The sequence below is a fragment of the Acomys russatus genome, chromosome 1 (genome assembly GCF_903995435.1).
Source record: "Acomys russatus chromosome 1, mAcoRus1.1, whole genome shotgun sequence".
Lineage (NCBI taxonomy): Eukaryota > Metazoa > Chordata > Mammalia > Rodentia > Muridae > Acomys > Acomys russatus.
Genome location: NC_067137.1, coordinates 90,072,001 through 90,213,889, shown reverse-complemented (window position 1 = coordinate 90,213,889; position 141,889 = coordinate 90,072,001). Strand labels below are relative to the sequence as shown.

The 141,889-nt window shown below is 49.4% G+C and overlaps 1 protein-coding gene across 3 annotated transcripts; it reads left to right on the top strand.

Annotated features, from left to right (window-relative positions):
- The first annotated feature begins 42,450 nt into the window (after positions 1-42,450).
- Positions 42,451-140,299, top strand: Actn1 (actinin alpha 1). 3 transcript variants are annotated; one of them, XM_051148329.1, is made up of 22 exons: positions 42,451-43,159; positions 96,665-96,779; positions 101,620-101,739; positions 108,116-108,202; positions 110,416-110,503; positions 110,906-110,984; positions 113,419-113,500; positions 114,639-114,724; positions 122,132-122,224; positions 123,490-123,720; positions 126,073-126,220; positions 129,012-129,162; positions 130,223-130,331; positions 130,736-130,876; positions 132,135-132,317; positions 133,004-133,138; positions 134,159-134,338; positions 136,128-136,274; positions 137,280-137,360; positions 137,790-137,855; positions 139,005-139,163; positions 140,129-140,299. In XM_051148329.1, exons 1-22 carry the CDS (start codon positions 43,055-43,057, stop codon positions 140,285-140,287), a joined length of 2,745 nt encoding a protein of 914 aa, XP_051004286.1. In that variant the 5' UTR covers positions 42,451-43,054; the 3' UTR covers positions 140,288-140,299. The 3 variants fall into 3 exon arrangements, with proteins under 3 accessions (XP_051004286.1, XP_051004296.1, XP_051004291.1); XM_051148339.1 differs by lacking the exon at positions 137,280-137,360 and having other exon boundaries at positions 42,452-43,159; XM_051148334.1 differs by lacking the exon at positions 137,790-137,855 and having other exon boundaries at positions 42,454-43,159.
- The last annotated feature ends 1,590 nt before the right edge of the window (positions 140,300-141,889 follow it).

Here is a 141,889-nt window from a genome sequence, read left to right as displayed (position 1 = left end):
TAGCTGCTGACCAAACAAAGGGAAGCCTGCCAATATTCAAATAATTACAGTGGTGGTGCATGCCTTTAATCCCAGCACTGGGAGGTGGGGATGGGGATGAGGTGGAGAGGGAAACGGGTGGGGAGGGGGTTGAGGGGGGGGGTGCGGGTGCGGCAGAGGCAGGCAGATCGCTGTGAGTTTGAAGCCAGCCTGGTCTACAAAGCGAGTCCAGGACAGCCAAGGCTACAAAGAGAAACCTTGTCTCAAAAACAAAACAAAACAAAACAAAACAAAAAACCAAACCAAACAAGCAATTAAGGTGATGCATTCTAGCTCCCTGTCAGCCTGGTCCCTCCCTCCTTCATCATGCTCTGGTTTAAGTGTCCAGCATCAAAGTAGTGACTGAAGACAGGTGAGTGAGAAAACCCGGCTCTCTGTGGAGCTCCTGGCCTATCTTTCTGGGAGACACCATCTAGGAATCTAGGCAATCTAGCCTGCATCCTAGGCTGCCATCTCGGTCCATGTTGGCTCATGTTCTCGGGAAACTGGATTCCATTTGATGGGTTCCCTTCCTTGTTAATAAAAGAATTCTGGAAGCAGACTTGGAAGGAAGCTTGAAGGCAATTTTGTAAGAGTTCAAGAGAGAAAAACAACAGAGTAGACAGACCGTGAGTCCTGGCAGCTGCTGGGAGGAGGGGGTGGGAAGGAGAGAAGGTCAGACCTTCCAAGTTACAGTTCAAGAAAGCTGGCATGTTCAGTAATGGAGGTCTGCAAGCAGGTATAGAATCAGGGAAGAGGGTGTCTTCAGAGAAATAGAAAGTCCCAAAGTCTATCAGCAGAAGTGTCCAAAAACATAGATAAAAAGAAGGGGGGGGGATGCTGGCAAGATGCAACAGTGGAGAAAACACTTGTTGTACAAGTTTGATGCCTTGAAACTCAGGAAAGGTGAAAGGAGAGAACCGATTCCACAAAGCTGCTCTCTTATCTCCATATCGCACCATGGTGCTTGAGCTTCTCTCTCTCTCTCTCTCTCTCTCTCTCTCTCTCTCTCTCTCTCTCTCTCTCTCTCTCTCTCCCCCTCCCTCCCTCTCTCACACACAAACACAAACACATCTCTCCCTCTCCCTCTCACACACAAACACAAACACATCTCTCCCTCTCTCACACACACACAAACACACTAACATTTTTTTCCCCAAAGATTTATTTATTTATTATGTGTACAATGTTCTGCCTGCATGTAGGCCTGTACACCAGAAGAGGGCACCAGATCTCATTATAGATGATAGGGAGCTACCATGTGGTTTCTGGGAATTAAACTCAGGACCTTTGGAAGAGCAGACGGTGCTCTTAACCTCTGAGTCATCTCTCCAACCTCACACTAAGAATTGAAAGATAAACCAAAAAGGTTCCACTTTAAAAAGGAGGAGAAGGAGTTGGGTGTGGTGGCGCATGCCTTTAATCCCAACACTTGGGAGGCAGAGGCAGGAGGATCACTGTGAGTTCGAGGCCAGCCTGGTCTACGTAGTAAGTCCAGGACAGCCAAGACTACACAGAGAAAGCCTGTCCTGAAACACCAATAAATAAATAAATAAAAAATTAAAAAAAAATTTTTAAAGGAGGAGAAGAAGGAAAGTATACTTTTTGCATTATAACTCATAAAGTGGCTAGGCTTGGTACTGTACAGTAGACACCCCCTAAGCAGCTGTGTGGGGGCAGGGCTCCTGGGAGGTGTGAATACATTAGCCCCTTACAGGGATAATTATTCCTCCCATCTCCTTAGCAGATGTCAGGTGAATCAGCTTTCACAACGTTAGATTAACTCCCTCTGTAAGTGTATACCCACGCTGCTGTGGAAGTCACACAGGATAACTTTGCTTCAGGGAACAGAACTCAGGTTGCTAGTGTCTTTACCCAGCTAGATGGGTTTGCCAGTCTTACCACTTGGATTAAGTCTTAAGAGGGAGACAATAGTGCACAGTGTTTTCATCTTTGGGATAAATCAGAATGTCTCTACCCAGGGCCACTCTTCTGATCAGGGAAACAGGAGATGGGGTCCAAAGCTGACCATAAGGGATGGGTTTCCTCAACAGCCTCCTGCTGACGCCTACCTACCTAACCCCTGGAGAGCAGAACAGACTTCCACACTCACAGGAAGCTCCACCTTAGCCCTGAGTGGATCCCAACTTTACTAAGCTAATTAAAAGAATCAAGTCATAGTGAAAAGGAAAAAAAAAAATAGAGATTTTGTTTTCAATGTGGCCACACTGGAAAAAGAACAATAAGAAAGCCGGGCGTGGAGGCACACGCCATTAATCCCAGTACTCGGAGGCAGAGGTAGGTGGATCGCTGTGAGTTCGAGGCCAGCCTGGTCAACATAGTGAGACCAGGACAGAGAGACCCTGTCTTGAAAAACAAAAACCAAGAAAGAAAGAAAAAGTGACTAGAAATATGCTCCTGAGAGAATTTGATCTTGGGGTCTTTTGTTTGAATGGTTTGATAACCAAGGTCAGGGACACAAGGCAGCTGGGTACAGAAGGAAGCAAAGGAAACTCTCTCCTCCATAAGGGACAGGCCTGAGCCCTCCATTTATTGTAGTAACTTTTTACACCCAAGCACTGGACAATGAGGTAGCTTTGTTTCTTCCTCTTCTTCTGCAGAGTTGATTGGCAGTTGTAGGTTTTTATTTTTGTTTGTTTGTTTGCGACAGGTTCTCACTATGTCACCCTGGCTGGCCTAGAACTCACTATGTAGACCAGGCTGGCTTTGAGCTCACAGAGATCTGCCTGCCTCTGCCTACAGAGGAATTAAAGACTGGCACTACCACGTCTAGCACGGTTGACATTTTTTTCTAGTTTTATTTCTCTGCCTGGAATTTATTTTATTTTATTGTTTTAAGATTTCAAACTCTATTCAGGGAGAGCAGTTCCTGTCCTAGTTGGAAGAGAACATTCTCAGTGTCACACAAAAAAACACGGAAACAGAGCAAACAAGTCACCTGGCAAGGCAAGTTCTTTTTGCCAAAAGGGTGTGCGGTGACTTAAGCAGGGTGAGCAAGCACGCTGAGGGGACCATTCACTTAGCTTTAATTCAAACCTGGGAGTGATTGTGTCTCATTCCATTGGCGGGAACTTGACCTTATGACACGACACAATTGACTGATTCATAATCTGTGCAAGGGAGTCAAGTCTCTGGGATGTGCAGGTGTTAAGCAAACAGACACATACACAAGAGCTTCAGATGTGGCTAACTTTGATAGAAAACAAAACAAAACACAAAACAGCTGGCACTGCTTCTTTCAAAGGGCTGAGGTCTTTTATTTAGACCAAGCCCCACAAGCCCAGGCTCAGCTTGTCTTCTGCCTACTTTGGAGCCCTTCCATTATCTTGGGAAGCTGGCAGGGGTGCGTTCCTTGTTTGTTTGAGTTCAGCTATGTGTCTTCAGGTATTTTCTGTAACCTTTCTGTATCATAGAAAGAGAGAGTTGTATGGAATGGAAATTTCCAACTACCCAGATAAGACCAACCACTCCTCTAGATGGTCAATGAGGCCATCTCTCATAAGGGCACAAGTCCCCAGGGGGCCCACCAATATCACAGGTTAAGTGTGGACAGTCTTCTAACAGGCATCTGTGTTAGATTAGCATGGATATAGCAGAAGAAATTACCTTCGTGTATGTCAGCCTAGAATAGCCAAGGAAAGGAGGAGAGGAAAGGATTCCATGGTCTCGGTGCATGGAAGAAAACAGTTTGAGGGGTGCCCACCTTCTGAAAGGGATTAACATGGAGGGGAGCTCGATAAACGTGTGTGTGGTGTGGTGTGGTGTGTGTGTGTGTGTGTGTGTGTGTGTGTGTGTGTGTAGCCCTGGGCATTAAACTTAGGACCTTGTGCATACTAGGTGAACACTGTATCTCTGAGCCACGTCTGCTGACTTTGGTTTCTCTGAGACAGCCTTGCTATGTAGTCCCATTGGCCTGGAGCTCACTATCTAGTCCCAGGTTTCCTCAAAACGTGCAACTGTGCTGGCATTACAGACATGTACCAACATATCAATAGGTATGTGTGTTTGCACATGCATGTGTGCGCACTTGCATGGAAGCCAGATGTTAACACTAAGTGACTTCTTCCATTGTTCTCCACCATATCTTTTTGGTTTTTTGAGACAGGGTTTCTCTGTGTAGCTTTGGCTGTCTTGGACTCATTTTGTAGACCAGGCTGGCCTCGAACTCACAGCAATCCGCCTGCCTCTGCCTCCCAAGTGCTGGGATTAAAGACATGCACCACCACCGGCCAGCTCCATCTTATTTTTTTGAGACATGGCCTTTCACTTAATTTGGTCCCTGGCCAGCAAGCTCCAGGGACCCTCCTGTCTCTGCCTCCCCCATATTGGGATTACAGGAGTATGTCACCATGTTTATTTTGAGTGCATAGGATCCAGACTCAGGTCGTTATATTTATGTAGCAAATGCTTTACCAACTGAGTTATTGACTCAGCCCCTCAATAAAACTGTTTGTTTCTGTTTTTTCAAGACAGGGACTCTCTATGCGGCCCTGCCTATCATGGAACTCAGTCTCTATGGAGACCAGGCTGGGCTTGAACTCAGAGATCCTTGTGCCTCTGCCCCCCAAGTGCTAGGATTAAAGTCATGCTGCTCCATGACCATTTTAAATGAAGGCCCCTGCCTGGAGGCATCAGTACCTAATGTTGAGGGCTGTTGAGAGACTTCAGTAATAGATTATGTAACATCTTAGCATATGATGGGATTTCAGAAAAGATAAATATTGTATTATATACTTGTCTATGAAGGCAAAAACCTGTGTAAATTGCTTCCCTTGATTAAGCTCATGCCTGCGCCGTGGACAGCAGTCCTGGCCTAGGATGAAGGCAAGTAGAGGGTAGGATTTCCTGCTGCTTCTCAAGAGTATAGACCAGCCTTTCTGACCAGAATGGCCCCATTATCTGAGTTTTTCACCTGAACTCCTGCCTGAGGATAAATTGGCTAACAGTGGTTGGAGTCTGGGCTGGGCATCTCCAGGCTCTTGACCTCCTAGCCAAAGAATTGAACATAAGGGTTCTCGAAGATCTGCAAAAGATGCAAGCTAATTTTACTCAAAACAAAGCGATAGTGCAGCTGAGACAGGTGGATCGCTGTGAGTTCGAGGCCAACCTGGTCTACAGAGTGAGTCCACGACAGCCAAGGCTACACAGAGAAACCCTGTCTGAAAACAAACAAACAAAAAGGCTGCGCTGTCAAGACTAACAGCAGGCCACATGAGTGGTAGTACTCAGGGTCCCTGGCTACAGTCTGGGGCGTCTAAGGGCAGGAGGGGCTGGTTTTGAAGGTTTGTAGTTTGGGTGGCTCCCTATTTTGATTGACAGATTAGATTATATAATCATTTCTCTACTGCAAGTGTTCCTTCCCCATAATGCATCTGCTTTTAATTATGCACACTGAAGTTATACATAGGCGTTAAGACAGTAACCAAGGGGTTCTCCCTAAAAGGTTACTAGAGGATGCAGCTTTGTCTTCTGCGCATGTACCCAAAAGTAGTTCAGGCGGGCTTGGCCTTTCTGTTCTCCAGACCTGGATACGTGGGGAGTGCATTTGTTATCAGGGCCAGGGAGAGGCATGCTGATGTTCAGAGGTGGGAAGCCAATGTATCCCAGTGCAGCTGGGAGTCTGAGTTAGCTCTGAGGGTTTCCGGTGTGCTATTTGGAGAGGGGTACACGTGCGTAGTATGTGCAGGGGATGGAAGAAGGCCACCAAATGCATAATTACAAGAGTGGGGAATGTGTATAGACGACGCCAACTGGCGTTCCAGGGTACTAAGCTATCTCCTGTGCTTGCCTACCTTGTCACCACCACTTACTAATTGGTCCTGTCCTGTATGGGGTCCCCAATGATTGTATTACTACTGGGCTCTCCCTCTAGTTTCCCCTTGGTTCCATGGTCCTTGCAATCTCTGTCAAATGAATCCAAACAAGACACACAGAGCGTGCTGTAGAAGACAGGTGGGGTTTATTACAAAATGACAAACCTGCTTAAAGGCAATAAAGGACGGTGGCCAACGTGCCCATTGCAGAGGAAAACACTCTTGAGGCCTGACCTACTTTTTTTGTGGACTTAATATGGTTTCTTCAAGTTTCTGGGATGGTTTCCTGAGGCATGTTTCCTGTCCAGGTGATTGATAGGTTCATTTGAATTGACCTTTTTTTTTTCAGTACTGAGGATTGAGCCTAAGACACACACACACACACACACACACACACACACACACACACACACACACACGCGCGCGCGCGCGCGCGCGCCCCAAATACATGCTAGAGAAATGCTCTACAACTGACCTAAAGTCCCAGCCAGCCCCTGTTTGGGCTGACTCTTTCCAGAGGCACAATGGCATGTCTCTGCTGTTTTCCACAACGCTTTCTGCTATACAGTCACCATCTAGTCAAAAGCACAACTCATAAGCTACGTGTGGTGGTGCATGCCCTTAGTCTCAGCACTGGGAGGCTAAAAGAGGCAGATTCCTGAGTTCAAGGCCAACCTGGCCTACAGAGGAAGTTCCAGGACCGCCAGAGAAACCCTGTTTCAAAGAAACCAAAACCAACTCACCAAACAACCCCCCAAAGCACTAAGAATAAACACTCCATCCTTCTGACCAGAGTCCTGCTATTCCAGTGTCTGATTAGGAGGGAGAGGTCCGGCCTCAGTGACCTTCAAGCATGCTAGCAAGTCTAAGGATCCCGTCCAGGGGACCCTCGTGCTGCTCAAATCCTTTCTCTGGAAATCACGTACTTGAGAGAGTCATGGGGAAGAATGTGTGTTTAACAAGTAATAATTGATTTATGTCTGCATTTTAATTAATTGAAAGGATTCAGCTGCCAGAGGCTCCAATCAGCATGGGGTAAGATAATTTTAGCCCAAAGCAAGGAAACAAAACATTAACACCAGGCTGGGAGGCTTAAGATTCTTTAGCAGGGACATGGTGGTGCATGCCTTTAATCCTAGCACTCAGAAGTAGAGGCAGGTGGATCTCTGAGAGTTCCAGGACAGCCTGGTCTACAAAGAAGAAAGTTCCAGGACAGCCAGGCTGTTAAACAGAGAAACCCTGTCTAAAACAAACAAACAAACAAACAACAAAATAAAAAACCAAAGAACAAAAACAAAAAGAAAAGAAAGCAAGCCCTGCCCTGAAGAATCTTCCAGCATCAGCAGTGCCACCAAATGGAACCCAAGGATAGCCCTAAAGTGAGATCTGAGATGGTTCCCAGGGGCAGGCCTGTGAACATTACAATCCTAGGAAACTAGCTGTGTGTGTGTGTGTGTGTGTGTGTGCGCGCGCGCGCGCGCGTGCGCATTCATGTCTGTGTGTGTACAAGTCTGTATATGCATATTTTTGTGTGTGTATGTACACATGTGCATGTGTGTGTATACAGACTTGTGTGCGTGTGTGTCTGTTGCTATAACAACTTAGTTGGTTGTTGGAAAGAGGTCCCATCAGCAAGGGACTTTTAGCTATGTGTTATAATAATTATATATAATGAATGTCTGTTATATGTCAGACACCATATTTAACTAAAACCTGTTCTTCAAAACCTGTTAATAGGTGTCATCTCCCATTTCACAAATGAGGAACCGGAGTCTTAAACATTCTCTAGATTAAGTTGCCAGTAGGTCAAAGGCCAAAGTCCTCTAACTCCCAAGGTCAGCCAATCTCCAGTTAACAAAAGGCCTTCTCTCCTGTGTGTGAGTCAGTCGTTTGGAAGCCTGCTTCCAACTCTGCTCTCTGGAATCTTCTGGGAACTTTGAAGAACACCCAGGCCTGGCTCCTGCTCCCAGGGATCTTAATTTAGGGGTATGGGGATCTCTAAAACTCCCAGGGTGCTTTTAACATGCAACCAAGACTGAACACCACTGGCTTAGTGGGGGCCATCCCTAGAGGCCGCCGAGTTCATCTGTCGTTCACTTGGTCTGATGGTCCCTTAGATAAGCCTGGGGATGCCCAGAGTGGCAGCTTTAGTCTGGGAGATCCAGATCCCGGTCTGCCGCAGAGTCAAACCAGAGAACAGGCAACAGAAAGCCAACAATGGTGGTAGTGGTCAGAACAGTAACTTGAAAACTCACAGGATGCGCTGCGCCGGGTTCTCGGTGGTTTGGTGTGTCGCTCCTCACAGGTGCAACAGAGACTCTACATTCGTAGAGAAAGACCATGCGGGGGCTACTCAGTGAGGCTCAGCGACCCGTGCTCAGGAGCTCTAGCTTTTCTATTATCCCAGGCCATCCCCAACTTTGTAGTCCTTGGACCATCTCAGGACTTCCCCTCCACTCACAGGCCCAGCTGAGTGCCTCTCTTCCCTTGAGAAGGTGGGTAGCCATGGTGGGTAGGTGGGTGGGTGTGGTCTTGTTCAACCCCATACACTGGATCTGATGTGATCTCTGTGGGGCAATCAGGCCGGAGCAGGTGGAATGACACATTGCTGGGGGTGACCCTCCCTCAACCCTCTTGGTCAGCAGACTCCCAAATCCCACAGTGCTCAAGAGGCAAGTGTAGAGCTGGATGCTGGAGCCTGCTTCTGCACCCGGCTATACTTAGAGAGATGCTTGGTTCAAGTTAGACACACCTGTCTTCATGGTCAACCATCTCATATTTGTGGACCTCACTTTCTCACCTGTGACACCCCAACTTGCAGGACTGCTAGCTAGGAAGACTGGACTAGTCCGGACACAGCCTGGGCTGGAGTTTTCCTGGCACAGAGTGGACACCCGGCGCCGCAGACATCCCCTTATCCTTCATCCCGGCGCCTGGGCTGGCTGTGAAGTAATTCCCAGCACTGGCTTCCATGGGGGTGGAAACTCTGAGACAGTAGTGTCTCTTTGTATTTCCTCAGCAACCAGCAGCACGCTGGAGCCGTAGGCCAGACCCAACTGTTCTTAGTTGGCAGCTTGCAGGAATGACTCACCCCTCCCCAGAAGATGCCCGATCGATCTAGCAACCCTCATGTTGATACTTGATGGGTTCTCAACCAGAACCTCGCAGCAGAGTTGGGGAGAGGATGGGGAACAGAAGAAGGCTTTAGAGGTCTCCGTCCCTGTCACCAGCAAACCTTACTGTCATTATTTAAAATATAGACTCCAGGTACAGGACACAGGCAGACACATGGGTCTCTGCAGATGGGCACTAGGATTTACCCCTTGACCCACTTCCCTGGAGACTGTCTTCTTTATTCTGCTTCTCCAGTAAGCTTCAGGAATCTCTACTGATAAGAATTCAGTGTGAGGGGGCTGGTGAGATGGCTCAGAGGTTAAGAGCCCTGGCTGTTCTTCCAAAGGTCCTGAGTTCAATTCCCAGCAACCAGATGGTGGCTCACAGCCATCTATAATGAGGTCTTGTGCTCTCTTCTGGCATGCAGGCAGAATACTGTATAAATAATAAATAAATAAATCTTAAAAAAATAATAATTCGCTAGGCATGGTGGCGCATGCCTTTAATCCCAGCACTCAGGAGGCAGAGGCAGGTGGATCACTGTGAGTTTGAGGCCAGCCTGGTCTACAAAGTGAGTCCAGGACAGCCAAAGCTACACAGAGAAACCCTGTCTCAAAAAACCGCAAAATAATAATAATAATTTTATAATAATAATAATAATGATAATAATATTATTATTATCATTATTATTATTATTATTATTATTATTATTATTCAGTGTGAGGTATAAATGGGCTCAGCTGACTGACAGCCTTCAGTGGGTGGATGAGAGCACGTGCCTGGTCCTCCCCAGAAGAAGGAGGGGACTTGCTGGGGAGGGGGCACTCTGAAGGGGTGGGGACCGATGTCCTAAGAGGCTTTCTGGAGAGCACAGCTGCCTGTGCATTCCTTAGGGCAAGCTCCTTGGGTAGGTGTTCAGGGGCTGGCTAGAGAGTAAGGTGGCACCCATTTATTCCCACTGTCCCCTGTCTGGTAATCTGCTCCTCTTAGAGCTGCTGAGCCTCTTGGGTGGATGTGGCAGTCTGTTGAGGCTACCATAACAAAATGTCACAGGCTAGGGCCTTAACACAGAAGTTCATTTCTCATAATTTGAAGGCTGAAAGTCTAAGACCAAGATGGCCACCTTTTAGTCTAAAGTTTGTTCACCTCAGACAGCTGCCTCTGGCTGTGCAATCCGGAGAAGAGGAAAAAGAAGGAGGAGGGAGGGAGCACACACCTGCTCTCCCATTGTCTTCCTTGAATCTATCGAACAAGGGGCCAACCCTTAAAACCTCATTTAGGAAGACTGGCACTCGGTGAGCAGAGCAGCCCCAAGCTGTATAAACTGAGAACTGGAGGTCAGGGCAGTCTCAAGGTCAAGGTCAGGAGAGAACGGAATGCTGGGGACCCACCAGGAGCTGCAAGTTAGATGAAGGATTATGCTGGGGGGGCGGAATGGACCAGAGGAAGTGAGTAAAATTGACTAGCTGGCAGATGTGCAGGAGGAAGAGAGGCTAGTGGGGTACATTCTGGCAGAGCTTCTGAGCTGCAGGGGACTGGGGGGTGTTGTGCTGTCAGGCACAGGTGGAGACAGGACAGGAGGAAGTGAGGCTGGCTGAAGCAGGTGCAGGGATGCCTGCCTCTGCCCAAGTTTCTCAATGGCCTGAAGTGCCATCAGCACCGCTTTTCTTTCCTTCTTTTCTTCTTCCTTCCTCCCTTCTCTTCTTTCTTTCTTTCTTTCTTTCTTTCTTTCTTTCTTTCTTTCTTTCTTTCTTTCTTAACACTTAACTAAGCTGAGCATAGTGGCACATACCTTTAATCCCAGCACAGAGGTACAGTAGGTGGATCTCTGTGAGTTTCAGGCTATCCTGGTCTATGTAAGAGTTCTGGGATAGCCAGAGCTACATCATAAGACCCTGTCTCAAAACAATAGCCAAGCCAGATGTGGCGGCACACCAGCCCTCAAGAGGCAGAGACAGGTGAATGTCTGTGAGTTTGAGGCCAGCCTGGCTATACAGAGAAATCCTGTCTCGAAAACCAAACCAAACCACCACCACCACCAACAACAACAACAAAAAACAAACAAATAAAAGTAACAGTCAAAACAACCACTTAACTAGTTATAGTGTATACACATACACACAGAGGTAGGGGGAATATAGGACAATTTGAAGAGCCAGTTCTCTCCTACCTGGGTCCTGGGGGTGGAACTCTGGTCTCCAGTGTTTGCAGCAAGCACCTTTATCTGCTGAGCCATCTTACCAGCCCCACTGTTTTGTTTTTGTTTTGTTTTGTTTTGTTTTATCATTTGTGACAGTATCTGACTCTGTAACTCAAGTTTGCAGGTCACTATGTAGACCAGGCTGACCTTGAGTTCGAGGCAATCTCCCTGCCTGTGTCTCCTCAGAAACGTCTTTAGGTTTGCTTGTTTTGAGACAGGGTCACACTTATCCCAGATGGTCTCAAATTCCTCAGGTACCAGAGGGTGAACTTAAACTCCTGTTCTTCCTGCCTCTGAGTGCTGGGATTACAGGAGTGTGCCACCAAACCCAGTCAAACTAGCACTGTTTTTAGAAGCTGGGTTTTCAGGATAATGGGAAATAGAAATGAAAGAAAAAGGGTGCTATCTAAAGAGCTCATTCTTGACAGACAGCTAAATGCGAAGCTGAGGTGAAGGCCACAGGAAGGCTGGGAGAAAAAGAAGCCATGCTGGCTGGGTTTGTTTGTTTGTTTGTTTGTTGTTTTTGAGAGAGAGTTGGAGCCTTTCTTGGATCTTGAGCAGCTTAACTTGGGGAACTAGGGTGCCAGACTTATGTTCCAAAGCCACCTGACCCAGTGCCTTCAGAGTTCAGTGTCTCACCATCAAGGATAATGAGGAAAGGCCAGCATAGACTTATTAAGGAGAGGGAAGGAAAACTCTTGAGAGTGGGAGGTGCTCCAAGAGAGGAGGACCCTGCTGCCCTCCCTGCCCAGTGGCCATCCATGGATCTTATGGCGGGAACTGAAGTCTGAGGTGATCTTCATTGGAACTGTTTTGTTTTATTTACTTATTTTATTTTTATTTATTTGTTTGTGTGTGTGTGTGTGTGTGTGTGTGTGTGTGTGTGTGTGTGTGTGTGTGTGTGTAGGGGGATCTGAGTACATCTTGGATGAAGCTATTAAGAAGCCTACAGGCAGCTGGGTGTGGTGATGTACTCCTTTAATCCCAGCACTTGGGAGGCAGAGGCAGGCAGATCACTGTGAGTTCGAGGCCAGCCTGGTCTACAAAGCTACTCCAGGACAGCCAAGGCTAACACAGAGAGATCCTGTCTCGAAAAACAAACAAACAAACAAGAAGAAGAAGAAGAAGAAGAAGAAGAAGAAGAAGAAGAAGAAGAAGAAGAAGATGACTACAGACTTCCTGCATGCTCCCTCGGCCCACCCGCTGAAGTGGTGGGCCTCAGTAACTTCAGTAACTGTGCATTACCGTCTCAGGCAGAGTAGTGGCCCCGAGTACTGTACGGCTACCTCATGACCCACCCTAAGCCGCAGCCTGATTGCCTAAGGGGAGCTAATTGCTATCTGCTATTGCTCCCGCTGGAGGCCCAAGGTGAGCCATGCTCCTAGGACTTCACTAAGCTCACCGGATGCACCAGCTGCTGAGCCCACTGGCTGGTGACACACAGAGTGCCTGAGGGAACCCCGGCAGGGATCAGCCCTTCCTACTTTCTCAGAGTACCAGGAGGACTCGGCCTCCTCCATCCATGTGGGACAGAAAGAGGTGGCCCCACTTCAGCCCGAGTGGCAGGGGTCCTTGGAGGGGTCTCTGTGACCACCATGCCTAGCAGAGGAACAATCAGTCCAAGGAAGGCCAGAAGATAGCTTGGTTCAACAGGACTTAGTAGCTGGTATTGGGTCAAACTTCCAGAGTCTGACCCTGAGTGGTTTATTTTCGGCCTATTTAAGCACAGCACAATTCAATCCTGTGTGCACAATAAAGCTCAAGACGTGGGATACATCGAAACTCTTTGTGAAGTCCGTATATCTTCTTTCATAAAGTTGGGGTTTCTAGACTGACTCCATGCAATGCTTTTCATAATGATAGGGTCTAGGAGAGGATCCAGGGTGGCCTCAGCCACACAAATGGGGCAGAGGCCACCAGGCTATTAATCACTCCTCCTAGCCTTCTGGGCAGAAAACAGGTTGTACGTCTCTCCCTTTGAAGAGACAGTCCTGTGTGGTTAACACTCCTGGCTTCTGCGGTGCTTATCTGTGAGCACAAGAACCGCCATGCCTCCCACAGCCCCTGGACTGGCAGTATTGACTTGCTAGCCTCTCAGCCCTGCTTTGTACCTACAGAGTCAGGTGTGGAAGCTTCACAAAATGCACGGGTGGCCTGTGTGCACATGAGAGTGTGAGTGTGCCAGCTAGACCCCTGGCGATCAGCTGATGCATCTTTGGGAACACCTGCAGAGCTTTCAAAAGCCCAGTAGTAGCTAGGCATAGCGTCTCATGCCTTTATTCCCAGCATGCTCTGCATTGGAGGCCAGCGTGAGTTCCAGGCCAGTGTGGGTTTCAGGATGAGACCTTGTCTCAACAAAAACCAAAACAAACAACGACTACAACAGGCCAGGCGCAGTATGACACCTGTAATCCTAGCACTTGGGAGGATCATTACAAGTTCAAGTGCAGCTTGGTCTACGTAGCAAGCTCCAGGCTAGCATGGAATTCTATGTGCCTGAGACCTTGTCTTAAGTCCCCCTCTGCCCCCCCAAAGGGACAACACTGATGCACGGATGCCTTGGTATCCCTCGTGTTTTATATATCCCGCTTTACTAGGCTGTGTTGGGGCTCGTGTAACAGGGGGCTCTGTGTACTTACCTAACCACTAACTTTGGGGGCCCCTGACATTTAGTAGTTGGATTCTAATGCATCTCCAAGCTTATTTAGTCACCTTAACACAGGAAAAGAGACCTACCATTATAATTTTTTAAAAAATCATGAGCCAGGCATGGTGGCATGCGCCTTTAATCCCAGCACTTGGTAGGCAGAGGCAGGTGGATCATTGTGAGTTTGAGGCCAGCCTGGTCTACAAAGCAAGTCTAGGGCAGCCAACGCTACACAGAAAAAAACCTGTCTTGAAAAACAAAAACAAAACAAAACAAACAAAAAATCCTTATATTTATTGCTTTGTGGTTACTGGCAGTCATAGCTTTTGGAATCAAGCGATCACATGATGAGAGCCAAAGGTTAGGAAGAAGGCACAGGTCAAAGGTGATGAGAGATGGCTAGCTTGTGACTTCTCTTCCTTCACCAAGAAGGAAAATACTCTTAGAATTCCTTCAGCAGAAGTCTCAAGTCTCGTGATTCTCACTGAGCAAGTACAGGCCACCCTAAGGTGCACGAGAGCCTAAAGAAATGAATTTTGACTTTTCTAGTTTTTGTAGTAAGAAAACCAAAGACAGAGAAGAAGGCTAGAAGAGTCCATTGAGCAGCTAGTCATCAGAATGGCAGGCCATGCATGTGGAAGAGAATACATTGGGTTATTAAGTAATTAGCTAATTAATTACTTAACTGAGAAAAAAACAATATTGGGGGGTTTTATTGACTGATTTGATCAACTAGTTGTCAGGATTTCCTTCACATTCAGAAAACACCTTTGGAAGCAGGCAGATCTCTGTGAGTTCGAGGCCAGCCTGGTCTACAAAGTGAGTCCAGGACAGCCAGAGCTGTTACACAGGGAAACCCTGTCTCGAGAAAAAAAATTTTTTTTTTTTTTTGGTTTTTTGAGACATGGTTTCTCTGTGTAGCCTTGGCTGTCCTAGACTAACTTTGTAGACCAGGCTAGCCTTGAACCTACATTAATCTGCCTGCCTCTGCCTCCCGAGTGCTGGGATTAAAGGTGTGTGCCACCACGCCCAGTGAGAAATAAAAATAAAAAAAAAGAAAAGAAAGGAAAAGAAAAGAAAAGCAAGCAAACAAAGAAATAAAATTTAAAAAGCACTGCCCCAAATAGCTGCCTAGAAACCTCTTAATATAAAAATATTACTTTTGGGAATTTGTCACTGGGTTATAAACATGTACAAATTCCAGATATTGTCACTGCCAAGCTGCTCATAAAAATTGGGAACAGTCAAAAAGAAAATTGGAGCTGGGTGGTGGTGGTGCATACCTTTGATCCCAGCACTCAGGGAGGCAGAGGCCAGTGCATCTCTGTGAGTTCAAGGCCAGCCTGGTCTACAGAGTGAGTTCCAGGATAGCCAAGGCTAACACAGAGAAACCCTGTCTCAGAAAAAAAGGAAGGAAGAAAGAAAGAAAAAGAAAATTGGTTACAAATGTCTAATGACCAGAGATTAGTCAGATGATATAGCCAACATATATTGGAATACTGTGCAGCCATAAGAATCACAGTGTGTAATGGCACGAGAAGTAAGAAAAGCAGGGCACAAGGCCCTGCAGGCACAATCACATCTTCATTGTTTAAAGTACATTTATGCCCAAAACAAAAGCACTAGAATGAGGAGACGGGGTCACACTCAGGGCCTCACGTGTACTTAGCAGGCATTCTGCCATGTCCCGTCACCTTCAGCAGTTTTTCTCTTGGGTTGCCTATGGTAACATGTTTGATTTTATTATAGGGAGAAGACGGAAAGTCGCTAGAGGGGGACCCAGGTTCCCCTTCTCACACCTGCTCCTCGTCCACTCCCATGCCCCACCCCAGGCCACACAGGAAGGCTTTCTCCTCTCTGGGTGTGCACAGAGGCTTCTGTGGACCCAGCGGGCCCCGCCAAGTTCATGTTTCAATGGAAACTCTTACTGTTTCCATTGTCTGGCCTGAGAGTCTTCTAATGATTGCACTTAATTATGTGTGTGGCTTAGGTGTTATTTGGACAGAGCCTCTGCCCTGGCCAGGCTCTCTTCACCTTTGCTTTGTGCTAGAAGCCAACACAGAAAGGTTTAGAGGAAGGGCAGAGGGTGGCCTAAAGTCTGCATCTGAGTGCCAGCTACTCTGCCAGAAAAAGCTGACCATGAAACAGGCCAATGAGAAATGTGCTTGCTGCTACAGCTGCCTGGGATCTGCTTTTTAGTTTTAGACAAGTCTTAACTTTGTAGCCCAGGCTAGCCTGGAACTCTCTTGGCCCCTTGAGAACTAGTATTACAGGCAATGTGACTATGTGCCAGGCCCGAGCAAAGCTGGCAGCAAAGCCTCTCCCTCTCCCTCTCTCTCTCCCTCTCCCTTCCTCCCTCCTTCCCTCCCTCCCTCCCTCCTTCTCTCTCCCTCTCTCTCATGCTTGTTCTGTTTTTTTCAAGATGGAGCTTTTCTTTGTAGCCTTGGAACTCACTCTGTAGACCAGGCTGGCCTCAAACTCAGAGACCTGCCTGCCTCTGCCTCCCGAGTGCTGGGATTAAAGGTGTGTGCCACCACTGCCTAAGGCAAAGGCTCTGTTTCCAGGGACTTAAGGTGGGGTGCCAATGGGGACAGACACCTGAGGGAGTCAGTAGTTAGACAAAGCAGTGCCAGAGGGGAACAGGTGTGAGGAAAAACTAACGATGGCTAAAATGAGATGTTGTGATAAAGGGCCACACAGCTAGACTAGGGTCCAGGGGTGGACACTCGAAGGCAGTGATAGAGGAACCAAGCAAGACCTGACTGAACAGCTGTTGGGGCTCACATGTGGCTTGAGTTCTCCCAGGGGGCCCAGTTATCTTGGTCCCCAGGGTTGGGAGGTAGGGGTTCATCTGAGAGGTGGAGCCTTTTGAGAGGTCCCTGAGTCACTGAGGATAGTCGGTCACTTTCCTAAAACCTTTCGGTTGTTCTCTGGAGAAGATGGCTATAAGAGAAGCAAGCCTGGCCCCTCACACTTTCTCTGTGTCCTGGTGCCAGATGTGACCACTTGGCACACATATGCTCTGCCGTAAGGGGATGTCATAGGCTGACCTCACTAATGGGGTCACTGTTGCTGACCTTTGACCCTCCAGATTCTGAGCTAAGTAAACCTCTTTTCTACACAAGTAGCCTGCCTCAGGTGCTTTATTATAGCGTTGTAAGATTGACGTAATGTCCATCATGACCATTTGGGACAATATGGTTCCAGATGAGAAACAGCTGCAGCAAGACTTGTGTAGGGATGAATTTGCCATTTTTAGGAAAAGCAGACAGACTGGAAGACACAAACCTCAGAAAGCTGAGGCAAGAGGATCATCACTGGTTCAAGGCTAACCTGGCCCACATAGTGAGTTTTCCCTGTTAGCCCGGGCTACAGAATAGGATCACGTTTTAAATTTGTAAAAAGCATAAAATTCTCAGAGTGAACTTAAAACATTATATATAAAAATGAGGTCCTAGGTTCAATTCTCAGCACTGTATTAAAAAGAGGAAAGGAGAGATGTGGGGGAACAGGAAGTTTCCTGGCCAGCCAGTCTAGCTTACTTGGCAAGCTCCAGGCCAGTGAGACACCATAAACAAAAATTAAGACAAAAGCCAGGCAGCGATGGCACACGCCTTTAATTCCAGCATTTGGGAAGTGGACAAAGTCAGATCTCTATGAATTCGAGGCCAGCCTGGCCTACAGAGCAAGTTCCAGGACAGCCATGGCCACACAGAGAAACCCTGTCTCAAAAAACTAAAAATAAATAAATAAATATTTAAACAACAACAAAAAAGGGTGACAGCACATGAAGAATGACTTCTAATGTTCACTGGCCTTCACAAGCATGCCCATCCACACACAGGCACCCATACACATGTGCACTCACACATACACTGACCCAAACACAAACCAACACACAGAACATGCATGCATGCACACACATCTGTTCACATGCTTTCACAGTCACACTTAAAAAAAAAAAAAAAAAAGCCAGCATTTCCCACAGAGCTCTGCATCCTCCGTCTCCAGCCCTGGGCAAAGCCCTGGGGAAAGCAGAGCTCAAGGGCAGCCTTATCAGACCTAAGACTTTCCTCAACTGGCCAGCTGCAGAGTTCTACAGAAGGCTTCTGGCAGGACATCATCACAAAGATACAGCCACGGGCCATGCGTTCACAATACAGCCATGGGCCATGCGTTCACACGTATGGGGACTGCAGCTGGCCTTAGTGAGTGCGGATCAGAGTATAACAGCCAGAGGTAGACCATGAGGTCGCTGCAGATTCTAGACAGGCCAGTGCCAGCTTGACTGTCCCACTACCTGTCACCAGAATGTTCTCTGCTCTCCTGTTTTAGTGGCAGATAGAACTGGCATCAGGGAAATCTAAGTCTTGCCACAAGCTGTGTGATTGGCCCATTTTCCTATGCTGCTATATCCCAAGGTTGGTTCTGAGCTGACCATAGACACAGGCCACAGGCTAGAGGCTCCCTTATATTTGTTGTTACCATTTGACCAGCCACAAAAGAGGCATGGGAAGCCAGGTAGACAGGATGAAGGCGTGATACTGGGATGTGTCTGTTTTGTTGGTTTGTTTAGTTTTTGGTTTTTTGAGACAGGGTTTCTCTGTGTAGCCTTGGTTGGTCTGGACTCATTTTGTAGACCAGGCTGGCCTCAAACTTACAGCGATTTGCCTGCCTCTGCCTCCCAAGCACTGGGATTAAAGGCATGAGCCACCACCGCCCGGCTTGGGTTTTTTGTTTGTTTGTTTGTTTGTTTGTTTGTTTTGTTTTTTGAGACAGGGTTTCTCTGTGTAGCCTTGGTTGGTCTGGACTCATTTTGTAGACCAGGCTGGCCTTGAACTCACAGAGATCCGCCTGCCTCTGATTCCCGAGTGCTGAGATTACAGGCATGCACCACCACGCCACACCCAGCGGGATGTGTCTATTTTTATAAAATGTATGAATTCATGTACACAAGGAGCCACAAATATCAGGACTTCACCACATGCTCTCATTTTTGTAACTTTTTTTTTTTTTTTAAGATACAGTCTCCAGTAGCCCAGGCTGGTCTTAAACTTTTATGTAGCTGAGAATGACACTTTGAATTCCTGACTTCAAATCAGGTCTCAGATGCTGAGATTTGATGTATGCACCGCTACACCCCATTTCCTGTAGCATTTTTCCTTCTCCAGGTCAACCATGTGTTTGCCCTGTGTTAGCTAAGTCCCTTTAGCCTCTGCAGGCTTCAGTCATGTTTGTCACACAAAAAGAAGTATCTAGCCATCAAACAGCAAGGAAGATCTAGCCACCTTCTCTTATCCCCCAGCAAAAAACGGTTCAAGAGCCTCAGCAGTGAACGAGAAGCAGAGCGCAAATCTACGATGGGAGAACTGGAAAGGGGTACCCGTCTAGAATCTTCACACCCAGAGGCTCATTCTTTCCCTACTGACCTGCTTTCTGTTCTCCAGATTCCATTCCAATCCTTCCGGAGCTGAGGCTGTACGGTGCGGCACTTTATTGTTTGATGTGCAGTGATGGTGACCCTGCTCTTCGGTCCCTCCGGAAGCACGTGTGTTGAGGGCATGGGGCCTTGTTGGCTGGGTGTTAGGTGTTAGTGAGCAGGTTAAGGAGACCGTGGGGAGAGGTGTGAGATCTCCAGATTCCAAAGTGGCAGGGAGTCGGGTGTGCTGGCAAGAGTGCCAAGACAAGTCTTTTGAAGAACTGGGACCTAGGCTGGGGACCTCAGGTACCAGCATCAATGGGACGGGTCTTGTCACCTTCCTGGCTTTCACATTGTTGAGCATATTTCTAACATGGAGTCATGAATGATAGCCACACACGCGTGTGCAAATGGGCACGTATATGGGCTATGCATACATAGGATGCATACATACACAAGGTGTGCGCGGGTGACATTTGCCCACTGAGGCTGAGGGGAAGGGAGTCCCTCTAACTGGCACAGGACACAGCCTGCATGTATACCTGCCCACTAGAAGAGGACACCAGATCTCATTATAGATGGTTGTAAGCCACCATGTGATTGCTGGGAATTGAACTCAGGACCTTTGGAAGAGCAGCCAGTGCTCCCAACCTCTGAGCCATCTCTCCAGCCCAAAACAGCAACTCTTAGACAACCTTTGGTGAAATGGATTGTGCCTGTTTATTAGCAAAGCAACTTAGGTCAGTTTATTCTGTGGTGAGCAAGTACTACATGAACCCTGGGGAGTGGGAGGGGCTTGGGGTGAATGCATTTCATTGGCTATGGCTGGGATGCTGGTGATGCTCTATTTGCATCCAGGTGCCAGCTGCATGGCTATCTGTGAGAGTCGGGGGTCGCCAGCCTACATGTGCCAGGAGGACACAGGGCATGCATGTGCCAAGGCAAGGGAGGGAGTGGCTTTTACTCCTGCCAATCTCAAGCTTGAGACTTCTGGGGTTTGAACACGCTCTATCTTGTCAGTTCTGGTATGGTGTGGTGGCACACGCCTTTAATCCCTGCACTTGGGAGGCAGAGGCAGGCAGATCTCTGTGAGTTCAAGGCCAGGCTGGTCTACCAAGGCAAGGCTGCAGAGAGAAACCCTCAAACAAAAACAAAAAACGAGAGAGAGAGAGAGAGAGAGAGAGAGAGAGGTCATGCTCTAAGCTCAGTGAGGAATCTTATTCTTTCCTTCCCATAGGCCTCTGCGACATAGCAGCAGGTCAATAGTTTCTCACCAAAGCAGACACACAATCCCTATTATGCACAAGGCAGGGATTAGAGTTCTGTCTTTCCACACTTATAAAGTCTAGGGCCGTAATTTGGGGTTGTTGAGAGACACACTCTGATAGCCACTGACGTTTACTTTCCATTGGTAACAAGCTGTGGCAGCTCCACCTTCCCCACCTGCCCCTCCCCCCTCCTCAGCTGGCCAGCTGGGGACTGGAGTATGAGAGCCTTCCCACCTCATTCCTCCTGATCTGGCCACTTAGTGCCAAGAGTGCAAAAGAAACATTTGGGAGTGTCAGCATTCAGGGCTCTGGTGTCTCACCTAGCCCCTGCCTGGACAACAGTAAAAAATAAAACAAAATAAAACTGAGTGTGAGGGTCTTTGTTTGTGTTTTGATAGTAAAGACGGCAGTGCTGGGAGAAAACCAGGACTGTGGATCCTCAGTGGGGAAAGAGAAAAAAGAGAAGGGGATTAGGCAAGAAAAGGGGAGAAGGAAAAGAAGGGAGGGGGGAAGGAGGGAGGGAGGGAGGGAGGCAGGGAGGGAGAGAAGAAAACAAACCAGCCTACATACAGAAGAACACCTTTCCCTGGTTCCCAGTGGCCTGGGTTTGTCTTGAGATGAGCTTTAATTGGGTTTTCTTTTACATGTTGGTCCTGGTAGCTCACAGAGAAAAGCAACTTCTTGAAACTCCTAGGTAAAGGGAAGTGGCGAAGCGGCTTAGCCAGCTGGTATCTGACAGGAGTTGTTTGAGACCAGGGAGAGAGGCATTTCAAGACCGGGTACAATGTCAGAAACACACACACACACACACACACACACACACACACACACACACACAGAGTAGCCTGTAGGTAATTCTCAGTGCTGACACATGTGGTCTCTTCCAGAGCCAACCATGAGAGCTGTACACCTGCCCCATCAACACATACACACACAGCTGTGAAGGAGAAGAGGGCAGCGCCTGCAAAGGCCTTATCTTTGAAGACTCCGGCACTGGAGTTCACATTCAAAGTGTAGCCCACTGTGGCTCTGCAGGGGTTTGGTCCTGACCTGCAACAGTTGCTACTGGACAGGAAAGGAGCTATATCAGACAGTTCCAGAAAACCAGTTCCACTGCACAATTCCTTCTCGTGAGAAACAGATGGCTCCTTGCTCTGAGATGACCAACATGTCCAGAAACCCATCTCTGTCCCTCCTTTGCTCCAAAACAAACACTTTCTTGGCTTCTGTTTTATGCCCAGCTGAACTCTGTGGGAGGGAAACTCCTAGAACCAAGCACCTGGTTGGGAGCTGATGTCAGCAAGCCTCTGGGCAGGCCGTGGCTGCAGCTGGGGGCTGCTTTTGTAATGACATCTGAGGATCCAAATAAGAGTGTGCAATTGAGATGTAATATGAATAAATTAATAAACTATATTTTTAAAGAGTGTGCAGTACCGATGCAGCCTGTGGGTTGACTTCAAGGGGCACACCAACATTTACAGCGTAGGTGGCAGAGACCAGGGTCTGTGCTCAGAGCTTTGTGGATATAATCCCACAAGACCCTCATAACAACCAAGGAAACAGAGGGCTGGAGAATCATAACTTGTCTTAGTTAGGGTTTCTGTTGCTGCTATGAAAGGCCATGACCAAAAGGCAACTTCATAGAGGTGACCTTCATGCATGTTGTATTAAAGTGTGTCTCTGTATATTCGATTGTTAATTGCTGGACCAGCAGGGAGCTAAATGCAAACAGATTCTGGCGTTATTGCTATTAACGAATCTCCTGCCTCAATGTTGTGAAAAAATTGTTCCTCATCATCAGTAAAGAGCCGAACCACCTATAGTGGGCAGGAGAGTTAAGGTGGGACTTGTAATTCCAGTGGGCATGGTCCCTGGTGGAGGGGGAGGGGGGGCAAGAAGGAGGAGAAAGAGGAAGGGGAGGAAGAGTTCACCATAAGGGAGTTGCTATGAGGACAAAGATGGTTCAGAGGCAGCCAGGTCGAGAGCAGAGGACAGGCAATAGGGACACGTGGCTGGGAAGTAGGCCAGGCTAGTGTAGAATAGAGGAGACTCTGCCCAGCTAGAGTAATTTAAAGCTTATTATAAATCTAACAGGCCTCTGTCTCATTATTTGGGAGCTAGAGTGGGTGTAGGAAAAAACCCTATAATTCAACACAACTTGGAAAGGGTTAATTTGGCTAATACTTGCACATTATATAGTCTATCATTGAAGGACATGGGGACCAGCACTCAAACAGGGCAGGAACCTGGAGGCTGGAATTGATGAAGAGGCCATGGAGGGGTGCTGCTTACTGGCTTGCCTCTCATGGCTTGATCAGCTTACTTGCTTATAGAACCCAGGACCACCAACCCAGGCATAGAGCCACCCACTATAGCCTGGACCCTCCCACACTGATCACTAATTGAGAAAATACCTTAGAATTTGATCTCACAGAGGCATTTCCCCAACTGAGGCTCCTTCCTCTCTGATGACTCTAGCTTGTGTAAAACCAGTGGGATGAGGAAGCCAGGAGCAAAACCCACGTGGTCTGACCGCATCCCTCCATGCAGATTGACCGACTCTTAGATCTGGGCATGACACCCACTGCGGATGCGAGGGTCTGTCGGTCATGGAGAACAAACAGGACATATAGGGCATCCATAGCCTTTCATGGTGTCACCACAGTGAGGCATGGTGATCAGGGAGGCCACGGACCTGCTGGCCAGTGGCCCTACAAGAATTCTTAGAAATGGCTTGAATTTTGGAAATAGATGAGAGTTGGAGAACCAGTTACCAAACTGCATAGGTCATCCGGCTTGGCACAATTAGGTGTGTCCTTCATAAACTTGTCCATGTCTAGTCATCTTGAGTGGTTCTCAGGCTGGTCATGAAAGCAGCAGGGGACGCTGTGTCTGGGGCGGCAAGGAATCTCTTCCCAGTCTGAACTGCAACCTGCCTCCTTGTCACTGGTTCCTATGGCTCCAGGTTGAACCCAAAGCCCTTCTGACCATTTCACTCCAGCTTAGCAAGCTCAGACCCAGGCAGACTAGAAGCAGCAAAGTAGAAAAGACACAGATGCACTGGAGCCCTGGGTTCCACCCCACACAGTCTATGTCTGCGCCACATGCTTAGACCCAGTTATGACGTTGTTCTAAAGCCAAGTGACACAGAGGTGGGAATTGCTGCATTGAGAAGAGAGGAGCAGGGTTGGGGAGATGGCTCAGTTGGTAATGTGGTTATGGTGCAAGCGTGAGGAGCTGAGTTCGATTCCCAAGAACCCATGCTAAAAAACAAAAGGGTGGGAGGTAAGACAGGAGGATTCCTGGGCATTGCTGGCCAGCCAATCTAGACGAATCAGTGAGTCCTGGGCCAGTGAGACTGGTAAGGGGAACAGACCCTTCACATGCTAGGCAAATGCTACACTACTGAGCGGCACTCCCAGCCCCTGATACGATTCTGATTCCTCATCTAATTTATTCTAAAATGAGAGAGAGAGAGAGAGAGAGAGAGAGAGAGAGAGAACAGAGAGACAGGGTGTATGAGAGTTTATTTTGGCCTCTCAGCAGTTTCCCGAGTGCAGTAGTTACATAGACCCTCTCTGGTCCTGGCTGTGCCCTCAGGCCTTTGGATTAGTGGTCACTCCCTTTCCTTTTCCCTCCATGGCTGCCTCTTCAGCTCAAGGATGTTTTCTCTCTTTTACAGAGCAGGCGGGAGTTTCAGGTCTACCGCAGCCCCCACTGGCATTTACCCATCCAGTCCATGTGCAGTTTACCCCACACTCAGTCCATAGGATCACATCTGGTTTACGCTTAAAGTAACCTTGGGTCCTGGTTAATTTTACCTATTTGCTGGACGGGGCGATAGCAGTAGCCAGCAATTTGTTCAAACACTACCCTTGCTTGTCAGTGAGGGCATTTTATTGGACTAGAGTCACATTGGAATTGTTAGAGGGAGTAAGACAGCTGGCACTCCTCATGGTGAGCATACCTTGTCTAGTTTGCTGAAGGCTGGGACAGAGCAGAAAGGGTCACTCTTCTGTGGTAGAGGGAGTCCTCCTGACCTCCCTCCGCCTTTACACCAGCTTCTTGGCTTTCCTGGGTCTCAGGTCTGCAAGTTTTTGGTCTAGGACCGCACCGTTGGCTCTTCTGGGTCTCAGCTTGCTACATTGGGACTTGCCTACCCTGCCCTCCACCAGCATGGCCTGAGCTTTCTCACTGACGCCCGCCCCCCTTCCTTCCCAGGCCTGAGTGAGTCTGGGCAGGTGGACACTCCCTCTCCAGTCTCCCTCCTCAGTCAACTTAGCTTATGATAATGCTTTTTCCAGGGAACTGGGCCAACAGATGTTCACAGGTGACTAAAACAGGCACTGGCTGCGTCCCTGGTCCTGCTGCCACTTTTTCTTTCCACAGCTGAAAATATCTCAGAACCCACATCATTCCATTTTGCTGTCAATCACTTTGGCCAGAAGGCTCTGCTGTCAACTCATCTCTATCGGTCCTTTTTCATACTGCATAATCCTCATCCAAAACAAGTGAGGGATGGTGCAGTGCCTCAGGGGCGGGGCATACACTTCAGTCTGCTATGGTTCCCAGAAACTCTTTGGAGAAGGAATCTGTGCCTTAGCAGGAACTGGGTTCTGCTGGGTTATCATCTTGATTTTTACATGGAAAGAGAGGAAGAAAGGGAGAAAGAAAGAAAGCAAGCCTGAAAGAAAAGAAATGGGTAGCAGCTTTCAACAGCTAAGTCTAGATGGAATAACATTGTGCGAACAGCTTGTGTTTGCAGGTAACCTATGAATCTGGCACACTGTGTATGAGGGGACCAACAATTTCAGCATGCCACATGCCAGCTACAAAATTATACATATCCACTGGTTTCCATTCTTGGTATTTGAAAACACTTCAACACACACTGTTAGCAATGCTCTTTCTTGTTCCAAGCATAGGAAGACGTAGGGCAGTGGTGTGTGCGTGTGTGTGTGTGTGTGTGTGTGTGTGTGTGGGGTGCTACTCAAGAGCATAGCTATGGTGGGGCTAGGAGAGCCTTAGAGACCTGGACAACCACCACTTCAAGGTCTCCCCTCAAGGCAGCTCTCCAAAAGACCATAAACAAGGTCTGAAGCTGTGGAGGCCTTTCCAGAACACACAAGAGTGACGCTTGTGGGAGTGTGTCAGGTGGGCATGAGGCAATGTTCCCAGAGTCCTTGGGGCCCCTGCTTAAAGGACCATTTATCCCCAAGTTATTATCCTGCCTCGTATTTGTGTCTGCAACAACAACTGTGACAAAGGAGCCCACAAAGGCCAACCTGCGGTTCTGTTGCTTAATGGACACAGTGAAGGCTGGAGGCGGACAGGAGGCGATGAGGTTTGCCTTTGATCCAAACATGTTTCAGTTGGCTGAGGCCTGCAGGAAAGCCCAGATAGGTTAAGGCAGAGTTAATGTCTTCTGGGCCCCAGCAAGGGTGGCAGCTTAAAGTTAGCTTGAATACATGCATGCAAGGACATGCTTGAGATGCTCATTGCAATATTCTCCCCTCCCTCCCTCCCTCCCTCCCTCCCTCCCTCCCTCCCTTCTCTCTCTCCCTCCCTTCTTCCTTCTCTCTCTCCCTCTCTCCCTTTCTTCCTGACAGGTTTTCTCTATGTTGCCCATTCTGTCCTGCAACTCATATGTAGACCAGCTTGGCCTTGAACTTGCAATCCTTTTGCCTCAGACTCTTAAATGCTGGGATTACAGAGGCATGTCACCCTACCTCATTTCTACTTTTGTTGTTGTTGTTTTGGTTTGGTTTTGTTGTTGTTTTTCTTTTCTTTTTTTTTGGGGGGGGACGTTTTCGAGACAGGGTCTCCCTGTGTTAGCCTTGGCTGTCCTGGACTCACTTTGTAGACCAGGCTGGCCTCGAACTCACAGCGATCCGCCCACCTCTGCCCCCCGAGTGCTGGGATTAAAGGCGTGCGCCACCACGACCAGCTTGTTGTTGTTTTTCAATACAGGGTTTCTCTGTGTTAGCCTTGCCTGTCCTGGACTCACTTTGTAGACCAGGCTGGCCTTGAACTCACAGAAATCTGCCTACCTCTGCCTCCCAAGTGCTGGGATTAAAGGTGTGTGCCACCATGCCTGACTTTCAACATCTTTTATGAGAGGCAGGGCTCAGGGTGCTACCCCAATATGTGAGGGCCAGCCATAGGAATTGGCCCTTGGTGCCAGGCAGAGATCCTCCCTTCCAGGCCAAGCAGTGTGCCTCGTTTGGAGGGTCCAGGTTCTGACTCTTGCAAGGCTAGGGCTGTCCTTTTCCACCTGGAGTCATCTCAAATCCTGCTTTGCACTGCTTGGCCCTTAGATGTAGAAAGAACTGCCCAAGTTCACCCAGAATCTGGAGGTCTGGGCTTCCAGTTGGCGCATGTCCACTCTGCCTTGTCTACAACCTCTACACCCAGCCAGAAGCTGGCAAATGTGGCCTCCCTGTCCCCAGCTGTGAGGCATAGAAAGCCTGGCCAGCATCCTGTTCTCTTCTGCACCAGTCATGCGTTCTAGCATGTGCTTTCAGAATGCTTGCTCCATTATGTTCTGTCAGGTCCGGGGAGCAGATGTGAGGTTGAGAATTAGACTTGGGTCACAGCTTTCTGTGGCCTTGCTTCTTCTTCAGAAAATGGATATTAATCATCCTGCATCATATGATGAATGCTCAATGAAGAACTGCAGTCCAGCTGGGTGGCGGTGGCACACGCCTCTAATCCCAACACATACGGAGGCAGCAGCAGGAGGATCTCTGTGAGTTCAGGCCAGCCTGGCCTACAGAATCAGTTTTAGGTCAGCCAGGGCTGCTATACAGAGAAACCCTGCCTCAAAAAACGAAAGAGAAGTCAGATGTGGTGGCACATACCTTTAATCCCAGCACTCGGGAGAGAGAGGCAGGCAGATTGCTGTGAGCCTGGTCTACAAAGTGAGTCCCAGACAGCTGGGGGTGGGGGGGGTGGGGGGGAGCGCACAGGGGTTAAGAGCACTCGCTGCTAGGACTCTGGTTCAGTTCTTAGCACCCACATAGTGGCTCACAGCCATCCTTAACTCCACTTTCTGGGGCCTGGAACTTTATTTTCTTCTCTTAGATCTTTTTTTAACCCTCTCAGCTAGCTAGCATGTTGACTGCTCCTTAGGGCTGGGATCTCAGAGGAAGGCAGCCTCCTCATCCTTCATTCTGATTGGATGACATGATCATTCCTAAATCAATTATTATGCCTGATTGGTCAGGCCTAGAAGGGGGTGGGGTCAACCCTACCTGAAGCACAGGGACAGTGCTTTCCCCCTCAGGAATATAGGGTTGCCAGGAGCAGGAAGCGGATGCTGGGCAGCCAGACAATAGATACTTATTGTCCTTGCATTTGTACTGTGTTCTTCAGGGTGTCTCGGTGCTGTCTCCCTCAAGCCACCTGGCTTCCTGGCTCTTGTTTCTTCCTCTCATTTAGGTCTTTAATACCACCCTTCAACACTTCCCTTCCACCCTCTGTTTTAGTCTTTTTCAAAATTTTCTGCTTTGCATGTGAATGTGTCTGTGTGTGTGGTGTGAGTATGTGTGTATTAGTGTGTGGCACAGGAGGACGCTGGGTGTCCTGCTTTATTTTTCTCTGCCTTATTCCTTTAAGACAGGGTCTCTCCCTGAACCTAGAGCTAGGTCTGGCAAATAGCAAGCTCTGATGATCATCTTCCTGTGCCATTCTTTGTTGCTGGGCTTACAGGCACACACTATCGTGCCTGCTGAAAGAAAAACCTAAAGAGTTTGTACCTAGTTTTTGTTGTTTGTTTGTTTTTTGAGGCAGGATTTCTCTTGCAGTCTTGGTTGTCTTGGACTGTCTTTGTAGACCAGGCTAGCCTGGAACTCACAGAGATCTCCTGCCTCTGCCTCCCAAATGCTGGGATTAATGGTATGTGCCACCGCACCGAGCTATACCTAGTTTTATGCTTGTACACACTGAAAGAATATTTTAAAAGTTGGCTGTGGCAACTCATGCTTGTAATTCCAGCACTGAGGAAACTGAAGCAGGAGGATTGCTGTGAGTCTGAGGCTAGCCTGAGCCACAGGCATAGCGACCCCTCCTCCCCAAGACAGGGTTTCTCTGTGTAGCCCTGGGTGTCCTGGATTAGTTTTGTAGACCAGTCCGGGCTTACAGGTATGTGCCACTGTGCCAAGCTAAGTCACAGGCTTTTTATTCAGGGATTTGAACTCAAGCCCTCATGTCTGTGTAGCAATGCTTCTAGACACTGAGTCATATCTCTAATAATATTTTTATATTGATTTTTATTTTATGTGCATTGATGTTTTGCCTGCACTTTTGTCTGTATTAGGGTGTTGAAGTTACAGACAGTGGTGAGCTGCCATGTGGATGCTGGGAATTGAATCCATGTTCTCTGGAAGGACAGCCAGTGTTCTTCACTTCTGAGCCATCTCTCCAGGCCTGAGCCATCTCTCTAATCTGAACCTCACCTTTAAAAAGTAAGTGCTTTCTCTCCCTGTCCTCTCTTCTTATATATTTTTTTTTTCTTCTTCTTGAGACAAGGTCTTAATTATTTTATCAGCCTCTCCTACTGAAATGTAAGCTCCTCAGGGCAAAGACTGTTCTCCAATCTGGTCCCTGCTATATCCTTTCTACTTAGGACAGTGCCCGCCACATGGTAGGTACTCTTTAAGCAATGGCTAAATGGAGGAATGGGTGTATACACCTAGCCTATGAAATGTTGAAATGAAGCCCAGGCTCCTGCAGTTACAGCAGAGGCCCTGAAACTTAAGGATCTCTTTGGCTGGGGTGGAAAAAGGCTGTTGTTTTAAATGCTAATTGTTGAGTGTTAATGAGAAAACAGCAGAGGGGAGCTGTGTTGTTTTCTGGTGTGTTCCCACCAAGTGAAGGGTAGAAGGCACCCTGACGCAGCAATTCAAAGTGAGCAAGTGGTAGGAGGCATTCGTCATCGTCTGGCTGCCTCTAATACAGGCATCCCAAGTACTTAGAAAGCACTTGCCCCGGCTCAAGACCTGAATCACATTGAGAGCAGTAATTAAGTTTTGGCAAATAGCAGCTGTCACATTTAAATTGAAGTGGCTTGTTTGAACGTTATTGGTTTTATAGCTTCTTTTAAATAGAATCTATTTTGATTTTATTGTTAATGCTAAAGGAAAAGATTTTGTTTGTTTGTTTGTTTGTTTGTTTGAGACAGGGTTTCTCTGTGTTATCTTGGCTAGCCTGGACTCACTTTGTAGATCAGGCTTGCTTCAAACTCACAGCAATAATCCACCTGACTTTGCCTCCCAAGAGCTGGGATTAAAGGTGTGAGCCATCACATCCAACTAAGATTTTATTGTTAATGCTAAAGAGTTTGCTCCTAGTTTTATGCTTGTGCATATGGAAAGAATATTTTAAAAATTGGGTGTGGTAGCTCATGTCATAACCCCAACACTGAAGAAACTGAAACTGTGATGCTGTGAAGGTTTTTTTTTTTGTTGTTGTTGTTGTTTGGTTGGTTGGTTGGTTTGGTTTGGTTTGGTTTGGTTTTTTTGTTTTTGTTTTTTGTTGTTGTTGTTGTTGTTGTTGTTTTTGTTTTTCCAGACAGGATTTCCCTGTGTGGCCTTAGCTATCCTAGACTCACTTTGTAGACCAGGCTGGTCTCGAACTCACAGCGATCCACCTGCTACTGCCTCCCTAGGCCTAGGGTGGGTTACAGGTGTGCGCCACCACACTTGGCTGATGCTGTGAGTTTGAAGTTAGACTGAGCCACAGGCTACAGAATGAGATTTTGTTTCAAAAATAAAGGAAAGGGGCATGAATAGAGAAGGGGGAGAAAGGAAAAGGAAGGAAAGAGAAAAAGAAAAGGGAAAGAAAAAATAGAAGATGACCAGCAAAAGAGAGGAATGAGAAAAATAACAAAGACATATGTTTGACCGTGACAAAAGAAAACCCATCACTTTGTATGCTAACAAAAGTAACTAATTCAAACATTAAAACGAAAACTAATAGGTTTATGAGAATTTGTATCCTTTATAAAGAAACTTACTTACTACTGAAGTTGGTGAAACCCTTTCCAAAGAGTCCAAGAGATCACCTGGCCATTTCAGCCCCTCTCATCCCTTCTGAGTAGAGCCTGGGTTTACTCAGCTGACCCCAGGGCTCTGTTCCTGACCTTATCCTGCCTCCCACCTAGGGACAGCTGACCCTTCCTCCCAAGCTACCTCATCATCTCCAGGAAGTGACCTGGCCGGCCTCTGGGCTTGAGAACAAGCACTTCTTGCCTTGGCCTCCCCCAGCCTCAGGAATCTGCCTGTGAGCATCCAGGTTGGGGGGGGGGGGTTGTAATTACTCACCAGGAATGCCCAGCTGTGCTTTGGGTGTTTGCCTGCTGGTATTTGCTGGGAACTGGAAATATCTGGGAAGGCTCCCCAGCTTTTCTTAGTTGGCCCAGACAGGGCAGCTGTCAAGCATGGCTATCTTTGTTCACCGACTGACCTCAGAGTTGCCGCTGGAGCTAAAGATTAGCTTAAGGGTCCTTCCCTGCTTTTAGCCCAGGAAGTTGGGAGAGAGATAGAAGCCTGCTCACTAATAAGGAAAAGGGTATCAGAAACCAGAAAGCCGCTTGTTCTGTCCTGAGACCAGAAAGCTGGACACAGCGTGGGAAGCAAAGAGGCTTCCCGCCCCCTCTTCCCTGCTCCAGGCCAGTCTTTTATTAGAGATCCTGTAAGGACAGTCTGCCCACTGTCCCCCACACCCTGCAGTCTGTGGTGGGAGGGGGAGGAATGGCCCTCAGGAAACAGTCCCAGTCAAGCAGAAGATGAGGGCTGGGAGCTGCTGACTGGGCTGGCTGCTCAAGGGACACAGCCTGCTCAGTGGCTTTCCCCAAAGGCGTAGGGGGACCACATCAAAGGACTGATGTCCCAGGGCCCATCTCAGGTTTGATAGGGAAACTGAGGCAGAGTGATGGAACTTCACTAAAGCTGTTTTTCTTACAGCAAATACCTCATAGGAACACAGGAGGTGGAGAATGCGGACAAAGGGCTCAAATAAAGCAGAGAACGATGTGTCCGCTATGAGAAATGTGCCATGAGAGTTTCAGAGAACTTTAGTGCAACAATCCATTTGCTATTGGGTGTGAGGACAAAGCTAGTTTAGGCTTTTCTTTTAATCTAGAAACCCAAGAATTCATAGTGCTGTCACTTGCTTTCTGTCACTGGGACAAACACCATGATCAAAGTATAACTTTGGGGCCTGGAGAGATGGCTCAGAGGTTAAGAGCACTGACTACTTTTTCAGAGGTCCTGAGTCCAATTCCCAGCAACCACATGGTGTCTTATGACCATTTATAATGAGATCTGATGTCCTCTTCTGGTGGACAGGCACACATGCAGGCAGAACATTGTATAAATCAATCAATCATGTGTATATATATATATGTGTGTGTGTGTATATCTCTATCTATCTATCTATCTATCTATATAAAACTTTGAGAAGAAAGGGTTTAAAGGGTTTATTTCATCTGACATCTCCAGGTAACAGTTGATTACAGAAGAAAGCAGGACAGGAACCTGGAGAAAGGAACTGAAGCAGAGACCATGGGAGAGAGCTGCTCACTAGCTTTCTGTCTGTAGCTCCTGCTCAGCTAGCTTTCTTGTATGTAGCCCCCACCCCCTAGTTATGGATGGTCCTCTTACAGCAATTAGCAATCAAAAAGTTGTCCCCATGGAGATGCCCACAAACCAGGCTGATTGATGCAGTCCCCACAATTGAGACTCTTAAGATAACTCTGGGCTGTGTCAAGCTGACAGCCGAGACTAACTAGGAGACATGCGTGGAGAGCTGTTCCCGTCTCCTCGTAGCCTTCTAAGGCTTAGAGTTGAGTATCCTTTGTCCAAAGTGCTTAGGACTAGAAGTGTTTCAGATTTAAGGGTCCCTGCCCCTGATCTGGGAGTATTTGCATATACATAACATGGCATCTCAGGAATGGAGTCAAAATCTTAGTTAATTTCTCTTGCAAATATACAGACTAAAGGTAATTTTACACAATATTTTTAGTACATCTGTGTGTTGACTGCAATCTATCACGTGAGGGGAGGTGTGGAATTTCCACTTGTGGTGTTATATTGGCACTCTGAAAGTTTTGATTCAGGGAACATTTCACATCTTGAATTTCACTGGGCATGGTGATGCAAGCCTGGAATCCCAGCACATGAGGTGCATGAGAGATGGCGTAGAGGTTAAGAGCACTGGCTACTCAAGAGGACCCGGGTCTAATTTTCAGCACTCCTGTGGCAGCTCACAGCTATCTGTAAATCCAGTCCCAGGAGAGATGTGATGCCTTCTTCTGCCTTTTTGGACACCAGGCACACATGTGGTGCACCGAATAAAATACCAACACTCATGATGTAAACACACACACACACACACACACACACACACACACACACACACACACACACACAAATTTCCCCCTCCAAATTCCAGCACTTGGGAGATGAAGGCAAGAGTCATCTTTAGCTAAGTAGAGTCCAAGGCCAGCCTGGGCTGTGTGAGACCTTGTCACAAACAAACAAAGTCGGGAGTTTCAGATTAGGGTGCATACTCATTTTGTGTTCAAATGATTATTGTGCCTCTGTAAAGGGAGAGAACCCAGGATACAAAGAAGGAAATCCCAAGATTGCTGGACTCACAGTGGCTCAGGTTTCCAGTATCTTACAGATTCCACGAGTCTGTGCTTCCCTAGAGGGCTCTGCAAGGCCAACACCTCATAGCAGGGTGAGAAGAGCGAATGACACTTGCAGAGGCCTGCTGTCTACCATGCCCTGGACTGGCCCTGCTGTCTACCATGCCCTGGACTGGCGTGCTGTCTTCTTTGTGTCACTGCAAATGTCAGTCCAAGGACCACGGCTGTAGCTCAGTGGAAGAGTGCTTGCCTAAGAGGCATGAGGGTCAATGTTCGAGGACAACTTTGACTTGAGGTTGCTTTGACAAACACTGGTCCGGTTCATTTCCTCTGGGATTGTGCCTGTCTGTGACTAGCTGTTGTGTAGCTGGAGGCTATGGGAGGAAGCCCAGGCCTGGCCCAGTATTTACTTAACCATTTCTTTTTCTTTCTTTTTTCTTTTTATCCTTCTTTCTTCCTTCCTTCCTTCCTTTCTTCCTTCCTTCCTTTCTTTCTTTCTTTCTGTTTTTTGTTTGTTTGGTTGTTTTGTTTTGTTTTTGTTTTTGTTTTTTGAGACAAGGTTTCTCTATGATAGCCTTGGCTGTCCTAGACTCGCTTTGTAGACCAAGCTGGCCTTGAACTCACAGAGATCCGCCTGCCTCTGCCTCCCTAGTGCTGGCATTAAAGGCGTATGCCACCACTGCCCAGCAAAAATGTGTAGCCCTCTGCCTTCTTCAGCAAATCCTACTGGTGTGGGCCACCACAACCGGCCTTTCTTTTTGTTCTTGTTGTTGTTGCTTTTTTGTGAGACTTGTTTTTTTGTTTGTTTTTTGTTTTGCTTTGTTTTCTGTGTAGCCTTGGCTGTCCTGGACTCACTTTGTAGACCAGGCTGGCCTGGAACTCGCAGTGATCCTCCTGCCTCTGCCTCCTGGGGTGCTGGGATTAAAGGATCCAGCCATCATTTGCTCTTTCTAAGGCTCCCAGCATTCATGCCTGGCATGGAGTGGGTGTGCGCTAGGCACACCCGGAGTTCTCGGGCATCTCCAAGCCCCCTTCTTTCCCAGGGAGGTTTGTTTCTCTACCTAGAGCAAGTCTTTCTCAACAACAGGCACCTGCATCTCCTGGTGACTCACTGAAGCAGCCACCCTGGGCTGTTGACGGTGACAAAGTGGGAGGCAGAGGCACCTCTCTTTCTTGGATAGCTCCACAGGAAAGGCTGCCCTGGTAGAGAGAAGCAACCTCAGTGTTCTCTTCTTCACCACCACCTGAGCCAATTTCTTGGGAGTGAGTCCCTCCCCTCTCGTGTGTATGGTGGCAAGATCTCTTCCCTCAACCTCAGATCATCTGTTTTTGCAGCCAGAGAATCCAAAGGATGCAAAGATGCGGGCACAGCTGAGCCTCTGGGGTGGATCACTGTGTTTCCTATTTGACTCTTCCCACTTGGCTCCTCATTCACCAGCTCACCTCTCTCCATTCTCTCTGCACACACAACTGCAGGGAGTGATGGGGATTGAACCCAGGCCTCCAGACATGCTAAGCGTGCTGACACCACTGAGCTACACCTCCAGCCCAGGATTCTCTTTTGACTCTTTTGATTTGTGTCTTTTTATGCTACCCAGGGTCATCTGAAACTCAGTCTAAAGCGGTCCTCTGGTTACCATTTGCACTGGTATCTGGCAGTGGAGTTATGGGAATGTGCCACTGGGCCTAGCTAGGGATGTATTCCTCTTGAACTTTTATTCAAAATGTCAGCTGAGGCATGGAGGTACAGGACTTTAATTCTAGCACCTAGGAGGCACAGGCACATGGATCTTTGTGAATTTCAGGTCAGACTGGTCTAGAGAGTAAGTTCTATGCTGGTCAGGTTATATTGAGATTTGTTGTCTCAAAGACAAACAAATAAAAACAAACAAATGAACAAACAAACCCAAACAAACAAAAAAACCAAAAAATAAAACAATAAAAAAAATCCGTAATCCCAGCACTCAGGATGCAGAGACAGGCAGATTTCTGTGAGTTCGAGGCCAGCCTGGTCTACAAAGGATGGCTAAGGTTACAGAGAGAAACCCTTGAAACAAAACAAAACAACACAACAACTAAAACCAAGAAACAAATCCAAAACCAATTGAAATGTCATATAAAATAGATTTTATTCAGCTTCTCACTTCTACTCAAGCAAAACAAAACATCCTCCACTCAGAGCTGAAGAGTCCTCACAACCAACCATCCGCTGAACTGTCACTAGACATGGACTGTCTATTTTAAGAGAGACAGGGTCACATCTACCTAGCTGGCCTGCCCCACTCCTGTCCCTTTTGTTTTGTTGTGCGGTGCTTGTATATTTGAGACGGCACTGCTAAGTCAAGCCTTAAACTCACGATCTTCTTGTCTGTCTCCCGAGTGCTGGGATTATAGATTTGTGTCATCGCATTATGCTTCTCCTTCTCCCTCTCCCTCTCCCTCTCCCTCTCTCTCTGTGTGTGTGTGTCTCTCTCTCTCTGTTCTGTGTGTTTATAGGCCAAAAGTCCATGTGAGGTATTTTTCTCCATCACTCTGCACCCTATTTTTTGAGACAAGGTCACTTTTTGACTCTGAAGCCTGCTGATTCAGTTAGACTGGCTGGCCTGAGTACCCAACTCTGTCTTCCTAGGGATGGGAGTACAGATACATATGTGCTGCCATGCCCAGCTTTTATGTAGGCTCTGAGGCTCGAGTTCTCCTATTCACACAGCAAACACTTTATTGAAGGAAGCATCTCCTCAGCCCCATTTTCTTCACTCTTTACTTCTATCACAGTGCCAGACATAGATAAATACCTGATGAGTAGATGAATGAATAAATGAATGAATGAATGAAAGAAATTTGGGAAATCAGTAAAATCTGCATGGCAAGTACAGAATGAATCTATGGTAGCAGGAATATCTGTTATTTATTCATTCAGATCATCAATAGCACATGAAAAGACTTACCCAAAAAGAGCCCATTGCTCAACCACTATAATGACTTTTTTTTTTCTTAAATGTTACCAGGTGGTAGGAGGGTGTGGAACAACTGATTCCTCATTTCCTGCTGCTAGAGAGTAAGTTGCTAACAGCCAATTTGAAGAATTGTGTGACAATATTTACTAAAATGAAGCATATGCAAACCCAATGACCCAGCAGTTACACTTGGAGGTGTACACTCAGGAGAGATGGATGCTTATGCTCAACACACACACACACACACACACACACACACACACACACACACACACACACACACACCCCTATGACACAGGACTGGGGATATATAACTCATTTGATAGAATTTGACCTAGCATCTATAAGGCATGGTAAAAAGAAGTTCAGGGTCATCCTCAGCTACATAGGAAATTAGAGACCAGCCTGGGGTATCTGAGACAATGCCTCAAAACAAGACAATACAGCTAAGCAGGGCATGGTGGTGCATGCCTTTAATGTTGGCTTTTGGAGACAGAAGCAGGCTGATCCTTTGAGTTCAAGGCCAGCCTCTTCTACATATTGAGTGTCAGTCCATTCAGGGCTAAATAGTGAGACACTGTGTCAAAAAGCAAAAACAAAAACAAAAACCAAAGACACAGAAAAACTCTGTCTCAAAAAACAAAACAAACAAACAAAAAGGTAAGAATGGCCTGGGGGTGGGGGGCTGGAGAGCTGGCTCAGAGGTTAAGAGTACCGTCTGCTCTTCCAGAGGTCCTGAGTTCAATTCCCCGAACCACATGGTGGCTCACAACCATCTATAATGTGATCTAATGCCCTCTTCGGTCCTGAAGGTAGAGAACTGTGTATGTATTAATGAATAAATCTTTTTTAAAAAGAATGGCCTGGGAATCAACCAGCCTAGGTCCTGACAATGCTTTGTATCGTCATTTGCTGACAGGGGTGTAGATGCATGGGTCAGTACTCTTGATTAGAGTAGTCTGTAATGAGTTATGCTCTGATTTAAAAGGTGGATGTTACAAACATCCAAATGCCTTAACATCTGTTTAAAAAAAAAAAAAGCAACAATTTTAGTAACTATGTTCCCTCTATGGAAAGTAGCTTCAGCTGGGCGTGGTACCACAGGCCTTTAATCCCACTCCGGAGGCAAAGGCAGGTGGATCGCTATGAGTTAGAGGCCAGTCTGGTCTTCAAAGGAAGTCTAGGACAGCCAAGGCTACACAGAGAAACCGTGTCTTAAAAAACAAACAGACAACAACAACAACAACAAAAAAAAAAAAAAAAAAAAAAAAAAAAAAAAAGAAAGAAAGAAAGAAAGAAAGAAAAAGAAAAAAAAAAAAAGGTGGCTTTATTCATCAACCCTGGCCAGCAGTTTCGGCTTCCATGCACTTCCTTGTCCACTCCTGCAGTGATGGTCATCTTCATCCAGTACTACTTACTTCTTCTCTCAGATCATTTGGGTCTTTCTTCTTAGCAACAACCCATTCTTTTTTTAAAAAATATTTTATTTATTTATATTATGTATATGAGTGTTCTATCTGCATGTACACCTGCATGTCAGAAGAGGCCGTTAGAGGGTATAGATGGTTGTGAGCCACCATGTGGTTGCTGGGAATTGAACTCAGGACCTCTGGAAGAGCAGACAGTGCTCTTAACCACTGAGCCATCTCTCCAATCTCAACAAGCTGTTCTCAAACTGGTGCCCTTGAACTGACATGGTCTGTCCCAAGAACTTCCTGTCTCCCCTCAATCTCGCTCCCTTTATGTTTTCAACCCGCCCCTCCAAATCGGATCCAATTTTCAGTCTATAAGTAACTGAAGTTTCTGTTCTGAAGAAAGCTTCCTTCGGGTTCAGCCCCCCTCTATTGCCACCATTACCTTCCTTCTGTGTGCACACTTAGTGACTTTTCTTGTTTTGGTTTTTCAAGGCAGGGTTTCTCTGTGTAGCCCTGGCTATCCTGGTAGACCAGGCTGGCCTCGAACTCAGAGATCTGCCTGCCTCTGCCTCCCACTTACTGGCTTTTAAAACTCACAGGGGATGAGGATTCGATCAGTCCTGATGGGACTTGATGTGCTGCGATGGATTGGGGGGGGGCGGAGATAGGGAGAAAAGAGAGGGAGGGTGGGACCGGGAGGAGAGGAGGGAGGGGGCTACGATCCTTGAAAAGTGAATAAAACAACAAACCCTCACAGCTGTGGCCACTTCACTGAAAGCCCAGACAAATGAATTTTCAGCTGTGAGGTCCAGCGACCGTTGTTTTAGGCCTTGTATACAGACTCCTCTGGTACCTTTGATGTGGCCCATTTCCCTCACCTTGAAAACCTATCACCCCTCTACTTCCATGGTATGGGAAGCTCCAAGCTCTCTCCTCATCTTTTGCTAATTCTTTTTTTCCTCTGTCTCTCCCATAAGTTATTGCTCTTTACTTTCACATCTCTATTCCTTCCTTTTCTCTCTTCCTCTCTTTTCGCCACGCTGAGGTCAAACCAGAACCTTGTGGATGCAAAGCAGGTGCTCTGGAACAGGGCCATCCCACCCTACCCCCTTCTCAGTGTTGTCAAGGCTCCACCTTTGTCCTCTTATTCCACATAGGTCGCTGATGGTCTCACAGTGTCAATGCTGACTGAGGTCAGACCATGAAGCAAACTCTCTGGACAAACAAATCTGGACTTTTGAAGGGCACTTCAATCCCGCTCTTTAACCTTCTTATCCTAGCTCACATGGTTGCACTTCCCTCATTCACCAGAGTTCCCAAACTACAAATCCTTGTTAGTTCTCAGCCTCAGCACTAGTGATATTTTGAGCCAGGAAATGCACTGTTGTGGGAGGCTGTCGTGGCTAACGGAGGAGCTGAACAGCATCTTGGATTGCTATCAACTAGGTGTTAATATTGACAATCATGTTTTTGTTTTGTTTTTTTCTTTAAGCTTTATGAGACAGGGTTTCTTTGTGTAGCCCTTGGCTGTCCTGGACTCACTCTGTAGACTATGCTGGCCTCGAACTCACAGCGATCCGCCTGCCTCTGTCTCCTGAGGGCTGGGATTAAAGGTGTGCACCACCACAGCCTGACTCCATAAGATGACTCTTTACATCGACGTATCCTCTTATAAGGACAGGGATTAAAATCTACTAGGGGAGCTGGGCCATAAAAGATTTTTTTTACTAGGGTTGAAAGTCGCTAGATTAAAGGCATGCATCTAGATATCACTGCAACTTGGACATGTTTCTACCTCTCTGGGCTTTGGCTTATTTTCAACAACAACAACAATAATTTTTTTTTTTTTTTTTTTTTGAGGCAGGGTTTCTCTGTTTTAGCTCTGGCAGTCCTGGAACTTACTCTGTAGACCAGGCTGGCCCCAAACTCAGAGATCCACCTGCCTCTGCCTCCCAAGTGCTGGTATTAAAGGTGAGTGCTACCACTGCCCAGCTTGGTTTACTTTCTGTTAGATGAAACTTAAATGTTTCAAGTAATGTTACAAGTAAACCTCATGGTCTGTTCCATAGTGTATCATGAAAACTTTGCTGCATCTTTTTATATCCAATTAAATTCCTGCACCTTCCAGTTTGTCCCCGAGGACTGCCTTTGTCTACATCTTTCCTATTACAGCCTGGTTTCTACATCAGGCCATTGGGTTTGTGTCCAGCCGATTCCCTCTGCCGTCACTTCACAGGGCACACTAGGCCTCCGTGCCAGCCCTGTTTCCACTCTCCTATTGACAGTTCCAGGTTAGCTACCTTGAGATGACGGGCATTCAGTTATAAGGCATGAGTCTCTTGCCCCAGTGTGCTAACTGCCCTGGTCATGCTGCCTGGAATAAGCCCTCACGCTCATCTGACTTTCTTTCTTTCTTTCTTTTTTTTGAGGCAGGGTTTCTCTGTCAGCCTTGGCTGTCCTGGACTCACTTTGTAGACCAGGCTGGCCTCGAACTCACAACAATCCGCCTGCCTCTGCCTCTCCAGTGCTGGGATTAAAGGTGTGCGTCACCATGCCTGGCTTCATCTGACTTTCATTGCCTATAGCTTTACTTAAGTTCTAGCTGGAGCCATCTTCCCTCCGCGGCTCAGTGCTCCTCCAGGTTCTGTGGAACCACATCAAGTCTCTCCTCCTGTTCATTCTCATCTGTGCACATCTTTGCTTCCAAGTCTGTCTCTGACGAGCTGTGTGAGGGAAAGACTGGATTTTTTGTTTTTTGTTTTTTTTTTTTTGGTTTTTTGTTTTTCGAGACAGGATTTCTTTGTGTAATTGCCCTGGCTGTCCTGGAACTCTCTTTGTAGACCACCAGCCTGGCCTTGAACTTACAGAGATCCATCTGCCTCTGCCTCCTAAGTGCTGGTATTAAAGGCGTGCAGCACCATTCCAGGCTTCTATCTTTATTATATATGTGATGCCTAGCATGTTCCCCAACACACGGAAGCTATCTGGAAAATATTTATTGAGGGAATGAACAGATACAGCGCCGTCACTGACTTCTGTTAGGCTTAGAGACATAGTTTAGAAGTGCTTATGAAATAGTTCATAAATCTACTGTCTCCTGCCCAGATACAGTTGTCTCCTCAAGGAACACTGCTGAAATGTTTCTACTGAATCACTGCGTTCTCTGCCAACCAGAGGTCCTTTTTTTCTCTCACTCTGACCATGGTGGGCTTCCAAGTACCCTAATTCAGAACTCTTCTACCAGTAAACATCGGTATCTAACTTGTTAGATTATTGTAGCCTCTGGATTAACCAGCCATCCTATGAACACAACTGGCCTCCGCTTTTACATTTCAGAATCTTGGACTGAACTAAGCACATAGTAAACGTATAGTAAGGGTGGGGGATTGCTGACCTTGTAAACGACTTTTTCCTGCCAGGATTTCCTCAACACTATCACAAGGCATTTATTTATTTATTTATTTATTTATTTATTTATTTATTTGTTATTTATAGACAGGGTTTCTCAGTGTGGCCTTGGCTGTCCTGGAACTCATTCTGTAGACAGGCTGATTTCGAACTCACAGAGATCTGCCTGCCTCTGCCTCCCAAGTGCTGGGATTAAAGGAGTCTGCCAACCCTGATTGTCCTATTTATTTATTTTTTTAATTTGGAATTTTATGCTTTCTTTCTTTTCTTTCTTTTTTTCTTTCTTTTTGACTGCATGTACGTCTGTGAGAGGGTATTAGAAACCCTGGAGCTGGAGTTACAGACAGGTTTGGGCTGCCATGTGGGTGCTGGGAATTGAACCCGGGTACCCTGGAAGAGCAGCCAATGCTCTTAGCTGCTGATCCATCTCTCCAAGCCCCCAGTCACCTGACATTTCTATCCGGGCGTGATTCAAAGTGTACAGTGGATGTATGTAAGTTACACCTCAATCTGTGCCCTTATATATATGTGAGACCTACGCATGTGCAGATTTTGGTGTCTGCACTGGCTGTGGATTCAGTCCCCGAGTATTTAGGGATGACTGTATATGTTAAACCTTACTGATGCAAGGACATATCTGCTGTCTATCTACATCAGCGTGCACAACCAACTGCATGTTTTCTTGCTACTGATTATCACACCCAAGCATCCTCAAGAGATCACCAGAAATCCCGGAGGCCTCTGCCCAGGATGCAACTTCACTGGACCAACACATTTGCACCTTTCTTCACCTAGCCCAGGGAGTACCACCAGGCACCACGCAGTTTAGTTAGTCTTGCGCCGTTTCTTCCTCCTCCAAGGACACTAAGGTCTTGTCAGGCACAAATTACATACAAAATGGGCCAGTAGAGTCCATGCCTGCGAAGTCTCTTGTCCGGCTCAGTTCCATGAAGTTTCAGTTTGTTAAGTATATGCATCTGGAAGGATTCGTGGTATAGGTAGACATTCAGGGCTCTTCCTAGTTTTCAGGAAGGTGTAGGGCAGCTGTAAAAGTGGGGAAAAAGGAAAGCGGCTTCTAGAAGGTTGATTCAGTTGTGTCAGCCCACCAGAGCAAACCTGCCAGGGAGCCTGGGAAACCGGGCAGAACAGCTGCCATCCAAAAAGCCCCCAGCGGCCCAGTGCCCTGAACCCTAGAGACGTACTGAAGGACCCTGGTGAGGCGGGAAACTTAGTGGCCTGAGAACCGTCGTAGGCTGGCCACAAACCTAGCTCCCTCAGGGCCGGGATTAGCCTGGTCCTGAGCGGCGGAGCGGGAGCGGCGGTGGAATCAGGAAATTCCTTTTTCACTGTGGGCCTTTCCCACCCCTTTCCAGGATGTCGACTTGTCCCGACACAGGTTCCCCCAGAAAGAGAAAACGAAATACGCCTCGGGTTTCCCCACGCCGGGCCGGGGTTCGTAGCTCGCAAGGGGCCGCAGGAACACCGATGCACCGGAGTTCTGGGCCTTCCCGTCGGCAGGGAATGGGGGCCAATCCTCGGCGACTCCCCGGGCTCCCGAGCACAGTGCCGGTTAGTCCCTGAGCTCTGGGAGGCGTCCCCAGGCTCCACTCCGGTTCAGCTTAAGGTGGTGTCACATGAGCTACAGGGGAGTGGGAACTCAGGGAGTGGGTGGTGGCGTGCGCGCCCGGAGGGGGCCGCCCAGTCCACCTATATGCATAGAGACCCGCCTGACGGATGCCAGGAATTCCCAATGAGAGGCGCTGGGGGGAAGTTTGGGCAACTCGGCCTGGCCAATGGAGAACCTCGGGAGGGCTCTGCCCCTTCTCCCCGCCCCCGCCCGCCTCGGCTCCCGCAGCTCGAGTGTTCGCTGAGCGCAGTGTGCGTGGAGATTAGGTCGGAGCGCTCGCCCCAGGAAGGTAGTCCGCAAGCTCCAGCCGCCGCCGTCAGCAGCAGCCTCTGAGAGCAGAGCCGCGGCGGAAGCGGGCGCAGGGGAGCGAGCCCAGCCCCGCCAGCCCAGCCCAACCCAGCCCTGCCGACTCCCTCCCCACACCGGGGCAGCAGCCGCCGTCGCCTGGAGAGAAGGTGGAGGAAGAAATCCAGCCCCTAGCACGCGCTCACCATCATGGACCATTATGATTCCCAGCAGAACAACGACTACATGCAACCCGAAGAGGACTGGGATCGGGACCTGCTGCTGGATCCGGCCTGGGAAAAGCAGCAGAGAAAGGTTAGCGGCTACCCCCACCCACCGCAGCCCCTAGCCCTGATCGGTTCCGCTCGCCGAACTCCTGGGCTCTCGGCTGAGAACCAGTTCCCCGCGCGCAGGAGCGGAGGCGGGGACGTCGTGGCCACTGCGAGGTGGGGTATTGGGTTACAGGCACCGGGCGGAAGAGGGGAGCACCCTTGCCCCAGAGCCTGCGAACTGCGAGCCGCAACGCGGGGAGGTGGCGCCGCCAGCGGTCAGGTCGCCTCGGGGCGGGTGGTCTCGGCCAACCCGCTGCTGCCGAAACCATCCCCGCGTGGGCAGGGCGCGGGGGCGGTGCTCCAGAAGCTGAGGCTGAGACTTCAGCTCCATGGCTGCTTACTCGGGATCGATTTCCCCCTTCCTTCTCTTTTTCCTGGCGCCTCCATATGGCGTGCGGTGGCAGCGCGCTTCCTGGGCCGCCGGTGGGGCTCTGTACCGTAGGGGCTAGCTGCCCAGGACTCTGTGCCCCTAGCCGGGTCAGCCGACCTTAGACGGAGCGGGTGCGGGAGGGTTTGGCGGCCGCCTCGGGATCTACCTGGAAGTGGACGTGCGGGTGTGCCGCTGGGGCCGAGAAAATCGGGGGGCTCCCCAGGGCCTTGTGAGGGCGGGGTCAGAACGGTGAACCGTTTGATTGCTTAACTCTGTAAACTGGTGGCTGCAAGCCTTGCATCTGCGTTCTGCCTGGTCGACTCTTTTCTTAGTGAAACGCGAGTTTGGGAAGCCTGGCTCTAGTTGGGCTCCCGGGCGAGGGACGGTCTCAGGAGATAATTTAGGATTGTTCTTTGAGGACCCCTGCCTACCCACGGCGCTGTATCCTAGACACCATCAGGAAGGTTCAGGATCTGCTGCCTGGGCTGGTCTGGGGACATGGCTGTGGGACCTGAGCGTAATGGCTAGTGGCAGGAAGAGGTCAGAAACCACTCTTGTTTGGGGGGCGGGGATTAACCCTGTCGCGGCTTCCTGCCTGCGCTGTGAGCCCTTTCCCTAGACGGCCACCTACCCTGACCCCCACCTCCCATTCCCGACCAGTCCTTCCCCATTTCATATCCCCTTTACCCCTGCCCCCCCGTCATGATCTGGGAAGGGGGGGGGGCAGGATGGCGCGTCCCTCTGGATAGTGCGGTTAGGGCTGGGCTTGAGGGAGAATGCTCATGTCCAAAAATGGTAACATTCATTCCCTTTTTTAAACTTAAAAGGGGGGGAGTTTAGAGCCGACTGAAGTTTTTTTTTTTTTTTTTTTTTTTTTCAACTGAAGGCATCCTGTATTAGCTCACTCAGGAATCCTAAGCTCTGAAACGATGCCCTTTTACTCACTTCATCAGACAAGCAGAGGTAATTTAAAACACACCACAATGGGCTTCCTTAAACTGGCGACCTGGGGCCCTGCCCCTGTCTCTTACAGCAACAGTGACTTAAGAGAGTCCCTGGGCTTTGAAATGACTTCTTTGTAATGTATTGGTAGCTTAAAGACACCGCCCTCTTCCTGTCAGCCCCCCTTCCCCTCCTCTGGGAGGGCTGAGGGTCTTTCCCCCTTAACTCACTGAGTTTATTTCCTGGGACTGTTGGTTGAAGAGAAGACCGAGTGAGCAATTTGGAGATTTCCAGAGAGAAAAAGGGATCTTCCTTCTTCCTTTGCTCCTTTTTCTTTAAAAAAAAAAAAAAAAAAAAAGTCTTAAAGTGACTTTAAAACTGTGCATTGATGTTTTGCCTGCATGTATGTCTACTTGAGTGTGTTAGATCCCCCGGAACTGTCATGTGGGTGCTGGGAAGTGAACCCTGGTTCTCAGAGCCATCTCTCAAGCTGTCAAAAAAAAAAAAAAGGTTCAGAATGGTACCTCTTAAGCTGGCCAGGAGAGGTGGGGTGAGAACGGTGGAAATCTTGGGACCTTCCAGGAGTCCAACTTTGTGCTGGAAGGGACAGGAGTGATACAGCTGTTGAAGAGCCAGGCTGAGTAAGAGCTGCGGGACTCCAGACGCTGAGCCTGGGTCTGTATGCTCACAAGGTATTAAAGATTGAATGGCCGAATGAACGTATTCAGTATAACTGGAGGGAAAAAATCGATAGCTTCCCAAAATACTGACCTGGTAGGAACAAACCACCTGGGGAATTCGGTCATCTCCAGACATATGTAGGCTGATGTTGGCTCGTGTGTGGTAGCATGGTACGCATTTTGCCTCCATCCCAGCAGCTCTGTGAGCTAGACACATGTGAGGACGGTAAGAGAGAAGTAGCCTGGCCTGAGGGCTGGTGTGCGGGGGACTGGAAGGCAGCTGAAGGAAGGATGGAAGGCCAAGGCTGGCATCCCAAGTTTTGGTATCAAGGAATCCACGTTAGTTAGGTTGATAGGAGGAGCCCTGTGCTTCTGACTTGGAAAAACCTAGTTCAGGGTTGTGGTCCTGGCCACTCATTCATTCTCTGTGTTGCCTTTTTGTGAGCGTCAGTTTCCTCACCTGCAGGATTTCAGCCACGCCTAGTTCTTAGCTGAATGACGGCGGGGATCTACAGAGGGGGCATTTCTTAAAGGCCTAAAACGTACCTTGTAGGTTTTGTATTCTTTGTGCCAACTGGGAATGGGCAGAGTATTCTACAGGGCCACTTCCTACAAGTGAGCAGGGCTGAAGGAGGGAGGGGGGAACTGAGGCTGTGTGCTGCCCTTGTGTGCAGCCTGCCCTGCCTTTTGCCCTGGTGCGGCATGAATGCTAGAGAGACTGTGGGCAACCCTTTTACTCCTCTCATCTTTGTGTGCGTGTAAATATGCCTGTGTGGTGGCTGGAGATTGATGTCTGGTGTCTTTCTGGGTCACTCCCCACTTTGTCTATTAAGATAGAGTCTCTCTATGTCCTGTCCTGTCCTGTCTGGCTTGGAACTTGGCAACGTAGAACAGGCTGGCCTTGAACTCGAAGAGCTACCACATGCCTCTGCTTCCATACCTGGCCAACTCCACTTTATTTGTGAAAACAGGGGTCTCACTGAACCCGGAGTTCCTGACTCAGCTAGTCAGCTGGCCAGCACACTCCAGGGATGTGCCCATCTCTCTGCCCTTGCTAGTGCTGGGCTTATAGGCATATGCCACTATACCCAACATCTTATATGGGTGCTAGAGATTGAATTTAGGTACTCAGTGCTTGTGCAGAGAGCCCCTAGGTGGCTGAACCATCTCCCCAGCCCCGAGCTCTGTCTACTTCCACAAATGCATTGTGAGTACTGACTGAGCCTGGCTGAGTTCTAGGTATTGGAAGTGGGACACAGAGTAAGAGAGCAGTTCTCTGTTTTTTCCCTTATCTGTGAACCTGATGGCTTTCTGCCCTAACCGCCACTCCCAAGCTCTTACCCGTTCCTGTGGAATGAAGTGGTAGGAACTTACTCCTTGGTGGAGGTGGATGTAGGTAGAAGCCCCAGAGGGCAGGAGGCATGACTCAAGGAGCCAACGGGGTAGGGTGGCAGTGCTTATCCCTTCTCCACAGAATGCTTCCACAGAATGCTTTGGGGCAGAGTTCTTGGGGCTGGTCCCTATACCTCCAAGGGTAAAGTGAAGCTGTGGCACAAAACCTGTGGACTACAGGAAGTGCAGCTCGGTTCGACTTCCTGACTTCCAGGCTCAGGTCTGAAGTCTTTTTTTTTCTCTTTCCCATGACACTCTTTTCTGTGCTGACAAAAGGCCTCTCGTTGGGTGTTCCCTCTCGGAGATCTTGCCACACCCTTCAGTGTATGTGCACAGGTGTCAGGCAGGCTAAAGAGAATATTGACTTAGAATCAGGTCCTGGATCTAGCCTCTCTCACTGTGACCTTGGGCCATGTCCTTTCAGTCTCAGCTTGGGCTCCATATTTGCAAAAACTATTGGATACAGGATTTTTTTTTCCTTCTTAAATTTTATGTGCATTGGTGTTTTGCCCGTATGTCTCTGTGAGGGTGTCAGATGCCCTGAACCCAGAATTCCAGACAGTTGTAAGCTGCTATGTGGGTGCTGGGAGGTGAACTGTGGACCTTTGGAAAAGTAGCCTCTCAGCCTCTGAGCCATCTCTCCAGCCCCCTAGCTGATGAGGTTTTGACTTGAGATAATAAGGCTTCTGCTGTTGAACTATATTCTCCTCTTCTCTCTGAGGTCTTGGAGGTTCTGGGTGACTGTGTATTCCCACAGGTGTCAGCCCTGGGGGCTTTTCACAGTGACACACTTAATCAATATTTATTGAGTAGCTGTTGGCAGGTGAATGGAAGTGGCTGTGGAGCAGATGCAGATCCGGATTCTGCACCGGTGCTAGGCTGGGGCTCAGGAAGGTAGGCTACCCAGCTTCATTCGCCTTGGTTTCTGGGCTGCCGGCCCATTTCTTGGGAGCTTACCTGTGATTCCCAGAGGGAGTGGACGGGCTTACCTGGGGAGGACTAAACATCCCAAAACCAGGGTGGAGCCTGGTGGGAAGTGAAACTAGGAAGAACAAAGAATTGGCTCTTGCATCCTCAGGTTTGTCATTGTCGTCTGCCCTCTTGACTGCTGTGCTGTGACAGTGTCGGTGGGGACAGGCACTGAGGTTCCCCTGTTTTTTCCTGAATTTCTGATGCCACGCGCAGCAATAGGACTAAGTGAGGACGTAGATTCTTTGTGTTCTAGATAAAGACCCAATCCTAGGCCTGCATCCTGGCTCCAGCTTCTGCAGATAAATGTGGCTCTGGGTGTGCTAGGGCGGGGTGTGTCTAAATGTTGGCTCCCTCATTGCCTAGCTGTGGTATCTTGGGTCTACACAGTGGTTTCTAGGCCAGCTTGGTTTACTTAAGGAGATCCTGTCTCAAAGCCCCCTCCCATTAAAAAAAAAAACCAAAAAACAAACAAACAAAAAACAACCCAACCAAAAACACCAACCAGAAAGAAAGTACTTAAAACTTGCGTTATTGTGTTACAGTGCAAGAAGTGACACACAAAGAGTACGCGTCCTTTAGGAGCCATTTAGTCCAGGGATTTGCCTGCCCTCCCAGCAACTCCCCCAAGCTCACTTTACCCGAGGACTTGACGGAGCTCCTTTCCCTCCCAACCCTGCTCCACATGGTTAGGCTGGGAGCTGGTGCCTCCCTGGTTCATCAATGGACAAAACCTGAAGGAGAGGTGGGGGAGAGAGAGGTTGGGCCATCAGACCACAGATGCCAGCTGGCCCCAGACCAGGCAGGTGTGAGAAGGCCTGGCTTGTGGCCCAAGGACCAGATTTTCCAAGGTGAGGGACACTAAAAGTGGGTCTGCAGGAAGAAGAAGGCTGACAGGCCTGAAGGGTCCGTGGTCAGTGTTCTCTGGAGAAGTCTCTCTTCTCTGAGGCTGGCTTCAGGAGGTGCTCCAAGACTGCTCCCACTACCCTCTCTAAAAAGGCCCAGACCTGGACACCTTGATGGCCACAGACCAAAAATTGGGCTTAAGGGCTTGTCATACGATCTATGTTACTTTCTGTGGTTCTAGACCTGGGGTGCGCGAGCCCTAGCCTGAGATAACCTTGTCCTGGATGTACTGCTGTGTGTGACCCCTGGGACCAGTTACAGGGTGTTAACTGGAAACCCTGCATGTCCTGTCTCATGGGTCATGACCACCACAGTTTAGGTGGAGAGGAGACTAGACAGACCCACCATACCACTAGGCCGTGTCAGTAACAGCTGATGGAGCGAGTGGACAACAGAGCTTGTGGCTGTGGTGCGGCTTGGGTGGAGAGGGTGTCATGTATGTTTGAGTAAAGGACTATAAAGAAAAGTTTCTTCTGGGAATCTGAGTGTCCCTCTGGCAGCTGTACTGCTGCAGGCTTCAGAAAGGCCTGAGAAGGCAGAGCGAGCCTCCTGAGAATCAGGTGCTGGGGGACCCCCTCTCATTGTTCTTCCTCACTGAGCACCCCTCTGCTTCATCCCGCCTTCACCTCCCTTCCACTTCTCTCCCCACCCCCTTTTTGGCAGGGGTGAGGTGGGGGAGCAGGGTCTCAGATAGCCCAGGCTGGCGAATTTTCTGTGTATCTGAGATTGACCTCCTGCCTCTGCGTCCTAAATGCTGGGAGTACAGACATCGATCAGCACACACTGTGGTGCCGGGGATTGAACTTAGTTTCATGCACAGTGGGCAGGCATTCTACCAACTACATACACCCCTGGACCTTCACTTTCTGAGAGTGATGGCTAAGCCAGGCTGTCCAAGCAGGCCACTGGTCAGGCTCTCAAAGCCCACACCTTTTTAGGTACAGTTGAGGTCATCCCAGCCAGTCGGTCCCAGTGATCCACAGCTTGACATGCCAGCTTTACTGGCCCTGCCTTTTCTCCTTTTGAGATGCCCAGTGGCTCCCCATCTCTACTAGAGCAATTCTGTGAGCTGGGCCCATTTACTCAGCAAGAACCCTGGCAGGGCCAGGTGCAGGGTGTATGCCTTTAATCACAGCACTTAGGAGACAGCGGCAGGTGCACCTGTCTGCCTGGTCTACGGACAGCATTCCAGGCCATCCAAGGCTACACAGTGAGACTCTGTCAAAATAATAATATATTGGCAGGTTCTACAGCTGCACATGAAGATGAAGGGACAGAGAGTTCCTCAGGCCTTCTCTCAAGGCCTTCCATTGACTGGGGCCTATTTCACAGGACTTTGGCGGGTAGGGCAGGAGCCTATGTGGAGGGCCTGTGTGCCTATGTGTCCCTGTGAGTTGGGCCCTAATGAGTGGTTCTCCTTTTCCCTGGGGGGCTGATAGCTACCAGCCTGCCAAGGCAAGAGGAGCAGAAGACAAGGCACAGGGCCGTAAGCAGGATGGAGGTCAAACTCTCCAGAAACCACTCCAGGAATGAGTTCAACGTGAGTCAGGGAGAGCAAAGGCTATATCGCTCTTGGAGAGTGGGTGGAGGGGGCTTCCAGGATAGGTGTACATAATTGGTTGAAACCAGTAACTTTAAGGATGCTTGTTTTACATTTGGCAGCACACTCCTATCATATGAAAGGGGAACACAGTGCCTAATTATTCTATAGGCACAGGGAGGGGAGAGCTAGCAGGGAGCTGTATCAAGGGCTGTATATCAAGGGTGGTTAGGGGCATCTATGTCTAAAGACACCAGATGGAGTCAGGCAGAGAGCCGGAGGCCCTGCTGGGGAGAGGGAGTCCTGCACCTAACGCGGAGCTCAGAATAGCTGTCCAGAGAGGGACGACTCCAACCTCAAACAGCAGGGCCCTTCCAACACTGATGCTATCACAGTTTCACAGGTAGAGAGATGTCTGACCTTTTCAGGACCTCAAGGTCAGGCTTTAGGATCCGCAGCTGGTGGTTCCATCCCCTGCCCCCCCCCCCCCGGTGTTTGCTTTGCTGTGCCACTTATAAAATAGTCAGTGTGCATAGGAACATTAAACAAAGATGGATGGTTACAACTACAACCCCAGGGGTGGACATGTTCTGGCATCACACAGTGGTGATGGCTGCATGGCCTTGTGAATAGATTCAGAATTATTGGATGGTGCATTGCGAAAATGGTGACACTGATGTTATGAAAGTTATGTCTCAATTTTGTAAAACCCAAGAAAAGACTAATATAAAGAGGAAGCTGACAGCTGCCTGCCATCCCACCTCCCAAATGTGAATGCTGTCACAGGGGTTCAAATGCTATCTGCCATCCTCGGCTCATCCTTGCTCTGGCACCCCCCCCCCCCCCACCTTTCCCCTTTCTCACTGTCTGCACCTGGCCTGGCATTTGGAACCCTGCGCTTGTGAAAGCTGAGAATACGTGACCCTTAAACACCAGGAGAACAAGGAGGAAAGGTGACGGTCCCTATCTTCCCAAGTCCCTGCCTTGTGTCCTGGGGGGTGTTCAGATATTAAACCCTGTTGGATTGTGGCCACTTGTTGCCTTCTGCCCTCCCCAGGGCCAGCAGGCAAGGATGGCTTTCCTCAGGGGTCCAGGGCAGGCACGGGCTGGGGAGGCAGCCGCGCCTCTCTGGGAAGTTGCCTAGCAATAATCCCGGTAGGTGACTTAGCCTACTACAGAGGTGGGAGGAGAACTGGGTATAGATGCGGAGGATGCCGTTCCCCAGGAAACTGCTTGCTTGGTCCTTGGCTACCATGGGTCTCTTGTGGAACTGTGATTGCTATCCACCGAGAGGGATCAGAGTCCTTTGCAGACTTGTGTCCCGAAAGGTTCAGGGTGGAGGAACCCTGGCACGCCAGACTGTAAGTCGACATGCTTGATTAACGGCCCCCTGTTCGCATTTCCAGCAGCAGGGGCCCGAGTTGTGGTATGGGCTTCCTAAGAGGACCTGGATTTAGGGACACAGAGTAACATTCTCTCAGGCACACAGAAAGAGCTGGACATGAAGACCCAAGTAGGTGTTCAGTTTGGTTTAAAGTCTTTCATAAGTCCAACGTACAGAGAGGGAAGTGTAAACACTGTCTACCTCCTGGGGAGGGAAGAGAAGATTCTCAAAGGTGGGCTGGTCAGGAGGGCTGTCTGTTTTGCATCACTCAACTAGCTAGTATTTATCAGCAGGGTTCTGGTTCTCCAAGTAAGTAAAAAGACCTAACAGGTCACAGTGATTGCAGGTTAAATGATTCAGATTACCTCTGTCTGCACAAGTCTTCAGGGGAGGCACATTTTTGCACAAATTGAGACAATGGGAAAGCAAGTAGCCCAGGAGCTGACCGGCTAATGAGCTGGTAATGAGCAAAGCTAGGCAGATTAACCTCAGAATTCTGATTTTGACCATAAGTACAGACCCACCCTCTGCTATGAAGGGGCTCTCCTGTTGTAACTGAGACTTGAGTCTTACCTGTGAGTGAATAATAACTCAAGATAGTGTGTAATCAAGTACTTACTTTATGATTCATGGGTTTTCACATTTATACTTCTGTATTAATCACGATGGGATTTCTTGCCATTCATGGTGATGAGCAAACCTGTGGGGACTCGTCTCCATTTCAGGGTAGAGAAAGTGAGGCTCAGAAAAATGAGGTGACTTTACCAAGGCCTTGGGGGCAACGTAAATATTCCAGGGTGGATTTTGACCAGTTTTTGGAGGGTCTTAGGCTGTCAGAGCCTGGCTGTGACATGGACACTTCTGAAATTAACTTTTCTTAGAAAGGTAGGAGGGATGCTGGTGGCCACTTTGTATACCCCCAAATGGCTTCTGGCTTGACTCCAGCTTTTAGGGAGTGGCTTTCCCTTGCTTTAGAGTTCAGCAGCCCCTCCCTGCTTCCTTGCTCTTTGTTTGTGGTCACCTGGGGGAACCAACGACAGGCTTTGCTTCAGGCAGCCCGGCCAGGTTTATGTTGATTGTAGGAGTCCATACTTTAAGCCTGGAGAGTAATGTTCAGAAAGGTGTAGGGGAAAGTTGAGGCTGTGGCTAGTTTTTTTCATGACAGGACTGGAAGTTTCTGGGCCAGGCTGAGTAGATAGCCCCTGCTGGAGGACAGTGCCATTTCTTGAGCCCCAATGCTGAATGTCATAGGCCTCGGAGGGTTCAAACCAGAGGCCCCAGCTGTCGGTTGTGGGTGGAAAGGCAGTCGCTCAGGGAGGATTCCTCTTTGGTTACCCTGCTGGTGGTTGGAGCCTGTGGAGCTGTCTGGAGTAGGGTTGCAGGCCACAGGACTGGGTTGCTAGGCCAGGACTTACAGGGCACTGCAGACTTATTTATTTTAGTTGTTTGAGACAGGTTTTTGCTCTGTAGCCCAGGCTGGCCTGGAACTCACTGTGTTGCCCACTCTGGCTGCAGACATGCAACAATTCTCTTGCCTCTGTCTCTCCTAAGTGCTAGAATTGCAGGCACATTATAGGTATGAGCCACCATTCCCAGCTTCTGAGGAAAGATATTTTAGTATAGGCCTAATCACAAGGATTAAGGGAGAGAAAGATGCTCCATAGAAATTCAGACATGAGAGCCGGGCGTTGTGGCGCATGCCTTTAATCCCAGCACTCGGGAGGCAGAGGCAGGCGAATTGCTGTGAGTTCGAGGCCAGCCTGGTCTACAAAGTGAGTCCAGGATGGCCAAGGCTACACAGAGAAACCCTGTCTTGAAAAACCAAAAAAATAAATAAATAAATAAATAAATAAATTTAGACATGGGAAGGAATCTCAGAAGAGACAGACAGACAGACATACCAGTCTGCATCTTTGGGGAACGTTACCCTCTTAAAATTTTCTATTAGAGCCGTTAGCAGAGGGAGAAAGGTAGACTGGTGCTGGATTCAATTTTCCAATCCTCTGTCAGTGAAATGCCACAGGGAAGGGACCCTGGAGGTGAGTGGCCTCCTGCAGGCAGATCTCTCGAAGTATCTTGTCTTCTCATGTGGAACAGGAGACCCCTGCCTTGTGTGTGGAGGGGCTGTAAGGATCTGGTCCTCTCTTCTCATGTCCCACAGAGAGAAAGGAGAAAGTAAAACTGTCAGTCAATCCCTCTCCATCAAATGCTAGCCCTAGGAAATAGGACCCTGCCCTGCCTTGTCCTGCAGCACAAGCCCCTCTGTGTTTCTCTGGCTGCACATAGCCCCTCTGTTGTTTTTGGCTGAGGCCTTGACTTTGGAGGAGTGGTTCCCTTCAAAACGCCGCAGACATCCTCCTGATAGTACATAACAGCACCTTCCAACCGAGTTCCCGGTATTTCCGAAGGGCCTTTCTTTCCAGGAACCCAAAGCGCTTTTCCAGACTCAGCTGTGGGAGCTGGGATGAGGAGGAGGCACATGAATGTGTTTTCCCGGAGGTGGGAACTGGGCCCAGATCCCTGTTTCCTGCCCTTCGGGTTACTAGGGACAGGCCTGGAGGTATCTCTGTTCACATGAGGCCCTGAGCTCACTCACACAACCCCCCTTTTTTTCTGGACACCCCCCTGCTGCCTTTAATTGTTTTTTGTTCTGTGGTTCTAGAAATGGAATCTAACTAGGACTTCATGCATACCAGACCAGAGTGACACCTCACTCTCCTCTTCTTAGTCTTTTAAAATTTAAGTTAAGCTGGTGAGATGGCTTAGCAACCTGAGTTGACAGCCTGAGTTTCAACGCCTGGAGCCCATATGGTGGAAGAGAAGAGCCAGTTCCTGGAAGTTGTCCTTTGACCGCCACTTATTTGCACAGGTGCATATAATAAGTTAAAGTGTAACAAAATAAAAAATTTTTAAAAAGTTAAATGACAGTAATATTATAGCCCGATTAATTAAATATCAGTGTAATATCTTATATGTGTTTCTGTGTGTATATGTCAACATATTTATTATGTATTATATAATATGTTTATTATAAATTATTATGTCTTTTTTTTTTTTTTTTTTTTTTTTTTTTTTTTTTTTGAGACAGGCTTTATCTCTGTAGCCTGACTGTCCTGGGACTCACTCTCTAGATCAGGCTGGCCTGGAACTCAGAGGCCCAGCTGCCTCTGCTTTCTGAGCACTGGGATTAAAGGAGTTTACCACCACTTCTGGCTTTATACACTTAGTTTTGAAATTAAGAGCTAGTCCTTTGGCATTTGCATCTGGGCCTATCTACTGTTGCCCTGTTGAGGCTGCTTGACCTGAGCAGTAAAGCCACTTTGGCACTCAGTGGCCTGACTGGGGAGCCTTCCCCTGGGCCTTTCGCCATCGAGCCCCTGGTTGAAAAGCAGGTCAAATTCAGGGTCTACCATACTAGGCCAGTGACTGGGACTATGAAGTAGTCCCATTGAAGCACACGAGACACCCATGGTACTGTGGGCTAGGTTGGGCACATTCTTGGTGTTTTACAGATAGGCTTTCATTTAGCTCACAGCACTTGAGGTGGGATGGCTGGCAGGAAGTAGAGGACATCTGGGGGTTCCTGAGAAGACCTGAAAGGTTCAGGTGAGCACAGCAGGTATGTCTATAGAGAACCTGCTTTTGAAGCTAGTTTGCAAAGAGCATGCTGACTTCAGAGTTCTATTTTAAGGCCCCGGCATTCTTCTCTGGAATCCCGTTGGCTTCCCTGCTGGCATGAACCTGTATCCTGAGTTTGATGATTTCGTTAGTAAGTGTATGATCGTATTAGCCCTGCCCGGGCACCTGGTGTGTATCTGTGCTCGTTTTTAAAAATGGAGATAGCAGAACTGGAGAGATGGCTCAGCCGTGTCAGAGCACTAGCTGCTCTTCCAGAGGACCTGAGTTCAATTCCCAGCATCCACATGACAACTCACAACTGTCTGTAACTCCAGTTCCAGGGGGTCCAACACCCTCACACAGACATACATGCAGGCAAAATACCAATGCACATAAAATATACATACATAACCTGGAGCTGAGTTTGTAAACCTCCCCCCACCCCCCAGGTCCACTGTATATGTCTCTATTTGCACACATCTGTGCTGTGCTGGAGCTCTGCGCCTCAGGACTGCACCCCATGTCCCGTTGAGGCCTGGAGGCTTTGCCCAGGTCTCCTTGCTCCTTGCAGGTGACAAGTAAAGCTAGAGGCCAGCTTCCTGCCTCTGTGGTGGCTTCTCTGAGGGAGGACAGAAGTCAGTCTCAACAGTGTCTTTTTTTTTTTTTTCTCGGCATGTTTTTGGGCATCTGGCTCCTGAGCCCTGTGGTTACCTCCTCCCATGTCCTGCCTGCCATCCTGGGGCTTTGAGGTCAGGGTCTTGTTCTTGTCTTCCCAAAGTAGCAGTTATATGTTTTTTTGTTTTTTGTTTGTTTGGGTTTTTTTGTTTTTTTTTTTTTCCCCCCCAAGACAGGGTTTCTCTGTGCAGCTTTGGCTGTCCTGGACTTGCTTTATAGACCAGGTGGGCCTTGAACTCACAGCGATCTGCCTGCTTCTGCCTTCTGAGTGCTGGGATTAAAGGCATGTGCCACCACGCCCTGCTAGCAGTTATATGTTTTAATTGATGTTTGTGTTTGTTTGCTTGAGGTAGGGTCTCGTGTATATCAGGTTCATTACATAGCCAAGGATGACCTTGAACTTCTGATCCTTTTTCTTCTGTCACCAAACGCCGGAGTTACAGGTGTGTTCCACCAAGCCTTGTTTTCTGCGGTGATGGGGATTGAAACCCATGTTTGTGCATGGTACCCTCCCAAGTGAGCCACATCTTTGCCACTCCCCACCACCCCCTCCCTTTTTTTTTTTTCAAGACAGGTTTTCTCTTGTAGTCCAGGCTGGCCTCGAACTCACAGAGATCCGCCTGCCTCTGCCTCCCCAGTGCTGGGATTAAAGTTGTGCGCCCCCACACCCAGCTTCCTTCTCCCCGCCCAGCTTCCCTCTCCCTGCCCTTCTTTTTGAGAAGAGTCTTACTATGTAGTGGAGCTTGGCCCTCCGGTGTCATCTTCCGGAGCTCTGGGAGTCTCGGCCTCCACCACCACGCCCCGATACTCACTGGCACTTACCAGTGCTGGGGACTGAACCGTCCCTTTTACAATCTTCTAGGCTGTACCCCTAGCTATGTTCATTACTTCTCGGTGAAGCAAATATGCAGCTGCAAACTTCTAAATGAATCCGTAGTTTATGCCTCTCCATGGCAGCTTGCAGCATTGGAAAGCTCCTTGTGCTGTGTAAGGCAGATGCTCCTGATGGGGCCTTAGGTGGGCACAAAAGCTTTAGAAGATGGCAGAGACAGGGAGCCGTGGTGAATGCCTCTTGTCCCTGAGGCCAGCTAGTGGGGATAACAGGCCTGTCACCCCTGTCCCTGTCTGGTTTTTTTTTTTTCTTGCTTACACACCTGCTTCCTCCCCTGGCTGTCAGCCACTTCGCTATTGCCATGCCCAGTTGGCACCTGGCTTCCAGGACGGGTTAGCGAGAAATTTGGAAGAGACAGATGTGTTGACAGGCTGTTGGCAGCCTTGCTGTACTGTCTCAGAGCGTCACCGTGAAACTCTGGGCTCTGAGGACATTTGGAGGATCAGTGGCCTGAGGTGCCTTGGACAGTAGAAGATGTATGCTTGTGGGGCTTCCTGGGGGTCCCCTAGCAAGTGTGAGGCCTCAGAAGCCTTCCTGCCAGGTTTCTCAGCTCCCTGAAGACAAAACACACAAAAGCTTGTGTGTAGTAGCAGCTCCCTAGCTCACCGGGTGCCTCTGGCCCGGTGTCTGGGTATCTCTAGTCCATCAGGAAAGTCTTGTGTGTCAGTGTCTGAGTGGTCGGTGTCACTCCAGCCAGGAGGTTGTTTCCTGGGTTCAGGACAAAGGTCCGGTTGGCTCCCCGGATCCAGGTCTACCTTGGAACCATCCTCATCATTGGGTTGAATCAGAGCACAACAGTCCAGCTGTGGTTTTCCTCTTAGCTCTGTGCGCACTCCAGATTCCTCTCACGAGAGACAAGCCAAGCCGGCCCCTCTCCCAACACACTGCCACTCTCTCCCTGGAGGTTGGGTATTTGGCTGGGATCCCTGCTTCAGAAAATCTTAGGGAGTTTCTGGTCCTCTTGTGTTTGCTTGGGGGCCCCAAAGGATGTCAAACTAAGGTCTCGGTTTTCCTTCTCCTTCCATGGTTGGGTTAGTGTCGGTGCTCTCCCTCATGGGTGGACCCTAGCCTGGGTTTCCATTGCTGTGAAGAAACACTATGGATGTGGCAACTTCTTTTCTGTTATTAAATTTTTTTTTAAAAATTTATTTTATGTGCATTGGTGTGAAGGTCTCAGAACCCTTAGAACAAGTTATAGACAGTTGTGAGCTGCCATATGGGTGTTGGAAGAGCAGCCAGTGCTCTTAACCACTGAGCTCTCTCTCTAGCCCCAATGGCAACTCTTAGAAAGGAAAACATTTAACTGGTGCTGGCTTACAGTTTCAGAGGTTTAGTCCATTATCTTTGTGGTGGGAAGCATGGTGGCATACAGGTGCTGGAAGAGCTGAGAGTTCTACGTCCCGATTGATGACGGGCAGCAGGAAAGGACTGAGCCACTGAGCCTGGGCTTGAGCTTCTGAGATCATAAAGCCCTCCTCCTAGTGATGCACTTCCTCCAACAAAGCCACACCCACTCCAACAAAGCCACACCTCCTAACAGTGCCACTCCCCCTAACAGCGCCACTCCCGATGGGCCAAGCATTCAAACACATGAGTCTATGGGGGCCATTCCTGTTCACACCACCGCAGGTGTGGAACTAGATAGAGCCATGGGGTTTCCAGCTACTCAGGCTGGACATGGTGTCCAGTAAGGCCTTGGTTCTCATGCCACCTTCTCTCTGTAGGGACTTTGGAGAGTGGCAGTTGGGACACTGCCCTTTTTGAACTGTTGGCTCTGAGTTTGGCAGAGTCCTGTCCTGTTCTCTTAGCACAGGGGCAGTGGTGCTATAAAGGGCTGAGGCCTTAGAGACCCGGGGATTTTTGTTGGTGTTGCTTATGTTCCTTGCCATGCTAGGCCAGTTATATCTGATGGTCACTCATAACCCAGGAGCCTGTATCACAGGATGGTGGTTGGTGCTGCTGGTTTCTCTAGGCCTTAACTGAATTACCACGTGGGAAGCATCTCCAAGGCTTGGGCCATGCCACTGTTCTGTGTCTGCCCTTTTGTTTGTTTGTTTTTGAGACAGGGTGTCACCGTGTACCTCTGGCTGCCTGGAACTCTGTATTTGAGCAGGCTGACCTCAAACTTGGAGAGATCCACCTGCCTCTGCTTCACAAGTGCTGGGATTGAAGGCGTGTGCCACTGTTCTTAGCTTGTTGGTGGTGGCTTTTTTTTTTCCCCATTTGTCCATGTGAGTGTGTGCTGTGTTTGGGTGCCTGCAGAATCCAGATCTCTTGGAGCTGGAGTTAGAGGTGGTTGTGAGCCACATAACATTCGTGCTGGGAACTGAACTCAGGCCTTCCAAAGAGAAGTGAGCGGTGCTCTTAACCACTGAGCCATCTCCCAGCCCCATTGCTTCCTTATGAAGGAATATTCAGTGATTCAAGCACTTCTTCATGCGATCTTGAGATGGGCCTCTGGCCTTCCCAGCCTGTCCCTGAAGCTAACCATTTGTCAGTCTTACCTGTGGGAACCTTGTGGACTCTCAGTTTTCAGGAGTTTCTTCCCACCTGGAAGGTGAGCAGGGCCAGGTGGGTAGAATCAGGAGAATGTCCTTCCCTTACCCAGAAGTCAGTGCTCCAGTAGGTAGGGCTAGCCTTCTTTGTCTTGACTCCAAAAATGCTTGGCTAGGGTGTGGCCTTGAGTGGGAAGCCATTTGCCTTGTTTGTGGTTAGCGGTGGTACCTTAGTTTAGTCCCTTAGCCCTGGTACTCCAGGCACGATTTAAGATGAGTGGTTCAATAAACAATGAGGATTGTTTATGCCCCTTGCAAGGTAAGCTGTCCTAATCAGACCCTGTGTTGTCTTGGCTGCCATTGCCTGTCTGTGTGAGGGAGGCTGCCTGCCTTTGGGCTCAGTGGGCCTGAGAACCAGGCCAGACTCTAGAGCCAAGACTTTTTGTGTGGAATCTAAGGAGAGCTGGTGTCATGGGTGGCCTTGCCCCTCACTTGTTCTCTTTCAGAGCCTGCCCTGGTCCTCTTTTCCCCTGCAGTAGTTTGAAGAAAGCAAACCATAGAATCCCAAGTCCAAGGGGACTTGGAAGGTTATGTGGATGAAGAAACTAGAATTCACAGTGGCAATCTGCTTTGACCAGGGGCCCTTTGCCATGGTCCGGCTCCTTGTGAGGTTGGCTTTGTAAAGGACTCAGCGCCCATGGGAACCATCTTCTCCCATCCTTGCAAGTGGCCTCAAGAATCTGAGCAAGGACACACCCAGCTCTGACACACTGTACTCTGAGGTAGAGAGAGCAGAGCGTCTGGGCTTCTGGCCAGGGTGTGGGTGGCCAATTTCAAGTGAATTCGGCAAGTTAGAGGTAGTGATGGGCTGGTAGGCTTCTGTACTCCGCTCCTCCTGGACCTGCCCATGAGTTTGCATGGAAGCAGGGTTGCAGGGACACAGCAGTGTGGAGGTGGTGGTGATGATGGTGGGGGCGGTGATGGCGGCGGTGGTGGTGGTGGTGGTGGTAGTGGTGGCAGCGGTGGTGGTGGTGGTGATGGTGGCGGCGGTGGTGGTGATGGTGGCGGTGGTGGTGGTGGCGGCGGTGGTGGTGGCGGTGGTGGTGGTGGCGGTGGTGGTGGTATTCCTGGTGATTACAGCTCACCCCCACATGCCGAGTCCTCTACTGAGTCCAGTTCCTGCAAAATCGGTGAATCATTGTACCCATCTTCTAGAGAAGCGGCACTTTGATACTTAGTTCCCTCTTAACAGAAGCATCCCAGGCTTTGGTGAAGTCTTTTGCCCCAACTCCCATGACTCTTTGTGGGGGCTGACCATGGCTCCAAGGATGTCCTCCTTGGAAGCACATGCTGCTGCCCTGGCTGCCTGCCTTCTGCTGGAGCATCTGCTGCCAGCCCTGCCCCTGGGGCAGGGGAGCCCCTCAGAGATGGAGTGAGTCTCTACTGCCCCAGGTCCCTGGAGCTTCTCACTTGAATAGCACAGCAGGCTCCTAACGAGCAAGGAGGTGGCCTTGCCAGGGCCTGGAGGCTGAAGTCCCACAAGTGTCAAGTTGAGGTAGGGATAGCCTGGGCCATGTGGAGTTTAATTATCCTCCACATTTTATTGGCTTCCTTTCTTCCTTCCTTCCTCCCTCCCTCCCTCCTTCCTTCCTTCCTCTTTTCCTCATGTCTTTTCTGGTGTCCTAGCCACAGCCCAGCACCAAGGATGGTCTTGGAAGCGACTTTTGTTGGGTCATCTTTGGTCATGGCAGTTTTTCTAGCTCTTAGGAACATGGCGCTGGCCTGTCCTGTAGGTCGCCCTGAGTGAAGCCCCTCCCTAGGGGCTCCGCTGGGTAGATCCTGGTCTGTAGGCTTCCACTTTCTGGAGCTGCTGTGGTCATGTTGTCCCTTTGTTGCAGAGTCCCTGCTGACTATTTCCCACGCACTGTCTTGTTTTATCCCCCTAACAAAGTAGGGGACACTTGGCTCTTTGAGAACTCACTGGGACTGTTAGAGCAACCTATAGCTGCACTAGGTCTGTAAGACTAAGTAAAGTCCCCATGACCCCAACACCCAGAGTGAGCAGAACGTGGTAGGTGCCTCAGAAACCAAAACTCGAATCCCCAGATAACCCAGCACACTGGACAGCCTGGCCCACAGCATCCTGGGCCTGAGAATGTCTCCTTAGGCCATGTGAGAATCAGTTACCAGGCTTCTGGCAACTTCTTATTTTGCTTTGGTGGGGCTGGGCTTGGGGCTGGGCCATTCACTGCAGAAAATACCAGGCAGGTGATGGAGAGAGAGAGAGAGACAGAGAGAGAGACAGACAGAGAGAGAGAGAGACAGAGAGAGACAGAGAGAGAGAGAGACAGAGAGAGAGAGAGGCAAGAGAGAGGACGAGAGAGAGAGAGAGAGAGAGAGAGAGAGAGAGAGAGAGAGAGAGAGAGAGAGCGCCAGAAGCCTCCCTGAGGCTGTCCCTCCAATGGCCAGGCCTCAGTGATTTCTTCTTTACAAGTTAAAGTTTTAGGTAACCACTGTCACCCGGACCTGTTGACAGCGGCCATGGGAACCTGATGGGTTGCATGTATCATGGTGACTGGGGACCTGGTGGCCTTATAAGATTCTGATAAAGTTGAAACGTTGCTGCTGCTGCTGCTGCTGCTGCTGCTGCTGCTGCTGACGACAATGATGATGATGATCTTGTTGCCTCTGCCGCCTCTGCCTCCTTCTCTTTCCTGTTCCCCCTCATCTTTCTCTTCCTCTTCTGGCCTCTAGTGCACTGTGTAGCTGAGGATGACTTTGGACTTCTGGTTCTCCAGCCTTCACCAAATGCTGGAATAATGGGCATGGGGCATCGCACCTGCTTTAAGCGGTTCTGGGGATCAAACCTAAGGCTTTGTGCACGCTGGGCAAGCACAGGACCAACTGAGCTACGTTGTCAGCCCTTGCCTAGAGTTTCTACCACACCTCTGTATTGCCACTGGGTTAACTTGCCTACCATAGTCAGCGCAGTGATTTGTTCTGTAGTCTTTCTACCTGGGAACAACAGGTTACAGCATCTAATCTAGGTGTACAGGAGGCCACACCACTTAGCTTTGTGTGAATGCACAGTCATGTTTACACAATGACAAAAACTGCCTGGCAGTGTAGGCGGGGCTCAGAGGCATCCTCATTGCCATGGGATGCGCAGCAATAATGATAATTTTAATAGTAGCGTTGGGTGGTGTAGGTGCAAAACCCTTCTCATTGCATATGGCTGGGCCTGCGTTCTGTTCTTTTCACAGGAAAGCACCCTGGTAAGTGCTTTCCACTATAGGGACCTATTCAAGGTCTCCATTTTACAGCTGAGGAAACTGAGGTCCAGAGCAGTATAGTAACTGGCCTGTAGCTGGTAAATGGCAGAGCTAGGATTTGTCTCATTTCCACCCACCCCTCTTCTGAGAGGATCCCATTCTATAGCTCAGGCTGGCCTGTAACTTACTGTGTGCACTATCCCTCAAACTTAGAGCCTTCTGCCTTGGCAGCAGGGATTACATGTGTGAGCCATACCATCTGGCTGACACGGTGGTTCTTTTGCTGAGGCCTCTGTGTGGGTCCTTGTTTCTGTCCTCAAAGCTGGCATGGCACCTGGTATCTAGTGAACTCTCAGAAAAGCTCTAAAGATAGGATAGAGAGTTTGGAGCCCCCAGCCCTTGAAGGAAAGTGGCTTTTCAGTTGGAGGAATGCTGCCGTGGTACCCACTGGGGCTGTGAGATTCCTTCCCTTGTTTCCTGTAGTCATGGTTGAGAGTGGGGGATGGGGTTGGAGGGGGTGGGGCGCGGGGGGGTGCGGTTCAGAAGGCTCCATCCTTGCTCCTGCTTGGGAAAGGGAAGTCTTTTTCCTTTTTTAAAATTAATTTTGGGACATCAGCGTGGCTCTCTGTCACAAATGCCACTAGTTAGTTCGTTCCTGTGTTTAGTGAAGATAGTAAGTAATTTACAATTTAAAGACGATGTGGTCTCCTTGGAGGCTGATTCCTGCTCCTGCCCTTAATCTATGCTGCCTATCTATTGCATTCATGGTTTTTCTTTAGGACTTACAGGAAATTTACATGTAGGCACAGAAGGAGTAATACGAGTTAGCATCAGAACATCCCTGAAATATTTCACTGTCCTGATTGTTGCTGTGCGCCGAGATCAGCGTGTTCTCGTGGTGCTGGGAGTGGCTGGAGTGGAAAGGCTAAGGGTCGAGAGGAGATGCTCTCATAGTGCAAATGAGCGTTCACCTTTGCCATGTGCAGGCGGTTACTAAGGGTTTCTAATAGTGCTCTAGCCCAGGAGCTAAATGGATAGAGTGGGAGTAGTGTGATGGTCTTGTGTGCGGACGGACTTTGTTCTGTAGCTGGGGTGGGGTGTGTGCAGGGAGGGGGCTCTTTGCTATCTGGCGTAAAGCTTTTTAATTTGTGTTCTAAGAATTTAGGCCGGAGAGGGTGACTGTAGGCATAGGCACTCCAAGGAAGGCTGTGGAGGAGGCACTGGCCTGTTGCCATGGGAACTCTGTCTGCTGTGGGTTTCCATTTGCAAGGATGCCCTAAAAGGGAGTGAGCTCATTCTACCTGCAAGGTGATGAGTCAGCCCTGCCTGTCCTGCTGGCTCTTTAAGGCCAGGTGGGAACTTGACTGCAGACCCCTACCTCTGCCTGCTCTACAGGCCACCCAAGCACCCTGCTGGGATGTGCGCTCTTGTCACCAGACAGCGAAAATGCCTGCCAGCCAGCCATTCGTTCTGGCAACACTAAAAATCTGAGTCCAGGAAGTCTCCAGTCACCTCAGTCAAACCTTGGGCCTTTGCATAGGGGACATCTGCTAGCCCCTTTGTGAAGCGGACTGGACACCAACCCCAGCTGTGCTGGGCCCAGGGTTCACAGTCAGGGGGTGAACAACTGCAGAAAGTGGGGGTAGGGGCCCAGGGCTTACACCTGTAAGAAATGTGGTGGTGCACGCCTGTAATCCTGGCACTCGAGAGGCAGAGGCAGACAGATCGCTGTGAGTTCGAGGCCAGCCTGGTCTACAAAGCAAGTCTGGGACAGCCAAGGCTAACACAGAGAGACCTTGTCTCGAAAAACAAAACAAAGCAACAAAGAAATGGAGGTCCTGTGAGGATCTGTTGGCGGGCACTGAGTAGAGTTTAGGAGCAAATGAAGAGAGCATCCAGGAGGTGGGGGAAAGAGGGGAAGGTAGCTCTGGTCTGATGGAAGGAAGCTAAAGTTTGCTGACAAGAATTTTAGGTAGCCAGAGGTCCAGTGTCATGGCTCCTTCATGGATATCCCCCATCTGACATGCGCCCAGTCATGAGGGAGTGATAACTGGTGGGCGGGGGATGGGCTTTGAGACACTCAAAGGCCATGATTTGAGGGAGCCAGACATTTGTACCGTTGCCACTGGGGGCCTGTCATCTCCCCTTGCATGGCAGCCTGTGAGATGACGTGGGAAAGCTGTGCTTTACTAGCATGCCCCTCTCCCCCCATTGGAGGAGATAAATGACTTCAGCAGGAAGAGGACTGTCTAGCCATTTTACCAAAACAAAACCGCTTATGTTTTCAGAAATCTTTTGGTGATTTAATCTTCCCCGGGATTATTTGGATAGCAGTAATCATAGTATATATAAAATTTAGCTTGGCTTTTGTACTTTCCTATCTGGCATTTTACCAAAAACATATTTTCCTTCCAAATCTTTGCAACCTTTATATTTTTTCCCCAGAGAAAGTGGGATCCAAGAATAGAGGTTGTTTTCATAGACGTATATTTATTTGTACATTTCCTGCTTCTTTCCCTAAAGTGTCTGAGGTAGTTTCTGCATAGCCAGGCCTTAGAGGCAGAAGAGCCAGTGCATTGGTAGGGGAACGTGAGGCCACTGAGAAATCAGTGCTAAAAGAAGTTAGTTAGGGGAGACTGTAGAGATGGCTCAGCAGTTACAAGCATCTATGACTTTTTGAGAAGATCCAAGTTTGATTCCCAGCCCCACCACAGCAGGTTCCAACCACCTGGAGTCCCAGCCCCAGGGAGATTGTGACACTGCCAGCCTCTTTGGGCACCTGCCCTTACTTGCACATGGGTGCTCCCTACACTGTAGTAATTAGTTAATTAATTAATTAATCTATCTAGCTATTTATTTATTTCTTGGTGTTCTGCCTCTATGTATGTCTGTGTGATCAGTGTCAAATCCCCTGGAACTGGAAGTACAGACAGTTGTGAACTGCCATGTGGGTGCTGGGATTTGAACCCAGGTCCTTTGGAAGAACAGCCTGTACTCTTAACCACTGAGCCATCTCTCCAGCCCCATACACTGCACTAATTTAAATGAGATAAGAGGGTAGTTTCAGAACACCGAGTGCTTGAGGCCAGAGGTGAGTTCCAAGCTAACCTGGCCTACAGAATGAGCCCTGTCTCAAAACAAAATTTAAAAGGGTAACGGGGCTAGCTAGAGATGGCTCAGTGGGTAAAGGTGCCATCTGCTACCAAGCCCTAGGGCATACATGACGGAGGGAGAGAACTCAAGTTGTTCTCCAACTTCCACATGCATGCTGGTGGAACATGTAAACATACAGCAACATGTAAACAAAGTCAATAGACTGTTATTTAACAAACATCCCTCAGTGGGGCTGCAGCGATGGTTCAGTGGTTAAGAACACTTGATGCTTTTCCAGAGGACCTGAGTTTAGTTCCCAACACCTACGTGGTGTCCCAAAGCCACCTGGAACTCCAGTTCCAGAGGAGCTGATAGAATTTCCTGACCTCCTTTGGCACCAGGCATACATGCAGTGTATATGCATATACATAAGCAAACACACTTATACACATAAATCTAAACATTTTTTAAAAATCAACAAAGGGAAGAAGGTTGGAGAGATGACCCAGTGAGTAAGAGTGCTTGTTGTGCAAGCATGAGGTCGTGAGTTCAAATCCCCAGAACTGACATAGGAAGCTGGCATAGTCATGTGCCAGCTCCTGTCACACCAGCACTACAAGCCCATGGAGACAGGAAGATCCTTGGGGCTTGGTGGCAGCCAGCCTAATAAGCATTAGGGCAGGCCCCTAATGTCCTCTGGCCTCCGAACATGGGTGTTTGGGGGTGCTAACATGCACACGCACACAAAAATTGTACACAAAAATAAGCAAATAAGAGCAAAACCCAAACACACAAACATCATATTTACTTGTCCATTATACATCAAGAAAAAAGGCTGAGGGGAGAAAATAAAGTAAATAAAAAATAATAGGTGGGGTTATGCATGCCCTAGTGTGTGTATGTGGAGGTAAAAGGTCAACTTTAGAGTTGGTTCTTTCCTTTTACCTTTACGGTGGCTCCAGAAATTATTAAACTGTTATGCAGGAAGCACTTTTACCTGCTGAGCCAGCCATCTCACCCTCACAACATTAAACTTTATTTTGTTTTATTTTGAGGCAGGGTCTCAAAATATGTAGCCCTGGATGACCTCAGACTCAACAGAGAACCACCTGCCTCTGCCTCTCAAGCACTGAGATTAAAGGTGCATGCTACTGTGCCTGGCTGCTAAAATATTAATTAAAAATTTATTTTGTCTGTGTCTGGCGTGCTCTCCCATTCTGTCTGTCTGTCTGTCTGTCTCTCGCCTTTTTCTTCAAGGCATGGTCTTTGTAGCCTAGCCTGGCCTAGAACTCATAGGCTTACCCCAGTCTTCACTCTGTTTTTGAGTTCCCCTTTAGAGTTCTCATATGAGATCAAGCAGGCATTGCCTTTCTGTGTAACTATTTCACTGAGGCTAATACTAAAAGTGGTTGATTCTGTAAGTCAGTCCTGGCCTCTCTTCTGAGCCTTCTGGCCTTCAGAACAGGAGGGGAAACTGGAATAAACTGTTTATTTCCTAGTATGAGGAAGTCTATTGGCTCATTCGTTTGCGAGCTCTAACCACTCAGGGCATGAACAGTTAGGAGAGAGGTGCACAGGACGTGCGGTCACTAGTTCATGGAACACACAGAAACCTCTTCTGTATTCTTGGTCTTCAGATGAACTCAAAGTGGAAGCCAGAGCATGGTGTTAGATTGCATTGTGGGAAGTGAGTTCATGAGATCAAGGGATGCTGTTTCTTGAGGCCTAACCTTGGAGCACCCAGGGCCTTATAGTTGCTCCACAGCATTTCCTGGATACTCTGGTAGGGGCAGTTCTGTGTGGGGTCTCAACTTGGAGTCCACAGGTTTTCTGAGGCCTTTACTAAGAGAACTGTTTGCTTTGTGTGCTAGGTACCAGAGCTTCTCTTCTGTTGCGAACATGAGAACGTGGTCACCCCACCTTTGCAGCATGCTGGGAGGAGGCCCCGCAGGTGTTACTGGCTGTGGCCTTTTCACATACCAGGGTAGAGGTGCCTCAGGGAAGAAACCTTATGATCAGTTGGGCTTAGCAAGGCTCCTTTGCCTTCTGTCTCGGGTCTCAGCTGACGCTGTCCAATAAGATCCCCACAAGTGCCATATTTCTTCTTTCCTGTTTTTGGTTACTGTAGATAATCACTATTCCTTTCTTGGCATTCTTAGAACTGTGCAAATTAAAGGAAGGCAATGATCATTTTGTGTGGTGTGGTGTGGTGTGTGTGTGTGTGTGTGTGTGTGTGTGTGTGTCTGTCTGTCTGTCTGTCTGTCTGTTTGTCTGCCTGCATCTGTGTGAGTATCATGAAGTCAGTGATGGTCCTGAATTTCAGTCCTCCTCTCTCAGCCTCCTGAGTGCTGGTAGGAACCCAAAGGCAGGAAATGAAATAGAGAGCAAGAAGGAACACTGGCTTGCGCCCAGGCTCACACCCAGGCTACCTCTCTTTTAATAGCCAAGGCCCACCTTCCCAGGGGATGGTATCTCTCTCAGTGGACTGGGACTTCCCACATCAATTAGTAACCAAGAAATCCCCCATGGACATGCCCACAGACACTTCCTCAGTGGACAGTCCCTCTTCCCGGGTAGGTAGGTCAAGCTGACAACCACAGTTAGCCATGACAGTCTGGAAACAGGGAAATAAGGATTATCATAGTTCTGTCACTCCAAGGGCATGAGAGAAGGTGGCACGCTGCTGCAGAGAGCTTCACTGCCTTTTGGCAGGCAGACCTTTGACGTTGGGGCAACACCGTGTGTGTGTGTGTGTGTGTGTGTGTGTGTGTGTGTGTGTGTGTGTGTGTGTGCGCGTGCATGTGTGTATGTGCATGTGTGTATGTAGTGTGTGCATGTGTGTATGTAGTGTGTGCATGTGTGCGTGCATGTGAGTGTGTGTAGTGTGTGTGCATGCATGTGTGTGTGTGTGTTTGTGTATGCTTCTGCTCACCCATGCTTACTTTGGCAGGTTCTGAAGGCCATGTTAAGTTTTTGGTGCTGCATGGAATATAGTTTAGGAAACTCCCAGTGTTAAGAGATTAAGTCTGTCTGAACTTAGTAACTTCACTAGCAGGAAGGGCAGTGTGAGACCTCAAGACCCAAGACCTCGGTGGAGGGCAGGGGCTGATGAGCTTTGGTGGCAGAAATGTCCAAGCATGGACTCTGGTCCTAGTGTATTTTGCCTAGATCTGGCAACTGACCACATCCCCTAAGTTCCTGCCTGTCTGAATACGCAAGAGTGTTTGGTTAAATTGAAGAGAAGTGGGAGGGAACCTGAGCCTGCTTTCTCACTTCCTCTCCTCACTTCTGTGAGCTAACTATGCCATGACTCAGGTGCATACTGCCCTTCCCCCACCCCCGAACCCCCATCCCCCACCCCAACTGGCGGGATAGCTGGCTGACCTCTTCACCTCCTAACCCAGAGCATTGCTTCTCCTCCGTCTGCTGTTACCTGAGTTTCCCAGAAGCTGAGACATGAAGGAGCCGGTGACTGGAGGAGCTGTTTGTCTTCAGATAGGGAATGCAGCCTTGTCTTGACTTACTCAAAGACTAGACAGAACCCAGGGCTGGTTCTCAACCTGTGGGGTGTGACCCTCTTTGGGGTTCACTGACTCTTGCATCAGGGTTGCCTAAGACCATCAGAAATGAAGTAGCAATGAAGATAATTTTATGGTTGGGGGAGTAAGCACAAATGAACTGTATTAAAGGGCTGTAGCATCAGGAAGGCTGAGGACTGCTGCCTTAGAGGTAAGAGCACATGACGCTCCTGAAGAGGACCTGGGTCTGGTTCCCAGCACCCACAGTGAGTGGCTCCCCATGGCCTGTGACTCCAGCTCCAGGTGATTTCGTGGCTACCTACCCACACTCAGATACACAGACACATGCATATACATGTAATTTTTAAAAATAATAAAAATAATTGTTAAAAATCCACTTAAATGCCAAAAATGTGTGTGTGTGTGTGTGTGTGTGTGTGTATGCGTGCGCGCGTGTGCACTGTAGCCTGGTGTTGTACACACAACAGTGACTTGCCTGGATGGCAGAGACCTGTTCAGTGCATATGCACCAAAACCCAGAAGGTCTCTGTCATCTGCAGCTCTGGCTGTTGGCTAGAGTAGGATGGGTCCTGAGCCTGGACTGTGACAAGACCTACAGGTGTCCCTTGAATACATGATGATGGCGTCTCGACATTGTCCAGAATTCCTGCACCAGAGGTGGAACTGTCCACTTTCCCAGAAACTGGCCTCCCATATCCTGTGCTAGCCACATGACACACAGTCTGGAACTGACTTCCGGTTCCCAGTGGCTGTGGGGGATCAGAACCATTGGCATGTACCAGAGAAACTCTTGGCTAGGGCCTATTTTTTAACCGCTAAGCCATCTCTCCAGCCCCGAGACCAAAGGGCTATCTCTTAGGATTAGTGATGAAGATCGCACTGCAGTGCCTCCATCACTGTTGGTAGTGTCTAAGCGAAGTGATCTCCATTGGAGCCTTCTGCCTACAGGTTGTCACCATGTGGGCCAGCGGGGATTGATTTGTGCTGTCTGTCTCAAGTGGGGATTGATTTCTTCTGTCTTGTTTGTTAGGCACCCTGCCTGCCTGCCTTTCTTCTCAGTACTCAAGACAATCTCAGTGAGCACTACAGAGGGTCCACTGGAGATCCTGGTGGCTATGAGGTAGAGCTAGCCTCTTGGGGAGGCAGTAAAGATGTTTCTTTGTAAGTATAATGAAGGGCCTCCGGTCTTATCTACCCAGTCACCTGTTCTCAGTGATGGCAGTTTCTCTCTGTGTATGTGCTGATGCTCATATTGCGGCCAGCCTTTGTCACCTATGAGGGGAGTTTTACTTCATGTTTCTATTCCTTAAAGGGTGACCTGTGGGCTTCCTGGGCACTACCCAAGCCTTTGAAACACATGCCGCAGTCAGAACCCAGGCGTGTGCTTTTAATAAATATCCTTCATAGTTTTTTGTGGGTTGTTGTTGTTTTGTTTTGTTTTATTGTTTTTAAATAAAGCTACAGAATTTGGTGGAGGAATATTACTGTTTTAGTGTGAATGTGGGAGCAGTTAAGCTCAATGTACCCAACTCCTTCACTCTTAACTTCCTCTGCCTCTAGGACTTTCTGGTGGTGCCTTCTGTCCTTGTCACTGAGATATCCTGCATTCTAGCTGCCCCCAAGTGGGAATGAAGTATTCTCAATGGACCCCAAGCCCCACCTCGCCTTACTAAGAGTGAAAGAAAGGAGAGGGAATGCCGTTGCCTTCCATATGGCTGGTCGAGTTGGGTCTGGTGAAGGACCCAGCCCTCCTCCCTTAAGGACCCCCATTAAGGTCAAAGCATGTAAGTTTCTGGAGGGTCCAGCTTGACTCAGGGACAGCCAGCTTGTGTAGGGTCCAGTGTAGGGACAGACAGTGATATCAGATCACTCTGTGTGTGTGTGTGTGTGTGTGTGTGTGGCAGGGACAGGAGAAACCTTGAAAGAGTCCAGCTTGACTCAAGGACAGCCAGTTTGTGTTACAGCTTGTTTAAAATTTTCCACTACTCCAAAATTGTACTTACTCCTCCCCAACTAAGAAAGTCCCAATGCCAGTCTATTAACCAATCAAGTTTCTCTGCTAAGTTCTACTTCTGTAAAGGATATAAAAAGACCATGCTTCTGCCCCTCAGGGTCTCCAGCTCGAAAGAGTTAGCAGACCCCCTCGTGTGGCTCAATAAATTCCTATGTGTTTGCATCGACAAAGGACTCCGTCTCTCATTGGGGACTCCGGGAATAGACTAGAGATCTCTCCAGTGGTCTGAGTCTTACACTGGAGCTGGTGGGCTGGTTGGCAATCTGCAAGGCTACCTTAAAGTGGTTAATGCAGTGACTACAGCGGAGTCTGCTCTGATGGATTTCATTCAGCCTGGGAACTCTTGAGCACATTTACCTGGCAGGTAACTCACACTGCCCACGGACCCCTCCCAGCCTGGGTTGAGCACAAACAGCTATACCCTTCACTGACCTGCCCAGTTCTGCCATTTGGTTTCCGGTGGAATGAGGGCTTTTTTGATTCTGCATCCTGCCTTGCTCAGTTTCCTGAATTACCTTAGTGACTTCTGCTTCTCTAGTCCCCAGTTAGCCAAATTCTGCCCTAGGTGTCTCTTCCTTGGTTCCAGCTTCCATATGGCGGTGTGACAGCAGGGGCTTGGGGCTAGCCCTGGACTTGTAGCTTCCTCATTGTCGTGAGACTGGGTCATTTTACCTGGGGGTCAGCCAGTAGCTGTGTTTGCTGGCACAGACTCAAATTGCCTTTGTAGACAAGGCCCCGCTGAGGGCAGCTCAGGAGGCTTGTAGGATAGGACCTGCCAGGACACCCTTGAGGCTGTCCAGTGAGGGACTAAGGTTTGTGTTGGGGAATGAGGGAGAAGAAATGTCCTGTCTGCCTCTCAGTCCTGGGAACTTCTCAAGGGAGATGGGAACCATAGCATAGACAGAGAATTGGGGACACTTAGTTTTCCACTTCTGCCTTTGACTCATCAGCTATTAGCCTTTTGAGTAGTGCCAGCTTGGGGGAAAAAAATCCATTTATTCTTGACATTAGGCATGAGCTCTGTGAAGTGTATAGACAGACTGTCACAGAGGGTGTAAGACGTTCTCAAAGGTGGACGATGCATACTTTTGGTGGCGGGGGGGGGGGGGGGGGGGGGGGGGGGGAGGTGACCAAATGGCCCCAAACAGAAAACCTCCAAAGGACAGCAGACCCTAGTTGGTGTGAAACTGACCTGTTCAGACTGTCCCAGCTTTGTGAGCTCAGGATTAAGTGAGATGCCTGTCATCCACCCTGGTTTTTAGCCTCTGGGACCTAAGTCCAAGAAGATGAACTCTTCCTGTCCTCTCCAGAGCCCTTTGGGACAGAGCCAGTGTGCAGGCTGGCTCCCTTTGACTAAAGGGACTCCATCCTTAAATCCCCAGCTAGGACAGCCTCCTCATGCCCAGGGCTGTCCTGTTTGTCTCTCTGTGCCGGTGGCAGCCTAGGGTAGAGGATCACTACTCCGCCAGCCTTCTCCTTTTCAGACTCATTGCTGTCTGCATGAGTGTTAGGGCCTCAGGGGGCCACCATGCTCAGCATTGGGGGACTCTGACTTTTTTTTTTAGGTGAGGACGTTATTGAAAGTGTGTATGGCTGAGAACTGGAGGCTCCGGTACTTTAAGACTGGACCTTCTTCTAGTGAATTTTGGCAGAGGCCATACTGACAGTTTAATTTTAGGGCCATGGAGGGGGTTGGGGAAAAGTCCCCTAGCATGTGTTTTGTGTTAAGCCCTTCCTTTAGAAAAAAGGCTGTGTTTATGGTTAAAATCCGGCAGAGATGGGGGGCGGCAGGAGGGATACAGTTTCCCAGCACCAGGCCTTGCGGCACAAAGACAATGCACATAGCCATTGTAGTGTCCCTTGACCCCATCTCAGACAGCTGGTTCCAACTTGGGGGGCGGGGCAGGCTGCCACACCATTTTCATCTCTGCCATTAAAGCAGGATGTTTGCCTTCGGACAGCCTCCAGCAGCTGGACTTTGCCAGGCTGAAGCTGTGTCCCTCGTGCCTCAGCACTCCCCAGAATTGGCTGCCTGTCAGCTCATTTGTCTGCAGTCTGCGGCCCAGCCTACCCCCCCCAGCGCCCCCCCTCCCTGTGGGTCAGCCACTGCTGGGTCAAAGCAGGGGCTACCGGAAGCTACACACTGAGGGCGGCTCCAGCAAGCCTTCCTATGATCACACTATGGACTGTCAGAGGGCCCCCAAAGTCTGTCCCCTCTGGCAATAGAAACACAGAGAGCCAGGCAAATGACCACGCTCTTCCAAAATCTCACAGCAAGTTCAGTGCCAGACTCAGGATTCAATCAGACTCTCCATTTCCTTTACGCTCCTTGTGGCTCCGTATGGCTTCCTTTTGCTTTGTTCAAATTACCCATCCATGCCTCTTACCCTGCCCAGCGCCCAAGCACACACAGGCTCTGGGGACAAGAGATAGGATGACAGGCCTTAAAGGTCCATAGAGAAATTCACCAGGCTGCACACATCTGGGTATGCTGGGTATGCTCACCACTGTCCCCACCCCCTTCCCCAACAGTAGCATGTGGGAGCTCAGAAAGCACCCAGTGAATGATGGGATTGCTTGGCTCTGGAGGAGGGGTGACACAGGTGTTCAGTTGGAACCCATGCTTCTGGAAGGGGTGCCAAGCCTGAGTCCGTATTCCTGCAGCTCGCCTGGGTCCATCCAACCCAGGCCACATCCTGTCTTCTCCTGTCCTCTCTCAGCTCCAGTGCATCTATCACGCAGCTCTTCCAGAAGCCAGAAAGCCCAGAGCTTCCTCTGTCCCATCCCTTTAAGTTACAGATGAGGACATTGGGGCCACCAGAACCTCAAAACCGCAGCCGGCTCAGGCCTTGCTTATGCCTCTCCCATTGTACTTGTGTCGGGAGCCGAGTGTGGAGAGGGAAGTCCATGCCCTGTCCCTTGTGGCTTCCCGTTATGGAGGATTGTCTGTGGGGTGTGTGTGTCTCCAGTGCAGGTGGAGTAGGTTGAATCATTTTCTTGGGTCTTCCAATTGAAGGGGAGAAAGGCAGATTTGAGTGTGGCTCACTTCCTTCTGGAGAAACTCAAGCCCGAGTCACTCTGGAGTCAGGATCTGGGGAGGGGCCCCCAGTTTTCGTCTCTTCTGGCCTTGGGAGAGGCACTTCCGTCCTGCCTGCCTGCCAGAGCACAGGGCAGGGATGGGCCTGAGGCAGTGTCTGTCTTAGGAGGTGGCAGTTCTTTTTTGGAGCTGATGGGAAGGAGAGGAGTCAGGTGATAGTCTAACTCATTTCTTCAGTAGATGCATTTGAAATGATTTCAATATAGAAACCTTTGGTGCCTTTCTTTTTTTCTTTTTTTTTGACACAGGGTTTCTGGCTGTCCTGGAATTTGATAATGTAGATCATACTGTCTTCAAACTCAGAGTTATGGGATTAAAGGTGCAGGCCACTATGCCTGGCAAGATTTATTTTTACTTTATGTAGATGAGTGGGCTTTTTAAAATTTATTTTATTTTATTTTTTGCCAGTGTGTATGTCTGTGTACCATGTACATGCAGTACCTGAGGAGGGCAGATGCCCTGGGACTGGAGTTACAGGCAGTTGTGAGCCACCATGTAGATCAGTGGTTCTCAACCTTCCTAAGATTGCCACCCTTTAATACAGTTTCTTGTGCTGTGGTGACCCTCGATCATAAAACTATTGTTGTAGCTGCCTCATAGCTAATTTTGCTGCTGTTATGAATTATAGTGCAAATATCTGATATGTTGCCCCAAAGGAGTCACGACCCACAGGTTGAGAACCATTGATGCAGGCGCTGGGAACCTAACCTGGCCCTCTGCAAGAGAAGCCAGAGCTTTTAGCCACCGAGCACTCTTTTAAGCCACAGCACTATTTTTTATGCCACATATACAATTTTGTTTTGTTTTGTTTTTTGTTTTTGTTTTTGGTTTTGGTTTTTTCGAGACAGGGTTTCTCTGTGTAGCCTTGGCTGTCCTGGACTCGCTTTGTAGACCAAGCTGACCTCCAACTCACAGCGATCCACCTGCCTCTGCTGCCCACGTGCTGGGATTAAAAGCATGTGCCACCATGCCTGGCTTCAATTTTATGTTTAATTATATGTACAAAATTAAACTCATTACTATAGTAAATTCATATATATGTTTTTCACATTGTAGCCATATCAAATTTGCAATTCAGTGATATTAAACCCTTACACTGTTGTGCAGCCATGGTTACCATCGTTTCTAGAACTCTTCACTCTGTAGAACTGAAACTGTAACCATTAAACACCTAGCATGCCACTTGTCCCAGCTTAATGGTAGCCACTTCCCATGAAATTGTCCACTCTTACTCCAAGTAAATCATATAGGTGGACCTATCAGCCAGGTGTGGTGGCGCACGCCTTTAATCCCAGCACTTGAGAGGCAGAGGCAGGTGGATAGATGTGAGTTTGAGGCCAGCCTGGTCTACAAAAGCAAGTCCAGGACAGCCAGGGTTACACAGAGAAACCCTGTCTCGAAAAGCAGAAGAAGAAGAAGAAGAAGAAGAAGAAGAAGAAGAAGGAGGAGGAGGAGGAGGAGGAGGAGGGAGGAGGAGGAGGAGGAGGAGGAGGAGGAGGAGAGGAGGAGAGAAGAAGAAGAAGAAGAAGAAGGCGACCTATCTTAGATTTGCCCTTTTATGATTGGTTTGTTTCACTTCAGGTTTGTCCAAGTAGTGTCCTGTGTCAGAATTTCCTTTTTAGGGCTGAATAATATTCCATTACAGACATCAGCACAGTTCGTTTATCTGTTCATGTGTTGACAGACATTTGGGCTACTTCCGCATCTTGGCTATCCTCAGTAACGTTGCTTTGAGGTTTGGTGGATGGTTGAGTCTTGGCATCTCTCTGTGTGAGGCACTCTGAGCCTCCGGGTGGGGCTGACAAGTCAACAGAAGGCCTTAGACGCTACTCTTCTCCCCCTGACTGGGCTTGCCACAGTAGCTGTCTGCAAAGGCCAGCTGGATCCCCAAGGACACATCCAGTCTAGTGCTGGCTGCCGTACAGCTCTGAGGAAGTCTGGAACTATAGAGCTGGTTTGATGCCGCTGGTTCAGTATTTTGTTGAGAGAAGGGCCTTTGGGGGTCAGGTCCCCACCATCTGCCCCTCCCCATCTCCTCAGACTTGGAGGAGGGGCTTGTGCCCTTCTGGGCACCCCAGGGATTAGTAGGGACCCCACAGCTTGCTTCTGTCCGCACTTTTCCTCCGTTCACTTTGCCCCCCAGCTTTTCCACTCTCAGGGTTAGTGTGTGACACATTTTTGGCCAGTGAGTTAGAGACGCTAATGCAAAACTTCCTAGCTTCCCCTGGAGCTGAGCACCATCTGTTTCTTTAACAGCGGGATCCTCTGTCTGGACTCCTGCTCTCTCCGAGGCTGCTGTAGCCAGCAGGTGGTTGGCCCCTGTGTTTTCAGCCTTCAGATACAAACCCTCTCAGATGTGGAAGGCAAACCGATGTCTGCCTGCTGCTGGTGTGGGCTCCACTCCAGGCTGACCCCACCTCCCTGCAGAGGTCTGCACGTGGTCGCCTCTGGGGCGCCCTCTACGCTACATATAAAGCATGCACCTCCTTAATAATGGGTCTGTCAGCTAATTGGAGTTTCCAAGAGTGGAACTCCAGTTTTTATTCTTCCCCAGGGCCCGGTAGTGTCAAGTCCAGTACCCTGTATCGGTGCTTCTTGACTTGTAATGAAGTCCCGTTCCAATAAAACCCTGGGAAGTTGGAAATACCCTGTCAAGATGCAGGTAACACAGATAGCTTCCCCAGCATCCCAGCTTAGCAAACGGTACACTGGAGCGTACCGTTTACCCATCCCTCCTTTTATATTTATTTTTATTTAATATTTTATTATTATTTATGTGTTCCTTTGTGTGTCTATGTGTGTGTTGGACCCTCTGGAGCTGGAGTTGCAGGCAGTTGTGAGCTGTCTCATGTGTGTGCTGGGAATCAGACTCAGGCCTTCTGTAAGAACAGTGTACAGCTCTTAACCGCTGAGCCATCTTTCCAGCCCAGGGTTTTATCTAAGTGTGTGTTTGTGTGTGGGTCTACGCATGTGAGTGCAGATGGCCAAGGAAGCCAGAAGATGGCGTTGGAGAGCCCCCTCTGGAAGTGGAGCTGCAGGTCGTTGTGAGCTTTCCAACACACAGGTGCTAAAACTCAACTCGGGTCCTGTGCAAGAGTGGTATGAACTCTTAACCACTGAGCCATCTCTCCAGCCCAGATGTCCCCAGCGTGTGAATGCACTGCTGTCTGAGTGGGGGTGGTGGCTCACTGCCACTGCTTAGTATCACAAGATGACACTGAAGGTCACTACTAGCCTGGGGGAATGTTCAAAGTTCAGAATTCCAGTATGGTTTCCAGTGAGTGCAGAAACACCAGAAAGCTGAAAATAACTTAAGTCCAGTCACAGGAAGGCAGTGGCCTCTGTCCTGAGAGGATGCCCAGAAAGGGCAAGAAGGCGGGGGAAGTTAGGGGTCTGTTGTTAGGGAACTTTAGTTTTGGGTTTGGGACCAGCCCACCCCACCCCACCCCCCAATACTACATTTAGTGTGTCTGTGTATGTGTGTGGCTGTGAGCATGGTGCTCATGAGGAGAGGACAACTGGCAGGAGTTGTTTCCTTCCCCTGTGTGGGTGCTAGGGCTGGAAGTCAGGTTGGCACGTCTGGCAGCAAGCACCTTAGTGGCCGAGCCATGCCTTCACCCCTGTGCTATCTCTTCGCTAGCTGTGTAACTTAAAACTCTCCCGAATGTCACTGTTCCCATCTCTAAAATGGGGATCAAAGCAACCTACCCCTTAATAAACTGAATAAGCAGTAAGTGTGACCCTCGGAATAAAGTGCCGAGTAAATACAGGCCAGCTGTTGTTGCTGTGTCCCCTGCATTAGCTGGAGGAAGCATGCAGGAGGACTGCGCCGGAAGGCAGGCGGGGCTTCTGGCCCCCTGTGCTTCTCCTGGGTCTGTCCTAGACCAGGCTCCTTGGACAGGCTGTCTGAGAGGACCAGGTGGTAGGCAGACTCAGGCAGAGGGAATTGTCCCCTCCTTGGGCAGAGAGGAGTTCCTAAGCTATGGGATGGGCTGACTGTGCGCGCTAAGCTGGGGTCACTCTAAGCTGGGGTCGCAGGTGCAGGAGGCGGCGTCCCAGGGTGCTTTGGCCTTGACCATCCTTCCTTCGCTACGCCAGCTATGGCATCTTGGTGGAGCATCCCAGCTGCTCTGCTGGTTTCTGTGTAGCTGTTTCACAGGTGGGCTCCAGAGCCTTGGTTCTCCATCTCCTCCCGGCCGCAATCTCTCCTCTGTGGGCCCTTGTCCAGGCTCTGGGGAGGGGCTAGGCGACCTTTGTTGCTTTCTTCCTGCAGGAGAGAGGATAGGATCTGCCGCAGTTGTAGGGTGCTTGGGAGGGAGTTGGCATCTTAGTAGCTGTGTCTTTGGGCCTCAGTTCCCCCCCCCCACCCTTTTCGTGTTTGCGTATGTGTTCATATGGTTGCACGTGTGCACGTGGGTTTGATGTTCAGTGTCTACTTGTTTGTTCAAACGGAACCTGGAGCTCACTAAAACAGCTAGACTGGCTGGCCAGGGAGCTTGAGGGTGCCACTTGTCTCTGCTTCCTTAACCCTGGGGTTCCTGTCCTGTGTCACCGCACCAGGGTTTTTAGCCGAGTGCTGGGAAATCTTGGGCAGCAAGCATTTTACCCATTAAACCCTCTGCCTATAGCCCCCCCCCCCCCCCCCCCCCCAGTTTCTTCAACAGCGGAGAGAGGGTTGTGTGCTGTGTAGGGACGGTGTTAGAACTAAAGCTAAGATGATGAGTGTAGACCAGCTGGGCTGTTGTCTTTTACTTGGTGAGCGTGTATAGATAGGTGTGAACATAGTGGGATGAGGCAAACCGTGTTTTAACAGCAAACTCTTCTTTGCAAAGGCCAGGAGCCTCGACATCTTGTGCATTTCTTTAGCCCACAGCTGCCCAAGCTTGCCCGATTATAGGATTCACCCTGGAGTACCTGGTACAGTACCACTTTGTGGGCCCCACCCCAGGACTCCTGAACTAGAGCAGCCTTTGTCAGGGTGGGATTTCTGTTTTTGTTTTTCTATTTGTTTTTCGAGACAGGGTTTCTCTGTGTTATTTTGGCTGTCCTGGACTTGCTTTGTAGACCAGGCTGGCCTCGAACACACAGTGATCTACCTGTCTCTGCCTCTCCTGAGTGCTGGGATTAAACGCGTGGGCCACCACGCCCAGCTTGTCAGGGTGGGATTTCTGACAGCATTTGATATAATGGGGCCAATTTGAGAAATGTGATTTTTTTTTTTTTTTCCTTTAGCTCACTCTCCCTGTGTATAATTGATCTTCACCAGGTGTAGTCTGTCGATAGAAAGCAGGTGTGGCTCCTCAGGAAGAAAGGGGCATTGTAGACAGGAAACTTGTTTCTAGTGGTGTGGTCAGGATAAGGACTCGGGTCTTCTGATGCTGTGTGTCCCTTTTCCTGCAAATATTCCTTTAAAGCATGGAAAAGTGAGAGATGGAAAGAGGAAGACTGGAAAGGGGGTGACTCCCTCTTAGAGGCCTATAAAGACCAACTGAGGGACAGATGGCGAGGTGGAGCCCCAGGTGCGCCTTCTGGAAACTAGGACCCAGGTGAGCCCTGGTGGGCCTTGGATTTATTCTCAGAGCCCTTGAGCACCAGTTGGACTGTAAGAAGACCGGAAAGATGTGTTTTAGGTGGCACCGGCGAGGTGGGGTGGGCAGAGCTGCAATGCCTGCCAAGGCTGTTGAGGAAGTCACAGTTGTCCCTTTGTCCACCTTGGGTGGTCTGGAGAGCTTTGTAGAAGCGTGGACAAGGCTGGCTCCCCAGTTCAAGTGGGATACGTATAGCTGCGGCAGGCAGCCATGCTGGCTTGTTGGCCCGGTGCCTCAGAGAAGATGATCTTAGGTTCTCCTCACCCCTGCTTTCCTAGTGGACGCTGGAGGCCCTCACCTCTCACAGGGGAGAGGTCCACTGGGTTCTGGTGAGTAGCAGGGACCACTGCTGAGGGAGCTGTAGGAGCGTGGTGGGGGCACAGTGACTCCGCCACCTTCCCCTTCACCTCCCTAGTGGACTCAGCTCAGATCTGACACCTTGTCGGGTAGGGGTGAGGTGAGAGGGTCTCTAGGCTCCGCCTGTTCTTCTGCCTTGTCTCAGGTTGTTCCTGCTTGCAACAGTCTGAAGTCTCCTTCCGAGATGCAAATGTCATTGTGTGTTAACCCACACCCATATCTCACACCCACCTTGCCACCCCTCTATTTATTTCAGCTGAAACAGACCGGGATCTCTTCAGTGGCTTCCACTGTTCTCAGGGAAAACAGTCTCAGCATTCTGTGGCACCGAGATTCCTGGTCTGGCACTGTGTACATCTCTGGTGCTAGCCACAGGGGCTATTTTTTTTTTTTTTTAAAAGCAGGCTTCTGCCCTACCTAGAGCCTTGGTTGTTTTGTTTCCTCTGCTTGGATGGCAACTCCCCTCACCCCCCAGCCTGTGTGCATCCAGCTCAGTTTTCACTGGCGACGTAATATGAATAGCTTTTTATTATGGGTGTGGGGGGGGAGCCTCACAAACTTTTCGCCCAAGGAGCGCTCTTTGTAGCAAGCGGCAGGTCAGGTCAGAACCCACCCATAATCTCGTGCTTCTGTGACCTTTCCTATATGTACTTGACTTGCCATTTATCTCAGCCTGTGAAACTCTAGGCTCCGTGACCTAGGAACTGGTTTTACTTACTTACAGTATCAGTTGCTCAGTGAAAATGGATGAATGAACAAATGAATGAACGAGTGAGTCACCTCCAGCTCCCCGGGGGAGATGGGGGAGAGAGAGAGAGAGAGAGTGGGCAGGTCAGGGGGATCTGCACTGGCCTGCTGGGAGAGAGGCTGCTGACAGGGGGCCCCGGGCAAGCTCAAGCCCAAACAGGGCGTTGCTCACACCCTGGCATCCACGGCCGCCTGCCTTGGCTGCCTCTTTAATTATTCATTGTCTTTCTCAATGGGCTTTGTGTTCAGAAGCCAAGAGGCAAGAATTCAAACCCCCTTTCTACCTTCCCAAAAACAGAGCCCCAGTAGAGCATTCTGCCTGGCCTAACCCATTCTGCATCCCCAGGGAGCCAGAGCCCCTCTCCTGGCTGGGTCTGTGCCTTGGAGGTGACTCTCAGGTCTGTGTCCTGGGCTGCCCTTTAGCTGCCCTCTTCAGTCCCAGAGCGGGGACAACCAAGAAGGTCTTCTTCACATAATGCCTGGCTCTATAACCTGTCTAGATTTCCTGCAGGGTGGCAGGCAGAGCTGGGTGCTCAAACTGACTCTGAATGACTGGCTAGCTTTCCTAGAAGAGCCTCGGCTGTCCCATGAACCACGGTTAAAAAAAAAAAAAAAAAAAAAAAAAAAAAATTCTCTGTTTTGCCATTGGCTGGTTGCTGTCGAGGTTGCAACTGCCTCTCACACCCGGGCTCTTCCTTTAATGGAGGATCGTGGAGCAGCTTAGCTGCGATGACGTATGCCTGTCTCAGTGGGGCCTTACTGGGTTGGATAGATGTATATACCAAGTGATCACCAAATGGTTCTAATAGCCGAAGTCATTGAATAGCTTTAGAGCCTGATTGATTGCTGATTCCCGTCCTCTTGGGGCTCCAAGCTATCCTCTTTGCATGCAGTTTCTGTCTTTTTTGTGAGGCTATAATACTGTGCTTTCTCTCAAGGTTTCGAGGAGGCTGGAGTGAGAGTGGGCCTGGAGCTCTTTCTGCAGCCCAGGAGCCCTCCTAGGGAAATGCGTGATGGAGTGTTTGATCTTGGAGGAGGGCAGCGGCCACAAACTGACCCCATAGATGAAGCCCCTGGCCCTGCTCCGGCCAGAGGTCTCTGAGCATCCTGCACCGGCAGAGAGAGTCTGCCAGATCTTCACTTCCACACTTCCTCAGCTGCCTGCTGCAGATCTGTGGGCCCTGGCCCTGGAGTCAAGCTGATCGTGCTGAGGGCTTTGGCCAGTGGCCAAGGCAGCAGATCTGTTGGGCTGTTTCTGAAACCCCTGGCTACTGATGGCTCTCCTGGAGAGGCTGGGAGCGCAGTGATGGTGACAGGCCCGATCAGCTAGACCGTGGATGAGGGTTGGCTGGGTCTCCTTGCTGAATGGGGTTTGGAGTTCCTCGCTGCTTTCTGTGTGTGCACGCACATGCATGTATGTAGTTCTGGCAACTGAATCCAGGACCTTGTACATATTAGTCAGTGTCTAACACTGAGCTATAACCCAGGCCCTCTGGACTCCTTTTTATTTATTTATTTATTTTCCTGTTTTTTTTCAAGATAGGGCTTCTCTGTGTAGCCCTGGCTGTCCTGGAGCTCACTTTGTAGACCAGGCTGGCTTCAAACTCACAGAGGTCTATAGATGCATATTTTTTTTAAATCTATTTAATTTATTGGGGTTTCTTAGTTTTTTGTTTTTTGTTTTTGTTTTCGGGTTTTTTTTGGTTGTGAACCTAGCCTTTAACGGCTGGGCCATCTCTCCAGCCCTTATTGGGGTTTCTTATAGCTCTTTCTCCCTTCTCTACCCCAATCCGTTCCAAAACTCCAACACCAGGTACAAGGGAAAGAAGGCCGGTGGGGAGAAGGGGCGCAGTTCTCTTGACTGCCTCTTGTTGGTTAGGGTCCGTTGGGTTACCTGGGGCAAGCTGGATCTTTGTTTCAGCAGAGTTCCAAGTTGGTCTCATCCGACAGCATCGACAGCAACCGCGAGCAGCAGCTTTTAGGCCCTCTCTCTCCTGGCTGTTTCTCTCGCAGGGTCCCCAGAACACAACTGTCCGTAGCTGGCAAAGAACACGTCCTTCTCAGAGCCCGCCTGAGGCAAATAGTCTGCTGCTGTGGACAGTCTAAAGCAGCTCCACATCCCACACCTGGGGTTAAACCCAAAGTGTGGTTAAATAATATAACTGGTTTATAAAGACACACCAGAACTCCCACGAGAGAGTTCTGCCTCTTCCTCCCCAGTGCTGGGATTAAAGGGGTGTGTTACCACCGCCCGGCACCTGGACTGCTTTTTAAGGTGCTGATCTGTATGTATTGTGTGTGCTCCAGGAAAAGAAATGCAACTGGGCCTCAGGCTAAGGGAGTTGACATAATTAGGTTCTTTGTTCATGGTGCACTGCTGTCATCTTGGGTCCATGCAAGACGGATGGATGACTGTCACATTTCTCCTGCAGTCTCCCTACAACAGCCTCTCAGACGCTCCACCCACCCTTTCCCTGTGCAGTCCAGTATTCAGCCATGGGATAATGTCCTAGATTGGGGTTACTGGGATGGAGATGGGGTGCACATAATTCCCTCATGAGGTACAGGGCCACTCTCTAGAAGTGCTGTAGAGCCCACATGTCACCCAGCATCCTCCATGAGCTCTCCAGGATTTGGAGAACTTTAGGATACAAAGCAGTTCCATCAGCCCCAGAAGGGCTTCCATAGTCTCATATTGTTCTCCCTCGTTTTTCCCTCCTTTCTCCCCCCTCCTCTTTCCCTCCTCCTTCCCTCCTCCTCCCTCTTCCCTCCCTCCTCCTTCCCTCCTCCCTCCTTCCCTCCCTCCCTCCCTCCCTCCCTCCTTCCCTCCCTCCCTCCCTCCCTCCTTCCCTCCCTCCCTCCTTCCTTCCTTTCTTTTTGGTTTTCAAGACAGGGTTTCTCTGTGTTCCAGGCTGTTCTGGAATTCACTCTGTAGACCCGGCTGGCCTCGGACTCAAAGAGATCCCCCTGCCTCTGCCTCTTGAGTGCTGGGATTAAAGGTGTGAGCCACCACACCCAGCACCCTTCCCTTTCTTGTATTTCAGAGTTGTTTGACTGCCTGTGCCATACTAGGGTTTTTGGTTGTTGTTGTTGGTTTTTTGTTTTTTGTTTTGTATTTTGTTTTTCTCCCACGGATGAGGTCCTTGGAAGCCTCTTACCACTCAGCAAGAAAAGTATCTTGGAAACTGGGCTCAGAAAGGTCAGGAATTAATTTAGATCCCAAGGTCAGTAACGTGGAAGGCCGAGAACCCATCAGGTGTCCTATACTCAGACTCAAGCCTTAACCACCAAGCCTGAGGTCCTTAGACAGTAGTGTCCTCAGGACAGCGACATCTGGAGAAATAGAATGTCTCCATCTTCCCAGAGCGCTGGAAGCCGGAGCTCTGGTGGTAGGACACATCTGTTCTTTTTTAAAAAATATTTATTTATTTGTTTGTTTGTTTGTTTATTTTCTTCAGCTGAGACAGTGAGAAAGATGATTTATTGTACACAAGCTACACTTGGCCACACGTGAACAGAACCAGTCCAGAGCACCAAAGGTCCAAAGGGACTGTTTTGTTGTTAAGGTAGGCAGTCAGCTTGTCAGGTGGTATCGGCGGAGATGGCGTTCCAGGTGCCCTGAGGCTCATTACCAACAGCAGCACACAGTCCCACAGCTTGTACCAGCATCCTGGCCTTCAGCACCCTTCGCTTCTGTTCCTGTATCATACAGGAGGCCGTTTACCTGGACCTCTGCCTCAACTTTCTTCTCTTGCACTTCAGCCTGCGCATTCGCTTCTTCTGCCACTTCGCTGTCATGGCGCAGGAATTTCAAAGAAGATGGCGCTAAGGCCAAGAGCGATTTATCTATCTATCTATCTATTTATTTATTTATTTATTTATTATGTATATAGTGTTCTGCCTGCATGTACGCCTCTATGCCAGAAGAGGGCACCAGATCTCACCATAGATGGTTGTGAGCCATCATGTGGTACATGGGAATTGAACCCAGGACCTCTGGAAGAGCAGCCAGTGCTCCTAACCTCTGAGCCATCTCTTTAGCCCAACACATCCATTCTTATTCTACCCAGTGGCTTTGCTGTGAGTTCAGGTTGGAGGCCCGTTCCACCGGGATGCTTCTTCCGTCCTTCTGTTCCCTCTCCTGCTCCCCCGCCCCATCCCCATCCCCCCCACCCCCCACTCCCCTGCTTCCCATTGTTGGGTTTAGTCTGTGTGAGCCCACATTTTGGCCCTGGCTCCTTTTCAGGGTGTTTGTTGTCTGTTATAGACAGATGCATCTCTGTGGAACCCGAGACCTCCAGGACCCCCTCTCCTCGCAAATCCCCAAAAGCTGTTGACAGGACAGGATCCCAGCTGTGCCCAGCCATGGCATGGAGGTCGGAGTTCCTGGGCACTGTGCCAAAGGGTCTAGACACGCCTGGGTGTGGACAGAGGTGGAAGTCAGAGCAGAAGGTCCACGATGGCAGAGATGGGAGGCCCGGGCAGTCTCTTCGGGATTTATAATTTGTGCTGAAGATGTGGTAGTTTGGTAAAAACACATCACACAAACTGGTGTGTCCCTTATCTGTAGGGGAATCAGGAGTTCAAGGCCTCTGTCTCAAAACAAAACCAAACAAATTATAATTTGTGGTTTGACCCCTTGAGAGCAGATTCCATAGAGGGGCTTGAAATCTAGTCCAGCTCCACATTTCTGGTGAGCACAGTGCATTCCATGGAATTGACCCAGGAAGAGATGCATGCTAACCTGATTTTGTTTTCTGAGCGCCCCCTCATAAATCAACTGTTTTCCCGTCATCCCAGAAGGGGTAGATGGGAGCCTCTCACGCACACGTGCAACCATTAGTGCGTCAATACCCTACTTCAGCACTACAGAAGAGATGTGTTAGGGGCCCCAGATTGAAGATTGGTGGGCTTGTCATCTGTGGGAGTTTGCTATGGAATTGGGTGACCTGCAGGTCTTAGGATCTGTGCCAGAAAAAACCAAATGAGCTCACTTTTAGGTGGCTTTTCCTTCTATGGGGAAGGAATGTGCAGGCCCGTCCTGTGGGTCCTAGCTTGCTGAGGTCTGTGCACTGTCAGGTCAGCAAGGGCCGGAATTGCGCTAGACGGGACAATAGCTGTTCTCTGGCTGGCCACTTGGAGTGGGCTGCCACTCTGCTCAGAGCAGGCCTGCTCCTCCAGCCTTTCAGTCCTCATCCCAGCTTGTTGAAGGCCTCAGGTAGCCGTGGCCTGAGCCCAGACCCCTGTCCTCTCACTAGCAATGAAGGATCCGGGGCCTGCTTTTCAGACTGGATTCTTCCAAAGGGCCAAGAAGACAGACAACACACAGAAAAAGATCAGTGTTAGTATAAGAGGTTTAATGGGATTCTAGAATATTTTATTTGTTGGGCTTTAAAAAATAATTTTAAATAGCAGCTTTGGGGGGTATAATTTTGTTTTTACTTTTTATTTTTTTGTATTTTTAGATTATATGAGGTTTATTAAGTGAGCATGGGGAGAGAAGGAAAGGGGAAAGGGTACCCCAGAGAGAGAGACAGAGATGGAAGAAGAGAGAAAGAAGTAAGAGACCGGGGACTGGGGGGTAATTTTATAACTTAATGTTTTCCCCTGCATTTTATAGGTAGGTAAATATAACCAATTTGAAAACATATGAAAATAAATTTCATACCCCTTGGCTATCACCCCCAGTTCTTCTGCCCCCAGCCCTAAGCAACCATGGTTTAATTAGTTAATTTTGGAGGCAGGGTTTCACTGTGTATCTGGCTAGCCTGGAACATACTAAGTAGACCAGGCTGGCCTCAAATTCACAGAAATCTGCCTGCCTTTTCCTCCCCAGTGCTGGGAATAAAGGTATATGCCACCACACCCAGCTGTCTTTATTTATTTTTGAGACGGGGTCTTGCTCTCTAGATCAGAGGTTGGCCTCCACCTTTTTATCCTCCTGCCTCAGGCTCCCAAGTGCTGAGATTATAGCCTGAGCCCTTCCTTCGTCAATCTTTCCTAATAAACTTTCTGTCCATGTGGATCGGGTGGAACAAACACACACACACACACACACACACACACACACACACACACACACTGGAATGAGGCCTTTGCACTGGCTCACAGCAGTCCTATGGATTCGAGGCTATTTTTGTCCTTCTTTTATTAGTACTGGAACCAAGACTCAGGGAGACGGGGCAAGTCTGGGTCTGTAAAGCCAGTGATGGAACAGAGCTTGTAATCGCTGAGCATTTGCTGTGGACCTGACCGTCTCCAGGAACAAGACAGTGGTGGAGGGTATGACAGGGGCGGATTGGTAGGGGCAGTTGACTCCAAGAGGACAGGCTTGTGTTTCTTCACGGCGATAAGGTGTCCCAGTGTCCTGAATTCTCCCAGGGTTGTGTGGATTCAGTTTGCACAGGGCAGTGAAGACTATGCCAGGTCCTCGTGGTGAGCCGTCTCCAAGCAGGGCGTGATCCTTAGGTCCAACAGCCCCCTTGACCTGGCTGACCCTCCTGGTCTCTGGCCCTGTGTCTCCTGAAATGGGCTCTCGATGGACACAAACCAGAAAACACAGAATCTTTCCTTCTGCTAGAGGGTGATGCGGATCTCGTCATTAGTGGGAGAAAGCTAACAGGGCCTCTCTCTCTTGCCAATACCCGGTGCTCTGTGAATGAGTAACTCTGATTAAATAGGAAAGGGAGAGGAAGTGACAAGGGACACGTAATCGGGCTCCTGCTCTGAGCAGAGCATTTTGTTGACTGGTTAGCATGCATTGTCTAATCCTAAAAGCCCTGGAGATAGTGGCCCTGTTTACCCCCTCTGTCAGGGTAGGTGCTTGAGGCCTAGTGCCAGCTGGGGTGGCATTTTTAAAGCATGGATCTGTCTGTTCTGGACAGAACACTTAACTGGAGGTTTAGTTAGCCCCATTCTACCTATGAGGGTCCTCAGGTTGAGAACTTTGCCCAAGGAGTCATGGCTAGTGAGAGGTTAGGTCTGGCCTAAAACCCAGCCTGTCGGGGTCCCAAAGTTTAGCCTGTTTGGCCATCTGCACTCTGAGTTTCCTTGACCCCAGGATTCGTACAGGGATGGGGCAGGAGGCGGGGGTGACTTGGAGAGCAGCCAGAGGCTGAGGGCTCCTTCACAGCAGCTTCCAGGTGGGGCGGAAAGGAAGCAGAGCTGGGTGGAGATGTTTCGCTGAAGCTTGCTTTGAAAGGCTGGCAGCCTGCCCTTGATAAGCCTACCAGACACTCCTGTTGAGGTTACCAGCATTTGCGATCTCTTCTGGGTAGGCCTCTGCTAGACAAACTTACCTCGAATGCATGCCCTGGCCAAACTGGCCGCATGCGTTTGGACTCTGAGGGACTCTCTAGGATGACCGTGGGGAGTAAGCCTCCCCATGTCAGCTGACAGGTGGAATAGGTAACTTAGACCCAACCACACCAGGGACTCTGGCCTGATGCTTTGACACACAGCTGGTCTGGCTCTGACCAGTACCTATGGCATCTCAACAAGCATGGTGTTTGCTGGTGGGACTGGAAGACTGTAGGATCGAGTGAGTTTATCTTTCCGTCTGTCTGTCTGTCTGTCTGTCTGCCTCCTTCCCTCCCTACCTACCTACCTAGACCTGCTGGCCAGGAGAGGAAGACCCCAGGAGGGGAAGCCAGCTTGTTATAGAAAATCCCAGGCCACCCTCAAGAGGCTTAGCTGCTCCTTTGGGGGTTTGGGGACCATGTGGCCTTTGACTCTCCCCACAATTAACTGTTGTAGACTTAGCTGTGGGAGAAATGTGTTCCAGATGCAGGGTTGTCCTCTGTCCCTGTGTGTAGTTAAGCCTTTTCTTGTAGGATTTTACCAGGGATTATTCTCAGAGCCCTCTGTCTCACTCATATTCTTTGGTTTTTGTTTGTTTGTTTATTTTGCCTTTTTTTTTTTTAAAGACAAAGTTTCTCTGTGTAGCCCTGGTTGTCCCGAACTCATTCTGTAGACCAGGCTGACCTCAAACTTATGGAGATTTACCTGCCGCTGCCTCCCGAGTGTTGGGATTACAGTATGCGCCATATCAGTGCTCCCTGACACCAAGCTTTAGCCTATCCAGTAAACTAGTTCTCTGCTGGGCTGGGAGGCTCAGGAGCTGTGGTCTTGAGGCTGAAACACTGGTCCCCTTGAGGTTAAGCCATCTGTCCCTGAGGAGTTTATTGGGAAGAAACTACAGAGGAACAGAAGGTTATCGCCAAGTGTTCGGTTGAAGCACAAAATGATGGGATTTCAGAGCTGAAAGGGGTTAATTTACCTAAGGTCACTCATGTGCCTCGCTGAACCAGGCCAGGCCTAGGCTTCCTGACTGACTCCAGCCCTCTGAACAGTAACTCGTCCAAAGTGAACTAGGGCTGGTAACCTTGATTCCAAGAGAGGAAGATGTGTCCAGGAGAGGTGTGGCCAGCCCGTGAAGCCCAGGCCTGTGGTAAGCTGTGGTACTATTCCTGCCTAGCCAGTCTCATTTGTATTGGACAGGGTATTGTTACTCTGTAGTGGTGTCGCTGGAGTCAGCCTGGATTGTGCACGGAGGGGTAAATATCCAAAAGAAGAAGAGGCTTGCCAAGGGAGAAGGCAGAGAGTGTAACCAACCAACTGTATTTCTAGGCAGTTGGGCCAGGAGAGCAGCTGAGGATCCTGGGAAGTTCAATTCCTGGAGCGTGAGTGTGTTTGCGTTTGGTCTAAGTCATTCCGTCATGTCTGTGTGACTGCACACAGTGTTTATGAACGGTAGCGCGTACAGTCTCGTGTCAGACTTTTCTTGTTGATTTTATACATAAGCAATTTCCTATAATAATGTAGTTTTGGAATTCATCATGCTGGCCGTCCTCTGCTAAGTGAACACACCGTGATTTACTTAGCTGTGACCTTATTGATACAATTTGGGGTCGTTCTTCACATTTCTTCACTGACTGAAGGTGAAGGAACACACTTTCACAAGTACAGCCTTTTCTTTATTTGGCATTTTATACCTAGGATAGAGTCTCCAAATTGGGGTATAGTTCAGGCCTGTTCTGGTTCACGCTGGCAAAGCTGCCTTCCTGTAGCGTCGTCACGGATCAGCCTGCACACAGTTGTATGGGGCCATCGCCCTTGCTCACCCTCTAACAACAGGAAGTAGCAGGAATTCGTTTTGCAAATATAATGGATGGCTGTCCTAGTTTACTTCCTATTGCTGTGATAAGCGCCATCACCAGGAGTACGTTGGGGGGAGGAAAGGATTTACTTTGCTTCCGTGTCCAGATCACAGTCCATCAGAGAGGGCAGGCAGAGCAGTTTCTCAAGCAGGAACCATGGAAGATCGCAGCTCATGGTTGGCTGCTTTTTTTTTTTAAACATCCAAGGTCTGCCTGCCTGGGGGTGGCGCTGGCCATAACGAGCTGCCCTCCCACCCCATCAATCAATAGTTAAGAAAATGCCCCATAGGTTTGCCTGTAGGTGAATCCAATGCAGGCAATTCCTCAGTCAAGGTTCTCACTTCCCAGATGATCCTAGCTTGTGTCAGGTTGACCAGCTGATCGACACAGTGACCTTACCCTTTGTGCTAATTCACGAGGCATGGCAGAGTGTACGTGGCCATCTGGTGTCCTTTGGGAGACACACGGGCTATTGATCAGCTCCAGCTGAGGAGTCCTCTCTCTTCCTCACAGGATCCCCCCGCCCCCCCGCCACTTTTGACAGGAATGCCCCCAGCCCTTGCTACCAGATTCTCCAATGGCTGATGTCACCGGTGGTCTTTGGGCGTGATGGGCACAGGAATTGGTTTGTGTGTTCATTGAATGCACTACATGTGTATAACTGATTTTGTTAGCAGACTTCGAAAGGTTCCATGCTTTCCCGCTGTGGGAACAGAGAGACACCTGGGGAGACTTCACTTAGGTTGGCTGCCGACTCTTTTTTTTGGAAGCAGACAGCGTCCTTGTGGCGAGGATTATATTTTCAGTTGTGGCAGTATTTAAAGATTGAGCAGTCCCACATAGAAGTCCAGGTTTCTGGCCTTTTTCTTTTCGAAGCGTTACTGCGAAGAGCTGAAAGGTTAAATGAGGCAAAACGCAGAAGAGGGTTGAGCCTATAGTGAATGCAGAGCATGCTTACTAAACACAACCGCTAAACTGGGCGTGATGGTGCATACCTGTAATCCCAGCACTCTGGGAGGCAGAGGCAGGTGGATCTCTGTGAATTCAAGGCCAGCTTGGTCTATAAAGGGAGTCCAGGACAGCCAAGGCTACACAGTGAAATCCTGTCTCGAAAAACAACAACAAAAAAAGACAACCACTGTCATCTGTGGCGTGTATGTTTGCCTCTGTTAGACCAGAGTCTCAGCAGGGCATGATTTTGGGATGTCTCAGTTTGGGATAGATGGTTACTGACACCAAGTGGGTAGGGTCCATTATGGGTGCTGAGCATCTGATGACAATGTTATTCCTCCAACCGAGGAGTATCTGACCCAAGATTCCTAAAGTGTGAAGGTCAAGACACAGTGCTTACATACGGAAGCATGTGACCCCTGGTGTGGCTGAACCCTTCACCCTAGTCTTACCAACAATTTTAAGGGCTTTTATGGAATCACAATCATAAAGGGCCTTACTTAGCTCATCCCGGGCGACTGTGTGAACCCATTTAACAGCATTCCCCTCCTGTGACATTCGGCATGTCTGCCTTTGGGTTCCCTTGATCCACTGATCATTTACTGAAACTCTGTCCTTTATCCTCCTGAAAACCGCTTCCTCGAATCTGTGTCACAGTGATCTTCCAGATATGGTCATGAAGGGATGGAGAGTGAAGTCACCTGCACAGGGTCATTTCGGTGCAGCTGCAGAATCCACATATCTCACTGGTTGCCTGTGCTGCCTGGAGCTACCTCAGGCTTGCCGGGGGCTTGCCTCAGGCTTGCTTCTTTGACTGGAAGTTGGGCTGCCTCAGGCTTGCCTCTTTGACTGGAAGTTGAGATGGCCTCCTCAGGTGTGTCTTATCTCCTGCTGGTCAGCGACCCAGTTCCTGAGTCCTGTTTTTCCTGCCTGTGACACTCTGGTCTCCCCCCTTCTGGGTGGTCCCTCATCTCTTGACAAACACCTGCCAGCCCACAGGCGCTGCTACCTCTTTCACCTCTCACAGCCATGTTGCCCAGAGAGGCCGCCTCTCTTGTGGTTGTGGTGGTGGTGGTGGCTCCGGAACCCATGTGTTTTGTGTTTTGATTTTCTGTTGACTGGTTTTCAGTGGGATTCTATGAAACTTGCCTCGCTTGTGTGACCACTTAAAATTTCAGCCTTGGTTCTATACCCCTTCTAGCACCCGGACCAGTAACTGAGCCATAAATCTGTGTCATCCCGGGGAGCCAATTGGTGGCCTGAGGAAAGCCACTTACCCTCTCTGAGCCATGTGCCCTCAATGTAGAATGAGGATGTTGGGTGCCACTGAACCATCTCTTCCAGCCTGAGGTCACGGATGGAGTGTGCTTACAGCGTGCACTGTAAAGATGGTAGCTTTCTCCCTCCGGCATGGTGGTAGTGGTGCTTAGAAGGTATTGAGTAGCGCTCCCCACTCCTCACCCCTGCCCCGGCCTGGGTGTTCCCTTCATGTTTGGTTGTTGTGGTTGTTGTTACTGTTGTTGTTGTTGCTGCTGTTTGGAGATAGAATCTCATTATGTAGCCCTCACCATCGTGGAACTTGCTATGTACACTAGGCTGGCCTTGAACTCCTCGAGATCCACCCGCCTCTGCCTGCAGGTTGGTTAAAGGTTTGCGCCACCATACCCACCTCCCTTGGTTTTAGGGGGGCCTCTCATTGGACGTTCTGTTAACAGTCCACAGCATGTCCATTGTTGCTGTTGGATATCTAAGTTGGAGCTGCCGCACGTCACTCGCCCACAGTGAGAAACGTGGGGTCCGTGTGGGCATCTCTGTGGCCACCTCGTCTGTGCGGTCCTTGCAGACTCCTGCTCTGTAGAGTGATGTCACATAAGCCTGTGGCCTTCCTGGGTTTGCTTCCCTTCTTCCACTATGGCTGACACTGAGATGAAAAACTCAGCCCCTGGCTCATGGCCTGGCAGATGGATGATCATTTGTTCCGCAATCCCTACTGGGTGTGACGATTTGGAAATCTACCATGAAGGCGGTGGCAGTAACAGCAGGGACCACTTCAGGCCCACTGATTTCAGACACATTGATATTTTGCAGCCATTTATTAACACAAACAACTACTATAATATATAATAACATAAACAAATACTACTACTTTATATAAGTCTTCATTTAAACCTTGCCTCAGGCATGCCTGGTAGATAACTGTTGCCCCCACTATACAGTTCTGAAGACTCCAGCCAGGAGCCAGGAATGGCACATTCTTAAAAGCCAGGGACATTCTCAAGGTGTATTTTTTTTTTTTTTTTGGTTTTTCGAGACAGGGTTTCTCTGTGTAGCCTTGGTCATCCTGGACTCACTTTGTAGACCAGGCTGGCCTCGAACTCACAGCGATCCGCCTGCCTCTGCCTCCCGAGTGCTGGGATTAAAGGCGTGCGCCACCACGCCCGGCTCTCAAGGTGTATTAAAGGAGACCTGTTGCCATGGTGGTTGTTAAGAGCAAAATGAAAACATGGAAGCCTCAGACCCTAGGAATTGGGGACAAGGGGCCTCTCTCTTGCTGGCTGTGTACCCTTTATGACCCTGAGGTACCCTGGTGACATGGATACATTCCTCACCTTGCCTCTTTATCCAAATGAAGTTGGACTTCATTTGAATTTGAATAAATTTGAATTTCATTTGAATAATGAAGTTAGGCTTTGGTGTGTAGCCCTGCCCAACCTGCTGGCCATTGGGCCAGAGGTGGCTGAAATGGGTTTCCCTTTGGTTCCCAGCTTTTCCTCCTTGCTATGTCCTGGGGTCACTGATAAAGAGAGTGTCATTCTGTGGGAAACTCGCAAACCTGAAGAGAGAACATGGTGGTCTGTGGCTTCTCTGCTGAGATGCACAGGACCAAAACCACTTTATTGCTGCCCCTGATACACATCCACTCTTTCAGCACCTAAGGTTCCTCAGAGCAGCACCTGGAAAGGTGAGACCTTGGATAGTTTGGTGGCCGAAGGCAGGGAGGAGATATGGAGAGAGATTGGAGTAGAGTCAACCCTTCCAGGCCACCAGCATGCTTGTTTGTTTTGTTGTTATTGTTGCTGTTTTGGGGTGCCCTCACTACATAGCACTGTAGACTTGACAGTGCCTTGCAAATCCCCATTTTACTGCTAAGGGAACTGGTGTTTTGGAAGGCCAGAGAACAGTAGATTCAGATGTGGTCTGTAGGAAGAGAGTGTCCTTAGCATTGCTTTACTCCATGCCCCTGCCCCCCCCCCCCCCCATGCCTGAGCTTTGTGGCTACTGCTTGCACGAGCACTTCAACACTTTGGAGGGGTTCAGAGCCCTAAGCTGTGGGGCCACTTTTATTGACTCTTGCTTGGAGGTTTAGGCCCTGGGCTTGGTCCTGGAGGCCTGAAGAAACACAGGTGTTGTTTTGGCCTCTGCAGCTTCCCCAGGAAGTGGGGCCAGCTGCTTTCTACTACACTTAGTGGCTTTCACAAGCTTGGTCTTCTTACGACAGCCTCTTCCTCCCTCCGCTCCTCCCCCCCTCTTCAAGACCAGGTTAGCAAACAGTGAGAATTCGCAGCCCTTAGCTGCTGGCACTGACCAGTTTCCCTCAAGGCCTTAGGAAGCCTTTGGCTGAGAGTGGAAGGGACTGAGAGTTGGAGGGTGGGCCCGGAAGAGGCTTAAGAGCAGGTGTGTTGGGAGATAGGAGATGTGAGCACGGAATAAGACATGCCTATCCCTGGCCGCAGTGACAGTGCTGTGTGGTGGCTCTGGGCCAAAGCGAAGTATGGACAGGTGGCAGTTGGGAGAGAAGGTAGAACCAGAGTAATTGTACTTGCTCCAAAGATTTAGACGTTCTGTGCAGTTTTGTTTTTGTTTTATGCCAACACGAGCTATAATGAAATGAAAACAAAAGCTGAGGTGAACGTCATCCCCTGGCAGCCCTTCCCCCTGGGCTGTCTGACCTCTGAGACCAGAGGGTCTCTGAGCACAGGGAGGATGGGATGGCCACCCACCCACCCACCCACCCACTCCCTGCCCTGACCACTTAGTATCACCCATAGGCTCTGTTGGCTCCTTAGGACCCCTGAGCTTTGCATCAGCTTCTCCAAAGTGCCCAGCTTCTCCAGGACCCAGGATTCTGTTGCTTTTTTCAGTACTGCGTTCTTGATTCTGCCCACTGGTACCCTGGGTGTGCAGGTGAGCCCTGAGCCCCTGACCTTCGGTTGCAAGGGCCAAGCAACAGTAGATGACTGCATTGGCGTTGCGGGCTCTGCATACAACCCAGACATAGCTCATGGACTAGGCGACTTGTGTACCCAATGCTAAAAGGCAGATGTGTTAGCCAGGGAAGGCCAGTGCAGACTGGGGGATGGCTTATTTTCCTGCCCACCTGATATGATGTGATTTCCCCAAAGATTTGGTACAGCACATATCTCTGTCATGGTGGGGGCGGGCGGGTGGTGATTGCAGGGGAGAGAGGACCCCTGGCTTGCCAAGATCTGAGAACTGAAGCCCAAAAGCTCTTCCAGTGAGTGTGTTGCCTCTTCTCACCTCTCCCATCTCTCTGTGCCCCCTTTTGCTTCCACAGGCTTTTCAACTTCGGCCGTAAATCCAGGGTCCTCCAATAACTACCAGTATATGATGTTCTCGCCTCTCATCTTTGGAGGTTCTCAGAGCAAGAGGAGAGTGGGGCATGAGTGGCCTCCCCCGAATGAGGGCATTTCTAGCATGTTGCTAATCCGTGGGACTCGCAGGGCGGGGCGCAAGAGCTGAGCGGCCCTGCAGTGAGAGGAACAGGAGCAGGCTTTAGAGCCTTGTGTAGTCAGTGGTGCCACTTGGTGGGAGGAGCCTGGGCAGTGCCAGTGAACAGGTTGGCTAAGCAAGAGCAGCCTTCTGTGTGGTTGCTGCAGACTGAGATTTGATGGAGGTTTGAACGGCCACGTGAAACTGAACGAAGCACATACATCTGTTTGCTGTTGATTGTCGAGTTAACCCGTTCCATGTTCACACCGCCAGGAGGTGCTATTAGCGTGAGACCCCTTGGTTGGTGGCCTGCCTCTGGATGGTGGCCCAGGCATCCCCCTCCCCATCTCAGAGAAGTAGCTGTTCAGCTGATGGCTTTGTACCAACTTCCTTTCATTCATTCTCTGCAATTCTTCTCCGTGGTTTTACAGCTGAAGGTGCCCCCACCCTAACCTCACATACGTGTGATTGTGTGGTGGGGGGGAGGGGCAGGGGGCCATTCTTTTCTCCTTATCCTGACACCATGCCTCTGAACTCTGTCCCCAACAAGAATGACTCCTTTCCCCTGGTTAGCTATCGAGTGGAAGGGGATTTTATAAGCTAACTTATCGAGAGGTGCTGAAATGAATTTGTCCTAGAGGGAGATTGCTAAGAATGGAGTTGTGGCACTTCTAGGTGTGGGTAGAGATTATGCTTTTGAGAGGGCTGGGAAGAGACCTGTTAAGGGAGGTGCAGCTTCGTTCCCACCCTCCCCCCTGTACCTATAGGCCACAAAGGATGCCCCACTTGCATTTCTGTGAAGATTGCCCCCCCCACCCCACCCCAATTGGTTGATGTGACTGTGTGGAACAGCCATGCTAAGATTTTTCTATTGGTTCTTCTGAGTGGGTGGCCATCTTCCCTGGTACCTTCATGTGGCTGTAAAGTGAGGATGGCACAAGCCTTCTGAGGACCTTGCACAGAACAACTGGAAAGAAGGTGGGGAGCCCTGGAAGCCATTGAGGTCTGTGGTGAGGGCCTCAGAGACCATATGGCTCGCGAGGAGACTGACCGCCTCCTTTTCTTCCCTTTGATTTAGACATTCACGGCCTGGTGCAACTCCCACCTGCGCAAGGCAGGGACGCAGATTGAGAACATTGAAGAGGACTTCCGAGATGGCCTGAAGCTCATGCTGCTCCTGGAGGTTATCTCAGGTGAGCTGGCCCTGGCTGGGACAGGGTGGTACCCTCTAAGTCCTAACACCTGGCTGTTGTGTTCTATCTATGTTCACATTGGCCTCTCTGGGCACCAGGCACGAACGTGCGCGCGCGCGCGCACACACACACACACACACTAAAAAAAAAAGAGTTAATCAAGATGTCACATCACTTAGTCTCATTCCTTGGAGGGGTTACCCCAATGACCTTGTTAGGCCCTGCCTTCTAAAAGTCTTACCACTTGGACTCTCACAATGCTGAGGCCAGGTTTCCAAGACCTGAACTATTAGGAACAAACTATACCCAAAATATGGCATTGGACATGTCCACTTGGATGCTCAGAGCCAAATAGCTGGCTCTCTGTTTTGCTGCAGACGTCATCTTGTCATCCTAAACCTAATCTGGGACCACAAAGCTGCTCTGCTTCTGGCCTTCTTTCCAACTTGACATTTGCGTTCTTTGTGGTCTGTTTCCCTCTTTCATGATCTCCCCCTTCGAGCCTCTGTGCTGTGGGCCCTGTGACTCCTCACAGGGCCTCACAGGCCTTAGTTCTGTCTCCTCCCTTTCCCCTCCTCCCTGCAGTCCCGCTTTATGAAGCAGCCTAGGACTCAGATCCTCTGACAGCCCAAATATGGTCGTGTTGTTCCCTTGCTCACAGGGCCTCTGTGCCTCCCCAGGGCTTCCAGCCTGAGTCCACATTCCCTGAGGCTCATTCGGGAGCTGGCACCTGCTTTTGTTTCCAACTAGCTATTCCCAAAAAGGTAGTGGCCCTCAGGCTGTCTGCCACACAGGGAGGCTCTCCCCCAGACGACAGGCTGTTCTGTTCCCCTGTGTTTTTTTTTTTTTTGCATGACTTTTGACAGCCTCACTTCTTTTAAAAACAGCTTTTCACATTTCCTTTAAAGTGAAACCTGGGCAGGGCAGAATACACACAATGGAAACTGTAACCATTTTAGCTTTTTTTTTTTTTTTTTGGTGGTGGTGGGGGAGGCATTATTTATTTTGGCCCATGGCTTCACAAGTGTCAGCCTGTTGCCACAGAGAGGATGTGCTAGAGCAGCTCAGTAGGCCTCATGGCAGCAAGAGGCCAAGAAAAATGTACATGAAAACGCCAGAGCATTTTTTTGCAGTGATGTACTTTCTCCCCGACCGCCCCCCCTTCTGCTTTCGCCACCTTTTAATGACGTCATTATATTATGAACCCGTCAAGGCATTAATCTGTTGATTAGGTCGGATCCCTAATGATGTAATTATCTCCGAGATACTTGACTAATCTTGATGTCACTTGATCCATTCAAGTCAACGCTTAAGACGGAGCATTGCAGCCCACTTCTTGTCAATTTGACACCCAGACTTGTCACTTTAAACCATTACCTTCCACCCCTGGGCCTCGAAAAGACCACATTCAGCCTATCTCCGTGAGTCCTCATGGCCCTTAATAATTCAAACATTGTTCAGGTTCAGAAGTTTAAGTTCAGAGTCCCTCCTGAGGAGACTCAAGGCAGCCCCTTAGTTGTGAGCCCCTGCCATAATAAATACCTCTAACACACTGTGGCACAAGTGAGGACTCGGGGAGGAGGGGGAGCAAGTTCCAAACTAAGACCAGAACTCAGGAGAGTGAAGATTACAGGCTGTACAACCATGTCCAATCCTGGGGAGGCTCGGCAGTGTGGCGTGGGCTTCAGTGGGCTTCCGTAACCCTTCCATGTGGCTGTTCTCTTGTGTTGGCTACATCTACTGCCCGAGACTTTCATTAACAGATGTTCCACACTCCCTGCATCTTCAGCATCTTTGGGTGGGTGGGTGGGGTTTCTATTGCAGCTTAGGCCTCACCCCCACAGAGCTCTTTGTAGGGAATTCAACCGTGTTGTGCGTTCGCTGGCCTCCCAGGCCTTCCTATGAAATCTGGGTAGACGCCACTGTAGCGTAACTCTTGAGTTCTGCTTGCCTGTAAAACCAGCATATGGATGAACCCAAGCCTTCTGCATGTTCCCCTGTAGCGAACTCTGAGTGCCTGGAAGCTGAACCTAGAAAAATGCTTCCTTAGGCAGGGTATCCTGTCAGCTCTCCCTTCTGAAAGGAAAACTTAGTTTTTTCCTCCTGACTTATTTTTGTATTATTATTAATTTTAAGTTACCATACAAGGTAATACATTTCATTTTATATGCATATTCCTTAATACTTTGTTCTAATTTATCTCCCTTCCTCAATTTTAGTTTTATAGTATGGAGCTTATGGTGGGTGGGGCTTGTCCAGTTCCTGAGATATCAAAGACATTCGTATTTTCAAGGTATTTTTCCCTCTTGACCCCAGTGTAAAGTGCTTGGCTTTTTAGTTTGTTAAAAAGAGAATAAGTGATAGTTTATTTTGGAGCTGTTTTGGGTGACTATTGCCCAGAGACACAGATTTAGGTTACCCTAAATTCTATATCCCAATGTGGAAGCAGTTTCATGAAGTTTTTATAGTTTTACAAAACAAAGAAAGTCATAAATTGGGGCTGGAGAGATGGCTCAGAGATTAAGAGCACTGTCTCTTCTTCCAGAGGTCCTGAGTTCAATTCCCAGAAACCACACAGTGGCTCAGAATCATCTATAATGAGATCTGGTGCCCTCTTCTGGCCTGCAGGAACACATGCAGGCAGAACACTATACATAATAAAAATAAATCTTTTTTAAAAAAAAAGCCATAAATCAAGGTAATTTTAAAATACATTGGTGGGTGCTTTAGAGAGACAGTTAAAACAGGGTGGAAGAGACTTTTCTAGAGGCCTAAGATGCTATCTGATGACATGCTAAGCCATTAAGATGGAAGCTAGTGGTCTGCTATGTCAGTGAAGTACGAAAGATTTCTAAATATTAGCCACAAGTTGCTAGTTCTGACACAGAGGAGAGAGGACTAGCTGGGGAAGGTCATTAAGAAACTCCTGGATGGGCTGGAGAGATGGCTCAGAGGTTAAGAGCACTGACTGCTCTTCCAAAGGTCATGAGTTCAATTCCCAGCAACCACATGGTGGCTCACAACCATCTATAATGAGATCTGGTGTCCTCTCTTCTGGCTTGCAGGCAGGATATTGTATACGTAATAAATAAAGAAATCTTTATAAAAAAAGAAAGAAAGAAAGAAACTCCTGGATCATGTCAATACTGCCGGGGCCTCTTTTTAATGACACTGATCTCTAACAGTCACATCCTGCCTGCCCACAGCTTTTAGTTTGCCCATTTTCAGGCGAGGCTTCCGGCTTTCCAGATCTTTCCATTCTGCTCTTTGCCCCGATTCTTGCTACAAACACTTATCAGTAACTATGCCACAGCTTGAGTGTGATGAGCTTTTTCTTTTTTACCCAATTAATTAGCCCCCCTCCCTTAAACTCAGTGTCCTGCATTTTCAGGGCACCAGCAAAACACAGCCCAGCTCTTTGCCAGAAAGTCCGTTCACGTGCCTTGCCTGGGTCCGAACCCTCCCAAGTACAGTCCTGACTGTTTCTGTTGGTGTCCTGGTCTTCTGAACTCCCACCAGACTCGCCCATTAAGCTTTGCTTATAGCAGCACACCCACTAATTCTCCCATTTTGCTTCCATACAACCTGTTTCAAATGTTGTCTCAGAGCTGTCAGCTCATTATAACGGGTGGGGGGTGGGGGGGCAGGCATGATGGCCCTTTTGATAGGTCCCTGGGGATTGTCTGTTCTGGGGTTAAAGTGCTTTTTATTGGAGTACTTGGCAAACTGACTCCCCTGTCTCATCCCCCAGATTCTTTTTGTCTTCAGATCTTGAGGCGTGAGGAGCAGAAGCCCTTGCGTGGAGGAGGGAGGGTGTGAGTGGGAGGTAGGCGTGGAGCCGGCCTGAGGTTGTCACAGGAAGGCAGTGTAACAGCAGGGGCAGTGCTTCTCCTGTGGGTGGGGCCACTCCAGTGGGTGGGGCCACTCCAGTGGGTGGGGCCAGGAGTACTAAGAGGCAGCTTTATCTTAACACAAGTTTTTTTTGTAATACTAAAACATGGCCTGTACCGATGTCCTGAACAAAGACGTCTGAGAGTTTGTGGTCTTTAACAGTGCTGTTCCTTCTGCTTTGATCACCATTCCCTGCAGTGTTAGCCTAACTTAACTGTAAGCCACAGGCTGTTCCCAGCCAGTCCTCCATTCATTTCTTCCTTCCCTTCTCTTCTCTCTTCTTCTCCTTCTTCCTCTCCCTCCTCCTTTCCTTCCTCCCCCTCCTCCTCCTCTTCTTCCTCTCCTTTCTCCTCCTTAGAAGAACACAGATGCTTCTTAGTGTTTGCCCATTGTATGTATTTATTTGTCTGCTTTTTAATTTAAGACCTGACCTTTCCTATGGGATTATCATTACATAAAAGGCAAGAAACTTGTTTGCTCTTCCTCAGCTCCTGCCTACTCTCTGGCATCTGTTATTATAAATAAACGCTGGGGCTAGAGAGACCGGTCTATGGTTGAGAAGGTGGCTGCTCTTTCAGAGGACCCAGGCTTGCAACCAAATACCCACAGCGGTGGCTCACAACTGCCTGTAACTTCAGCCCCATGGAATCCAGTATCCTCTTCTGCCCGCCTCAAGCACCTGCACACACAGATACACACATTTTTTAAAGTATTCTTAAATAAAGATATAAATTTTGAGCAGATGCACACAGGTTTGTCTCTGAGGAGAAGTGGAAAACTGCAAGTAGACTCAACTTTTCTTTGATTTTTCTGCCTGGGTGATAACTCCAAACACCTGAGAGGAACATCATACATATGTCCTTCTAAGGGTGCTCTGGGTGAGGGGAGTGAGGAGTGGCCCTGGCTCCTGGACACTTGTACCTCACCTTCATTTTCCTCCCTCTTGTAGGCGAACGCTTGGCCAAGCCAGAGAGAGGCAAGATGCGGGTGCACAAGATCTCCAACGTCAACAAGGCCCTGGATTTCATAGCCAGCAAAGGGGTCAAGCTGGTGTCCATTGGAGCTGAAGGTGAGGCAGACAACCCTGTGATCACTGTTTCTTTGGTCCTTTCTGCCCTGACGCTTGGGTTCACATGCATTTGGAAACAGGTACCCATCACCTCATCGGTCAGCCACACCAGGACTCGGCCCTTTCCTGTTCTCTCACTGCAGCCCTTATGATGTGCGGTTGCCCAGGGAGTGCTGGGCACATGCCTGCTTCCTCAAGTCCTGTGGGGTGTTCTGTGGATGGGACAGTATAAATGGACTCCTGCTGGCTGACAGGGCCCTGGGGAGACACTGCTGTTCCCAAAGTATCTTCCTTTTGTTTTGTTTTGTTTTGGTTTTTGAGACAGGGTTACTCTGTAGTTCTGGCTATCCTGGAATTTGCTTTACAGACCAGACTGGCCTCGAACTCAGAGGTCTGCCTACCTTTGCCTTTCCTGAGTCCTAGGATTAGAGGCATGCACCACCACCCCTGATCTTTTTTGGGGAGGGCCAAAGTAGCTTTCTTAGTACCATCTCCTAGCACTGTAGTTTTTTGCCTCTTTTCCCATCACTTCAGAAACTTTTTTTTTTTTCTCTCCTCAACAAAAAGCTGTTGAAAGCATTGCCGGCACACTCTTCACAGTTACAAGAATGTCACAGGACTTGTGGTATGCATTGTGCTGGCTCTGAAGGAGCAGCTAGAATAGTCTAACCAGGCCCCTTCAATGGCATGACCTATGGACACAGCACATGTTCATCGGGCACCTGCTGGGGGACGTCAGGGATTGAGAGACACCATCTTCCTCCCTTGGTCAAAACACAGCCATGGCTGTGATAAGAGGACTCACTTGTCATGAGTAAAGCCATGCTAAAAGGCTCTGACCAGTGACCCCATAGGTGCACACGCCCACTGTAGGAAGTATGTTTACAGCTGACCGTGCTGCTTGATCCCAGAGAAATGCACCCAGGGGGTACTACTCCCCTTAAGTCCGTGAGAGCAGATCTCCTGTGGGTAATGAGAAAAGTCCTTTCCCCCGTGGATGTGCATGGAAACATTTCCTGTTCTTCCATCAGCTTTAACAGGGGTAACAAACAGCATTATGTAGGGTCGAGTCTCATTGACAAAGGTCTTTTGGTGTTTTTGAGACAGACTTTCTCTGTGTAGCTTTGGCTGCCCGGGAACTGGCCCTGTAGACCAGGCTGGCCTTGAACTCATGGAGATCCACCTTCCTCTGCCTCCCAAGCGCTGGGATTAAAAGGCCTATGCCACCATGCCTAGTGACAAAGATCTTGGTGAACAGCGGAACACAACCACATCAGCTTCTTTGCCCTCTCTGTCATCTGTGCTGCTTTGGATGCCAGCAGCAGAGCTCAGCAGTTGCTATAGAGACCACTTGGCCAGGGGAGCCAAAGCTATTTCCTGTCAGGCCCTTTATTGAGAAAGTTGGCTGACCCTTGCCTTAACTGTTTGGGTTGTTGCTCAAGGTGGCAGCCACACCTGGATCCTGGCACCCTTGTGGCCTTGAACATCTCAAGGGCAAGAGGCTACGTTGTCTTCAGCCTTTGGCCACAGCTCCTAGCTGCTGATGCTGGGTGTGTGTTTGAAGCACGTGTGTGTGGCAGGTACTCAACTTTGTGGCTGGGAAAACATTCTTTGCTTCTTATTAAGAACAAAAGAACTTCGTGTTCTACTAGGGAGGACTGAAGCCTTGGAAGTTTTTTTTTTTTTTTTTTTTTTTTTCAGGCAGAGGAAGCCAAGAAAAACGCCACTCAGTGGTCTAGCAACAGTTCAGGTCCCCACTTAGGATAGGGAAGGAGAAAGTGTGAGAAATGGGCTTGGGTGAACGGTAGGGATGGGTGAGGTCTGCAGTGAATTGGAGAGAGCTTTCCCTGTGTAGAAGGGTGGGCTTAACATAGATCCAATCAACTGTTGCGGAGTGGAAATACAGGACCATTAAGGCAGGTTTTGAGAAGGAGGAGGAAGAGGAAGAGGTGGAGGAGGAGGAGGAAGAAGAAGAATTATTTTAGAAGAAAAGAGGTGGTGTAGCCTGAGCCTGACCCAACAGGAGGCATCCGTGGATCACCCCCTCGGGGCAGGTTGGAGAAGTGAGTGTTGCAGAGTGTTGAGGCTCAGAAAAATTGCCAGAGAGATAGAATGTCAGGTCACTCTGAACCAAACTGCACTTCCATAGCTGAGCCAGGCCCAGCACGGTGGTTCAGGCTCCACAGCTGAGCTCTAACCCTCTTCCTGGCCTGATGAGCTCCACTGAGCGCCCCCGCAACACACCACAGCTCCTTCACTGCTCAACCTCTGCCATGTCACGAGGGTCCCTGTGTTCTGTTGCCATGCTGCCCTGGTCTGTTGTCAAGTGAGAGATTTGCTGTCTTCTTACAGCTGTAGGAGGCAGGCTGAGACTTCTGGCCGCAGTCCAAGCCTGGGTTGCCCTGACAGGAAGCCAAGTGAATACACACTGGGGTTTTACTTTGTAAGGAACAACACTTCAGAGCTGATGGCTTAGGAACTGAAAGCCATAGGGCAGATCTCTTGGAAGTGGGAGGACCTTGTTGCTGTTTATTGGGATTGCTGAGGACCCCTGTGGGGACCAGGCCCTAGCAGGACAACCCCTCCACTCCAACAACTAGCACTGACTGGACCAGGCCTGGCAGGGCGACCTTGTGGGCAGACTGGTCCTGAAGAGCATGCCAGACCTATGGAATGCAACCGTGCTCCCCATGTTCTCGAAGGTCCTGTCCCCGAAGTGTCTAGATGGAGCAAGCACATGTCATAAACTAGGGGTTTAGAACCAAGCCCTGAGATTTCTCCTACCACACTCGGGTCTGGAACATCTAGATTTCATGGAGTGGAGGCTTGGTTGGGTGAAGGCTTGGGGTTTAACCAGGGGAGAGGGGACCCAAGCAGGACTCTCAACTTTCGAGATTTGGAGAGAGAGGAAGCTTGATGTTTGGGTGCCGAGATCTCGGGGCCATCTCTATAGTTCAGATCTGTCAGGATCGGGGCCCATAGTGGGTGCAGAAGCCTGAGCCTTGGCCTGAAAGGCCATGACCCCTGGGAATCCAGGTCCAGTCACATGAGATTTTCACAACACTGGCCATTCAGCTCTTGGAATGTAGGCAAGTAATTGCATTTCTGGAGTAGGGAAGAGAAACAGACTAAGCAAGCAGGATGTGAGCAGCGTTTAACATTGACTCAAGACACCACACCATTCTTCCTCATCTCTAGCGCTAGTTTTCTGTCCTCTCACTATGACGTAGAATCCGCTAAGTTCTGGAAGGGCGGAGAATAATTATTAGGACCCCCTCCTCAAAATGAAACCACCTGACTTCCTAGTACTTGAAAGTCCCCCATAGGAGGCCATTGTGTTTGGCCCTCATGGAGCCCTGCAGAGGGGAAGAGAGTATACCATCTAGAAAGGCTGACTCTCAGTGTCATCACTTTTATAAGCTTAAAAAAATTTTCCCTTAGAGTCAGAATGCTACCCCATAAAATTTCATTGTAAAGATTTTTTCCCCCTGAGTCATTAAAACCTCAGGAATGCAATCCTGAATGGTTCTGTTATATCCGTTTGAGGATAGCTGAGCTCTGTTACCTGGGCCTGTCTTGGGAGTGGCTGAGCCTTTATAGGTCTTCAGGGTCCAGTGACAGGCCTGTGTGCCTCTGTTCACTCGCTGTGATTGATGTCTCATTCATTCATTCATTCATTCATTCACTCATTCATGGAGACCTTACTCAGTGCTAAGCCTGCACTGGGCTCTGAGTAGTGATGCAAGATAGGGAAAGTCCTGACCCTTGGCCATGCAGAAGATAACAGGAAATGCTACAGATGTCTGATAGAGAGCATGGAAGAGACAAGTGGCTGGTCAAGGAAGGCTACAGTGAGATAGCCTGAAGTGGGGAGGAAGCCATGTGGGTATTCCGGGGGAGGGAGAAATTAGGATGCCATCGAGGATGGAAGGAGGGCCCAGGAAGCTCTACTAGCCCAAGAGGGCCTTACTGGGCACAGGTCTTGTACTGGCCATTGGCCTCTGGGTGGGGTGGAAAGCCATGGCTCTGAGCTAAAGAGGGGTGGGGTAGGGGTGGGGGGGTAGTGGTGGGGGTGCTCTGGGGACTTAAGTCACTCTTTGTACTTTGAACATAGTTTCCATGATAAATAACTGAACAACAAGGGTATTTATACAGAAACCTTACTCTGCAGTGCAGGTCTGTGGCCAGGGACAGAGATAGAATTTCACCACCAGAACTGAACAGCTTTGTGATGCTTGCTCTCTGTTGCCAGCTTTTTCAGCAAGATTTTGTTTGTTTGATTTTTTTTTTAAAGCCAGTTTATCCTTCTAGCTGCAGTGTATAATAATGTGTATGGTTTTCAATTTGCTTTTAAAGTTTACTAACTTAATATCTGGGGAAATTATACCTGATTTCATGTTCTGTATTTACTTGTGTCCCTTGCCTGTTCATACCTCTGAGAGCTTAGACTCTGTTCATATCAATTTAAACCCCTTAGTGTGTTCTGGATGTTAAAGTACTAGAGGTTGTAGAGCAGTGGTTCTCAGCCTTCCCAAAGCTGCGACCCTTTAACACAGTCCCTCATGTTGTGCTGACCCCCAGCCATAAAGTTATTCCCATTGCTACTTCGTAACTGTAATTTTGCTACTATTATGAATTGTAAATATCTGGTATGCAGGATATCTGACAAGGGACCCCTGTGAAAGAATTATTCAACACCCCTTCCCCCAAGGAAGGGGTCAAGACCCACAGGTTGAGAACAACTGCTGTAGATGAAAACACTTTTTAAAATTAGCTCATTTTTAAATTCACTTTACATCCTGATTGTAGGCCCCTCCCTCTTCTCCTTCTGGTCCCAGCCACCCGCTGTCCCTCTTCCCCCAATCCTCCTTTCCCTAAAGCACACACCTGTAACCCCAGCATTTGGGGGGGCTGAGGCAGGAGGATCTCAATAAGTGAGCCTGAGTCTGTGGCCTCACCCACCCACCCCAGCTTTATTTCCTGATCTGACGCCTCCCCGGGAGCATTTCCTGCAGAGCTCTGGCTGGACCATGCTCATCAGGGAAACAATTGCCTGCTGCCACAGCTCTCGGTGACGCTAACAAGGACCTGTGGCCCATCACTATCTGTGGCTCTGTTAGCAAGTTACGGTGTGCCCAGTGTCCCAAGTGAACACTGGTACTCCTTTGCCCAGCACACTAACGCAGACCCGACACAGAAGTATTGCAGAGGGGAGTAAGTAAGATACCCTTGGGGACTTTGCTCTTCCCTGAGAGCGCCTTCCTGTGGGCCAGCTTACTCTCCAGTTCTGCAGACTGGTACGGACTAAGGAGCTACCAAGGAACTTCACCTTCTCAGCCCACAAGACCAAAAGAGATCTGTGGCTTAGGCTGACGTATAGTTTGTATTTGTTTTAAGATTTACTTACTTTTATTTCGTATGTGTTTGCCTACATGTATGTCCGTGCACCATGTGTTTGCCCGGTGCCGACAGAGGCCAGAAGAGGGCGTTGGATCCCCTGGAGCTGGAATTACAGAGGGTTGTGAGCTGCCTTGTGTGGATGCTGGGAATCGAACCTGTTTCCCTCTAGAAGAGCAGCCGCTGCTCTTAACTCCTGAGCCATCTCTCCAGCCTTGATTTATGCTTTTATTTGCTGTTTCTAGGATATCCATGTCTGAAAAGTTGAAGAACTAAATATAGCAGGTTGTCTGAGCTGTCATCTTGAATGTGTTTTAAAACAAAAAATCTATTTTAAAACTTAGGGTATTTTGAGGTTGACCAATCAGAAGGTTGGTTAAAGTGGCAGCTTTTAAAATGGACGTGTGTAGCTTTCTGTTGACTCTGGCTGTCCATATGAGTGGCTATTTTGGAAGCTATGATTGTCCACGGACCCCCAGGTCATGGACCTCCCACCCCCAGGACCTATGTGAGGGCTAAGAAATTGTCCCCTCCTGTCTTCAGACTGTGTGACTATGGGTCCTTTCCGATGGACCCACTATCTCGAGAGAATCACCTGTTCCTTTATCACACCTCAGATAGTCCTCTCTCCTGGCATCTGTCCTGGTCGACTGTACCAACTTTCACAAACTTTCTATGTGGAGCTAGCTGGGCGTGCCTCAGACTAGGTGAGCTCTGTATATATGAGGCTTGTGGGTTCAGGTCTTAGCATAAACAAACAAACAAGGTCTTAGCATAAACAAACAAACAAGCATCTTAGCATAAACAAACAAAAAAGGTCTTAGCATAAACAAGCAAACAGACAATAAAAATGCCCCTTCTAGAAGTGGGGGGTTTGCGATAGTTTGATTTCTGAGTGTACAGGGAGTGACATGGGATGCTGAAAATGTGTCTGTCTTGCTGCAGCCCCCCTAACATGCCCTGCCACTGTTTTCTGTAGAAATTGTGGATGGGAATGTGAAGATGACCCTGGGCATGATCTGGACCATCATCCTTCGTTTTGCCATCCAGGACATCTCCGTGGAAGGTGGGTTTCTGCTTTGTTCTGACCCTTCTTGAACTTTGACCCCTCCCTTTCACTTCTCCACCTAGCCTTTCTCCCTAGTGTCATCCAGAACGCCCTCACGATTTCAAATAACACCCCCCCCCCCCAAGGTATATTGGCCCAGTGGTGGCATTCTTCACTTTGAGAAGGCCAAGGCTGCTGTGGTTAAGTGTCTTAAAAGCCTCACCTGGCCCTTAGTGGGAAAGGATGAGAAAAATAGGAGGCGCTTTTGTAGCTCCCCCTGGTGGCCGCCTTTCAAATCTGCACAGGTTGCCCTGGTATGAGAGTAGTCTTTTACTCTAGTCGTGTTTTAATTTAGTTATTTATTTATTTATTTTAAGCTTTGTGTCTGAAATAGTGCTTTTTATCATGTTCTGTTTGTGGTTTGCTATGTACGTGATATATGCATACAAAAACCACTTTTTTTTTAAAGCAGTGAGATTGAAATAAAAATGCTTGTAAAAGCCGGGCGTGGTGGCGCACGCCTTTAATCCCAGCACTCGGGAGGCAGAGGCAGGCGGATCGCTGTGAGTTCGAGGCCAGCCTGGTCTACAAAGTGAGTCCAGGATGGCCAAGGCTACACAGAGAAACCCTGTCTCGAAAGAACAAACAAACAAACAAAAAAAACCAAAAACAAACAAACAAAAAAAATGCTTGTAAAGTAGGCATATTGATTTTTTTAAATGCATGTGGTATGTTTTATGTGCATGGGTGTTCTTACCTGCATGTATGTCTGTGTGCTGTGTGCACGCCTGGTGTCCCAGAGTCTCGAAGAGCGCATTGGATCCCCTGAGACTGGGATTACAGTTGTGAGCTTCCCAGTGTGGGTGCTGGGAACTGAACTTGAGTCTTTAGGAAATGCAACAAGCCCTCCTAACCACTGAGCCATCTCTCCAGTCCCATAAAGATTTATTTTATTTTTCATTGGGGATATGCTTGTGTGTCTGTATGTGGCTATGTACAGGGGAGTGCTGACTTCCTCAGAGGCCAGAGGCATTGACTTCTGGAGCTGGTGTTACAGGTGACTATGCACTGGGTGCTAGGAACCAAATTCAAGTCCTCTGCAAAAACATTGGGCTCTCACCACTAAGCCGCCTCTCCAGTCCCATGCCAATTCATATATAGATTGACTGACTGACTGACTGACTGACTGACTATTTATTTCTTTAGAGGCAGGACCTCACCGTGTACCTCTGGCTGGCCTGGTACCTGCTATGTAGACCAGGCTGGCTTTAAAGCCCCAGAGATCTACCTGCCTCTGCCTCCAGAGTTGCTGGGATTAAAGGAATGCACCACCACACCTGGCACCCTGTGCCAATCTTAGCATTATTTTTGCAGCCCGGTTTATGAGTTAAATACGTGAGATCGCTCAGGAGCTCACTTTACTAAATGCCACTACCTGAAGTTCACAGATCCAACACACACAGAGGCAGCGTAGTCTGCAGTTGTGGTGCTGGGAGTTCCCCCATCCCCTCAGATGCCTGGCTTTACAGACAGATAGCCACCCGCTCCACAGAGTGGCAGGGCACCGAAGAGGAAGAAGCCTTACTCGACTGAACCTGGACAGGGATCCTTTCTTCCTGTTCCGCCGTGCTCGCCCCACAGGTTGTGTGATTCCCTTGTTGAGGGGCTTCTGGTCATAAACATGTCATAGCTCTTCCAGCTGTTCTTGGAGCAGCCACCATTTCTTGACTCACTCTGTAACCCTGTAACTTCTTGAATGAAAGCCAGTTGGGCTGGTAACCTGAAGAGCTGCTGCTGTCTGAAGACTTTAGTGTATGGTGTGAGTGGCTTGCCTCTTTCTTTCTTTCTTTTCTTTTCTTTTTTAGAAAATTTTTTTTTCTTTTTAAAGATTTATTTATTTATGTATTTGAGTCTTCTATCTGCATTCACACCTGCACTCCAGAAAATCATATTATAGATGGTTGTGAGCCACCATGTGGTTGCTGGGAATTGAACTCAGGACTTCTAGAAGAGCAGACAGTGCTCTTAACCGCTGAGCCATCTCCCCAGCCCGCCTTTTTCTTTCTTAACTTTTCCAACTTTGCCAAACAAACAGACACAGTGGCCTGGACTACTTCTCTCCTTATAGCAATAGAGTTGAGCTCTTAAGGTCCCCGTAGGGCCTCTTATGAGCAGTATCCTCCCTCCCCTGGGGCAGCTCACGGATGTCTTCCTCCTTTCCTTCCTCATAGAGACATCAGCTAAAGAAGGGCTGCTCCTGTGGTGTCAGCGGAAGACAGCCCCATATAAAAATGTCAACATCCAGAACTTCCATATCAGGTGAGTGCTGGAGCCGGGGGCTCCCACCGAGGTTGGCCTGCCTTCTCAGGGCCTCCCTGCCCACCTTGGTTGGAAGAGTCAGGGAAAAGTATTTCTTCTGGGGAAGGGTGTGTCATCCCTCCCGTGGGTGTCTTGGACCCAGATGCTGCCTGCTACACCTGTACTGACCCTCAAGGTTGTATTAGAAAGCCCAGAGTTCCAGAGCAACAGGCTAAAGCCATGGGCTTTGGCAAGGGGGAAAGTGGGTGTGGCAGGTTCATCTCGACTTATTCCAAAAAGCTAGACCTCCAATACTTAGACATTTGGCGGGCAGAAGTCTCCCTTCAAATTCTGCTCCAGAGGACTGCATGGACGTCAGAAGTCATCAGGTCCCCCCCTCTCTCCCTTTCTCTCCCTGGACAGTTGGAAGGATGGCCTTGGTTTCTGTGCCTTGATCCACCGACACCGGCCTGAGCTGATTGACTATGGAAAGCTGCGGAAGGTACGTGTGCCCACCTGATCTCAGGCAGTTTTCTCTTGCTTGGTAACTGGTCCCTAGTCGGTGGAGACAGGCTGAGGGGGGAGGGACAGGACAGGAGGACCACTGCTGGAAGCCCAATGCCCAGCCTGAAAGTAGTTGGCCTTATGGACCAGCCCCATCTGGAAGCAAGCAGGGGAAGGAAAAAGAAAAAGAAAAAGAAAAGCCTTTTCTGTTCATTACCCAGTGTGCTCATCACAGATCCCTTTGCATATACTCAGGTGATCCTCCTGCCTCAACCTCTCAAGCATGCCATTATGTCACCTTCATTGTGTCTGGGTATCAGTTTACTTGGTGATTTTTCTTGAGTGAGAAGTGAATGTTGAGGGGCGAGGAGGTGGGGCTGTTGTAAACTCACGGCGGTCATAGGTGTCTAAGCAGATCAAAGGACGCTGGCCTAGACCTTGGTGCTGAGCAGTTCTTACCACGAAGCCAGTGTCACGAGCTCTTGTGAGCTGCACATTGATCTGGAATAGAATGGAAATGGAGCCTGTTGCTGTGTAGCCCTCTTGGTAGGGCTGCTTCTAGGATGACAAGCCTGTTTCTCCCCTTCCCCCTGGAACGGCAGTGTTCAGTCTAGCTAGCCTCCTCACACAGACACGCCCGTGCCCCGGGGCTTCTTGCTAACCAGGAACCAAGAAAGCCCTGATGCTCCTACCCTGGCAATTGCTGGTGGTGGCGGGCCTATTTTTAGGGTGTAGACAGATGAGCAAGCTGCAAACAGAAAAAAGAAAAGGATTTGTAAGGAAGAAAGAGCAGATTCCTATCCTCTGGCCATCCCTACCCTCTGCTCACGTGCAAGGGGCCCATCTGCTGAGGGAGAGGAGCCTGAGGCCTGGCCCTGTGTGCAGAGCTAGGGCTGCCATTCTCCAGCTAACCTCTAAGGGAAAAGAGAGTCTCAGCCTACCAGCTCAGCCCCCCATATGTCATTGCCCATTGGTGAGCTCCTGGCTTCTGCTTTCTGACCTGGGAACAAGGCTGCTGTGATCTGCTGTGCACATTTGTGTCTGAGACTATGTTTTCAGCTCTTCAGGTGTCTCTCAGGATCCTCCAGTGATCCACTGGATCAAATGGGAATTTCATGTTTAAATTAAAATTTAAAAAAAAATTTTTTTTTTTTTTTGAGGGGCCGGGCGTGGTGGCACAGGCCTTTAATCCCAGCGCCAGCCTGGTCTACAAAGTGAGTCTAGGACAGGCAAGGCTACACAGGGAAACCCTGTCTCAAAAAAAAAAAAATTTTTTTTTTTTGAGATTATAATATAATTATATAATTTTCCTTTTCCTCACTCAAACCTTCCCATAAGCTGCCCCCTCCCTGTTGCTTTCCTTCATATCATGGTCTCCTATTCTTTAATTATTACTATTGGTGGTGGTGGTGAGGTGTGTGTGTGTATTCCTAAATATGTAACTATAAACTACTCAGTCCGTATAATGTTACCTGTATGTATACGTCTTCAGGGCTGACCGTATCGTAATTGGTAACCACTTGGTGTGTTCTTCCCTGGGGAAGACTGTTTCTTCATCTGTCAGCATCCCTTCATTGTCTGTGGTTCTTTGTCTAGGGTTGAGGCTTTCCCCCTTCCAGGTTAAGCATGTCTGCTGATGTCATGTTTGTTCAGGCAGATATGTTGGTGAGGCGTCCCGGGAGTAGCTTCTGGCATTTATAGGACATACACTCTCACAGTAAACTCCTTGGCTCTGACTTCCCCTCCCTGTCCTTTCACGATAATCTCTGAGCCTTAGATGCGGGGTTGTAACTTTTTGAGAATCCCTCCATAGCCTCCTCCGTTTTATGAGACGGATGTGTTGCCTGGTAGGCTGTGGAGGCGCCTAACTGCACCTTTGCACATTAACTCTATGTTTGCAGTACACCCCAGGGTGCAGGGAGCCCCGAGTCCCCAGCATCCTTGCCACCCCATCCCATTTACTCTCTAGAGAAGATAGCAGAGGCATGGATCATTAAAAAGCTGTGGCTACTCAGAAGAACCCAACGCCACCTGGGAAACCAGGGTCAGCTTCAGCTTCTCACTGATCTTTAAGAGCCAAGAGCACATATCCCAACGATCGAGTTTAGGTGGGGGAAACTAAGTCTGTGTTCTTTACCCATGTGTCCTGCCAGAACTGGTGGTTTCCGGCCCCCAGCATCATTTTTTAGTAATTCTTTCCTACCCCAACTCTAGACTCAGGCCCATGTTTTTCACCTCATTTCCCCACCTTACTGAAGCTTGATGGGTGAGGGGTGGCACATGTGTCAAACCTCTAGCTAGTGGCCCCTCAAGGCCTTGAAGCCAGCCTTTCTTACCCAGAACCTGGTAGGGGCTGGTAGAATGTCACCTCCCCCATCTCCCCTCCCCCCCGCCATCCCCTTGTATGCTCACTTTGTCCTTTTCTCCTTTAGGATGATCCACTCACAAACCTGAACACGGCTTTTGATGTGGCAGAGAAGTTCTTGGACATCCCTAAGATGCTGGATGCAGAAGGTAAGTGCATTCTCCACTGTCCCTCAGCATCCAAGGCCTGAAGGGATTGGCTCTGTCTGCTGGGCCCTCAGCCTGAAGAGCTTGGGTCACTCACCTGTCAGGGGTTCCATGTGGTTAACAAGCTTCCTGGAGAGGAGAGGATAGGCCTTCCTCTTCGGCTCTTGCCCTTGCATGAAGCAGGGACCATGGCCATTGTCCCTCAGGCTCTCCTCAATCTTGGTACTTATGTGCCGTTTTACAGTGTCTTAGCTCCCCTGAAGAGTCTTGGGTAGGGAATGTACGGTTGAGGGAATTATCCAAAATCGGCTCCCCCCCCAGCCATGAACTTCTGACAGTCCCCCCAGTGGCGTTTTATTAGAAGATGTCATCGAGAAGATTCCAAACATGCGCAGAAGCATAAGATGGTGTGTTGCCCACCATCCCAAAAGAGTCCGTGACATTCCATCACACCTTGTTTTTCTTCTTTGTCCTTTGGATGTCTTGGTCGGGCTGTATTAAGTCTCAAATCTCACGTCACTGCTACCTACTTCCAAGTATGGGCCTTAAACATAATGGGCATTTTTGCTTGTAATTAAAATACTTCCCACAGTCCAGATGTGGTAACACGTGCCTATAATCTCAGCACTTGGAAGGCTGAGATAGGAGGATCGTGACTTTGAGGCTAGCCTGGACTACATAAGTGAGACTTGTCACAAAAACAAAAACAAACCAGTTTCACGTCTAGCCAACATGACAGTAATTCCCGGTATATCTCTTGTCATGTTCCTAACCAGGGTCCCCCTAGTTTTAAAATTGCTATTGAGAGTATTGAGAGTGGGTTGGCTTCACTTCCGGGCGTGTCCTTGGGTGGTGAGTTCTGTCTGCCATCTCCACCTCAGCCCTTCCCTCTTTCCTTCAACCCCCTTCTATTGATGCCGTTGACCTTGAGATTGGAGGGGGCTACCAAGTAGGGTATTCCTCTGTTGGATTTCTTTGCTTACCTCCTAGGGCATCACCATGCCCATTTCTCTGTGGCCCATGCCCTCAAGGCTGGCAAGGTCACTTCACAGTACGCAGTCTTCTGCATCCCCTTGTGAGACAGACGTACCATGTGTTTACTAGGGTAGCTTTAACTGAGGTTCTCTCTGTCTCTTTACAGACATTGTTGGGACCGCCCGGCCGGATGAGAAGGCCATTATGACTTACGTGTCTAGCTTCTACCATGCCTTTTCTGGAGCCCAGAAGGTACCTGGGGCCCTTGCTCCTCCTATGCCCAGCACACCTCATGCCAGATCCCAGCCATGGCCTCCCGCCCCTCCCTCCTTCCATCCTTCCATATCCCGGTGCAGATGTGTGGACCGGCCTGATTCTGCTCTTGTGGGTAGTTAAGCTCTGTTTCTGAAGGAAGGCGTGTTTTCCCCCTCTCCTACCCTGCACCTCTGCCGTCTCTCACCATCTCTCAGTACTGAGAACATTTAACAAGCGCCAGTCCTTTGGAAGCAGCTGCATGGCCCACGCAGAAGGGTTGGGTGTGTGAGATCAGTGATTCCTGGCTGCAAGGGACAGCAAGCTACAGTCCCAGCTCTGTGAAAGTTACAGGCTTGCCAGTACCGGGACTTCCTCTCTTCACATACCATTTTGCAAAGGTGTCATACCACACACCCCGCGCCCCCCTCCTCCAACCCCTTCTACTCTCAGGCATGATTTAACCAAGTCTGTCTCCAGCCCTTGAACCCTATCCTGCCTGGGATACCCCCCATGTGGACACCGGACACCGTGTCCTCAGACATAAGCATGACCCGTGGGAGGAGGGAAGAGGCTGTGAGTGGCAGTGAGGCCCCTTCTGGTATCCTGGCCCAGATTGCACTTGGAGAAGGTAAAGCCAGGTTGTATGGTTCTGTAATACACCAGGGCCCAGTTCCCACTGTGGGCACTGGAAAACTGGAAGCTGTCACTCAGCACTGGCCCCTCCCAGAAGCAGCACTTGACTGTAGAAACCTCCATGGCTTTGGTCCCTAGGCTTGCTGGGAGTGCATGATGGGGGGTTCTGGCCCCACCCCTATCCCCCTTGCTCATTTCCCCTCTTGGCTCATGCCCCTGCTGGCCCTGCCCCCGCTCCGCTCCTCTCGTGCTCTCTGTCCACTGCTGCTGCTGCTGCTGTTCGGGTTTGCTCTGTGCTGTTTTCTACTTTCTCCTCTCAACCTCTTCTCCTTCTCTGTGCAGATGTGTAGGCACGCTAAGGCCGGAGGGGAAGGCCATGTGACCTAATGTTTCATGTCACTGCCACGCCTTCTAGGTGCGCAGAAGGTGAGCTCGCCCTTGGCCTCGCCCGCTCTCCCTGCCGCCCTTTGGCCCATCTTGTCCTCCCCGCTGGACACCAGCAGCAGTCCCTGAGTGAGAGAGGATTAGTTAATTCACCCAAACCCCACAGGTGATAGGACATTCTCAGAACCCCGGGCAAGCTCACTTAATGGGTGCCAGAGAAGCCCAGTCTCTGGGTGGCCTCCCTTTGTGTCTCTGTGAATACTGGGCATAGTGGACCCCCACCGAGTGGAAGGCAGCTGAGCTGGCAGAACCTGGGTCTTAAACCATTCCCTTAAATACCCAGGATCCCTTTCACCTCTGACCCTCCCTTCTTCCTGCCTGAGCAAGGCCATCTTCTCAAAGCAAGGCAGCAGCCAAGCTAGGAGAAATCTTCTGCCTTTTCCCTGGTCTTCAGGCCGGAGTCCTGCATGTGAGCCAAGGCCTTTCATGGATAGTTGCAACCAATATAAGAATCCACTTGTGTGCCCATGGACTGTGGCAATCTGAATATTTGTTGCTAAAGTTACTCTGCAGAGAGCAGCCAAGCTGTCTCTTTCTTTTTGTTCCTTTCCTTTTTTTTTTTTTTTCCCTTTGGTTTTCGAGACAGGGTTTCTCTGTGTAGCCCTGACAGTCCCGGAACTCGCTCTGTAAACCAGGCTGCTCTGGAACTCAGAGATCTGCCTGCCTCTGCCTCCAGAGTGCTTGGATTAAAGCTGTGTGCCACCATTTCTTTTATTTTTTTTTTTATTTTTTATTTTTTATTTTCTTTTATTTTTATTTTTTATTTTTATTTTTTTGTGATGGTGGTGCTGGGGTTCAACCCAGGGCTTTGTGCATGCTAGATAAGCATTCTACCACCAAGATTTATGTCCAGCAGTTAAAAAAAAAAAATCAGTGTGCCCACCCGCCCCCACCACCACCTTCTTTTCTTCTTCTTCTCTTCCTCCTCCTCCTTCTTTAAATAGAAATGCCTTGAAGAAAAGGCACCTTTTAAAATGGCCCAAAGAGAACCATATCAGCTGGCAGCAGCCCTGATACCCACTGGATGGGAGCCCTGGACCTGCCTTTCTACTGACTGCAGAGAGCACAACCCTTCCTGTTGGTTTCCTTGAGGGGTGGTCACCATCCAGCTTTCCAGCCCCAACTCCCTGCTGGCCTCATGACTCCTCCTCTGTCCCCAGACCTCTGCTACTCTCCTGCTGACCTCTCCTGAACCCTGTCCCCCACTTCTTAGCCAGGACATGGGCAGCCTTTCTGCTTCCTTGGCTGGGCATTTCTGCTCAGCCTACTAACCACACAGAGTGTACTGCCAGGCTGACTTGAGGTGTTCTCGCCCCAATGTCTGACTGTACCCCCTTCCCGCCCCTTTTTTTAAAATGTTGTTTGCCTTTAGGGATTCTACCCTGGGCTTCATGCCTGCTGACACTACCCTGGCCTCTTTTTGATGCCTTCTCTGTGGCTTGGCTGATCATAGTGCTCAGAGGGATATGTGTCTGTGTTTGTGTGTGCGTGTACGTGTGCATGTGCATGCACACATGCATGGCATGGAAGAACTGTGTGTGCATCCTCTGTGTGGTAGGGAGAGTGTGGGGTTTGTGTGGCTTTCCCTCTGAAACCCTCCCCCCTCCGCCCCTTCTTCCCTTTTTCTCATCCCTGTTGCAACCATTTCATGCTTTCGTCCACACTCCAGGATAGGAGCACAGACAGGGTGTTGGGAGTGTGGGGTGTCCTGCCGGCTCCTCAAGTCTCCCAGGCAGACCTCGCTGTCCCGCAGCATTTCTCTAGCGTGATCAGCTCCAAGGTGGATGGGAGGGGTGCCTCTGGTTTTGGGGGGCAAGAAGATGCATCTCACACTCTTGTCTTGTCTGCCTCAGTGTCTGGTACCCGCGACAGACATCTTCCGGAGCTATATCCATGGCCCACCCTCCTCTCTGCACCTTTGGCTGGCCAGTTGTAGATAATAGAAGTAGAGAGGTCCCAGCATCTGGATAGGCACGTGCAAGTGCCTGTGTACAGTGACATGCAAGCGTATGGTGGACACAGCTGCTCTGGTTTGGGTTCTGATTCCTGGCTTTCCTTTCCCTACCCAGGTTCAGAACGGGTGGAGGGCATCAAGAGTTCCATTCATGCAGCTGGTGCTTTGGGGGGTCTCTTGGGGTTTCTAGGAATTGGCTCCTGAATGGGCAGGCTTGATTTGATGCAGGTGTTTCTGGTTGTTTAGGGACAGGTGGGGCTGTCAATCACTGGACCCACTAGTGTAAACCTTCTAAGGGAGGAGGAGGCAGCACTGAGAGCAGGGCCCGCACTACGGCACATCTGTCCAGAGCAGGCAGCTGTGGGGCTGCAGGGTGTCCTCTGTGAGCCTCCGCGTGGAGCTGGGAGGCTTAGGGTAGGATGAGGTGCTCCCAGGAAAGTTCCAGGCCCCTCTAGGGAAGGGCGAAGGGACCGTCACTAGGGAGTTACTAACCATGCTGGCAAAGGTCACCACAGCTAAGGCGGAACCCTCGCAGTGTGAGAGGGAGGAGATTGGCACTGCCAGGTCACTATGGAGTGGGAAGTTCTCGAGGAATCGAAGCATGGATGGGGGGACAGACATGTGTCCCGAAAACCCACCCTAGCCCACTTGTCTTAGAGAAGCTCCGTTCTGGGGTAGAGCCATGTCCTGCTGAACTTAGCAAACCCAGGGGAAGGGTAGTAGACTAGACAGGGGGAGCGGGTAGACTAGGCAGCCGCCCCGGAAGGGAGAGAGGAACAGTGCATTGTGGGTGATGGTGCCCTGCCTGCTATGTGACTTTGCCTAGTTTGGTATTTGGTGCTGACAGCCTCTCTATAGATGGACCTGTCTCAGGTGACTTGGCTGTGGTGCTCTGGTTTTCAGGGTGGAAGTTTGGCACAGGATAGCTAAAACTCTAAGACTAATGGCTCATGGCCTTAAAAAAAATACACACACATACACACTAAATGTTGTGCGGCCTGGGTGTGGTGCTGCACACCTTTAACCCCAGCACTTCGGAAGCAGAGGCAGGTGGATCTCTGTGAGCTCAAGGGCAACCTGGTCTACATAGCAAGTTCCAGGACAGCCAGCAGTACATAGAGAAACCACGTGTTTAAAAAAAAAATGTATGTTAAGTTGTACTAATAGCCAGACAGTGGTGGTGCACACCTTTAATCTCAGCACTTGGGAGGCAGAGGCTGGCAGATCTCTGTAAGTTCGAGGCCAGCCTGGTCTACAAAGTGAGTCCAGGACGGCCAAGGCTACACAGAGAAACCCTGTCTCCCCCCCCCCCCCCAAAAAAAAGTTGTACTAATAGTACAGTTGAAAGTGGTCACAAAGCACATGAAAATGCACATACTGGCCTCTGAAGTGTTTTCTTGGCTCATTGACATCTATGCTTGCTTGCATATCTTCTCATGCAGAGCCTGTCATTCAGAAAGACTTGGGTAGCCTGGTTCTTGCACGGGTCTTAGAACAACCTACCCAGTCACAGAAAACCCAAATCCAGAGGCCAACCTGGGTTTCCTTCTGAGATGGCTTCCCTCTCCGCCTTTCTCCCAGGGCCATTTCTTTCCCTCCTGGGCCAAGTCACTCGCTGATACATCTGAACTGGCCAGCACTGCTTATGCCCTCTGCCGGCCACTGACTTTCCTCCTCGGCTCCCCTCCCGCCATGGGCTTCTTGTAGCTCTTAGGAAGGGAAGTCAGATGCTGCTCTCACCATCTGCAGCCCGATTCCCTTCACTCCATGGATGATGAGGTCTGCAAGGCTAGCCAGGCTGACTTGCCTACCTCTTTGGCTGAGCTTGATAGTGACTGGCCTCTCTTCATAAGGGAGATGCTTGAGAGCATGTGTCCTTTATGCTCCTGGCAGGCTTATTCATGGTCGCAGCCTGTGGCAGGAGAACCAGTTGTTCTGAGGACTTAGCTTCTGTCTTCTAAGAACCTGCTTCTTAAAAGTCAGAGGACTGTTGTCCCTAAAGGTGGCCCACAAGTGTTCACAGAAGGGCCCTCTGTAAGGGCCTCTCTGGTGGTTTCTTTCCCTAAAGGCAGGTCCTTTAGGCATGCTGGTGGACTCCTCAGGCTGTCTCCTGATGAGGCTGGCCTGGAAAGAACAGGTCAGAGTGTAGGTGTTGTTTAGGAAAGGATTAGATCCTTACAAAAAGCCCCCAGGAGTCCCATGTGGAAGTCTTACCCAGATTTCATCCAAAGGAGTCACACACACACATACTCTATCTGCATGTACACCTGCAGGCCAGAAGAGGGCATCAGATCACATTATAGATGGTTGTGGGCCACCATAGTTGCTGGGAATTGAACTCAGGACCTCTGGAAAAAGCAGATAATGCTCTTAACCACTGAGCCATCTCTCCAGCTCCTCTTTGGAAGCTTTAAAGCCTACTGAGCACAGCCCTCAAAATTGTGTAAACTTTAGGCGGGCAGTGGTGGTGGCTCACGCCTTTAATCCCCATACTTGGGAGGCAGAGGCAGATGAATGTCTGAGAGTTCAAGGCCAGCCTGGTCTACAGAACGAGTTCTAGGACAGGCAAGGCTACACAGAGAAACCCTGTCTCGACAAACCAAAAAATAAAAGGAATAGACTCTGGGAAGCAACTGTCTCCTCAGTGCCTTGGGTAATTCGCCATAGTAATTCAGTAGTTCTCAAGAAAGGATGACAGTCAGGCTGGAGAGATGACTCATAGGTTCAGAGCACTGGCTGCTCTTCCAGAGGTCCTGAGTTCAATTCCCAGAAACCACATGGTGGCTCACAACCATCTATATATAATGTGATCTGATGCCCTCTTCTGGCGGGCAGGCATACATTCCAGAAGGGATGACAATCAAGCCTGGGCCACATCATCGCCCAGGCAGGGATGATAACCAAAGAGACCTTGCTTTCTCAGGAACTGGGAGTCATTCTGAGATCCCTCACTGGTCATTCCTGTGGTCTCCTCTTGGAGTCCCAGCTGTTCCAGTAACCACACTGTAGCGTACAGACTCCTCACTTGAGAGACCTTTAGGGCAGTTTTCTGTCCCGTCCCCTATGTGTCCCAGCACCCTCACCACAAAGCATGTGATTTGGTTGGCATTTCCTCTTTGAAAACTTCTTCTTGGAAAAAAACCAAAAGATACATGTGTCATGTACCACGTCACTCCTTCCAGTTCTTGGGAATTTCTCTGCACTCTGCCGCATTTTGTGGTAACAGAAACTCTTTTTGTTCATCGACCAGATTTATGTTTTGCCTTCCTCTCTCTTAAACCATGCACCCTGTATCATCTGTAGGTCACCTGTCTCACAGGCATTGTCTTCTCGGCCCTAAACTGTCTCCTTTCTTCCCTGTGGTCCCCAAAGAGCTTCACATTCACTTCCCCTTGGTGTAGGGTTGGCGTGTGTACAAGGACACAACTCAACTGCACAGCCACTCAAGTGGGCCAGGTGTGCTAGTGAACACCTTTACACCCAGCACTTAGGAGGCAGAGGGTGTCAGCTCTCTATGAGTTCGAGGCCAGCCTGGTAAACAAAAGTGAGTTCTAAGACAGCCAGGGCTACCTAGTGAGATCCTATCACCAAACAAAACCAGAATTACTTAAGTGAAGTGGATTTGGGAACACGGGGTCCCTGCCAGGGTTGGGTACACAGCACCTAGAGACCGAGTCTCCATGGATTCCCTAGGCTTTGTGGCTGGTTACCTCATTCTTCTCCCTGCTGAGGACTATCTCTGGCCCAGTGCTTGTTTCACGGTGTGTTCTTAGCTGAGCCACCAGTATCTTTGCTGTGTTTCCTGGGCTTGCCAGCCATGCTGGGTTTATCCTGACATCTCATCCTCCACACACTGCCATGTCTTTGCTTTTTCTCTAAAGGGCTTTGAGCCAGGAGCCTTCAGAGAGTCTTCAGGGAGCTTGAGAGGTCTCACTGTCAGCGAGCACTCTCTCTTTACACTTTCAGACTTGAAGTCTCACATCTTCAGAAATCCTGTCAAATCCAGCTTGAGGTCCCAAGTCCCTATGGTCCCTGGAATTTGTGGACCACAGGCTAGGCATGACTTTTCCTCCTCTCTCGACCTGGCCTGAGATTTTGAATGCCTCCCTTACTTGATTAATTTCTTCCTGTCTTGTGTGTTGGAAATGAGCCCTTGCCCAGGGCTGGCAAACAGGGTGATGCAGAAGGTGGGGGGGGGAGGGGTGGATATCTGTGACTCAGAGCCTTAGGGGCTCCCTTCCAACTTCAGGAGTAGTAGAGTGGAAGAGGTTTGTTGGCAAAGGTGTGTCCAGGTGCCCCTGCTGCTGGGGCACGCTGATCATGACTCTCAATCTCTCTCTCTCTCTCTCTCTCTCTCTTTCTCTCGTTGCCAGGCGGAAACAGCAGCCAATCGCATCTGCAAAGTGTTGGCCGTCAATCAAGAGAACGAACAGCTTATGGAAGACTATGAGAAGCTGGCCAGTGATGTGGGTACCCTTGTGTTCTTCTAGCTTGGCCCCAGCAAGGCCCCGTATTATACTCCGAGAGACTGAAGTTCCCAGGATCTGTACCTGTGGACACACTCCTAGGCTGGTGCAATGTGTGATTCAAACACAGTTAACACAGGGCAGCTTGGTTCAGGGCCTCTGGGAGAGCGGAAGTGAAGACAGAGGAGGTGGTCTCTAGGCTAGGAAATGCCTTCACCTCTCTGCCTCTTTGTTTTTTCTTTCACTTTCTGAGTGGTAGTTGAGCGCTGGTATCTCAGAGGCATTTGGAGCCTGGGGCACTGCTGCTCCATAAGTTTTGCCTACACTTAGGTAGTACAGAGCTCTGCCAGGTACTTAGAGGGCATGTGCCTGGGAAGGCTCAGTACTGGCTCAGGCTTGCTACTTGGCATTCAAGGCAGCAGGGGACAGGATGGGAAGGGAGTTAATCATTTGTCCCGCTATCATGTGGTTTTAAGGTGCTGTTGGCTTCTTCCCTGAAAGAATTCATCCTTTTGAACTGTTCCCCTGGCCTTTTGGTGGTTCTGCCCTCCAGCTGAGTGACAGCCAGATGCCCAGGCTTTAATCCCCGCTTCACTGCTCCAGCCGGTTGCCTTGCCGAGGCAAGCTGGTTGCGTGACCTGGCAGAGCCTTGGGTGCCTGCCTCCTCCATAATGTGGGGGTGATCGTAGCACTTGACCATGGAGTATTGCTATGATTATTCCTCTGAGTCACTTTGTGGGTCATGCCTGGCAGCGTGCAGGTGTTCCGTATGCTTCCTGCCAGCCACCGCTGCAACCCTACGTCTTCTTTACCCGCCCCCCGCCCCCCGCCCGCACCATGGCTCCAGGATAGAAATCCTAGGCCATCCCAGAAGCTAGCCTCTTCCTTTTAGAGCCAGGGGTCCCTATTCTGCTATGCCCCTGCATGGTGTAGATGAAGGAAACTGAGGTCCAGCTAGACTCGGGTTCAGGTCTCCTTGTTTTTAGAGCAGCCTGCGGTTCTTTGGTTCTTCCCCTATCAGAGACAATGAGGGATGTGGGCTCTGAGTTGACCATATCCTGGTCAACTTGGAGGGAGCGCCCAGAAGCCTTGCTACATGGCACTGTGAGCAAGGTCCTAGTGGGAAGTTGAGAAGGGAGTGCGCCATCAGGAGAGGCTTTTTGCCAGCCCCCTTCCTGTGAGGGACGGGCCTCTGGAAGGGGGGCAAACTGGCCTTTCTTTGCACATCCTTACCCCCATGTCTCCCCTCTGTCCTCCCTCCTTAGCTGTTGGAGTGGATCCGCCGCACCATCCCGTGGCTGGAGAACCGGGTGCCTGAGAACACCATGCACGCCATGCAGCAAAAGCTGGAGGACTTCCGGGACTATAGGCGCCTGCACAAGCCGCCCAAGGTGCAGGAGAAATGCCAGCTGGAGATCAACTTCAACACGCTGCAGACCAAGCTGCGGCTCAGCAACCGGCCCGCCTTCATGCCCTCCGAGGGCAGGATGGTCTCGGTGAGTGCCAGGGGCTATTGGGGGGGCGGGGCGCCTTCATGCCCTCAGAGGGCAGGATGGTCTTGGTGAATGATGGAGTCTGAGGCGTGCCTTCATGCCCTCTAAGGGCAGGATGGTCTCTGTGAGTGCCAGTGGCGAGTCAGGGCCTGCCTGGCTGCCTTCATCCCCCAACTGTTTGGAGGTGGGTTTTCTTTGACCTAGAAACCTGTTCCTTGTTTCTTTCACTTTACCACTCAGGCTTAAGCCCAGGCACAGAGGGACAGCCACCCTCTCCCCAGACTGTTCTAGATCAGGCTTGTTTGCCTCAGCTCCTAAGCATTTCAAACTTCCCCATACCTTAAAAAATAATGTTTTAAACAGAATAGCTGGTCATACTGAACCAAGCAGTAATATTAATATTTACTTTCCTATTACCTTAAGTACCTTACCAACAGCAAAAACAAAGCAGAACAAACCCACTTTTGTCATCATAAATAGCAGATTAATTTTTGTAGTGTAGCTCTGATATGCTAATAAGTAAAATATTAAAAAATATACTCTTACTAGCTGCTAGAAATTGTTTTAATTTGAAAAGACCTTTTTAGTCTTTTAGTCTTTTATTTAGTTTTGTGATCCTAGACACTGAATCCAGGTCCTCATGAATGTTAGGCAAGTGCTCTGACACAAGGCCACATCCCCCACCTGCTACTTTATCTTTTTCCGTGAGATAGGGTCTTGTTAATTCAGGCCGGCCTAGGCCTCACCTTGAAGCCCGTGAAGGCCTTGAACTTGAGATTCTCCTGCCTTGGTGTTCCACGTAGCTAGGATCACAGACCTGTGCTACCAAGCCCAGTTTTAATCCTTCTGTGTAAATATAATTTTAAGTGAATCTTTTTTTTTTTTTTAATTTTGTGTTCAATGGTGTTTTGCCTGCATGTATGTGTGTGTTAGGGCATTAAATCCCCTGGAACTAGAGTTACAGACAGTTGTGAGCTGCCTTGTGGGTGCTGGGGATTGAACCAGGGTCCTCTGGAAGAGTAGCTAGTGCTCTTAACCACTGAGCCATCTCTCCAGCTCCCTTTTAGGTGAATCTTAAGACATGTTCTCTATAATAAGATTCTTTGAAACAAAAACACCTGTAAGAAATTGGGTGTGACATTATAGGCACTCATGGCTACAATCCCAGCTCTTGGGAGACAGAGGCAGGAGGATCACAGCAAGCTTGAGGCCAGCCCAGGCTATACAGCTAGAAAACAAAAACCAAAACCCCAATATTGCAATCAATTTAAGATGAGTGCTCCTCCATTGTGCCTCCTTTGTCCTTTTTGTCACTCCTTCCCTTTTACCCTGTCCCTAGGGCTTTATGAGCCAAGGGATCACAGGACAAATTCATCAAAGTGCAATCTTTTATCCTTTTTTGTTTGTTTAAATGTTTATTTATTTATTATTTATACAGTATTCTGCCTGCATGTGTGCCTGCACACCAGAAGAGGGCACTAGATCTCATTATATATGGTTGTGAGCTACCTACCGTGTGGTTGCTGGGAATTGAACTCAGGACCTTTGGAAGAATAGATAGTGCTCTTAACCTCTGAGCCATCTGCCCCCTCCACCTTTTATCCTTTCAAACAAGGAGTAACAACAACAACAATGGAAGCAAGCAAAGAAACAAAAACCAGACATATTGAGCAGGACCAGAGGGGACAGGCCAATTGGGAGTAGGCCGGAGCAATGGCGATCTTGCAGAGAAAAAATAGGCCTGTGGTGTCTATCATGCAAGCAGCTTGGAGCACCAGTCCTTTAAAGTTCGGGGCTTAATCAGGTGCTTTGGGGTTGTTAGAGTCACTATTAGCTAGTCCTGAGAAATAGAGGGAGTGCCCCTGATGTGGACAGATGCCCAGTGCATTGCCAGGAGGGTGATGCTCAGACTCTCTAGTAGTTCTCGCTGGGTGCCTTATGCAAAGAGCATATGCATATCTATCGTCTCAAGATCATGGCTGGTTCCCTCATCCAAACTGCTATCCAGAGCCTAAAGGCTAGAATCTGGGCATCTTGGCTTAATAGAACCATGCGTCTCTTGGTGGCTCTAGTGTCAATTTGCTTCAGTCTTCATTTGTCTGGCCCCCTGGCTCATTCTTGGATCTCTGAGACTGGCCAGGATCCTGTTGGAAGCTAGTCAGTACAGGAGGGCTCCACGGCTGGATGGCTCACGTGGACTCAGACCCTACTCCCTGTCCAGGAGGCCGGGAAATACTAGTAGGAGCTGGAAGAGAGAGATGGGACAGTTGACTGTGATGTGTATGGAGAGGCATCTCCCCTTGGAAGGCTGCAGCCCCTCCAGGTTCTCTGAGCCTGTGCCTCCCATCCCTGTAGGATATCAACAATGCCTGGGGTTGCCTGGAGCAGGCGGAGAAGGGCTATGAGGAGTGGCTGCTCAATGAGATCCGGAGGCTCGAGAGGCTGGACCACCTGGCGGAGAAGTTCCGGCAGAAGGCTTCCATCCACGAAGCCTGGACAGATGGTGAGCCCAAGCCTGCCGCGCCGCCTGCCTCCCCTGGGCTCTGCTTTCCCACTCCCACCCACCCACTGCTTTTGTTTGTGTCATCTTGTCTGGGCTTGTAATAGCTGTCTGGCATCAGGCAAGGTCATTACCCTCTGGGTTGCTTCAGTGTCTGCGTTTGTGAAGTAGGGACAGTAGGTACCAGCCTCCCAGGCTTGTGAGAATTCAATGGTGAGGTCGCAGCCATGCTCAAAAGAGTTTCTGCCAGCCCTTGTGTGTGAGCACTCCTCTTTCCTGCTCCCATCATATATATATTTATTTTTTTTTTAATTTATGTGCATTGGTGTGAAGGTGTCAGATCTTAGAGTTACAGACAGTTGTGAGCTGCCATGTGGGTGCCAGGAATTGAACCTGGGGTCCTTTGGAAGAGCAGGCAGTACTCTTAATCACTGAGCCATCTCTCCAGGCCCCCCACCCCCACCCCCGCCATTGTTTTTTTCCCTCCAAGTCCCTCAGGGTGGCTCTCAATCCTGACACAGTCCCTAAGAAGCCATGTCAACTTGCCTATTTCCAAGTCTTTGAAATGTAGATATTTCTGCCCCTCCTGTGTAGTTGCCTAGGCTGGTATCTGGTTGTCTGCTTCTTGGTGGCCAGGGTTAGCTGAGGAGAGGCAGTCATATGGGACCGAGCGACAGTCGTACTGGACCAGGCTTTTCCTCAGAAGCTGGCTTGGATTAGAGCAGTTGTTCTCAACCCATGGGTCTCAACCCCTTGGGGAGTTGACCTTCCCTTTCACAAGGGTCACTTAAGGCCATCAGACAGCACAGATATTTATGATTCGTAACCAAAGCAAAATTACAGTTATAAGGTGGCAGTGAGAATAATTTCATGGTTGAGGCCACCGCACTATGAGGAGCTGTATTGAAGGGTTGCAGCATTGGGAAGGCTGAGAACCGCTGGATTAGAGCGAAAAATGGCTCCTGCCTGTTTTTCTTGCTGGCCACATCAGCTAGAGCCCCTGAGGCAGAGCCAGTGGGCACTCCTGCAGTAAGATTTCTTTATTCAGCCCTGGTTCCTGTTGCTTTGGCCTTGGGCTAGAGGAAAATAGGGAGGATCACGTTCTAGAGCCATCTGTGAAGGGCCTGGCGTGGTAGGGAAACACCCTGCTAAGCGGGTGCGGTTAGGATCCCACATAAGTAAGTGCGCGTGTAGGTACAGAGTGGCCCGGATTGCTGGAGATGGCCCTGATTCACCCACTTGTAATTTTTGTCTTATTTTATTTTTGTTTTGATGTGAAACAGTTTCACCATGTAGCCTTGGCTAACCCTAGAACTCACAGTGAAGACCAGGCTGTCCTGGAACTCAGAGATCCACATGCCTCTGCCTCTCTAGTGCTGGGGTTAACAATGTGCGCCACCACGCCCAACTAGAGTTCCATTTCTTGAGACTAAGGAATTAACCCTAACCACGGAGGAAATTGTATGCACAGGAGTATCCACGGTGACATCCACCACAGCGCAAGCTGGAGTGGGGTGGGGTGAGGGCTGGGCAGTACAGAGCAGTGGGGTATCTGGCCAAGAAAATGCCCACATCCATGGGTCCTGTGTCCCTGGATTCAATCAGCTTTGAAGCAAAATAATATTAAGAACAAAAAGGAATTATGTCTGTGTTGAGCTCATATTGACTTACCATAATTCCCCGAAGAATGTGGACGAATAGCTATCTATCTAGTATTTATACTGAAAGCAACCTGAGTGATTTAAAGTATATGGGAGACTATTATAGAGATTATATGCAAATACTGTGCCATTTTACATATGGGATTGGAGCATCTTAGGATTCAGGTCCTGAAATGGGTCCCCTACAGATCTTGAAGAACCACTGTACCCAGGAAGACCTTGAAGCCACAGGAGAAATTCTGATAGTGTGTGCTGCTAAATATTTAAAGCAGAAAGCATAATTTATATAGGAGTCGATAAATGCATTTATCTGTAAGTTAAATCTAAACTTACTGTGTTATGATTTTAAGGAGGGGAGGGGCGGAGGCTCAGTACCCTAAGATGGAAAGATGTGCTCTGTTTACTATTGGGCACAGCTCGTAGCCTTATGGACCAAGAAGGTACAAGCATCCTGTGATGGCACACAGAGGATACACACGTAAGCAAGGCTAAGTTTGCCCCTGTCCTTCCTGAGGCAGTTTGAAAGCGTTTTAGCAAGGTCGTTTCTCATCCCTGCCTTCCTTCTCTGAGAATAGGCCCAAATTAAAAGAGCTGCCCTTACGCTGGGGTGAGGACATTACTGATGGTCTGAGAAGACCCTAGCTGGCCATGGATGGGAGCAGCAGAGGGCCTAGGTGTACCGAGTGCACTGAGAATGTCTGGGAATGGGATCCATGCAAGGCTCCCAGGACTCGCCCGTTGCAACTAGGGACATTCTAAAGCTGTCCACCTGTGAAGTGCTTGGCTTGTTTTTGTTCTTCTTTCCTGGTTATTCCATAGAGCATACATTGCTATGTTTCCTGCTGTTGGAAGATGAATGTCCGGCCTCGTGCATTTCTGCATAACCTTCATGTCCGATTAGTTTAAATGCCCTAGAAATGCTCCCTGGCAGGCAGTGGTCTTCCCGGTCAGTCCCTCCGTGTAAGTGGGAGATTTTGGCTGCACCATCCACTCCCTCTTACGTTGTAGATTGCTGTACAGCGCGCACCTCCATGGGAAATAGAGAGCTTCAGGGCCTCAAGAGCTGGATGGCTGGCCCGGACACGGTTGCCTGGCTCCTGCTCACCTGTGCCTTCCTCCCCATCTGACCCCAGGCAAAGAGGCCATGCTGCGCCAGAAGGATTACGAGACAGCCACCTTGTCGGAGATCAAGGCTCTGCTCAAGAAGCACGAGGCCTTCGAGAGTGACCTGGCTGCCCACCAGGACCGTGTGGAGCAGATCGCTGCCATCGCACAGGAGCTCAAGTAGGCCTGCTCTGATCCCCCTCCCTCTGGTGCCCCAGTGTGAGGCTGAGGTCTGCTTTCTCAGCTTTTTGGTGACAAGGGTGGGAAGGAAGGGGATATACAGACAGATGGCGCTAGAGAGAGAGAGAAAAGAGTTGTGCCCATGTGAGAAAGGAGGCAGTACAGAAGGCAAGGCCCCTTCCTGGTGGGAGAGAGCCTGGAACATTCCATTCTCGTGCAGACGTTTGGTCGCCGCCTATTACCAGGGCAGGGAAAGAGGGTGCCCAGACCCTAGTTTATTTGATTTTGCCTTTTAATTATGAATTTCTTTTAGGTTAGCATAAAAGTAGTGGGGTTTGTTACATTTTTATACCTTTTTGTCTTGTTTTTAAATTTGTTTGTGTGTGTGCGCGCGTGCGCATGCAGGCAGGCAGGCAGGCAGGCATGTGCTTGCCATGGTGCAGTGGTGGTCAGAGGACAACTTGAAGGAAGTGGTTTTTCCTCTGCTTTTCCTGTGGGCTCTAGGGCTTGAACTCCAGTCTTCAGGCTTGCATACAAGTGCCTTCACCCACTGGACCATCTTGCCAGCTCAGATTTTGTTTTTGTTTTCACTTGAGACAAGGTTCAAATTGTAGCCTAGGCTGTCCTAGAACTCAATGCGTAGCTCAGGTTAGCCTCAAACTTGTGACAATCCTCCTGTCTCAGCCTCTCAGGAGAGTGCTAAGATTACAGACAGACATGTCGCCATGCCCAGCTCCCAAACCTTGGTCCTGGGCTCTGAGCTTTTTCCTTGGGCCTCAGCATCTTCCGGTCATTAGTCATTAAGAGTCACCACCAGCTTTGGTTGTGGCGGGGAGGGGCTGTTGGAGAGAAACAGCCACCTTCAGCGTCCCTGCTTCCGGTTTCTTGAATTCCACAGAGGCAGGAATGTGCGGGTGCTGGAAGGTGCACAGAGAAGCGCACTCCTGTTCCCCCAGCGCTATTAGTGCTCCTAACATGCCAGAACAGGAATGACAGTATTTCTCCCCTCTTCAGCCTGTGTCGCTCATCATGTGACTCCTTGTCTCCTCCCACCCCACAGCGAGCTGGACTATTACGACTCACCAAGTGTCAACGCTCGTTGCCAAAAGATCTGTGACCAGTGGGACAATCTAGGGGCCCTCACTCAGAAGCGGAGGGAGGCTTTAGAGGTGAGGACCATCCTGTGCCATATGCCTCTTCCTCCTCCCCGGTTCTTTGCTTTTAAGTTTTGAGGATTCTTTGGACCATCCCTAGCTCTGGCCTGATGGGATGACTCGCTTTGACTCAGATTGTGTGAGTGGAGATACTGTCCCAACTGTAACACGTCTCCCAGTTCAATGAACCTGTCAGCTCAGCTCCAGCCTTTTGAGAGCCGTCCTGGTCTGTAAACCAGACCCACTTGGGGCCAGGACAAGTGATTCCAATGTGAGATGACCTGTCCCTTGACAACCGAGACCCAGAGCCACTCAAGAACTGGTTCTTTCCAGTCTAATGCTTCTAGACCAAGACATCTGGGGGAGTAGACTCTTGAGTGTCGCTCTGCTAAACATGCTGTCCCACTTGATCCTCCCAGCGAACAGAGAAGCTACTGGAGACCATCGACCAGCTATACTTGGAGTATGCCAAAAGGGCTGCGCCCTTCAACAACTGGATGGAGGGAGCCATGGAGGACCTTCAAGACACCTTCATCGTGCATACCATTGAGGAGATCCAGGTGGGCGACCCGAGAGACTGATCCTTTTTAGGATAAACTGAGGAGCAATATCTCAAGGGTTCCATAGATATTTGCGATCCCCCCCCTTTTTTTTTTTTTGGGTAAGATTTATTTTTGTGTTGTGTATATGGGTGTTTTGCCTGCATGTATGTGTGTACACCACTTGCGTACAGTTCCCAGACTCCCCTGGAACTGGAGTTACAGGTGGTTGTTGGCGGCATATGTGTACCAGGAATTGAACCCTGGTTCTTTACAAGAGCAGCAAGTGCTTGTAACTGCTGACTCATCTCTCTAGCCTCCTATCCCTTTTTAAAGATAGGGTCTCACAGACATACATATAAGAAGGAAGGAAGGAAGGAAGAGAGGGTCTCACAAAAAGAAGGGGAAGAAAGGGAGAGAAAGAAAGAAGGAATCTACTGTGTACTCCCAGGTAGTCTGGAACTTATAGACCATGTTGGCTTCAAACTCACAGAGACCCTCCTGCCTCTGCCGCCCAGGTGCTGGGACTAAGGGAGTATGCCACCACACCCAGCCTAGCACTGTTTTTGACAGTGTGGAAGATGTGCATAGTATAATATCCTAAAGATAAGGAGCTGTTAAGACAAGGTTTCCTCCCATAGCCGTTCTAGCCCCCTGCTTCCTTTTTCAGAGGTAAGCAGTCTTGATCAGAGACCCTGTGTATATAGACAAGTGTATTTATTGATGTGATCTTTGCACCTTTTCTTTTGTACACACAAAATGTAGACTTTATTATATATCGTATCCCAAACCTTGATTTTTTTTTCCAGCACATTTTATTTTTTTATTTTTATTTTTTTTATGCCAAGGCTACACAGAGAAACCCTGTCTCAAAAAAACAAAAACAAAACAAAACGAAAAATTTAGTCATAGTATTCTCGAGGTAGAGGAAAAGGAAAGGGTTTTCTTCTGGAAGCTGAAGGACTAGTGTTGGAAGAGGCTTGCCTCACCTCCATATCACTGATCTGTAGGGTGTTGAACTACCTCCCCTGCCTCCCCCACCCCCCCCATTGGTGGCTGCTGATTGTACCAGTCCCCAGGATATAACTTTGGCTCAGCTGGCTCTTGCTGTGGCTTTTCCTTTCTCTAGCTACCCTGCCTTGCTGGTTCTCTGCCATAAGAGCTTGGGTTGGTGTCTCCGGGTCTTCAGGAGGCCTGCTGGGTTTTCTTTGCTTATCTTGTCTAAGGAGAGACCTGACTCCTCCGGGTACCAGTACTAACCCCGCCATTGTCTATCCAGGGACTGACCACAGCCCACGAGCAGTTCAAGGCCACCCTCCCGGATGCAGACAAGGAGCGCCTGGCCATCCTGGGCATCCACAATGAAGTGTCCAAGATTGTCCAGACCTATCATGTCAACATGGCAGGCACCAACCCCTATACAACCATCACGCCTCAGGAGATCAACGGCAAATGGGACCATGTGAGTTGAAGGGTTGATTGATGGGTATAGGCTAAGCCATTGCACATTTCTGGGGGTTTTTGTTTTTTTGATTTTGTTTTTGTTTTTTTGTTTTTGGCTTTTCGAGACAGTGTTTCTCTGTGTAGCCTTGGCTGTCCTGGACTCACTTTGTAGACCAGGCTGGCCTCGAACTCACAGTGATCCGCCTGCCTCTGCCTCCCAAGTGCTGGGATTAAAGGCATGCGCCACCACGCCCAACCATTGCACATTTCTTAAGGACAGGATTTTTATCTTTATCTCATTGGTTTTCATTTATTTATCAGTGAATGAATTTCTGGTCCACGTTGATATCTTCACTCTTGTTACATGCTGTTGTCTTCTTCGCCCCCCCCCCGCCCCACCCCCTGCTTTTTTTTTTTCCTTCTTCTTCTTCTTCTTTTTATTTTTTTGGTTTTCGAGACAGCGGTTCTCTGTGTAGCTTTGGCTGTCCTGGAACTTGGTATGTAGACCAGACTGACCTCAAACTAACAGAGATCCACCTATCTCTGCCTCCCAAGTGCTGGGATTAAAGGTGTGAGCCACCACTGCCCAGTCCTTGTTGCATTTTGACTTGCCCGGTTCCTTCAGTGGGGCCCCGTTTTCTCACCTGAGAGCATTGGGCAGGTATCTGGCCTACCCACAGAGCCCCATGTCTGTTCCCACCCCAGGTGCGGCAGCTGGTGCCCCGGAGGGACCAGGCTCTCACAGAGGAGCATGCCCGCCAGCAACACAATGAGAGGTTACGCAAGCAGTTTGGGGCACAAGCCAATGTCATCGGGCCCTGGATCCAGACCAAGATGGAGGTGAGTTTCATTATGGGAAGCAAGCAAGCTAGGGATGTTCCATCTCTTCCTACTTAGCACCATTCCGGCCACCCAAGTCATATGCTTACTAGGAAGGCCCGTGGAGGACTGAGGTCTGAATTCATGATTGCTCAGTTGGAGGGGGTGCTGATGGTTTGATCCCTGTGTCTGATTGGAGCAAAGTAGGACACTATTAAGGAGCTACCTAGGAAAGTTCCACAGGAAGAGCAACTGAATGCCTGGGTCAGCGCAGTTCCCCTGCGTTGCCTTGGCAGTGCCATCCCTTTCAGAAAGGGAGCTGAGCCTCTTAACAAATGGGAGGTTGAGGATGAGGGAGGGAGCAATGGCTAGAGTGTGGTCACTGAGCATCTTGAGTGCAGAGTCCATGTCAAGCTTATGTGGGTGCACACACACGCACACAGTGCTCATGTGCATGTGTCCCCAAGACTCTACTTGTAAATGCTCAATAAATACTAACAGCACCAAACTGAATGAATAAACCTGTTTCCACCAAGAACCACTTATCTGAGCTGGCAGAAGTGCACCTTAGGCCTGGCTCATGGGGGTGGGTGGGGCTCAGTCGGGCCTGGACAGCCATCCTAGGAGGCAAAACAGCAGGAGCAAAGACAGTTGTAGAGGAGGCATACTAGGTGAACTGTGACATATAAGAGGTCGTGGCTCAACGTCTGATAGATGGGAGGCGGATGGGAACAAGGCTCCAGAAGGTAGTTAAATGGCATGTAAGAGAGTGAACATCCAGGTCAGCAATTGGTCCTGCATTCCAACCCTTTCCTCAGGCTAAGAGATATGTGATTGGTGGAAGATATTTCAACCAGAGCCAAGGCTTATTACATAACTACAGTACACAGCTTCCTTATCAAGGAAAGTCCATGCTAAATATCTTTTCATGCTAAGTGTTGCCAGTGCTAGCCTCTCTAGGGTTGGGATGAGGACTGGTCCCTGCCCCGTAAGTGCAGAGTGGGGTGGTCTGACGAGACGTGTCTCCTTCCTGATGAGCAGGAGATTGGGAGGATCTCCATCGAGATGCACGGCACCCTGGAGGACCAACTCAGCCACCTGCGGCAGTATGAAAAGAGCATCGTCAACTATAAGCCAAAGATTGACCAGCTGGAGTGTGACCACCAGCTCATCCAAGAGGCGCTTATCTTTGACAATAAGCACACCAACTACACCATGGAGGTAAGCAGGCCTGGCCCTGCTTCTTCGGGAGGAAGCCTGGTGCCCTTCCTACCTGCCACCTAGGGTAGCGTCTCCCAGTGAAATTTGAATGTAGGCAGAGGAGTACTCTGTGCCCCCAAAACTCTGCACCTTCAATCTGCAGCACCTTCTGGTTGCCCTCAGAGAATGTGCTACCAAGTGTACACATCTGTCCCCAGCTTCAGAACTCAATTAATTTGTTCTGGGGTAGAACTTAATGAATCTCCATTGTTTGTTTGTTTAGTATTTTTAAATTTAATTTTATGTGCATTGGTGTGAGGGTGTCAGATCTTGGAGTTACAGACAGTTGTAAGCGGCCATGTAGGTGCTGGGAATTGAACCCGGGTCCTTTAGAAGAACAGGCAGTGCTCTTAACCACTGAACCATCTCTCCAGCCCCTTTTCTGTTTTTGTTTTGCTTTTGGTTTTGTTTTGTTTTGTTTTGTTTTTTTGAGACAGTGTTTCGCTCTGTAGACCATGCTGGCCTTGAAGTCATAGAGATCTGCCCACCTCAACCTCCCAAGAATGCTGGGATTAAGGGAATGCACCACCATTGCCCAGCCCATGAATCTCAATTTTTAGTAAGCACTCTGCTTTAATTATGATACTAGTGGGCTCAAGGCCTCACTGGCTTAGGTACCTGCTTCCTAAATGGTGTTAGTTATTCATCCTTTAATGATAGGATATGCTCCTGGGTTTGCCTTGTTAAGTGGTTTCCTCCTTGTTCAAATATCCAAGTGTGCTTACCTTGGCTGCGGTGTAACTTGGTGGTCACCGAGGCCACCAGGATATATATAGTTGGCCACTTTGTGGCACCAGCTTTATTGGTTTTGGTCAAAGGCTAATTTGTGGATATATGTGTGGTTGTGGGGGTAGAACTTGCTGGGCGGGAGTCATTCCATTTTTTTGTCCTTAAGTTTTCCCCACCACAAAATCTACCTTCCTTCACTAACAGTTCTATTGGCAAATTTGGATCGTGTTGTCCTTCCAGGCAGAGGCCTTCCTGCTCCTGTCAGGCCCTCTGTCAGGTCCTGGGAGGGTATGTTGTGTCTGTCCCTCCTGATGGTGATCCTGTAACTCCAGATAGAAGGTCAAGTTAACTGTTTTGGTCTTTTAAAATAGTATATTTAGGGGCTGGAGAGATGGCTCAGTGGTTAAGAGCACTGACTGCTCTTCCAGAGGTCCTGAGTTCAATTCCCAGCAACCACATGGTGGCTCACAGCCATCTATAATGTGATCTGATCATACTGTATACATAATAAATAAAATCTTTTAAAAAATAATAATATATTTAGAAACCGGACATGGTGGCATGTACCTTTAATCCCAGCACTTGGGGAGACAAAGGCAGGCAGATCTCAGTGAGTTTGAGGCCAGCCTGCTCTACAGAGCAAGTTCCAGGACAGCCAGGGCTAAACAAAGAAACCCTGTCTCAAAACAGTTTTATTTGTTTACTTTTATTTATGTTTATGAGTGTTTTGCCTGAGTGTATGTCTATGCACTGTGCCTGTTCCTGGTGCCTGAACAGGCCGGAAGAGGATATATCCCCTGCAACTAGAGTTGCAGATGGTTGTGAGCCGCCATATGGTGGTTGCTGACAATTGAACGAGAGTCCTGGAAAAACAACAAATGCTCTTTCACCACTGAGCCATTTGTCTTGCCCCTCCTTTGGTCGTTTTTTGAGTTGTGGGGAGGAGGAGGAGGAGCCGGAGCCTGGAGCCCAGAGCCCAGGCCTGGCGCCCCTTTCTGACGGCCTCACCGCTTGCTCTTAGCACATCCGTGTGGGCTGGGAGCAGCTGCTCACCACCATCGCCAGGACCACCAATGAAGTGGAGAACCAGATCCTGACCCGGGATGCCAAAGGCATAAGCCAGGAGCAGATGAACGAGTTCCGGGCCTCCTTCAACCACTTTGACCGGGTGAGAGCCCCACTCCTTGCTCACCTAGAGTGGCCCCTAACCCCCGACCCAGAGCCCTGGAGGGCATGGCCCAGGGCATGAGCCTGCTCCTTGTAGGTGAGGAGAGAGGAGGACGAGCCGATACTGCTCTGGCTTAGTATACCCTTAGAGTCAGGCTTTCTGAGCTGGCCTTGGAAAGCCTGCCTTGCCCTGTAAACGGTCTCTGCATTCCTAGAGAGAACAGAGAAGTGGGGGGAGGGGAGAGGTCCCCTTCATCCTTGACTCCTCCTCTCCTGTGAGGACTCAATCTTTGGGAATGAGTCTTCCAGAGCCACAAAATAAAGCCCTATGCTGTGTGGCTGTGGGCACAGTCCCCTACATCTGCCTTGGGACAAAGGAACCAAAAAAAAAAAAAGAGGTTCTGCCCCTATCCAGGCTGCCTTTGGGACCTGCTGTTTGGGAGACTAATTTAGAATTCGCTGGCCTGGGTTCTCATGTTAGCTTCAGGCCAGGCTGCATTGTCAGTGGGCTGCCCATTCCCAGTGCCCTGAGCTTGGGGACAGCCACAAGGGAGGTGGGGCATGAGGTCAGGGGCTTACCACCACCCTGCCTGCTTCACTGCCCTCCAGGTTCCTGGCGAGGTGGGAGGGTAGGGTTCTGGGAGACATCAGGTAACCTGGGGGCACTTCTGGGAGCTTCTCACCCTTGTGGCTCATCATGTCCCTCTGGCCCTGCTTTCCCAAGCAGGACTATGTGTGCCAGGGTCAGGGACCCCCCCCCCCGCCCGTCCCCGCCCAACTCTGGAACCTTGTCTGTGTGTCTAACTGTGTGCACTTTTATTTCCCCTCTCCCCCACCCGTTTACCCTCCACCCTCTCCATCCGCATGCCTTTTGTCCCTGTGTCTTCCCCACACACGCCACCTTCCACCCCGGGGCATGGCCCACTCCCACCCCCCACCCCCCCCCCTCACGGCCTCCTCTTCCCTGGCACCGCATGGCTCGCTGCCTGGCGCACCACGGCCCCAGGATCACTCCGGCACGCTGGGTCCCGAAGAGTTCAAAGCCTGCCTCATCAGCTTGGGTTATGATATTGGCAACGATCCCCAGGTACTCGCCTCCTGCATGGAGCACGCTCAAGGGTGGCCTCTGGGGCGAGAAATAACGCAGTCTCTCCTTTTTTTTCTTCTTTCTCTGTCTGACTCTCCCTGTCCCCCTTCCTGTCGGGCTATGGGGCTCATCCTCTTCTGCTGTCCCTGCCCTGCCCCCTGTCGGGTTCCTCTTGACTTCTGACCTCTGCTTCCGGTTATCTTTCCTGGCACCTTGCTTGGGTATCTGCTTCCTGTCCCTCCCTCATTACTTCTTCTGCATTCCTTTCCTCTGACCCTCCTTCAACATGCCCCTTCTATATTCTTGACTCTCCCCGATTCCCATACCATAAACTGCACCCTTCCTTTCTGCTGTCTTTCTGGCCTCTGGCTGGCCCTTCCTTCTCCCACCTGTCTGTCCCTCCTGTGTCTTGGTGCCACTGCCCCACAGAAGAAGACAGGCATGATGGACACAGATGATTTCCGCGCCTGCCTTATCTCCATGGGTTACAACATGGTAAAGTAAACCCCATCCTCTACCTGCCAGGCTTTCTGTTGCCCTGGCCGGGAGGCAGCCACCTACCTGGAGAAGCTAAGTCATAATAGTGGCAGACCCCAGCAAGGCCCTTAGGTTAGAACCACCCTCCCCAAGGGAGTCTCTTATCCCCTTCATTGGGGAAGAAGGCACCTGAAAACCAGACCGTCCGTGGGGCCAGGGCGTGGCTGGGAGGCTTGGCCTCCTCATCTTGGTCTCTGAACCGGTTTATCTTACACTACTTACTGTAGAGAAAGGGCCTTTTTCACTCCCGCGGTGGACACACCAACTGTGGTCGGCCACCCCAAAGGCTCGTAGGAATGGTAGCTCTGCTTTGCCTTGCATGAGCCTGGAGGGTTATACTTGTGCCCCGATAATAGCTCCATCCGCATCTGCCACCGCTCAGTCGTTGGCCCAGGCCTCTCTCTAACCTTGGTGTGTCCCTACTTCAGTTTTCTGAACAGGACAAGACGCTTAGCTGGATGGACAGGTGATGCCTGTCCGTTGAGCCAAGTATAGAGCCCATGGGATGCCCAGCAGGGTTAAGGGCTGGACCAGAAGTGGACTCAGTAAAGCCCACTTGGCCAGCAACAGCTTGTGGTCTCAGATGAAGTAAGGAAAGCCCCGCATAGTGGTTGTAAGAGCCAAATAAAGAGTACTGTGCACATGTCTGGCTCTTAGGAAATACAGGGTGATAGGGAAACAGCAAATGTTGGAGCCAGACTACCTAGGTCCTAATCCTAGCTCCTTATTTACTGCCTGTGTGACCTTCGGCAAGTCACATGTGTATCTGGGCCTCAGATTTCCATATGATAGAAATACTGTGATTTAACTTAGTTGCAGTGATGATAAAATGAATTATAATATATAACAACAGCTAGAATAATAGCTGGCATACAATACATGCTGTATGGGTGTCAGCCAATGCTGATGTCATTGTCTTTGTAGTTAATACCACCATTATTTTCTATAAAGGGAACCCAGGCATCTGTAGGGGGTGGGAAGTCCTGAGTCTCCTACTGTTGAGTCACTGTCACACCCTTGGGGCAACCCAAGCCAGGCCTGGAGGGACCACCCGAGATGCTTCAGCAGGCCATCAGGTGACAGGTGTGGGTTGGCTGTTCTTTCCAGGGAGAGGCAGAATTTGCCCGCATCATGAGCATCGTAGACCCCAACCGCCTGGGAGTAGTGACCTTCCAGGCTTTCATCGACTTCATGTCCCGAGAGACAGCTGACACGGATACAGCAGATCAGGTCATGGCATCCTTCAAGATCCTGGCTGGAGATAAGGTGGGTGTCTTGTGGCTCAGGCTCGTGGCTGGGGGTGAGCGTCTCAGTCACTCCTCCCAGGGTTCCACTGGGCTTCATTTTCCTTTGCCCATCCTGTATCACCTTGGGCTCAACTGAGGTGTTAGGACACGGTATCGGCTTAAGGAGCCCAGCGAGTCGGCAGAAGCCACTTGTGCTGAGTGGCGGAGGCAAAGCTGGAGTGGTTTGGAGTATGCAGTTGGATGCCACCTTGTAGGGTCCTCAGAAGCCATCTAGTTGAAATGACTGATTTTGTAAAGGAAGAAAGCCCAGAAAGGAGAAGTGGTCACCTGACTTTTAGAATGATCAGAGGGCAATCCCGCTTTTCCTCACACTTGGGTCCCAGAGGACTCACAGCTGAGGGGCTGTGAGATCTTTGGTCAGTCCTAGGCAAGTGCTTCTCAACCTTCCTAACGCTGTGACCCTTCAATACCGTTATTTAGGTTGTTACTGTTATGGATTGTAATGTAAGTAGCCGATATGCAACCCCTGTGAAAAGGTCATTCGACCTCCCAGGTTGAGAACCGATGTTCTAGACCCTTCCACTCCTGCAAACAGCAGCTTCCATGTTGACCGCTAGACACTGGCAGAGGCCTTAGAGGGGCCAATTGAGTGAATGTGGGGGGTCTCCTAGGAATTTACTTGTTCTGCCAGGGGACCTGTTGACAGTGAGACAACACTAGAAACCAGTAGGATGAATGAAAAGATTCTGGGTGGACATATATACATATGATAAAGAGCATATAAATATTATGTGTACGTACACATAGATATTTGTGTTGTATATATGCGTGCCGCATGTATTGTACAGATCAAGGAGAACTAGGAGAGAGAAAACACAGGTACCTAACATTACTGGCAAGTTTACGACCTAATATTTGCGGCAGTGCCGCTTTGCTTTCCGGCCACTGCCAAGCTTTGCGACCCTAACCACGCTTTCTCTGCAGAATTACATCACGGTAGATGAGCTGCGCCGTGAGCTGCCACCTGACCAGGCCGAGTACTGCATCGCGAGAATGGCCCCCTACACGGGCCCCGACTCCGTGCCGGGTGCTCTAGACTACATGTCCTTCTCCACGGCACTGTACGGCGAGAGTGACCTCTAACCCGCCCCTGCCTCCCCCGTCTGCGCGTGCGCCCCGCCCTGCTCCTCCTTCGCCCAGTCCGGGTTTGCTTTCAGCTCAGCCACCAAGGGCACGAGCTGCGACCCAGGCGGTACCTAGCCTCTCTGCCCGCAAAGTGACAGTTTACAAAATTATTTTCTGCAAAAAAGGAAAAAAAAAAATATTACATTTAAAAAAAAAGTTTAAAAAAACCAAAAAACTACATATTTTATTATAGAAAAAGTATTTTTTTTCTCCACCAGTCTTAAATGGAAAAGAGAAAACATTAACTATTTGCACCGAAGTGTTTTTGTCGTGACATAAGAAAATAACCAAGCACAAAGTTATATTCCATTCTTTTTACTGAACTTTTTTCTTTCTACCTGTTCCGTCTGCTGTATTCATTTCTCTAATCTCATGTCCACTTGAGGGGGGGGGGCGTGGCGGTTAGGTGGGTACTCCCGTCAAAGGCACATTGGTGCATGTGTGTTTGCTAGCTCACTTGTCCATGAGAATATTTTATGATATTAAAGAAAATCTTTTGAAATGGCTGCTTTTCAAAGAAGATACATTCATGGCTTCTCATTTTTAATCTCCTCAAAATGATGGCTGGCCTGTTTTATGAATGCAGACTTTTTAAAAAAATTTTTTTGAATATTGCCTACTAAAGATAGGGCAAACTTGGAGATTGTGACGTTGCTTGGCACAGACTGTATTAAAAGCGACACTCCCGTGACACTACTTTGCCTGCTCCTTTCACTGACTTCCAGAAGTGGGGCGGGGTGTGTCGAGAATGGTGCGGGGCACCTGCGCCCATCCTCCTCTTAGATTTTGAGCCTGGTATGTTTGGTCTTGTTTATTTTGAGAAGGAGGCCACCTTCAAAACTTTGAGAGGGCAGACATACTTGTTCTCAGCTAATTATATGTAAATTAGCTGAAGATAAGTATAAGAAGAACTTGTTGCAACTGGAAGTTCTCCAGACCCAGGGTCCCAGCATTCCGGTGCTCCAATTTCCAAAGGTAAAGTTAATCTGTGTCCTTAAGCATTGGGATAGGGGTCATGCAAGGACCACCGCAACTATGAGAAAGTCCCGGGTGACTTGAGTCCGCCATGTGGGTTCCAGGGATCAAACTCGGATGACCGAGCTTGGTGGTAAGACTCTTTACTTCGTGGCTAGCCCCTTATCACTTCTTTTTAACAGTCAACATGTACTGCGACTTGTGAGGCTGGCCCTGTCGAGGATCCACAGTTGCTAGCCAGCTGGTTCCTTGGGAGTTCTTAGCCTTTAGAACTGCTTGACCCTATGACCTCCCATTTTGGGCTTCTGGGGAAAGGAGAGGATCTAAGAAGGCAGGAAAGGCAGAGAGGGAGCGATTGAGCAGAGTGAGAAGAGAAGAGAGTTGAGCCACAGAAGGGATTGTCTGTCGGGGACCCACAACGTAGCAAAGGAGAAGCTACAGTAACTTAAGTCATTTGAACATAAATATGCCCACCAGGTTATCCCATAAATTGGTTTTTAGTCTGTTGAGGATACATTTTTGTTTGTTTGTTGTTGTTTTGAGACAGGATTTCTCTATGTTATCGTGGCTGTCCTGGACTCACTT

Excerpts from the sequence above, each read along its gene's own strand:
- Actn1 (XM_051148329.1), top strand. The coding sequence starts at position 43,055 with ATGGACCATTATGATTCCCAGCAGAACAACGACTACATGCAACCCGAA. Across the intron at positions 110,985-113,418 it reads ACTATGGAAAGCTGCGGAAG|GATGATCCACTCACAAACCT; the intron begins GTACGTGTGCCC and ends TTTCTCCTTTAG. Across the intron at positions 126,221-129,011 it reads CCACGAAGCCTGGACAGATG|GCAAAGAGGCCATGCTGCGC; the intron begins GTGAGCCCAAGC and ends ATCTGACCCCAG.